At 38.7% G+C, this 110,197-nt stretch overlaps 1 protein-coding gene across 1 annotated transcript; it reads right to left on the bottom strand.

The window, feature by feature from the left end:
- Positions 1 to 3,069: 3,069 nt before the first annotated feature.
- On the bottom strand, positions 3,070 to 100,571 carry LOC127656606 (ankyrin-3-like). The gene is made up of 45 exons (XM_052145007.1): positions 100,455 to 100,571; positions 71,298 to 71,399; positions 70,805 to 70,903; positions 70,338 to 70,436; positions 68,889 to 68,987; positions 67,488 to 67,673; positions 63,402 to 63,500; positions 61,622 to 61,720; positions 60,933 to 61,031; positions 59,679 to 59,876; positions 58,233 to 58,331; positions 57,913 to 58,011; positions 57,521 to 57,619; positions 57,161 to 57,358; positions 56,890 to 56,988; positions 53,371 to 53,469; positions 52,651 to 52,848; positions 52,318 to 52,416; positions 52,051 to 52,149; positions 51,858 to 51,956; positions 51,510 to 51,605; positions 50,997 to 51,069; positions 47,084 to 47,207; positions 36,914 to 37,016; positions 34,597 to 34,706; positions 32,134 to 32,358; positions 31,710 to 31,864; positions 31,379 to 31,590; positions 28,528 to 28,735; positions 27,885 to 27,981; positions 26,670 to 26,898; positions 26,244 to 26,369; positions 25,881 to 26,003; positions 25,575 to 25,601; positions 24,891 to 24,969; positions 15,285 to 15,359; positions 14,497 to 14,628; positions 14,204 to 14,347; positions 10,147 to 11,230; positions 8,569 to 8,755; positions 8,184 to 8,264; positions 7,439 to 7,522; positions 6,577 to 6,750; positions 5,416 to 5,492; positions 3,070 to 5,242 (listed from the first exon to the last, which is right to left on the bottom strand). Exons 1-44 carry the CDS (start codon positions 100,569 to 100,571, stop codon positions 5,427 to 5,429), a joined length of 6,399 nt encoding a protein of 2,132 aa, XP_052000967.1. The 3' UTR covers positions 3,070 to 5,242; positions 5,416 to 5,426.
- Positions 100,572 to 110,197: the final 9,626 nt, after the last annotated feature.

Raw genomic sequence — 110,197 nt, 5'->3', positions numbered from 1 at the left:
GTCTTACATTCCTGTCTGAGAGCACGTGTGTTATTGTTTAACCAAGACTGGGTCCTTAGTTTAGGTATTCTATGTTTAAAAGGAGTAACAGAGTCTAAAATGCAAGTACAGAGATTGTTAAAAACAGTGGCCATCTCCTCTTTGCCTAGACTTGAATGAAGTAGCTTCATAGAACACAATACAGGAGAAGCAGAGAAGGCCTCGGAGAAATGTCTGGCTGTAGAAGAGGTTAAAGAACATGACTATGACCCAGAGAAATTTGATTTTGGAATCAGACATTGTAGTGCAACATTAAAAACAGGAACGGTGGAATGGGTCCAGTGCCACCACCCAGTGTCGCTTGAGGAGGCCGTCCAGCTGGTGGAGGAACATATGGCGGCATATCTGGGGGCAGATGAGCCCTCGTTCTCTCACTCTCTCTTGCTCTCTCTCTCTACCCCGGCCCCCCCGTCTCTGGTCCCCTCCCCACACCTTTTCCCCAGAAACGGGGACGATTACCCCCAATTCCAGCCGTTGGTTACCCTGTCTCTTCTCGCGCTTCCTCCCAGGCTGGTGAGTTGCGGGGAGCCGGGACACTTCCAGGAGTAATGCCCCGTGATGGAACTGGGTACATTGGTCCGGGTCCCCGACACCCCACTGCCTGCCCCAGATCGAGCTTGAATGTACCTGATGCCTGTGAATATCAGAGGGTGTACATATTAAGCCTTGGTGGATACCAGTTGTAATCAAACCACTATCAACCAATGTTTAGTTCAAGATGAGGCTTTGGGCACAGGGCGGAGAGTGAAAGTGAGGTGTGTGTATGGGGATTTCATAATTATCCACTGGTGTCTCTCATCATTAAATATCGGGGACAAAATCATATAGTCGAGGCTGCGGTTAGTTCCCGCCTCACACATTCACTAATCTTGGGAATAAATTGGCCTGAATTGGGAATATGTATGGATGGTCCTGTGAGAAAGTGAGAAATGAGGTGTGAGATGTGCGATGCCATGGTGGGGGAGGCGGTGCCGGGGCCGTCTACATCAGCTCCACATCAGGATGATGTAAGAAGCGGGGAGGGTTCTGTTCCTCCAGTCCAGATTTCCCTCTGGAGCAAGCAGTCGCGAGAGGAAATCCTTAGCACGCCTTCGACCAAGTGAAAACTATTGATGGTCAGCAGCTCCTGCTAGACATGGCACTCTCATATCCATATTTTGAAGTGATAAGAGATCTGTTGTATCGAGTGATGCAGGCTGCTCAGACGAAAGCAGTTACAACCCAGTTGTTAGTACCAAATAGCTGTCAGAAATTTTATTCCAGGTGGCTCACTATAATCTGATGGCCATTAGAAAGGACAGCATGGGGGCATCGCTTTGTGTTAGATCTGGTGGATTACACAACACGATACCCAGAAGCAGTACCTCTGCACAACATCTCAGCACTCGACTACAGGAATTTGCACCGGGAGATAAAGTGTTTGTATTACTCCCAACATTGAGCTCTAAACTACTTGCAAAGTGGCAAGGGCCCTTTGAGGTCACAGGTCAAGTAGGAGATCTTAATTTTGAGGTGAACAGATATAGAGGCACATCAGATTTACCATGCAGGAAGCATGGAGGGAGACTGTGCCCATGATGGTAGCGACAGTAGTTACATTTACATTTACATTTATGCATTTGGCAGACGCTTTTATCCAAAGCGACTTACAGTGCAATTATTACAGGGACAATCCCCCTGGAGCAACCTGGAGTTAAGTGCCTTGCTCAAGGACACAATGGTGGTGGCTGTGGGGTTCGAACCAGCGACCTTCTGATTAACAGCCCTGTGCTTTAGCCACTACACCACCACCACTCCATAGTTCTGGAGAGGGAGGAGCTTGGGCCGGAGATGAGGTCCAAAATCTCTAGTCAAATCACCCCGGTCCCTTGTGGAGACCACCTCTCACCATCTCAAATCACGGAGATGGCCAAGTTATAAAAATAGTTTTCAGAAGTGTTCTCGCCTCTACCCAGTCATACGAATCTCAGAGCACTACATTGAGACCACCCCTAGGGTAGTGGTACATAGTATTCCCAACCTACTTCCTGAACACAAAAAAAGTGGTACCAAGAATTGGATGCTATGCTCAAGATTGAAGCAATAGAATAATCCCACCGTGAAATTATTTATCTATATTTATTTTGCCATCACCAGCTCACTGACTGATCTTACTATAAAGGCAGCACCAGTCCTCACTCTCCAATACTACCTGTTGGGGTGGGCCTTCACTGTATGTCTGTATCAGTATGCTATGTTAGCTGTAGTTTTAGTTTAGTCTCAAAGTTTGTAGTAAAACAATCATAACTGTGTAAATTAATTATGCTACCTCATCTGTCAGCATGATGCCGGTGGATCACGTTCAGTCTCATTGTTTTGACTCACAGTCATTGTTTTGGTCGATGCTCGCTGGCTCCCGTCCCTGTGGAGTGTGTGCACGAGCACGATCAACAGTTAGCTGGCTGCAGTTCACTTAACAGCCACAGGTGTCATTAATAACAAGGGTTTCTGAATCTTACATACTACATTTTAACTATCCATCCATCCATCCATCGTCAACCGCTTATCCTGTGTACAGGGTCGCGGACATTTTAACTAATGTAATAAAAAACTAATTTTAAGTGTAAAATAAATTTTGCATTGCACTGTACTGTTGTATCTGTAATAATTTGATTAAACTACCACGCATAAGAGAAATTATAATTCACCAATAAACTTTGTCATTACACTGCAAAGCAATTATATTTATCAGGGCAGAAGGGACAAAATATGTAAAATACAAGATAATTTTTTTAGATTAAATGGAGTTTGGCAGGTATTTACTTGCTGCCATAGATATAGAATATCCAACTATGAATGGAGCTATTGCTATTGGCATATCATGTCTGCAGCCAAATGTTAAGATGTCTGCATAAAAATTAATGTGTCACTTTGACTAATGTTATGTATATTGTTAGAAATAACACATATTCATGTATACATACAAATATGATGTTAAAAAATATACTGTACTTCAGGATCATAATTAGGTTTTATCAAGTTTTTCCCACATATTGATTTATTGGATTTACTGTAAATGTTGAAATAACAATGAAAAAAAAGAAAAATGATATAGTTTTGCAAAAATCAATACATTTATTTCATTTTTAAATCAGTTTTTGTAAGACATTTGAAACATTATGGTGGCATCATAGCTGCTAGTTTCTAAAAGAGAAGACCTCCAATAACCAAAGTGCTATTATAGTAACATTTAAATGGCTTCACTTATTGTAAGAATTATACATCAAAAATGTTGCTTAGGTGAAAACAGATTATATCAAACAAAATCAACTGATTGGACCAATCCAGGCCTCTCACACAGTTTGATTGTAACAGGGAAGCAGAACTAGCCCCATCATGACCTAGTTTCCTTATAACATCTCTCAAGAGATCTCATGTCCATAGCAAAGTTCAGCACACTAAAGGATATTTCACACCATACACACCACAAGATAAAAATAGTCTAACTCTATTGGAGAAAAACAAATCAAACAAACAAAAGAAATCTCTAAAGAAAAATTCTATATTATCAAAACCGATGCAGAACACTGCAACACATTGACTCTCCGGTCTAAAATATATCACAGTTTTATAATCGGAAACAATTTCTTGTAATACTAAAAATCATAATGTTAATCCATTGTGTGTCATTTGTAATACATAAGGTAATAATTCTAGAAGTAATAAAGGTATGGGACATCTTCAGACAAGTATATGTGACTTCAGATGAAACTGTTAACTTTTCACCAAACCTAAAACAAAATGCCCAGATGCTATTTTAAAACCTCAGCAATCAAAAGAAAATGAGGGGAAATGTATGAAGACATTCCAATAATGATTACAAATAGCCTTAAGACAGAGAGAGACCTCTACGTTGTACAGCCAACACACATGAAACAGTGATAGTTGAACAGAGAGGCAGATTACTAGCATTTACATTCTGAACACCTCTTACTTGCAGCGCTCAGGCTAACATCAGCAGACGCTGTTCCACATGAAGGATAACAGACACTACATTTAACTCCTAAGGAATCAATCTGGTAAGAGCTTTTCACACTTAATCATTTCTACACTATGGATGCTTTTAGGGTGATATTTTGGAGTATAAAAAGTTGAGACATGTTAGAATTGTAAGTGTACACAAGAAAAAGTATTTTCTTATTTGTCTTTTAAATACAGCGTTTTGCAAACTTTTAGAAAAAAGGTTCTTAAAATAAGGTCTAAACTGCATGCTTCGAAATATTAGTCCTCTGAATTACTTTTTCACAGAACTTGAGAGAGTTCCCATTTTGGGAATTTTTGGGAATTATTGAAATTCGCAGAGGATTTCAAGGAAGGAAATGTCCCCTGAAAACTGAACCAACTTCTCTCATATACAGTAAAAACATACCTGCTATAATAATTAACTATACAAGAGCATTGAAGTTTCACTTAAACTGTCTTTAAAATGATGAAAGCACTTGTAAAGTGTATTTTTGCAGTGCTCTCTTCAAACCTAAATGCTAAATTATTTTTTTACATTATGTAATTTATGTACAGAAAAGTCCACCACATAATGTATTTTTGCTTTACAAGTCAACAAAAACAAAACACGGGGATCCTCCTCCTGATGTCATGGGTCCACGGTAACGTGTATAAGGCGAACGCTAGGTGTTGATCAACAGCACTGTTTTTTTCCCCTCCTAAAACACGAAGAAGAGCTTTTAGGCCATCTTTGGTCACAGGGAAATGTCAGTGTATGTTACTGTTGTGTGTGTTTTTGTTTCAGTTTGGATTTTAATGGATATTTTGACTGTCCCTTAATCATCTGATATTCATGGCACAAAAAAGTGTTAGTTTTCTTGATGGTCCATGTCAGCACAGGTTGTAATGCTCAAGAAGAATTAAGTGCAACCTCATAGGTGCCCAGAAACAGAAATTAGAATTACATATGACCCAAAACAGAGAGGAAGAAGAATTCACCATGACCCTGCTCAAACAGGAAGTAGAATTCACCAAAATCCCCTTGGAACAGGAAGTGTGTCCGCAGAGAGTGAAATGCATGCTCATGCGCAAGCTGAAAGGTCAAAGTTGGGTCTTTTTGAAAACCATGTGTTTCAGAGTGGAAGCTGTATATGGGTTTTAGGCCAAATATCTCAGTTCACCTCTTGTAGCCCTGCTCCTCAGGAAACAGATAAAAATATACCTGCAAACCATGGGAGACACAAAACAAATATTAAGAAAAACAAGTGCACCTCCATCTGTAATGTTTCTTTGGGAAATAATTAAGTAATATATTAGGTAACATGACGTATATAGAATAATTAATATACACAGTGTGTTACAATAATAAAGAGAGGGTTGTTTTAAATGCTGTACCTGCCTGTAGTTTATGGATAATGCTTTCTCTCTGATGAACGCTTTTCTTCCTTTTTCCTCACCTTGGAAACTTCTCCCTGTTTAAACATACAAGAGAGAAAGATCTGTAACAAAAGTTACCATGGAAAATTTCTGTACAAATCTGTAGGGAAATAATTCAAGTTTAGCATCAACAGGTGGCCTTCACAGCAGCCAGACACATGATTATGACAAGCTTATCAGTATCAATTCACAAGAAGTTAATACTAAACAGCTCAAGTAGGGAAGTTTAGTTCATGTTATTTATTGCTGTAGGGAGAGCATGTGAATAGAGCTGGTAGGAAGACCAAAAAAAGGACAAAAGGGATGGAGAAGAAAGAGATAATGGAAGACAATTCGAGGTGCCCACAGGTCTATGGGAGCAAGAAATCAAAAGCTGTGTGCAGCTAAATAAAAGGTAAGATGAGAGACAGCTGAAGAATCACATTTGACAATTTCCTTGAATAGAAACCATAATTATCTGATACATTAGCATCAACCCTAAGGGTTTCCAATGGGACTCTATGAGTAAATAGTAATAATATTTTTTTTCCAAACAGTTCTTTATAAACAATTAAAGACTGAAGATTTCAACAAAACCACAAACACATCTAAAAAGTTGACTAGCTCTGGTTTCCACTCTGAGCAAATGTGATGAGAATGATGTGAGATCTGAATTTGTGATGTGCATCCTAATTTTATATCCTACGGTCTCTATTTAGCCAGTTTCACAAGCAAGTACATTACTGTTTTAGGATGAACTTCTTTAAATATTTATTATAAAATTTCTAAACAGCTATATTTGAAAATTTTCTGAAGAAAATGAGAGTGGTGCTTGCCCGTGCAAAACTCGCCTTCACAATGCTTGGATATTCTAGAGGTTGCTAAGGTGTTTAGAGTGGTTGTTAGCATGTTGCTATTAGCTAGGGTGTTCTGGGAGGCTGGTTTCTTTTCAAAGTCAAAATTTGCATCTCAACTAACCCCAAGTAGGCGCAATAGTAGTGATGTTTTCCTTAGCAAGTACCACTAATGATAGGTTTGATCTACCCTAATTTAATCTTAAAATGATAACAAAACTGTTACTGTAACATAAAGTTATGACTTCTGTGTGTGGAAAAACAACACTTCACACAGACTGCAAACCTCAGCATGTGGAGCAGGGTGGGTTTGGATGTCAGGGACAAGGGGGCCATGGCTCTTCCCCAGAGTGGGAGCCCTGAGAGGGCAATCAGGTTGTCCCTGAGACCCTGTGCCATTTCCCAAGCCCTGGTTTTCTGGAGTAGGTGTGTCCACACGGCAAATCACCTTTCGAATGACCTGTAGGTGATTAATGAATGTCAAAGGCCACATCAATGCTTGTCATAGGACAAACAATGTATAGAAAGAAAGGTCGCTGAAGTAAAGATTACAAAGAAGCTGCAAGAGAGACAAGGAAATAAAGAGAATGGTCAAGCTGCAAGAGAGACATATTATTACAGTGATTGCAAGGCAGTACTGTGCTGATATTGCTTAAACATTATGGTTAGGGGTTTGTTCTAAATATTCAAAATATAGCTAACAGCAATGATGTCATAGTGCTATTTGCAAACTGTACTGAGATTGGTTTTGTAATTATTGCATCTTTTTAACTATCTATAACCACCCTTGCACTGCAAAGATGATGTCATATCATGTGCTGATTCAAAATGACGAGCTTAAATGTTATGACAATTTCAAAGCGTCTCTAATGCAGCATTTCATTTCTGCAGGGCCAAAGCATACCCAAAACCTGAACACTAGTGTTTTCCTGCCTTGCAAAAACTGGTATTTACAGCAGAAAAAATACAAATCTAGTTTATTTTACTCTTTCATCTTTTTGCCTCGGTGTCTCTAAATCAGCTCTGAAGATGACAAGGCTAAATAATTGCAAGCAAGTTAAGGGAATAAAAATATTTTATATCAGAAACAGATAAAAGAGAATTGGAGAGATTCTGAAAAAGAAACATATAAGGAACAACAGAGATACTTTTCTGGTGATGATGTTTCCATCTTCATCAATAAACTGTTCCTCTGAAACTGACTCGCCAGGAATGTTTCGTGCCTCCTCTCCCTAAAGCCAGAGAGCCATTAGTTCACTATGCGGACATACACAAACATCCAGCACACCTTCAAAAGCAGCATACCACACCTAAATGCATGTTCTCAGACACCCAAAGCAGCCATCTGAACCTGCAAGCAAAGCTGGAACTTTAAATATGAGCCAACACACAATCATGCCCTGCATCACCACCTTTAGAGATCACACAAAGCAGTTAGTTAGTATAAACACACCCTTCTACGTACATTGATAAATCAAGCCTCTTTAATTAATCTCTCTCTCACACACACACCTTAAAGGTGAAGTGTGTAATTTCTCACTTTATTGGTTGATCTAATGTTGCTATGCTGGTCGGGTTGCTCAAACAAACAGCAATTTTTCTTCATTAAACTGCATATTATCTGCATATTAAGCTGGGATGGGAGAAATAATTTCTACAATGCCAAAAATTACACACATCACCTTTAAAGCTACTAAAGCTGACGACCAGATCACCAAAAAGATGAAAACCTAAACCAAGCACCTGTAAGTGCAACAAGAACAAAGAAACCAACACACAGCAAGAACCAAGTGATGGAACAGACACGTAACTAAGTCCACTAAAATCGGACCTTGACCAATATCCCTTGTAGAGATCTACACCTGACAGCCCTGCGGTTTAGCTGGCAGGTACCTTGAGAATGAGACGTCTACGGAATACTTTGGTTGTGACTGTGCGCTCTTCTTCCAGGCCACTTTCTGTTGATGAACGCTGCTAATGGATGCATATAAAGTACATCTTAATATGCATGTCTGGATTTATTTTTCAGTTCTCTCTTGTTTAATTTGTGCATATGGTCAGTGTTTTCACTCTACCGGAGTACATAAATCTTATACGAGTAAATGAATGTGAATGAGAAAACCAACAAGTGTTCAAAAGTCTTCATTCTATTAAACAGTATCTTATTTCACGGTAACAAAGATAAAGATTAAATTCAAAACATAGATATCAGCTGAGGCAAAGAGAGCAGCATCATCCAATCACATATTATATGCTGGTAATCCACTGATTATCTCACCTGGACTTTGTGCTCAGCAATCAGAGCTCCCTCTTGTTTGCCCGTCTTTGTCTTTACTCTATTGGCTGGTTCCTGAGACGCTGAGCTTTGGGGCATGGTGCTTAGCTGTGGGGCGTTGGTGTGCTCACCATTTTGTCGAGGTCTTCCCAAATCCCCTCTAGATGATGAGTCGCTAGAGTTCTCTTGACTGAAAGAGGGTTTAAATTGGAAAAATAATAATGGCTCACTGGACAAAAATCATTAGTTAAAAACAAATCCAAATTTTTCAATGTTACTGCCTGAGAATTCTTCAAAAACTAACACTTAGATCATTTAAAGTAGACATTTTGATAAATCAGTTTAAATAGCTCACAGAAATAATTTACTAATCATTTACTAACACGCATATCGTTACAAACCCGCACGCCTTTCTTTCATTCACTGAACACATAAAGGAGATGTTATCATTCCTATTCACATATACTGTACTTGAATATGCCGGATGAAGATGCATCACACTTTTGACGTCATTAATGCAGAACATCACTGCTTCTTACGTGGCATTTTACCATTTGCAGCACAGCAGCATAAACAAGATACGAGAGCAAAGGCAGTTTGACAAGTACATCTTCGTATTCGGGTTACGTTTGTGTTTGTTATTACTGAAAAAATGTATTATTCTTATAAATATTTTGATAATATAACATATATTTTTAACATAATAGGCAATATTTACACAATTAATAATATTATTTCAAATTTTAAAGTAACTTCCACAGATATGTAGAAACAGACGAGTTAGAGTCTGTTCACAGAAAATATGTTTTGCATGCGTCTGCAAATGTTTCTATGTAAATGCTCTTTTTTTGCAGCATTTCATTCAGAAACGACAAATTTTTTAGACTTTGTGTCAAGAACATACCTTTTTAGCATCGAGACACATCTGTGTTCTGTTTCATTCAGTGCATCTATTTTTTTTTTTATTATTGTTATTTCAGGTGTCACAAAAATTCAACATTGTGAAGAATTTCAGGTTGCAAAGAAGACTTCATGTGACTGTTAAACTGTTACATATGGATCCAGATTGTTCTTCACCAAGCAAAGTTTCAGCACTTGATAAACCGCAAGCCAGTGATTTTTCCCTTGTGCACTGTCATGCTGAGGGGTCACCGTGCCTATAGTGTATGTTCACTGCTACTATACTGTTACACCTACGATGCTTCAATAAAATACAGCCTAGTGTAACACATTTTCTTGCTTAAGAAGAAATTTAAAAGACAGAGAAAAGGGTTCGTTTTTAAAATTTTATGGTACAGTTCGGGCGGTTTGGATCACATGTTTTCGGGTACCGGCCGGGTTCAACTCAATGCCCATGCAGACACTTTTACCTTCAGAAAACTCATTTGTACTATTTTTATGATGCATTTTTTTGCCTTTTTGGAGCTTAACAGTCCCACTGTATGTTGTCGTTGTATGGAGATATCACCATTTTGAATTATTCCTTCAAACGTTGATTAGTTAAATGCAAGTATCTTCGCTACAATAAACTTTCTTCATTGCTCTACAAAGATGTTTCATGAGTACCTTAAAGTCAAGTACCTGTTGTCCTGTCGGTCCATGTGTTCTGAGCTGAGACTCCGCCCTGAAGTGGGCAGTTCCACATTAATGTTGGTGGTCTCGGTGATCCAGCCTGTGGAGAACGAGCACATCTCAGACTCTTGAATTTGTTCAACACCTCTCACTATCTCTCTCCCTTTTTTCTTAGTTATCTCCTCATTCACTTCCCTCTCACTCTCTCTTGACACCTCCAGTTGCTCCTGTCTCTTCTCGCCTTCCTCCTCATCCTCTCCTCCTGAGCCAGACTCCCTTAGTACCTCTGTCCATGGTTGCAAAGTGAGGTTAGACATATCATGACCTTGGATATTTTTCAGGATCATTCTCTCCTGTCCTCTCATATTAACCTCAGGTTCTTCTAATGGTGATGGTAGTAATGATGATAATAGGTTCTTGCACTCCTCTTTTTCCATGTGTGTTAGGTCACTCTGTTCCATTGGGAGGGATGAGTTCTGTTGGGAGTGAAAAGATTCTATTTTCTCTTTCTCAACCTCATTTTCTTCTCTCCGTTCCTTGTCTTGAGACCATTGGTAGCCCTGTATTGGGTTATCCTGCTCGAGTAGAGAGGGTGGGTCTGTGTTTGAGGAAGACATAGGGGCTGAGGGTTTAAGAAGAGATTCAGCAGGGTTTGGCGGAGTAGGGGGCAGTGGATAAACCTGGGCAAGTGTGTGCATGTCAGCTTTATGCATATCAGTTGAGAGTTGTGTTGCATGTTTTTGGTTGTCCCGAGGGAACTGAGAGTGTGAGAGAGGATCAGAGAAAATCTCAGAGTGTGTGTGTGGGTGAGTATAGGTCTCAGAGTACGTGTGTATTTCTACAAATGTTTCAGAGTGTGTGTGAAGGTCGTTTATGGGTTGCGACAGGGGCAGGCCACAGGGTCTGGATGGGGTGATTGTGACAGATTCTTCCTCGTTGTACCGCTCTATCCCCCACGAAGGGCAGTAAGGGGGAGGGTCAAGAGGCAGGTCTAAGATGGGTTCGAGGTCATCAGACATAGAGGGATAGGTAAAGGGTGTGGTGGGGGTGGGGTTGGTGGTTGACTGCAGTTGAGCCAGGATGTTGTGGTCACCTGGGTGAGATGACATACACAGATGGATGGACATGACAGGACCCAATTACAATCACACACACAGACACACATGTATGCATGCTTAAACACATAGACAAGCACCTAGGCCCACCTCAAAGTGCAAAATCAAAACCCAGAAAACCTCAGCATTTCACAGAGCTTAAGCAGACACTCAGAGCCAACACACAGACCGTACAGGCACACAGTTAATGCACAATGACAATGGAACACATTAAAACATCCAGAAACTGAGGGGTTATCAGTGTTTGTGCATGTGTATTCTCCTCATAGTAAAACAGCTGTGTGTTTATATACAGCTCTGGAAAAAATCAAGTGACCACAGCAAAATTATCAGTTTCTATGGATTTACTATTTATAGTTATGTGTTTGAGTAAAATGAAATTTTTCATTTTATTCTATTAAGTACTAACAGCATTTAGCTCAATTCCAAATAAAAATATTGTTATTTAGAGCATAAAACCAAAAAATCTTTAAAACAAGATAGATTTACCATGTTTTATAAGCAACACTACTGCGTAAGATGTTTGGGGGTGGGTTTCAGATAATATTTCTTTTTATATATTTGTATTTAGTTATACAGTACTTGCTTTTTCTTTTTACTGCACAGATTAATTTTTTATTAACTTTTTATAGTCAAAACAAGCTAAAAAATCTGCCAAGCTGAGATATTCTTTTAAAAATCTTTGTTTGTGTTCTGTAGAAGAAAGAAGGTCATACACATCTGGAATAGCTTGAGGGCAAATAAATGATGAGAAAATTTTCATTTGTGAGTGAACTATTCCATTAAGTGCAAATAGGAACCAAGTCGTGCTAGTTTCAAAGTTATCATGATATGTTTATGCTTACTGTATATGTTAAGATTCAAAATCTGGCTAAATTAAAATAAATATCATGGTGTGTGTTCAAATGAAGAGTTCAACAGTGGAGTAGATGAGAGGGAGTGATGGCGTGGTGAGGGGGGGGGGGTCCTGGAGGCACGCAGGGACAGTGACAGCATGTACAAGGGGGCAAGAGTGTGGGCGGAGGTGAGGACGGGGCAGGTCTCAGGCAATGTGATACGTAGGGATAGAAAAGAGGGAGAGGAGAAGAGCAGGGCGAGGGAGAGAGTCAAATTCTACGTGCAAAAATAGGAGATGACATGCTGAGAGAGGGAGAAGGAGAGAGGGAAGACTTAATAGGAGAATTGAATGGCAAGGTAGATGCGGACATAGAGTTTGAGAGTTTGGGAGTGAAGGAGGCTGATGGAGGAGGGATTTGCTGAGTGGTGGGTGAACAATCTTGGGTCACATCAGTAGAGGGTTGTGCTATAGTGGCAGAGGACAAATATGATGCAGGAAGAGATATAGGAGGTGTTGTGTTGGAGCATTTAGGAAATAGGGAGTGTGGGGTAGCACATGAAGTGACAGAGCAAAACAAAAAAGAACATGCAAATTAGAATGGCATGCCAATGGATGCTTGAATAAGATGAATGTATGAACGAATGAATGAATGAGGGGTAATCTGGGAGGGGTGCATGATTGACAGAGTGATGACTGAGGGTGGAAATGAGGGATTGTACTGGAGGAGAGGAGAGAACAAGAATTTCTTTGCAGTAGGCCAGGTGAACAGGGAGGCACAGAAGACTGGCAGGAGGAGGAGACTGCAGAAAGAAGGATGATCTCCTTCTTTCTCTTCTTTCCCCCCCCCTCCTTCTTTATCCCTTGCTCTAGTGCAGGGAAGGAGAGGAGAGAAGGATAGATGGAGGAAGCAGATCAACAGCTTGAGAGGCAGAGGACACCTCTTGAGAGGCAGAGGACAGTCTTTTAGCTGAGGCCATGCACTGTGGTCCACTACATAAAAAAGTTCTGATTTCTAACACTCCTACCAACTAACATAAAACAGCTTAAAGGTGCTGTAAGCGATTTTAGCCATTCTTGAACTTACACGAGACTGAGACATTATATTAGACACGTCCCCTCTTTCCAAAACGGTGCCTACCAAAGATAGCATTGACACAGTCAACAGAATAGAGCAGCAGTGTGTCTTCTCATAGTTGTCAAACACAACAATACCAAAATATTGCCCCTAAATGACAACTGTTATGAATCTGAATATGACATTAATATGAAATTTCCACTTTGACTACTACACTATGAGAACATGCAAAATGATTGACAGGCAGAAAGCGCATCAAAGTCTTCTGATTGGTTGATCAAAGAATTTGTCTGCGGTCACATGTATGTTTGTTGTTTACACAGCCTAGTGCTGTCACAGAGAGCAGAGCGATATCTCAGGACACTTATTTCAGTGATATCTTTCAGGGAGAAGGAAAAAAATAATTGCTTACAGTACCTTTAAGGAAGAAAAACTTGGTAATAACGTGCATCTTCATTAGCAGTAATGCTAGCTACTTCCTGTCCTTTCAAATAAATAAATAAATAAATAACTTTGATGGCTGAGAACTGTTTGTTTCAATGTTCCATTGGCAATAAATAAGGCCTTCAATAAAACCATAATAAGTGCGTATACAGGGTTAACAGGAAAATACCGTTCAGAGTGGCCCTTCCTACATTTGTTGAGGCAAAGCATCATGCTGTGATTGCTTCACATCACATGACTATATACATGCATGTTCAAACCAAGTCCATGCATATGGTGTTGGAAGGGAGGGAAGGGGGTAAAATAAATTATAAGTCTCTGAGTACATAAAATCTTTAAAATCAGAGACACATTCTGTGCGTAATCGAGACCTTTAAAAGGACGTGACCTAATATATAAATGTGGGCAATGTCAGATAGTATACTTAGAGTACAAAATATTTAGCTATTTGTGGCCCCTCTAATATTGATAATAATATCCAAACTGCACAGGGAGGTTGTAGAGGAAAAACAAAGATAACAGTAAAATAAGGAATGAAGGAGGAGGTGTGAGTTGGAGTGGGGGGGGGTTCAGCTAGATGGGGCTAAACTTTACCATCCGCCTTTTCCTGGCACACAGCGCTATCATCTGCAAAACTTCTGGTGCCTGAAATGTTACCATAGTCAAATATGGGCCCTTCCAGGAGTGTCACAATATCCTTCCGGTTCACTTTAGTCAAGACCACCGTCAGTGCATCCGCTAAGAACAAAAGTTAGGAAATAAAAGTAACTTCATTATAATAAAAGCAAAAAGCAATCATAATAATATTAGAATCAATGTTAAAGAGGTAAATAAAAAATTGAATGAAAAAGACAGGGTAGGAAAGTTAGATAGAAAATGATTCTCACTTGTGGCGTTTTTCCCATCCCGACTGACCCATTTCTTGAGAAGCATAAAGCTCTGGGCTGTGAGAGAGTTTGGGTTCTCTGTGCGAATGTGGTTTATCTCATCCACAGAAAAATTCATCTCCCGAGCAAGCTCTATAGAACAGTAAAACAGATACCATTATTAACACAATTATCTCTGCATATCTGTCTAGTAAGAAAAGAAAAGGGAAGAGATATATTAGACAAAAAAATCAGAAAAGAAACAAACACAATATTATCCTTCCATAATTCTGCTGTTTATGAGTTTGATGAAGACTGATGCTTCTGAGCTTTAAATAAGTTACAGCATATGAAACTAAATCCAGAATCAGAAGTTAGGGATGTACAGTCAATCTTTGTGATTTGTCTGCTGTGACAGTGGTTCTCAAAGAGTAGGGAGGGTGCGGAAGACTGACCCGTCCTCAAAACTCATTCACGTTCACTTTTTTCTTGATTCCAAGGGGGGGCGTGACTCGAAAAAAAAAATATGAACCACTGTTGTGAAGAACAATGCACTTTAAAAAAAAAGTACCATTGCACTGCAATACCAAGCATATGCCCAAGAGGGTACCACAGCTGCCAAAATACCTTTTCTGTACATGTGTTGATAATACATTTCCATTGATTATTAATTGTGATCAAATTATCATTTGACTTTCTACCTAAATGTTTGATGTTTCAGGAGGGCTATAATCAATAATTATTGCCTGGGAAATTGCCTGTTTAAAATGAAACTTCGGATTTCTCTTATGGGGCAAAGTGAGTATCACCTGTCCAGCTCAGTCCCAGGTGATCAGCCACAATGGCCATGCGAAGATCTGTTCTCTCACAGGGACTTTGTGGACCTGTGACAACAACAAAAAACAAAAATGTCTTAGTCTATGTTATTTATCATTTTCTATCTATCTATCAATGTTATTTATTTCAAATTATAATCCAGATGATTTCCTTCTTTTCTGGCCAAACATGATTTTTTAAATGAGGCAACTATGAATAAATTGTTATTTCTCCAACAAAGGGAATAGACTGAAGAGAAAACACTTAGTGACATTTTTGAATAGAACTGTTTGGCTAGGAAAGGTAGAACAGACAGACAGTGAACTACAATGTTTCAGCTAAACAGTTGATGCTCTGTTTGTATATGAATACATTTCCCACATAATCAATGCTGGCATTAACCATTATTTTTTCTACAAGTATATATATATATATATATATATATATATATATATATATATATATATATATATAAAAATGAAAACAAAATATTAACAACAACAAAAAAGATATGGTTGGGATGAGGGAATATGCATGCAGAGTTCATTGTTTTTTTTTCTAACGAAGCTCACAAACACTGAAACAGCTATATTTTCCTTAACAACAATGTTCAGTCCAACCACAGCACAGATAAGACTGTTCAGTGCACCACCCTCACTATGATAAATTAACTAAAGAAGGTAGGAGAGAGAGGAGGAGAGATCTGACAGGGACATTTACAGTACGGAACAGTCACACAGTACAGTAATGAGAGAATGACAGGAATGACAGTTACTGTGAACGCCACAGGCAATCCAATCAGTCACAACGGTTCATGCAACTAAGGATCAAATAAGTTTTCAATAAAGTTTTACAAACTAGGCTTGATCTCCGCGACGGGGGGCGACCTGCGAGCCCCCTCATTCTTACTGCCCTCCTTCCCTCCTCCAGTCCGCTTACTCCTCCGTCTCTCACTGCCCGCTGCCCTTGTGACCTTTGTCCTCGTGGGTGTGATCCCTCGGGAGGAGCCAGCGGAGAGGGAGGGCTGGGACTGAGAGGGGTCCGATATTGAAGTGCTTCGTGATGTGCTGCTGTCCTCCTCCGACTGAGACTGCTCTCCCTGCATCTGTTTATCCTCGTCTGAAAGTCGTTCGGCCACCTTTATTGCTTCACCGCTAACATTCTTTAAGAACTCAATAGACTGCTTACACACTTCACTAAGGTTGGCTCTACCTGCCTCTGAACCACTAGATGCCCTGTCTATGATTGGCAGCTTGGAGGGAATTACTGGCCTGATTGATCTCTCTGACTCTATGGGCTTACTTGACCTTGGAACTACCTGAGCTACAACAGCTGAATTACCTGCATCATACCTTTTGACGTCCTTTACGGGAATTCTAGATTTGGGCTCAGTCGCTATGGGAGTAGGATCCACTTTCCTTGCCTCTGGCCTCACAACCTGCTTAGGTTTCTGCTTTCCTGAATTGTTCTTGTTAAAATTGAACCCTGTTGCCTTGACTGGGAGCCTGGACTTTGTCTGTTTGTTCTCTAAGACCACTTTGCTCTGATGACTCTGAGTGCTAGATTTCTCTGTTCTCTCAACAGACTCCCTACAGAACTGAGCCTCTATTCTACTAGCTTTCTGTAAAGTGGGTTCAGAAGATGATTGCAAATTGAATACTACACTACCACACTGGATGTAGTTGGCCTGGACATTGGAGGACTCTAAATTATTGTTGTTATTGCAGTTTTCTGAGGGGTAATCTTTCCTGGCAATTGGGGAAGAGTCAGTACGACTGTTATCAAAGTGACTCTCTGCTAATTTTGACTCCATGCTAATGTAATCCGCCATCTGACTCTCTGAGGGCTCAGGCTTAACATCAGTCAGTTCAGCTGAGCCAGTGTCTTTCTTTATAGAAATGGAAGCAGCGATGCCCATCTTAATGGGGGTGCGTAATTTGGGGTCGACCTTCGAGGCTGTGACAGTGCATGAGGTGGTGTCAGCGGATGGAGTTGTATCCAGGCAGTCAGTGTTGCCCTGTGCTGTGCTGCCTCTGGATGGTGTTATGTCTGTGGTTGCCTCTACCTTCCCCTCTACAGCTCTTTCCCCTGCCTTTGAGTGAGAGGCAACTACCCCCGCACTCCCGCACACTTTCCCCTTGTCCCCTGACTGCCCATCTGTATGCTCACCAATCTGGAAAAACTGAAGTCTCTCTTCAACAAAGTCCCTCTTGCTCATGTCAATAGCACCACTGCGGGTCATCTCAAACATCTTGCCCTCGTGGAAGGGGAAAGGGTTGGGCTCACTAGTTGGGGTGCTCTCATCTGTTGGGGTTCTTGCTGGAGTGGTATCCGGTGTGGTGGTTTGTGATTTGTCATCCACAGACAAAGCACAGGGCTTTGGATCTTCGTCTTTGTTTTTAGCCTCAAAAGTTCCCATCTCTCCTACTTTACCAGACCATGGATCAAAATCCAAGCCTTCTGTGGCCACAGTTTTAAAGGTAGTGTTTATGCCCTCCTCTAGCTGGCACTTGAAATAATTATCTGTAAAACCTTGTCTATCAGGGTGTCTTCCCTCCAAGGAATATATTTTCTCCTGACCTTTCCCATTTTCAGATTTTTTCCCAGACGATCTTTTTGTTTTTCCTTTTTCCCCTGATTCCTCATTTGGAGTGCTCTCCTCTTCAATCACTTCAAGTTTACTCAGGCTGAAAGAACGATCACCTGGTTTTCCCTCATTTGACAAGCTTGAAGTTTTAGGGTCACTCAACCCATCATCCTCATCTTGCAGGTCATACCCATCTAGAGAATCTATCTCAGTAGCATCTGTATCATGGGAAAATTCAGCGGTTGTTGCTATAGAGCAATCAGAAATAGACTGATCATTTCCATTATGTTCACATTCTACCTCCTCTCCTTTTACAATGCCATTGATGCCTGACTCATGTGAGCTATTTCGCTCTGGTTTTATAGGCTTGTCACATTTCTCACCTTCCTCAGACATTTTGAAGGTGTATTTTTTGAGAGGAGCAGGCTGAAAAACAGATTCATCATCGCTAGAGTCACTGTTTTCAGCTCCAGGAGGGTGAGGGGAGGGAGGCTGGACTCTGATTACTGGCTCTGCTAGGAGATGCCTGTCATGCTCCTCTTGGAGGTTTACCTCCATCATCTCTGTTTCCATTTCAGAAGAAGGACATGACCCCCTTTTTTCAGAGTCAGCTTGCTCCTTTTCTAAAGGTGGTGGTGGTGGGAACTCAATGTAAGCTATGCGCTTGTCTTTTGCCCTTTTTCCAGGTGAGTCTTGTTTTCTTTTTGAAAGCTCTGATGATTGGGTGTTGGGTTTGGCTTTATCTATTGGTAATTCCTTGAAAATGAATGTCTTAGGCTGCTCTTCTTCCTCCGACTCCTCTGGGATTGGGCTGGGCATTCCAGTCATTGACCCAATGATAGAGTCAGGAGCTCTGGAGTTCAGGTCGTAGCTGACCTCCTCAGAGATAGGAGTTTCAGGTGTTACCAGACTTTTTCCTGAACTGTCCATAAACGTCACCTGCTCTAGTGTGTCATCTTCAGGGCTGCCCTGTGGGGATGGTGTCTGTTTCTGTTTAACAGTATAGAATGCTCCACGTGTTTCATGTACTGTCCGGCTCTCACGGCTTACTACTTTCTTGTAAGTGCTCAGTTGCTCAGTGGCTGTCTCTTTCTCATACTGTTTACCTACTTGAATACTGACATAAACTGGGAGAGGTTTAATGTCCATAGTGACATCTGGGGTCACTTGTTCAATATACTCAACTTGGTTACCATCAATACCATTACACAATATATTAGTAATCTGTCTGTTAGAATCTGAGTTTACTACTGATGACACATCACTGGGTGATTTGTTAGAGTCAGAACTAGGTAGCTGTGTGCTTCTGCCTAAGTGTGACCCTGTTCTTTGAGATTTTATGGAAGAATCTAATTTTAATGTGCTACTTTGATGATGGTCTATAAAACTAGATGAGACCCTAACAGGAATTTGTGATTCCGAGTTTTTTTTTAGAGCACCATTGCATTTTTCAGTATTACTAGGGTCTTCTCGAATAACCAGCTCTGTGTAAATGATCTTTTTAGTTGTTTCTTCCTTTGCTGTGTTTTCATCTCTGAATGAGTGTTGCTCATTTTGTGAGTCATCCTTTCGCTTATCATGCACTAGGGTGTGGGTGAGCTTTGTTTTTTGGGCTTTCAGTTGCCCATTACCATGATTTTCCCAGGTTTTGAATATTTTCCTATCTTCGCTTGCAACTTGTTCTTGGCTATTCATATTTTGGTGATGTTTTGGTGAAGAGCTATCTGACCTATTTCTCTGTCTGTCACTCTGCTGGTTTTGGGCAAAGGCTTGAGCCTTTCGAACATTGTACCTATGCCCATCGTCATCATCTTTTTTGGGGCTTTTCTCACTTTCTGAAGACTCTGTTGTCTTAGGGATATTTCCCCCAGCAAAAACTTGATAAACAGGAAGTTTACTTTCCTGCAGCTTCCTCACTGGAGATCCTGACGTTTGACCCCACTGACCCCCTTTATCTTGTTTCTGGGCCTCTGATTCAAATTTCATTCTGACTAAGCTAACCTTAGATGTTGAGGGTTGGAAATATTTAGAGGATTCACTTGCACTACTTGCAGATGAGCAGTCACCCTTTTTTGGGTCATCACTGTATTGAAGCAAAACCCGTCTTTCAGGGCTGCTTGGTAAGCTAGCACATTTTCTGTCATGAGAACCGTACTTATCCCTAAACCTGTCTCTGCTCCAGTCTTCTCCAGTCCCTCCATTCTTGTGCACTGACCTCTCTGGGCTACTGCAAGTAGAGCTAGGCCCAGAACGGGTCTCTCTTGCATCTTGCCTGCGATGCTTCTCAGGGGACTGAAGCTCATCATTCAGTTTCTCAGTTTTATCACGAAAGAATTGTGAGACTTCACTAAGTTTTTTCTCAGCCTCTTTTACAGTTCTATCTACTCTGTCCTCATATTTATGCTTCACTCTGTTTTTACTCTGCCTGTCTTCTGAAACTCTCATCCAAATAGATTTTTTTGGACTATCAGGATCAGAGGCATACTGCAATAGAGTGAGTTTGTCATAATTGTCATCTTCTGATGACCTACTTGACCTATCAGGCTTTAACATAAATTCTCTAATTGAGCCACCTTGTGTTCCCTCACCATAGTAACGAGACCTGTCAATCACAGATTCATCTGAATGGGAAGAGTCTGAATGGGAAGAGTCAAGTTTTTCTGAGAGGATCATTTTCTCTGAAAACTTGTATGATTCTCCCCTAGTTTCAGATAACTCATCATCATGATGCTCAACTGATTGTTGACTCAGAAATTTCAAGGCCTTATCATCCTTCAAGGAGACAGGCGTATGTGTCCTGGAGTCCAGATAACAAGGAAATAATTCCTCAGTTTCTATGTTGTCATGTTGCTCATTGCCCATTCTATTTTGTAGTTCTTTAAATCCACTGTTGCCTTGATATATGTACATTTCTTTCTCTGGGTGATTTTTTGTTTCTCTGATAATTACTTCAGTAGGTTCAGCTTTATTGCCTTTCTCTATGTGAACCTCAATGATGCGCTCAACTTTTGGAATTGGGTCTAGAGGCCTAAGAGAATGCTCTGTCCCTTCATTGCTGCGTTTGTGCTCAAACAGATCTGTTAACTCTCTTGATGGATCCTTCCCAGACTGGAAGGCCTTCATTATGTCTCGTACAGACATGGTCTCCTCCATCCTTTCAGGTCCAGCCTCTTTAGTGGGAGGTTTGTGGTATACCATTCTTGTAGTTGTTGTTATGTGAGTTTCCTCCTTGACCCGCATGCCTTTGCCCATCACATCGTCCTCTGCATTGAGTCTAGCTTGGTAAGCTTTCACCCTTTCCTTTATAGACCCAACTGGTGATCGCGGCTCGGCCTCAGCGCCCCGCAGAGGAGGTTTAACCATCCTAGGCTCATCCAATACTGGCTCCTTATGATCCTCTGGAGGCTCATAGCTTCGTATAACATGAACAACCTCAGTGCGTGTTTCAGTGATGACTGGGGGAATCTCCTGAAAGAGTCCTTTGGGCCCCATACCTTCTGCACTCTGGGGGGCTGAGGGGGTTCTCTCACTACGAGTCTCGAACCCGCTGTCTGAGAGTGGACTCTTGTCTTGGTCATGTGAGACATCATCTGGAGAGTCCAGAGCTATTTCAGGGCCAAACAATGCATCAGCTAGCTTTGAAAGTTCTTTCTCTGAAGGGGAAGGACGCATATTTGTTGGAGGCATTTTGAGCTTGTGTTCCTGTAATGCCATTGCAGGTTTCAGGACACGTTTTTGTTTCTCCTCTCCTTCTTTCCTTGCTTCTTCTGTCCTTTGTTTAGCCTCTGCTATTTTTGAAAGAGAGCTTGTTCCAATGTCATTGGTTAGGTAGTCAACAACTTTTGCAAGGTTAAAATCTCTGTCAGAAACTGGTTTTGTTTTGACTTGAGGGGCTAATGTTTCATATCGAGGGGGGCATCTCCATTCATTTTGAGAATTATCATTAATGTAATTCTCCAGGACATCTTGTGTCTTGCTGTTTTTAATATTTGCTTTACTTTCTCTCAAAACATCCTTGCTGAGAATTTCACTGACTTTGACTAGGTCCTGTTTGACTTTCTCTACAATCTTGTAAGGCTCCTCATCCTCCACTTTATGTTCTTTTAATTCAGACTGATAACCTTTAGATTTTGAACTGGTTGAATCAGTTTGCAAAAGGGCAGACATTCTGATTAAGTCCTCCTTCATTTCAGCCACATCTTTCATTATCTCCTGGCTGTTGGACAGAGGGGATGAAGAGGTAGCTGATTTTAGTATTCCTGGGGACATGTGCAGGGGAGTTTTGACAGGGGACAGAGTTCTGGCAAAAGAGGACTGAATCTGGGCATTAACCTCTTGGGGCATCGCCTTTCTGGGGGACAGGAGAGCAGCTGTTGACTTAGAGACTTCAGGGAGCTTTTTAAACTGGTGTTCTGGTAAGACATTTATTACAGAATAGACAGGCACTGTTATAGTGCTGGAAGTGACTGAAGTGGTAGAGTTGGAGGGAGATCTGAGGGAGGCATACAATGAGTTGGATGCAGAGGAACGGATAGACTGGTAAGAGGATGAGGGAGTGGAAGACATTGACTTCAGAGTGCCATAGCCTGCAGAGCAGGAATTAAAAGTTTTTTCTACTTCATCAAAGGCAGCATTCACACTTGTTGTTGCTGCATGTGTTGTGGCTTGAATCCTTTCCTGCAGAGTGCTGGTAAGATGGGTTGTTGGTGAGGAGGAGCGATATTTGGTTGGGGAAACAGTTCCATTGATCAGCGCAGCTGCAGTTGTGGCAGAGCTGGATTTCAATGGTGAGGAGAGGGATGATAGGAATCCTCTGGCAGAGCCAGAGGCATCAGTGCTGGTTCTGATAGAGGAGAAAACTGGGACAGTTTTAATGGGGGAGCAGGTTGCTGGTGGGTTTGATGTTACAACAGACTTATAGGGCAAATTTGAGCTGTACATGTTCAGAGAAGACTTGGGTGAGGATGGAGGGGTCATAGCAATTGAGGATCTTTCCAGCAAGTTCCCTCCAGATGGTACCGGAGAGGTCCTAGCTAACAGGCCTGCCAGGCCTTTAACTGAGACCGGATCAGGGGCACTCTTCCCTGGAGAAGACAAAAGGGTGGGGGAGGCTTGAACTGGGTATTGGGCACCTTGAACTACAGTCTTTATAGGTGAAGAGATGGTTCTGTAAGATCGAATTGGCGATGCAACATCGCTGGCAGACTTGATGGAAGATGCTGGTGAACCTCCAATGATGGATTTTATAGGAGAAGCAGAGTTCATAGACCACACCGACCTCAGTGGGGAGGCTGAGGGAGTGTTGGATGAGGAGCTGGAGAGGGATCCAAATCCAGACTTGGCCTGGCCAGGAACACAGACAGGAGGGCTTGTTGCCCAGGCCTGGTAGGAGCGCGTCGTAAAGACAGGCTTGTAAGCATAGCCAGAAGGCTGCGGTGTGGTTTTTGGAGTGGTGTTTTGACCTCTTTCAGCTGTTTCTAGCATAACCAAATTAATAAACATAACATAAAGTAAACGGAAACAGTTAAAAAGAGAGAAGAGAAACAAGAAAAAACTTAGTCAGAGGAGAAACCACAGCTTATGGAAATTCTGAAACTTTGGAGGCTTCTGACAATGGAAAAACTATGTAAAAAAACAAAAAACAAAACAAAATGTAATCTGTGTTTGAGGCACATGGGTGGAGATGTAAAATGATGGGGAAAAATATATATATTTGCCAAAACTTAAAGGGATGATTCAAAATTCCAAAAATGTATATTCTATCATAATTTACTCTCCCTCATGCTGTTACAAAACCATGATAATGTTGTGGAACACAAAAGGAGATGTTAGGCAGTATGTTAGACTCTGTCACCATTCACTTTCATTGCATCTTTTAACCATACAAGGAAAGTTAATGGTGATGTATGGTGTTGTTCTGCCTAACATCACCTTTTGTGTTCCATGAAAGAAAGTCATTGGGACTTTGAACAACCGTAGGGTTAAATGACAGCATTTTCATTTGTGGGTGAACTACCATTTATTCCTTTTCAAATAACAACATGCAGATACATGTGACCAATTACAATTTTTCCAGTTTCAACCAGTTCAACCAGTCCAACAACTAACATCATATAAAAAATAAATAAAACATACATACATACAGTACTGTGCAAAAGTTTCAGGCACTTGTGAAATATTTTGCATAGTGAGAATTTCTTCAAAAGTTTTGATAAAATAGACATTTATCACTTAATATCATACAAAGTCCAGAAACATAAAAAAGCAAAATCAATATTTGGTGTGACCAACTTCATGGAGAATTCACCACAGTTCTTCTATCTATTCAGGCTGTCTTAATTGCTTTTGTCTCTTTATGTGACGTCAGACTGACACAATGTTCAATGGGGGCCATGACATCTGTTGCAGGGCTCCCTCTTCTTCTATTCTAATCTTTTCTATTTGAAAAAGTAATGTTTGGGAGTCTAACGTTTATATTTCCTATTGACACATTAAAGCTGAAGATATAAATAGCCATCTTAAGACAAATGCTTTTGTGAAACATCTTATGACTTTTGCACAGTACTGTACATACATACATTAATAAATAGTTTTGAATTGTATGGTCTTTCAACATGAGCAACTACGACAGTCTATAAAATACATTTTCAAAAACAATTCCACTGGAAATAATAATGACAATGAGACAAATATAAGTGTATTCAAATCCAAACAGGCAAAACACAAACTGTGGTAGCAAATCATACGAAATGTGGAACAATGATAACAACACATGACAATGAAAAAAACCACATGACAATGAAAAAAAAATCTGAAGAGGCAAAGAAGCAAGCAAACAATGTAGTCGGCAATGTCTAATGTACACAGAAAATTCCAAACTGGCATTTCTGTTTAAAAAATTGTTAGATATGAAATTATTAGCCTTTATCAAATGGCAGACAATTATTGAGGCTTTGACCATGTCATTAATGTAAAAGTAATTTATCATGAATAAAGAAAATAAAGGACTCACTGGATGCTGGGTCGGCCAGATAGCTGTAGCGCTTTCGCAATGCTAATGAGGCAAAGGTATGTCGTCGATCTTTGTCATTCTGCAATAACACAAAAATTAAAAAACCTATGTGAGAACAAAATGACCATACTGTAGGACAATTATCTTTTTAAGCAGCTAATTAACACCAGCTTAATTAGCTGTTTAAATGGTTGTTTAGAAAACTTTGTATTAACGTATGCCCTTATTTTTACAGGGTAACTTTTCAAGGAATTAATATGGTACATTTAATTTTAGATGTGTTAAAGTCATGAAGTCACTTGAACCCTTTAGGTCTTTTTATGATGTGCTACATATCAAACTAAAATGTGATCCCCTGAATGAGGGTCAACTAGACATGCACAGCCCATTTCTTAACATTGTAAAAGTTGGTATTTTTCCAGTGAAATTGAATAACTGCTTCACTTTCAAATAAAATTTAAATTGAAAAATGAAAATACTGCAAAAGAGATATGCAAAAAAAGTTTACACCAAGCCACAAAATAACACAACTGTGCAAATCCACTAATCATCACAAAAAGACATGCACTTGCCTTAAGCCAATGAGAGAGCTACAAACTTTTAAACAATCGCATAAATAAGCACATGGTCACATACTGTAAGCACCACACTAAGGCAAAGATGGACAAGTTATGTAATATTTACCTCATCTTCAGGATCCGACTCCATTTCCTAAAATTTCCAACGATGCATTGCAGTAATAATTAATGGAGCAGCAGCAGCCGAGGATGATGATGGGTTTAGTGCAAGGGGTCAGAGAAACGAGAAAGGACAGTAAAAGGTAGGAAACACAAGAAGGGAGACAGGTTAAAAAGAGAAAGGCAAAACGCAAGGCAAAATGAAGTCACAACTACAGCAGCAACATAAATATCTCTGTGACAAGTTTAATTGCAGGTGAAGACTCTAAGATAACATTAGAGGAAATATCACTGAATCATATGTTTGTTTTACCTTTCTATGTGTTGGCAGTGTGAAATTTAGGTTGCAGATTGCACTTTGTGAGAGGCCTTTAGGGGTTTTGGGTTCTCTGAGGAAAGAGATTCTCCCACAAGGTTCTTGGCCCATATCTCTGACCTATAGAACAAAAGAATATACACAATTATAAAACACAATTAATGCAAATCTGAATATATGATGTACACAGTCATACACAGTCACATTCCATCTTCACACACTTATGTACTAATTCTTTTTCTGTTTATTTAATTTACTGGATTATATAAGATTTTTGGAAATATGTGCGTACATCTCTAATAACCAAAGGAATTACAATGAATAAATAAATAAACAGCTCTGAGCCACTGTCTCTTAAACCTTTATGTTGAATGGGAGTCGGTTCTCTTTGAAGGCATAGAAGTTGAAGATAAATTGCTGACCACTCTTTGTCAGAGGAGATATGTTGCCGTAGCATTCTACATGAATGGGCTTGCCCTCCAGCATCTGTTAAATAAATAAGACAAAAATCATAACCATTATTATTTTTATGTCTGTCATGGTGTCAATGAATGATCATGAAGGGGTTTTTGTGTTTGAATATGGAAGAATGTAAACGTGTGGGTGTCTATGAAAATGAGTTCTGCAATATGAGAGGAAGCATGTTGTCACGTTTTCACAAACTCATTACTCTCTGTTTTCAATTGCTGATTTTTTTTTTTTTTTTTTTTTTCATTTTTAATTATTTATGTGCATGTGTGTGTAGGTTAGGTTAGTGCTTGTTAATGCATATAGGTGTGTTCACACCTCAATGTCTTTGCTCCTTGCCACCTCCTCAAAGTTCTCCTGCTGTTCCAGAGTTTTGTCCGCTTTGTCATCAGTCATACAAAAGCAATGCAGTCGATACTCGACAGGGTCGATCATTTTAGCAAACACCACAAACTTGGCTAGGTATGGAACACAAATTAGCTCTCGATACAACTGAGATGCTAAACCTACTGTCTCACTGATCTGCTGACAATCTGCCAACCAAAATCTACAGAAAAGAGAGGAGAGGAAGAAAATCACATATTTCAATAAGGAACATCCTGCATATTTTTTCTAAATATCACAAATATTTACTTCCTCTGTTACAATTCCATGGGATGAAGTTATGTATATTGGTTCTGAGATATATATATATATATATATATATATATATATATATATATATATATATATATATATATATACTGTATATATATATATATATATATATATATATATATATATATATATATATATATATATATAATAGAATAGAATAGTTCCATAAAAATGTATTTAACACTGAAAGTTTATACTGAGGAGGTATGGAAAAAAAATAACTTCCATAAACAGGACTAAAAAAAACAAACAAACATAAATATGCCTTTAGGGACAGTCATTTTGTCATCAAAAATGTCTAACAAAAAGCTAACAGTGGAAGTCTCTGGGGCAACATAATATTTTGCATAACTGTCAATGCATTATTTGTTTTGATTCGGTAGCAGGTAACAGAGCTTATGTTGTATTTAATCAGAAACATTCCTGTAAGAACGGCGATCACAAACCAGTGGCAGAACGCTAAGCAGATCCCTAACACTGTTTATGGAAAAGGTGTCTGTTCTTGTAAAAGAGCTAAAAGGTTATTTCATCCTCTTAAATGACCTCATGTTAACCTTCCTTTCCTCACTATTTCACATTTCCAGCAGTTCAAAATCTTATACTGTTTGTGGTTGTTGCTAGTAAACAATTTGCAGTCATGTTTGAGCTTAATCAGTGCCTGGCATTGTGGACGTGCAGATGACCATGGTTAGAATGATATAATTTAATCTAGGACAGAGATCCTCCATTGTCCCCCAGTCCAAGTAAGCACAAGATTTGAATCTACATCTATACTCTGACATCAGCTGAGATTCTCTTTCTCTCATACCGAAATACACACAGTTTTCATTAGTATACTGAAGCACGTATCAGCCACAATGGGTGTGTGTGTCTCACCTGGCAGACACATTTGTTGTAAAGGACACACAATCTGTGACAAAGGAGAGTGGAGTGGTCCCAGTGATATCTTCCCACTGGGCAGGGGACGTTCCACCTAAAAAACATAATAAAAATATTATGTAAGATTTTTCCATTACAATACCATAAGTGTTATACTTTATGATTTATTCATCCTTTTTATTGAACAGCAGGAAGACATTTGACATGAATTGCATGAATATAAACAGTCTCACTCTCTTTCAACGCTATATAAACCAAAGTCAAACCAAATGCTCAATTTAAATTAAAATGGGGCATCTCAACTATTTATAGATGTTGTTGTATATTGAATGTGTTACTGTAGCTCAACTTGCAGAGCATGGTGTTAGCAATGCTAAGGTTGTGGGTTTGATTCCCAGAAAACAACTATTGTATTCACTGAATACATTGAATGCACTTTTAATGATAAAAGCATAGAGTATGCCAAATGCATAAATATACATTTCAGGATGTTCATTTTTCTTATGAGCTTTTTCAAAATATAAAAAAAACAAATTATATATCTTGACAAGTATATTGCAATTTTTTACTATACTATTTCTCCCCACCTCTATTAACAACCCTCAGTACACATATACACACACACACACTATTCACATGCCTGTGATGCTACAAAGCAGTCTAAGGCAGGGGGCAGGTTCTCCTTTGCGTCCATTAGCAACAGCCTCTTTGGCTCTGGGTGGCACAGGTATTGTCATGGTGATGGGCTTGTGAAATTTTCTTCTCCTGGGCTCCACGGTAACAATCGGGCTAAAGGATGCTCTGTTACAAATGATGGTCCGCACCATGTCCTCTGGCACTGGCTGTGCCTAAGAGAGTAACAGACAGATAAGGGAAAAATGGAGAGGAAGGCGATGAAAGAAACATAAGTAAAGAGAAAGAGAACAAAGTGCGTGTATGTATATATGTTTTGGAGAGCATTGAATCTGTGTATGTTTTTGTAGCACATGCCTGTTGTACTTTCTGTATAACCATTGGAACCATTGGATCATCCTTGGAATATGTATGGCTTTTTATTGCCATTGTCTTCTCCAATATTTTATTTATAACAGTTTTTATACAAAAATAAAACAGATCAAAGTCTCACAAAATGTATACAAAAAGTATGCTATACATAAAATAAACAAACAAAGGAAAAATACAAAACAAAAAAACACCCAAACCAGCACCAGATACAGTGAAAAAAGTTATCCATATTACATAAGTGCCCAAACAAATATCAACAAAAAAAACCTAACGAAGGGGCCCCAGATTTGATAATTTTTTTTTTGGAAGCATTGACCTTAGAAAAATTATTGCCATAGTCTTCTGACTTGTTACTATGCTATGGTCATGAGACGTTTGCCAGGAAATGCATCCTGACTGTTCTTAGAACAGACAGCGTCATTGTCTCCAAATAAAAGAAGATATTCTGCTATCACTGTGTGTGTGTGTGTGTGTGTGTGTGTGTGTGTGTGTGTGTGTGTGTGTGTGTGTGTGTGTGTGTGCGTGCGTGCGTGCGTGCGTGAGTGCGTGTGTGGTCAAGTTTAAGTGGTTTACGAGGACATTTTTGTAGGTTACAAACTGGTAATTACAAGGGTATTATGCTATAAATGTGGTTGATGAGGACATTTCTAGTGTCCCCATAATTTAAATAGCTTAAAACAAAACACACTAAACAATGTTTTATTGAAAATGTAAAAGTGCAGAACATTTTTGTGAGGGTTAGGATTCAGGGGTAGGGTTAAGTGATAGAATCTATAGTTCGTACAGTATAAAAATCATTAAGTCTATGGCGAGTCCTCATAATGATAGCTGCACCAACATGTGTGTGTGTGTGTGTGTGTGTGTGTGTGTGTGTGTGTGTGTGTGTGTGTGTGCACGATCTTCGAGACAGCATTTAGGGAAAACACTGTTCTAAACATTTTTGACAGGTCCAGCGATACATTAAGTATTTTATTCAATGCAAGACATCTTTAATTGTTGTACTAATTACTTTTGTATTAATCCCTCTACAAGTGCATATTCTTTTTATTTGTTGTTGCTTCATAATTTTGCCTCAGTTTTGTACTAAATTAAATATTCAAACAGGGCTCGACAATAAGGACTGCCCAATGGCCCGGGGCCAGTGTGAGAGAGCTATATACTGGATGCAAAACGAATCCAGTATATGCTAAGTCGCATGCACGCACAAGATAGTGCAGAGCGCACTCTCCTATAAATGTCCTCACTCTTTTCCAAGTGTCTTAGCAGCAGCTATTATCAATGTGTAGAAAATAGCAGGAAAAACTCCACTTAATTAAGTTTGCAGCAGGATTGCACATCTTATGCTACATTTTAAGTTTCCCTGCACATTCCGTGTTCACAGTGCGCAAAATCCCCACATTTCTCGTTTTTATATCTTGGTGAAAAGTAATCCACACATTGGAACACAAAAAAAATCCATGTCTCTTCATGCACAATGTCTCATCATCATCTCACTCAGCGCAGTGTAGTCCGTTTAACATGCATGTGCTCTCGTAAAGGGACAGAGCGCTAGTTTTAGTCCCACTGTAAAAAACCATTTTTCTCATTAATTTGCCTTTAGAGATGAAGATCTGAATGAGACATAATAAACTTTGTTAAACCCCAGTTATACACGTGTCTGGAAATCACAAGCTGCTCAATATCCAAAATGTAAGTATACATTAATTCGACATGATAATGGTGTTTGATATGAAAAGAAGCAAGATCACTATGGCTATTACAGGCTATTATTATCAGAGCTGTTCAGCTGCAGGGTGAAGATGAATATTCAAAACAGTCTACTTCATATCATCCTCAAACAACACCAGTTACCGTTCTCATTTCTGGACAGTACAGGTATTTTTGTTTTTGTGCTTTGTGCATCAGGATGTGTTGGTCTTTAGGTTGTCTGATTTCATGTTATAAACACATTCTTAATTCACAGATTAGGCCTAATATCTCCCTAATGTATATTACACTTCACCACTGATTTGGTAGCAAGTTTCTTCACAGGTATTCATATGGTTATTATATTTAGCCAATAATCACATCTTTAACTCAGTGATTAAATCTTTGATCCTGTGTGTGAATATACTGCACATGGGCAAAAGTTGCATGACAGCATGAATAAATGGGTAATTGAAAACCCATCATCTGCACAACAGATCTCTTTGCTTAAAAACACAAGTAAATGGCAGCACAGCTGTGGTTAATATGATGTATTTATGAATTTATATCTGTAAATTATGTAAAAAATATAATATATGTAAAAAATAATTATCGTTGGACACATTTTTAAAGCCATGATGGTAAAAACAGCTATTTATAATTTTTGTGTCAGGGGCCAGTGAATATTTGGGCAGGGCAAGTAAAAATAATCCTTAGCATTGAGCCCTGTTCAAATATTCAAGCTTAACCATATATTTTAAAGATTCAAAACACAGCATCTTCTTGATAAGCATATATACCTGTAGTCCAACGCGAATTTTCTTAGTAAGTGCTCCCTGGGGAAAGGCAGCCTTCACCGTGGGAACTGCCTCACTGCTCAACACCCCGCCCTCCGGCCCCATGTGTTCACTTTCTTGCTTGATGCGAGACACCACCGCAAAGTATTGTGGGAAATCTTTTGTGACGATGCGGCAGATACGTTTCTTCTCCAGCTCTTCTTGGCTGTCCAGCACTTTAATCAGATATGAAAATGCAAATGAATAAAATTAAAAGGAGGTACTAAAATTAGGTTAGTATGTATTAGTTAGTGGTTGTATATATGCTTTTTGATTCTATTAAGGTGTAGATTACCCTCATCCATGCCATTAAGGATAGGTGTGAGATCTGCCAGTTTACAGTCATAATGATGCTCTTTCCAGGTCTCGCCATTGTCACTGCGTAGGACGATCAGTTCTCTCTCCTTCCCTCGCATGGAGCCGAAATGAGGGATTTCTACTATCACAGGCCTGAAAATGAATTATGAGACAATTGATCTGTGGGTAAAACAGTTAAATTGGCTTTATAGCCAAAATAAGAATATCTAAAAGTATTTTAAAGATTTTCTTGTGTATTTCAGATGCTGCTTCCTGTTAGATTATACTCTTCATGTAGGTCTAAACATGCCTTTGTGTTTCTTAAAAATGCATTTGACCAGAGATAGCATTTCTTTTTGCAGAATGTATCTGTTCTTTCTGTAAAACTACAGATATTTTCAGACAATTGGTGGAACTTATACCCTAAAAACTGTGCCCAGGCTGGCCCCATCTCCACTAGTCTGCTCACAAGGCCCTCCCCCTCCACCATAGGGGGTGGGTATGTCAGGCGGTGGCGCTTTGCCAAGCGGCAGGTGATCCGTGTCGGTGCTGGGCACTTCCTGGGTGGAATGATTATACGCATCCCATCATGACGACTCCCTCTCATCGACCCACCCCGAGCGTCCACCATGAAACTCACCAGGAACCTGCATGAAAAGAATTAAGGATTAATGAAAGAGAGCGGGAGATAAAAGAGAGGGAAAACACACTACACAGACATGAACGAGTGAGACGATTCCCATGCTGTGATCACTGTACACCCAACACACGTGGTGAGAGAGAGAGGAAGAAATAGGAAGGGAGATATAGTGGAAAATCAATACGAAAAAAGACACCACAGACCATTTCCAAAGGGAAAAGGACAATTTAGTCAAGACAAAGGAAAAAACAATTAATAGGAAGAGTGGCAGTGCTTCGAGCTGTTAAACCTGGCAGCATTTTGTCCCTCATACAACAGCAGCAGAGACACTTTAAGCAAAAAAATAAATAAAAAATTCCTTCAAAACTGACGTGTTAACATAACTCAGTGTAAAGCAGAAAATAGTATCCTTTTTGCCCTGTTACTGCCAAGATCAATTGTTTCGAAGCAGTGAGCAGTGATCAACAGTGTGACTTCAAACATCTCCACAGATGAACAGAAATCCCAAAATACCCATTACTGATTGGTTAAAGAAAAAAAGTTTAAGCAATATCTCCTTAGAAGTGCATCCTCACAGTAAGTTTATAGTTTATAATATTTCAATGTGAGATGCAGTTCTTATGGTGTAACAAGAGAGTTAGAGACTCCATGAAATCAAAATTGGAGTTTTGTGTCCTTTGGTCTAAATCTGTTAGCATTGAGATTAACTATTTTGGGTTTTCCTAAATGTTGACAAAATGATCTTAAGCAGATATACATTTTTTAAATGTGCAGTCTTTCTCTTATGGGGAAAAAGGACCAAAAATATTGATGCCTCATCTTGCACTTACTCATTTTGTCCAATAAAATGCTCTCTAGAATAAGAATGTTCCTTCAGTGTCACTGTGTCTGACTAGCAATATCAAGTGGCATTTCATGTTCATAGGGATGAGCCCTTCGACATGTCCCACCCCAACTTCCTGTTTCAGTAGGAATTACATCAACAAAGGAAAAAAAACTTCTTGTCGTGTGATTTCATGGGGTCTAAAACTACACCTGTTCTGGGGAACACTGGGGATAATATGCAACTTTAATAGTTAGCTTTTTGTACAGTAAGGAGATGACAACACTCCCCTTTCATGGAAATAGGCTGATGGTGGACTAGTATGTACTATTGTGTGACCTGCTGTTTATCTCACAAATGTGGAGTGCAGTCTCTGATCTCTGGTCAATTTCCTTCTCCCAAAGGCTGAGCTAAACACACACAGTGTGAGTGGTGTAGCACTCACACAAATGAGAGATAAAACAGGGAATAAAAACACCAGAGAGAAAGAAATTGAGTGAAGGAGAGAGAAAGACTGAAAGAGAACAAGAGAGGACAGATGAAAATTGAGGGGAAGACAGGTGAGAAATAGAAAGCTATGGAAAGGGTGATGTCACCAGACTCAGTTTTCACCTGGAGTCATACTGAGGAAGCGGGGAAGAAGGGCTGCAAAACGAAAAATTAATGAAAGAAAAGAACAGAAAGCAGGAGGTAAAAATATATAACAATCATTATTAAACTTGTTGTCAAGGTAAATCAGCTGAAACACATGTAAGCATGACATGATGCTAATATTTAAATAATCATATTGTGAGCAACAAAGCAGAAAGCAAAATAAAAAAATAAACTTACAACTCAAGCAAATGAAAAGGCTTTCCCATGCTACCCCAAAACAGCATTGGGTTCATGGATTGTGAAGGCTATACTTAGGGGTGGCTGATATGGCAGCTAAAATGGGCCAATCAGTATACATTATTTAGTACAAATTCTTTCACGGTTTCTTACAACTTTATTTTGGATGTTGTTTTAAGTCAAAAGGACTTGAATCGTTTTTTCTTAAAAATGTGTTTATCAAAAACTATTTAAGATAAGATGACAAATTATTTTATCACCCACCTCTATTGTATAGATGGTATCATTATTTTCTGTCAATGATAAGCAAGCAATTTTCAAACTTGAGTTTTTAAGAAGGTGTGTTTGTCAATATATTTGTATAAGTTACCTCTTGTGTGTTTGAGTGGTAAATTTGTGTTCAATATAAGTAGTTTATCACTTTAATTTGTTATGATGGACTAATCTGCCAGGAAACAAGGAAGCAGGTGGAAACTATGCATATCTATACTTATATAAATCATAATGAATTGCAATCTGAACATTTTGTGACTACTTATGTTTTCTTTTGGAACCATGATGAATAACCGAAACAGTAAAGCACATTCTTACCCAGAGTGCACAGGACTGCACACAGTGTTGTGCGAGTGGTCCACTGTGTCAGGGGTCCAGCTGTATCGTCGCACACACTCGCTGTTGTATTCACGAGTGATAGCGAGGTGCTGTAAACACACATACAAACATACACATATATATGTACATGAGTTAACAAAAGAAAGGAGTGTGCAGTGTTTTGAAAATAAGGAAACCACTAAATTACATCATTAAATTCAGAAATGTTTCCATTTTATATATATTATATATTTTATGTTTTAAGATATAGCTTTATAATGTATCCAGAGATGCATAGTAAAACAACTGCCCACATAATGTTCAGAAACACTAAATATCTTCAGAAATATCACATTGACGCATATGGATAAACATGGAATCAAACAAGAGACTCAAGAAAAATAAAAGCATAAAGTGAGAACAAATACATTTGGCTTGCAGTAATGAACAGCTGCCTCAGAAAGGCATAACAAAACACAATGAGTGAAATACAAGAAAACAAACAAAGAGCTATAGATGGGGCGGAGCCAATGTTACAACCAAACAAAAATAAACGTGAACAGGTGTGTTAGTATTATTGTTTATGGACAAATGGAAAAGATATATGGATGGAGGGAGACCATCTGATATGGTTGTGATTAAGGGCCTGGTACCTTATTCTGGGGGTCCACCATGTAGGAAATATCTTTAAATACACCCTGAAGCTTTAAAAGGAAACACACACACATATATGTTTGAGAAATGGTCTGTACAGAGAAAAGGGGTGATCCTTGCTCTTTCAGGTGCACAGATATTGTGTGCTTGCAGTGGATGTGTTTGTGCTGATGAGTGTATTAAAACTACATCAAGCTATGTTACTCTCTCTCTGTCTATGTTCCATGAATAAAGAACATTACTCTGTGCTTTAATATGGTTATAAAATGGTATTTTAAATTAAATGGTAGCTCAGTGAGTATTGACGCTGACTACCACCACTGGAGTCACAAGTTCGAATCCATGGTGTGCTGAGTGACTCCAGCCAGGTCTCCTAAGCAACCAAATTGGCCAAGTTGCTAGGGAGGATAGAGTCACATGGGGTAACCTCCTCGTGGTCACGATTAGTGGTTATCACTTTCAATGGGGAGCGTGGTAAGTTGTGCATGGATTGCAGAGAGTAGCATGACCCTCCACGTGCGGAGTCTCCACGGTGTCATGCACAACGAGTGATAAAATGCGCGGATCGAAAGTATCAGAAGTGGAGGCAACAGAGGCTTGTTCTCTGCCACCCAGATTGAGGTGTGTAACTGCTCCACTGTGAGGACCTACTAAGCAGTGGGAATTGGGCATTCCAAATTGGGAGAAAAGGGATAGTAAAAAAAAATATGGACATCAAATACTGAACTCAGAACAGTAGTTTCTTTAGTTCAAACGGATGCTTGTAAATGATGTAAAGTAAATCCAGTAATTCAGTGGGCATTATACAGAAGCTATGACTATGTGTTCTTTAACAATTAAGCTCAGACTATTTGCTTCTGAAAATGACAAGAGCAATAGAATTTGGAACAGGAAATTGGCAAGACACTTGTGTGTGTAAATGTGTCACATCTGACTCTCCATCACTAAAGAGTTTATTTAAAGACACATTTGGGAAGCAGAATGCGAAACTGGACAGAACGGGTGTGTGTGTGTGTGTGTGTGTGTGTGTGTGTGTCAGTTTGCATGGGCACTGGGTTTTCGCAAATCCCATGGGATCTAACCCAAATATTCTGGGACATTTTGCTGTGTTATGCAAAGTCCTGGGTGGACTTTGTGCAATTTTAGGAAGAATGCCAGACAATGGGTCTGTTCCAAATCCTAGTGAGCTGCCACTGAAGGCAGCATTTTAGACATTATAGGTGCGCTCCAAACACAATGGTTGTTCCTTAATTATCCTTCCTAAGGTATCTCGTTTTGGCCAAATTCAAATATGCTTATAATCAATTGATTACTGAAAAGTATATATATAAAACAGTTTCAAATGATAAAAAACTATTGGACCTAAAATGAGTATGTACTATGTATATTTATGCTTATTAGAATATTGCGTCGTTCAGTTGCGAGTCAAGTTTCCTGTGCGCTGTGCTCAAGGAACACTATTTGAATATGCGTGGCATTGCTGCTAGTGGCAGATAAGGTTTGATATCACAGAGTGACAGCCCTGCGCACAGCTGTAATGTTAGCTTTTGTTTTTGGGTGTGCGCTGGAGGAGAGATGTTTACAGCTATCAGGATGAACAATGCAGAGTAAAACAGTAGTGAACACCAGTGAGAAAAAAAATTAAAAGAGAGGGGATTCTTACCGTGTCTTTGGTGGGTGCCAGCATCTCTTCAATCATCATGCTGTCCCGAGCGAATGAGCTTCTGTTTAAAGTGTTGGACCTGTCTGAGCTGAAGGAGCGCAGACTAGAGTGTGTAAGAGGTTCACACATGTGCACACGCACACACAAATGCAGATACACACAGACACGAAGCGAAAGACACATACAAGGACAAACGGACATATGCACAAAACAAAAAAACAAAAGTTACAACATGCAACATCCAGGGAATCAAACCCCTCTTGGAGGAGAGAAGAATGGACATTTAATGGACAGAAGGAGGGAATATGAAAAGAGTAAGAGAAGATGTAGGAGAGGAATTAAACATGTAAAGACAACATCTGCAATGAACTGTATTGTCCAGTACATAAAATGTACTCACTGCTGTCTTGCATAACAGAGACCTCAAACATTTTTAAATAAACAAAGGTCTTGTGCTTTGTAAGAGTTAAATGTAACTAGATTTTTGCATTTTATGAAGAACATGTGAGGGCATTACAAAAAACGATTTCTTATCGAGTATTTTTGCCTTAATTTTCCAGTAAAAATATCTTAACACCCTTAAAACAAGAAAAAAATACTATGCTTGTGGTTTATGCTTAAAACAAGAATAAATAAATGGGGTAATAAAAAAAAACTTGTTTTCCATTTGAAACAAGTTTTTTTTTCATACCCTAATGGCGAATACGTTTTCCTTTTTATAAGCGTAAACGCTAGAAAATATAGTTTGATCTCTCTGAAAACAAGACTTAATATCTCATGTCACAAGTAAATTTATCTTGTTTTTAGAATGTTTAATTCAATTCTTGCAAAAGGGATGTGTATGAGTAATCAACTAATTGAGTACTCATTCAGCACCAGCTGGACAACTATTCAAAACACTACTCGAATATTGCAAATTGATTTTCATTTGAGTATTTGCCTCAATTGCCTGCCATGGGCAATGGAGAATTATACTGTACTTTCCCTCTGAATCTCTCACTATGGATATGTGTCATCGAGGTGTTGTATGTGAGGAGATATCATGACATCTTTGGTGTGTGCTTTGAACAAGTGTGGCAATAATTGTAATATTGTGGTTCTAACTGAATTCCTCTCCATTCGTGTTCGGTTCTTGTCAGAGTCATACATACCAGTGGACAAGGATCAGATTTTATGTTTGAAAGAAGGTACGAGAAACTCTGAAGCTTCTCAGAACAGTATGTGTGTTTAATATAACAGTGCAATTTATACAAAGCCAGCATTCACCCCTTGTTTTTCTGAATGATAACATGTTAAATTATATAAATGTGCTAGCCTTAATGCAAAATCAGAGTTTATATATGTGCGTTCTGCTATTGCCGTCAGTATTGGTTTACATGTAAGCTCCGGGTAAGTGCAAATGTTTTCTATGGTTCCTTTTTTAATTTCCATTTTTATTAATGCATATTGTTCATTGCATAGTTTGTTAAGGTTAGCTTATTTTGAAACCATTCTTGGTAAAGTTTGTGAACAAAATAAAACATAAGAACTGGTTCTCTTTTCCTTAGCCTACTAGGGTCTTAATACCTTAATACTTTATGGTTTGGGGTTTTGAAAACTAAGGAGCAATAGTGATAGTAACAATTGCCTTAGCAAGCACTGCTAATAAACTAACACTCTGAGTGAGTATTCAACAGCTCTGCTCATAAGTATGAATGTACTGTATGTGTGTACTCTTCTGCAGTGCTCTAAGCAGTGTCTGGATCTCTGCAGGACAGCTGAGTTGGTTGCAGGGTGTGTGTATGAGAGGTTGAAAATTCTGCAGCACTCAGCAGGATTTAAAGGTACAGCACTGTACAGAACACAGGCCACACAGCAGAACTGTACATGAGTGTTTGTTCTTGAAAGTAAGACAGTGTGTGTTTGTGGTTTTGTTTTTCAGATGAATGGTTTTTAAGCTTTGTGTCTTCCCTCCCGTCTCTTTCATTTCAAGTTCAGTTTAATTTGTCATGATCTGCATTGGGCTTATGGTTCTATATCATTAAAGAAGCCAAATCAGCCTTCACTGCAGTACATTCTCACCCCCTCTCTTCGATCCTCTGCATTGCTTTATCTCACTCTTTTCCTTTTGTACTTCATCATTTTACTTTGGTGCTGCAAATTTCATCTCTCTCTCTCTTTTAAATTATCTCACCCTGAACAGAGACAGCATTGTATAAGATGGCTGTTCAGAGCAGCACTAACCACTATAAAATCATTACCGGTATGTCAGTATGTGTGTGTGTGTGTGTGTGTGTGTTTGTGTGCTTGCATACATGTGAAACAGAGTATATAATCTAAGAAGAATATTTGTTCTCTTGCCCTAATAGGCTATAAACCATATTATTATCATATGCCTCATTCCTCACATTCTGTGGTCAAGCCTTGTGAATTTGTGTGTGTGTGTGTGTGTGTGTGTGTGTGTTTGAGAGCACAATGTGGATATTTGTCCTGAAGTTCTGGTGTAATTTGTAAGCAACCTCTCTGTATAGTGGAGGTTGCTCTATCAAACAGACATGTGACATAATCACATATGCTTGAACATTTTTTCTATTCTCCATTTCACAATAAAATTAGTCTGTGATCGATGCTGGGAGTAACGTATTGGTTGAGAGACCAATTAAAATTTGTAATTGGCTTAATTTGCTGACTGATCAGCCTAAAGGGTTTGTCCCTGGATGTCACAGAGCATTAAATGACGGAAACGGCAACAAAACACAACATAAATATATATACACAATCCATGCGACAGTGAACAAAAACTCATAAAGCAACCAAAACATAATAGTTAACAACACTAATATTAATATTATTAACGTTAATATTTCAGACATCATTAATATCAAAAACCACAATATTTCACAACACACATGTACTGCCCACTTTTCTTGTTGATAAAATACTCCTCACATCTTTAGCATGATACACTGTATCTCAGCTTCTGATGGCTTTTTGTGACTGATAAAAACCATATTCGGCTTCAGAGCCAGATAGAATAAACCAAACCTCAACACAAGAGTAATTACAGGTTCAGGAGACCAGTGTAGGGTTGCACCAGCTGTGCGTAAGTTGTCATTTTAGTTGTGACGTAAAGGTCACACTAAGGGCTTAGCAAATACTAGTTAGTTTGTAAATAAGTCAGTGCTTAATTTTTTGCACCACCTGTTCTTAAGGCAAGACTTTGCTAGTACTGTAGGTTGTAAGCTCTCCATAAAGTAATGCGTAGTCACATAATATGATGTTTACCTGCATTGATCCAATAAGTAGCCTTTAAATCTGAACACAGAAGTGTTATAAAGCTGTGCATTTCAGTTTTATATTGTTACGTTAATGTTCAAACCTTGTATGCTCACATAACTGTCAGCTTTAATAAATGTTATCCCCATTGAAATACGATACGTCATAAAAGTAGATTAAATAAACAGTATGTTTATCCTATGAAAATAACATTCAGGAACTGTAGGAAGTAGGAAATTAATAAGGGGCAATAAATAAATACTAATACAACAGGTTGGAAACATTTATTAATTTTAGTATCCTATGTATTTTGTATGTGTTGAAACTTGACACTGGACGACGCATCCTGGAAACTGCACCATTAGATCGATATCATGCTGAAAAGCCGCTAAGCAGTAAATTTTTGACATAATGTTCCCTCGCATTAATGTAAACGAGTGTAAATAAAAACATAATTATATATATTATGAGTCTAAATTATTTAAGTCTGTCACGCAAAACATGAGCTCATTGATGTGATCATTCAGCATTTTTATTCCATCCATTACTCCTGGTCGGAGGCTTCCGTAAATATTAATTTCATACGTTGGGTTACGATGTACCCAAGTATAATGGTGCAACATTCAAATATTTAAATTGTGTAAATTGTGACTTAGTTACGCCCAATTACACCACAACTAGACTAAGTTGTAACTTACATATAGCTGGTGCAACTGGCTCCAGAACTCCAGTTGAGATGAGCAGGTGAAGTTCTAGATTTGTTCTAACTGGCAGAGGAGCTCAGGCCTCAGTGTGTATGAATGGATGAGATTCCACAGAAAAGGGTTATCACGATACCAAAATTTCAATATTTGGTACCAATACCAGTAAAGTTACCAATTTTATTTACTGATAACAAGTTTTTTTTTTTTTTTCAAGTAGGGTCCTCTTATTTTGAATTCCATGTTTTGAAAATCTTGTTTAATCAAATGAATTAATTGCTTTTCATCATACCACTGCATTTTTTTTTATCAAATAAATTGCTTCTGTAAATATCCTCATAGCATTCTCTAAAACATAACATTGGTCTTATTTTTTGTCAAATAAAGTGCTGCACAACAGACCATCACAGTACAAATGAAAACATTGATCAAATTGATTTTAGTATATGAGGGGCTTAATAAATTAAATGTAAAGCGATCAAAATTGGCCGATGTTCGTCGATCGTGCCTAGATTTAGGGCCGATCTTTTTTGCAGCATGCAGGCAATAACACATACACTGCTCCTCTAATGAATGAGTGCTTTCTCAGTCCTAGAAGCATGACAGAGTGTCCTATGGAGGGTGAGTTGTTGGCAATTCTAAGCATTCACAAATTTAAATTTCAGACATACTGTAATTGAGATAAATATGCCGTTTTTTTTTTTTTTTTTTTTTTTAAATGTGTAAGAATTACATGTGTATGAATATTAAGTTGCCCATTTTCTAGAGTCGTTACGGTAGTTATTCGGACATTGCACAGTGAACAGGAAGAGGATATAGAGGCTGCTAACAGGTTTAAAAACAAATTAAACAACAAATAAACATGCAAATGCATGATACATGACATGAGTTTTGACAATCAGACGTTGTGTTGAGTTCTAGAGACTGTTTGAGCAATCATGAGCACTTTTAGCTTTACTCTCTTTAACATGAGCGCTCTCTGTGTCTAAGACGTGCACTGTTCAGGTGCTCTCAATATCTCATCATCAGTCACTCCTCCCAATTTAAATAAGTGGTATTGTGTTGGTCACAATACCACTAATAATAAATATAACTGTTTAACCTTCAATAACGACTCCGCGTCTTCATGCATTTGCTTAATAATTAGTGAATTGTGTTTCAGCAAAACTCAAAGACAGTAAACAGACCAAAGATATTAATGATTTCTCACTGGAACAGTTTTAGAGCTTCTTATGAATATATTATTTTTGAATCTATCTCTGCGGTGTGTGATGCTTTCATGGTTTTTATGGCATTTTTTTGTATGTGTATGTAGATTTCTATTCATCTAAACAGAACTCCATATGCTTCGATTTGTGATTTATTTTTGTACATGAATATTAAAGTTAAAATAAGCTATTACACCATTTTAAGTAGAAGTTGATTTTACATGTGACTTTTTATAAAAATGCTAGCTGCACTAAGTTAAATGCATTAAGTTGAAGACATCTTTTTAGTTACTTTGTATACTTAGTTATTTTTGTAAACAAACAAAAAAACAGTCTGCAGCTCTATTATCTAGGCAACTACAAGTATCGGATCGGGACTCAGTATCGGCAGATATTTAATATTTAAATATCGGCTCGGGGGCCAAAAAAGCTGATCGGGACATCCCTAGTATATTTATTTAATTCAATTTAATTTCCGGTTTAATAGTCATACTAGGACCTATCGCTATTTTAATTAGATTAATTGTGCATAAATCATTTCCAAAATACGTCAAATTTTTGTGTGAGGATTTAAAAGCAGTCTTGTGTCAGTCAGACAGCCTGCAGGTATCGTATTGCTTGGCACTACTGGTACTGCATAAACATTGGTATTGTGACATCTTTTTTTATTTCAGAATTGACTTGGTACCAAAGTACTGGTATTTGTGACATCCCTACAATGGAGTGAGGCATAATGGGAGTTGTAGTAGTTATGGAAAGGGGCAGTGACAGAAAGAGAGCTATGGAGAGAGGAGACGAAAGAAACAAAGAGAGAGAGAGAGAGAGAGACAGAAATACACAGAAATAGAGAGAGAAAGACATCACTCTTACCTTATCCTTGGGCTAGAGAGAGTGAGAAAAGCCAAGAAAGAGAAAAGAAAGTAAAAAGTATTGGACGTGCCAGAAGCAGTGAGAGTTAAGCATGGTACTGAGGCTTTGCCACAGCATGTGTTGTGCTCCTAGATAGGACTCTGTGTGTGTGTGTGTGTGTGTGTGTGTGTGTGTGTGTGTGTGTGTGTGTGTGTGTGTGTGTGTGTGTGTGGGCATGTTTATGTAGTTTACGAGGACACATTTTTAGGTTACAAACTGGTAATTACAAGGGTATTATGCTATAAATGTGGTTTATGAGGATATTTCTAGTGTCCCCATAATTTAAATAGCTTAAAAAACATATTAAATTATGTTTTATTGAAAATGTAAAAATGTTTTCTGTGAGGGTTAGTTTTAGGGGTTGTGTTCGGTTCAGGGGATATAATATATAGTTTGTACAGTATAAAAATCATTATGTCTATGGAAAGTCCTCATAATGATAGGTAGACCAACAGTGTGTGTGTGTGTGTGTGTGTGTGTGTGTGTGTGTGTGTGTGTGTGTGTGTGTGTGTGTGTGTGTGTGTGTGTGTGTGTGTGTGTGTGTGTGTGTGTGTGTGTGTGTGTGTGTGACAAGAAACAGTAACTGACAGCCCTATTTAAGAGCAAACAATGCCAGGCTGATGTCGCTAACAAATCAAGAGGCAGAAAATATGAAGTTCTGCATGGAAGGATATCATCATCACCTTCATTTGTTACCAATAATATAATATCTGAATTCCAACAGTAAAGAAACAAACAGCAGTGAACAGTACTAAGCAAACAAAAACAAATTTTTCAACATGAAAAAGTGTGTCTTACCTTGACTAAGCAGCAGGGACACTGAGTATTTTGCAAATTATGTTTGTGTCTACCTATCAAACTCATTTGAATATTTAATGTCTCTTGTGCAAACAAACAGCAGTTTAAATTTCCAAACATAGCCAAACTAATTCTACCCTCCAAACTACACTAGAGCTCCAAGCCCAAAACTAGTTTTAATATACACAGCTGCAATGCAAAAAAAATCTTTCCAGTTCATGACTAATGAACGAGGTTAAGTTTGTTGTGGCTGTTGAGGCAGACAGCAGGCGATTTTAGACTGAAGTTCTTTATCCATCCGCTACCCATCAGACCACACCTTTAGACTGTTTACCTGGTGGCACACAAGCACGTTCTCACGCACTTTCCAGCCTTTGTTACTCAGTGTTCCCTTCCCAGTGATGATGTCATAGTTTTAGTTCAGTCAATCATTTCCTGTCCTCGAGCGCTATAAATCACAGGCACACAATAGCCAGCCAATCAGATTTCACTGTTTCGAACGACAACAGCAAATCAGGATTTATTGTGCCACATTATGCTCATATGGCAAGAGTGGTAACTTTCAATTCTGATGTACCATCTCTCCATCCCTCTTTCACCTGCAACACTCATTCATCCATCTGCTTACTGCAAACATAAACAGATACTGCGAAGCTGACCTCTTAAATAGGATAAAAGATCCTTTATTAAATATTACTTTAGTTCTGATTCTTTGTCTTATGGCTCAAAATACATCAGAAGTCCACACAGCTAGGATAAGCCAAAACAATATTCTACCCTAAACCTTTCGGATAAACTCAGCCGGTCAGGTTTTATTCCATATACAGTCATGCCAAGGACTATAAGGGAATGTAAGCAGCAATGTTTGCTAATCAGATCTCGGAGCATATGGATGTTAGATTTAGCCTATATTTGTATGAATAATGGAGCTCACGATACAGACTGACATCATTACTGTTATAAAGTTATGAAGTGTACAAAAAGCTGTCAAAATCCATTTTTATCATGTTTCATTCACAATACAATAAGCCTGTCATTAGCCATCCAAGCATCTTTAATTGTGCTGTCTTTAGCTAAAACAGAACATGCACTCATTACCCTTTTTACATTGCATCTAAAGTCACATCTTATAAGATTTGCTTTTCGTAACACTTTTAACTATTCAACACTGAATGTACATTATACTAATGCCTCTGTTTCAACAACAAATTGCTACTCTAAGGTCATTTTAACATTTCTGTTGATGTGCTTGATGTTTGACCTTTTGACCTGAAAAGTCCCAAATACTTCAAGTTAATAAACACAGATTGTATTTTTAACAAACAAAATAACTGTTTAAACTGCTGCAAAAGTTGCCCAATTTTAGAGCATGCCTTCATTTTACTAGCTAAAGTGGAATTAGTTTATGACACAATTAGGAATGCACCGATACCATTTTTTCTTTCCCAATCCGATTCCGATACTGTAACTTTCAGTATCAGCAGATACTGATCTGATACCACTGTTGTTTTTTCTCAATGAGTTTAGAATATCTATTCCTCACTGTGTGGAACCGATGAGGGGTACACTTTTATATGTAAAGATTAAAGAAACAAAAACATCTAACAACACATTATTTCATAACATCAAGAAACAGAAAACGATTACATAAAAGATGTGTAACCTTTTAAGAAAAACTTAGTCTACAGGATAATGAAGCAACACAATTAAAAGTCATTCAGTAGAAAAGAAGCCAGTTCTTTTAACAATTTTTTTTCAATTTCTATCTGGACTTAAAATGATTCAGAACTTTTTTCTGAATAATAAGAACAATTCTAATTTTATTAAACAATAGTAATGTATTTCAGTCGTAATTCCTTACCCTGGGGCTTTTATTTTGACAGAACGCTCCAAGAAGACCATGACCATAGTGTGTCTGTGTGTGGGCTAGCTCACAGTAGTTTAATATCCTTTTCATAAAAAATCTGGTGAAAAATCCAGTTCCGATCTCAATACATGTTATAAGCTAACTGAGCTATTGAGCATCTACATCTGAGATGCTGTTGAATATGCTCACATATTGCTTGCCACTCCGAGAGCTGAAATTAGCAGCGCGCCACTAGCCTGCGCATGTTGTGTCTGTGTGACAACAGAGCACCGCTCATTAACTAAAGCGGTATAATATATTAAAAATATATATTTATTTATTAAACACAGCCACAAAGCTATCGTATGTATAAGATACTTTAAATAATGTGCGCAAGTCATGTGGACTAATTTAATGGTGCTATTATGGCATTTTTGGAGCTTGACTGTAACAACCATGAATTAAGCTGCATTCAGACTGCCAGCGATACGCAGTGACAAAACGACCTCATCTCATTCATTTTCAATGAGAGCTGGCGACTTCCGACAACACGAGCGACGGTGACCGTTGGCAAACGGATGTGGGCGTGTCCAGCGATGCGATGTTTCACTTTATGCAAATGAAGAGCGACTTTCAGGAGCGACAGCCAATACGAGAGAAGATGGTAGAGCTCAAGTGATCCTGATATTTTAATAATAACATTAACTGTAAAGAAACAGTGCTGTTTAGACTCTCCATACACACCACTAGCGACCTAACTGCCAGCCACTGGCGACATGCAGCGACAAAATTGCTGGCAGTGTGAACGCATCTTAACACACATATCGGATTTTGATCAGGCTTGTTGACTGACACACGATCCATTTAAAAACTTAAGTATCGGAGCAGATACCAATCCAGGTATCGGATCGGTGCATCACTAGACACAATCCCTTTTAAAATATAAAATATTGTAAAATAAGAATAGCTGTTTATACTGTACTAAAGGTGCAGATATGCAACAGAATATTTTTGTTCCTTTTTGGTATGCATGTTTACATTACCTTTTATGACTGAAACTGTTTATTAGTTCTCTTGATAACTAAAATCAGGGAGAACGTACAGTAATATGAGTGAGAAGCTGCCCTTTTTTCCTAATTTATTTCTGTTCTCTAAGCAATTATTCATTCTGACTACAAAGTACTCTTATTAAAATGAAAGGCATGGACTTGATGTTTTAGTTTGCTTACAAGCAGTTTGAATACAAGCTTTCTGGGAAGACCATTTGAGCACAATTCCTTGTCTAACACCACATCCCAAACCTATCCAAATGATTCATCGCTCCAAAACACTACAAGCAATCTACATCTGCCACAACAACATCTTGCAACTTCATTAATAATTGCTAAGTATAACGAGCAAACACAAGGACAAGCATCTTCGCAGACAAGCAGCAGAACAGGAGCATTATTACCTGGCAGAGCGGGCTCCGATACTAAATCCCATGTAGCCCTCCTGCGGCAGGGAGTCATCCCCCAATTCCCTCAGATCTTGCGGACGAAGATACTTCTCAGTCTCGCCGGTCATAGCATCCTCACCTGAAGGGATGAGAAAAGACAAAGGTGACCTATCAGATGCTGTGGCTATCCCATAACTTCTAATTAATTTAATCCCAAAACAATTTACAGTACAGTTATAACAAGGACAGTCCCCCTGGAACGATCTGAGGTTAAGAGTCTTGCTCAAGGGCACACTTGTTTTAATTCATTGTAGGATTCAAACCTAATACCTTTTTATTACCCACCCACTGATTTATCGCTACGCCACACCACCTACATTCTTTGCACGCGAAAGTCCACCTCACAGCTTCTAGATTATGTATCGACGTAACACTTTGGTGTTTTTCTGAAGTTCCCCCGTGAATAACAGTAGCTTAGGTGGCGATATTTCACTGACACATAGAGGAAACAGTTACTGCTGCATCACTACACTGCGTCTCCAACCGAGCTGCAGAATGAAGCAAGTTTCCATCACAACCCCAACATCTTATATATATATAAATTACTATAAGATATAGAACAATGAGCTGCGTTATCACCTATTTACAAATACAATACAAACAAACTCAACAGACTTTGTTTTACTGCCCTACACTGCACTTGGTCTAGTTTAATGAACGGGATTTTTGTGACGGTCGATCTGCAGAGCGGTGAGGTGCAAAACCGCGCGACAACAACAAACAAACCGACACTCCTTTCGCTCGATAAATCACTTATAAAAACCTCAATTATTAGTATAAGTTCGAAACGCACCAATAATGTCCCTTGCAACTCATCTGTGTCATAAAAGCGATTCCTCCGTGTCCTCTCTAACCGTGCTGCAGCCCCTCCCTCACGCTACAAGACTCCTCCGTTTACTTTACCGGCACTCTAATACCCTTATCCGCCTCTCTCCGGTACGGTAACGACTTAATGACAACGTACAATTATAACAGCGACTAATAGAGAGCAGTGTCTGAAGTAGAACACACTATATTGCAAGCCGTTTTCAGTTTTAAAAGTACAAATTTAGGTTAAATATCCTTAGCAGCGTCCAACCGGTGAATACTGTATGCAGCAGAGCCCGTTTACCGACTGTACCAAAACACTGCAGTATTCTGGCACAGCGACAGTCCGTATCAAACACTCACATAACAGCGCTGACATATCACACAGAGATAAATCCTTTATTAACGTATTCCCTTGAGTATGCCTTCAGTCCTCAATGAAGTCTGCATCCTCCGAGAAAATGACTTTGGCGAAGACTCTGTTCCGGTTGGTCATGTGGCACTGGATGTGCGAGATTTACATCCGTTCCTTCGCCCGGTAAAAGTTAAATCAGAAGGCAGCCTGTGTCAAGCGAAAGAGGATCTACCAAAGCTGCGCTCTCACATGTCAGGGGAGCCAAACACACACACACACACACACACACACACACACACACACACACACACACACACACACACACACACACACACACACACACACACACACACACACACACAGAGAGAGAGAGAGAGAGAGAGAGAGAGAGAGAGAGAGAGAGAGAGAGCGAGCAAGTCCTATGTGTGTGTGTCTTACAAAATATTTTTGCAGGTCTAGCAGCAAGTGCAGGTCTTTTAGCAGGTGGTAATAAGACACCAAGTACTGTCAACACAGTTCTCTCAAGAGAATGAAGGAAGACAGAGCAAGCAGTTATCTACTATTTGTGTGTGTTTGTATGTGTGTGCTGCTTTTATGAAGATGTAGATAACTGAACATTCTTAAAACTCATAAGGAAAAAGTGGTAAAGAACCTTACAAAACTGTAGGTAAGTTCACCCTTCTCTCACTCAAGTATATACCTACAGGCTGTCCTTTTTATCCCTGGCTGTATTGGGCACTGGATTCTGGGACATTTGTGAGGGTAATCATGTAATGTGGAAACAAACTCATTCATCGATATTACTTAATAAAGTGAATGTTAATCACTTTTTTATATCTCCCTTAGTGTCGACATGTTTGTGTGACATCATTCCCCTGCATCTCGGCGAAATCTTGAGTTGAGAATTTCTGCAGGAGCCTACAAGTTGTAATTTTGACTTTAAGATGGATTCCATTGCACTTTTCCTAGTAAGAAGTTGTAAAATCCGACTTTCCGAGTTGATTGGAATGCAGCACTACTTTTCAAAACTTGATTTGTCACTGAATGCTTAATCAGCCTAATTTACACTTGGAAAACTCCTGATGTCGCTAGAACAATGCAAAAAGCACTTACCAATTTGCTTGAAGTGAAAATCAGTCCTCGCTTTCCTGTTTAATAAATTAAGCAATCGCATGTTTGTCATGCAGGATATCTCGTGTTTTTAAATCCATAAGGATTTCTTTCTCAATAGTGATGTGGCAGTGATGACAGCCAATTCGTCAAATTACGTACATAACTTAAAGCGTGATTGCGTCACTCAAGGCCTGCTAGAAGGCCTCGACCAGGACATATCCTAAAGAAAAAATAAATCAATCTGATTGGCTGATGAATGTGACAATCTGACATTAGTTGCCCATTCATTTGCACTGTTGAGGGATTCTGTGGAAATTCTGAAGGCGTGACAGGGAGGAGCTCAAACTCACACGCTGCTTCAGGCATAAGGTTTCATGTTGACTGATCTAAAATGACTGAAAGCCGTGAATAGCAATTAGCTGTCTACCTCTAGGAAGGTTGTGCTCCAGGTTACACCTACTTATGACGTGGACCAATGGCAGTAAGACGGTGTTTAGCAGCCGGTTAGAAGTTTTCCGAAAAGTTAGCCCAGGTGAAATGTTACGAACCAACGAAAAAAACGTAAAAACATTCTTTTTGACAGATTTAGTTCTAAATGACACCACACCCATTTGTTCTTTGATTTAATATGAAGTATATTGTGGGCATTTAGGGGAAAATCTGATTTGTGATCAGAGGTGCAGTGTGCATTGCTAGTGCAGCAGAGAGGACTGACATGCCCAGCTCAATAGGATTACACAGATACAGATACCCTACAGGATAACCTATGGATCTATTATAGGGTTCTATGAACACACACACACACACACACACACACACACACACACACACACACACACACACACACACACACACACGAACTAATGCACTCTTGACACAACTTGCACTATACTCATCAGACAGCAGTTTCATCAAACACTTCTGCATTAGTTTGTTTTATTATGTTCCAAGATCTAGAGCTCAATTCTCTTTTTCTTGCTCTACCTTGTCTCTCTCTCAGGTAGAGGGGGTGACACCTGTGGGCCAAGTCAGTGTCACCTGCAGATCTGCTGTCACACATGGTAACTGTACACCTTTACCCCTTCTCACCGCGATTGTAACCATGGAGAGGGGTGCAGCAAAGGACATTAAACTCATGAATATTTCAGCCATTTCACCGGGAGGCGAGACAGCATTTGGCATCATACTCAACAAGCCAAATGTTTCATCTCCTCCTGATGCACAACACATCAGCTTCACTACATCCCTGGCAGCCATACGAGTCACAGGCATCTGTGAGCACCTGTTATTTTGTTTCTTTATAAGTGCATGATTGTACACAAGAAGAATATCGAGTATGCATTTATCTAGCATGTGTTTACATATTATCTAGGATGCAACCAGATGTTCAATATAGAAAATCCCACATTGATTGACCAATAAACGTAATATTGGGGGCAAGTTAACATGTCTGTGTTGGAGAAAAAAGTGTTAGCGTGTAGAGATAGCAATAGAGTAAAAACTATACATTACAACTATACAACTGTATTGCAATACAGATCAGTACAGACAGGAAATTTAGATGTGTGTAGATTAGCAGTAGGTCAGTTTTACCTTCATCGTCGGACATGTCCAGGAATTCGTTCATGGTCTCCGGGACATTGATTTTGTGTTTCTCAGTTACAGGCTGGTTAAAATGGGGCAAACAGGCAAAATACAATAATGTTTCAGATATGTCAAGATATTGACACTTCAATAAGAATATAAACAGTTTAAAATGGCAAATTGTATTGATAATATGACATGGCAATGACAAATGAAAGTGTAATTAAAATCATATAGCATGTGGCATACAGATTTTGATTACAAATGTTTCTAATAATCTTTGAACTGAAATAAAATAATGTACGAATTTAACACATGAAGTCACTAAGACCTTAGAATTGATTTGCATGTTTTGGTTGGTTGGAATTTATTCAACTCAGAATGCAAATGTGGTTTGCATAAAAGACCAGGTACCAAGTACCAATCTCTGTGCTAATTGTGGCAATTTTGTTGCAGAGGTAGAGGATCATGGGTAAAGTGTAGCCAGGATGTAGATGGTGAGGTAGGACGAGTATGATTTACCATGGCAGTGAGGTTCTTATCTGTAACTCCTCTTAGTGTGTCCACTACGGAGATGTACCCTAGTCGCCGAGCAATGGAGAGAGCTGTGTTCCCATTCTGGAACAAACACACAGATAATCAAACAGAGGAAGCTTGGTGCTGCGATAAACATCTCTTCATCATCCCTTATTAAATGTGCTACAATAACATATTGCATACTAAATGTGGGTGTTATAAGTGTGAAAAAGAGAGATGTAGGTTTGTGTGAAAGGTATGAGTGTATATCTGAGAGTGTGCTCACATATTCACAGACCAAGGTTGACAGCTTGCTGCGCAAAGCAGAATTTCCCAGCACACCATCGTACTTACCATTGTAAGCTCATTGGCTGATGCTCCATATTGTAGAAGCATATTAATTATGTGGGTGTGGCCTTGCTGTGCTGCTTGGTGAAGGGGAGTGTAACCATTCTATCCACAGGAAGAGAGAGTTCATATATATTAAAAAAATTATAAACACCCATATTTTTGACATAACACACAAATGACCCAGCTAATGACTTACCTTTGTTTTGGCATTGACTCTGGTTTGATTATCTAACAGAAAGTTGGCCATCTTCATGTTGCCATAATGACAAGCTATGTGCAATGGAGTATATCCACTCTATTAGGAGAAAAAAAAGGAAAAAAGAGATCAATATAGAATGGAAAGAAGTAAAGGATAGTCGTACCAGAGAGAAGGAAAGAAACATTTCCATGGGAAAACTTGACACTGAAGCTTAAATACATACAGCTTCCACATCCTGATAACCCTGAACCCTTTAACTCTGACCTTAGTTTGGGCATCAATCTCTGCTCCATGGTTCAACAGAACTTTAGCCACTCCCACCCTATCATCCTGTGCTGCCAGGTGCAGCGGTGTGAGACTGTTCTGTGTTACAAACACATACACAGGGTGAGAAATATTAGTAGAACTAGTGTGTTTTGTTCATGCACATATACATATACAAGCTATTTCCCAGAAGCAGCTGGTATTGTGTCAATTTGTGTATTGAATACTGTATCATTAATCTTAGTTTAAATGTAATTCTAGGCAGCCTATTATTATGGAGACAATACACTTTCCAAGCCATGTGCATGTTTATGTATATGTTTGTATGTTTACCTTATTGCTCATATTAACATTAGCATGTTTGCTAAGCAGTAGAGAAACAAGGTCTACACTGCCCTCCTGTGCGGCAAGATGCAGAGGGCTGATGCCCTGACGGGTCACTGTGTTACACTCCGCCCCATATTCCAGCAACGTCGTCCCAATCTCCAACTGATTCTTCTTAGCCGCAATGTGGAGTGGAGTGTAGCCATTCTACAGAGAATGAGAAAGAGATAGAAGATGAAAAGATTGTGGGTTTTTTTTAGCATTTGAAACATGCCTAGAATTCCTTTTGGTATTTTTCTAGAATTATGGTCTTAACACAAGTTCCACAAATTTCAGCTATTCAAATGTTTTTCTCTTTCTCAGGACATTTTTTATTTTGTGATTTTTTTTTTGTAAACTTTTCATTTCTGAAAATTTGCAGCCAGTTGTCTTGGAAATTACTTTGAATAATGAGAGTTCAGTCTCAGCGTGATTTTTACAGAGTGTGCCTCAAAAAATTACAAATTTCCACGCCACTTACATTTGGTCCTCCAAATGATCAATATGATTGGTTATTTTGTTTTTGTGCTAATATTAAGCTAATTACAAAAACACAGCAACAGCTCATGTGAGAAAATGTTCTTGAGGAGGGAAGAGAAAATATGAAAGGTCTCTAGGGAAATGAGGCATTGTTAATAAAAGCCATGCATCGAGAATGACCCATCTCTATTTGTTAGAATGTGTGTGTACCTTAGCAGCAGAATGAGGAGATGCTCCTTGGTCCAGCAATAACAGAGCCACTCTCTTATAATCAAAGTGAGCAGCCACATGCAGCGGTGTTAACCCAGTCTACAACACACACACACACACACATGCAGACCCCAGCATGATCACACACACACAAAAACCCATGTAAGCATGCACGCACACATACACACAGACATAAGATGCATGCATGTAAGCACATACAGTACATGGGTGTGCACAAGGAGGCATAAATACACATGCACATAAACACAGACACACGGTGTTAAGTTGGAGGGAAGAGAACCCAACAAACTATTTTAAGCCAGCAGCAATGAACTCAAACACAACATGAAGTACCAAACGACTGGAGAACACCACACAGACAGGAAAAGTGTACCCAAGGTGTCCTTTCCTTATTATAGTTTAAGCTCCAGGGTTGTTCAATTACAATATCTTATCTCATGAGGTGTTTATAATTGTTTTAGATTGTTGATCTTTATTGCTTATGAAAACTTAATCATTATACAGTAACTTTTTCAATGCAAGAGTTTTGATAAAAGGAACCACATTAGAGACAGGGTTACACTGATTAACAGATCGAGTGTAAAGCCAAGCGCACACTACACAACTCAAGCTCATCTCCTTTGATATTTTGTGTTTGCAACTTGTCGACTCAAATCTTAGAAGTGTCAGAACGCACAACCCATGGTTGTGCATTGTCTGCACTCCTGCGACTCACCCCAACTAATCCACAATCCATTCTTTAATGGTGTTTGATGACATGCTCTCACATATAAATTCTCCTCTTCCTATGTGCATGAGTTTTTCAATTAATTTGGGACTGTTTTAGCCAGATATAAATGTTCGTGCCGTTGATACACCCAATCTGCGATCAGTCATGTAGTGTGGGCACAGATATGACCGAAAAGAAAGTGCGCTGACTACAAGTCATGTAGAGTGCACTTCACTTAATGAAGCTGTGTTATATAGAAGTTGACTCATTTAAATGTGACACCACTATGCAAATGTAACCTGCCTTGCATAATTGTGTGTTTGTATGCATGTACTTGTACTTAAGGGGAAGCAAGATGGCATGCTGGTCAAACTGCGTCAACATGGCTTCCGAACCACGCTGCCAAGCATACATCTAGCGAATCTCCGCACTCTTTCTAACAAAACAGCGCACTACTTCTCCTAACCCGTACGAATAAGGATTTTGCTAACTCTGCTGCTATGTGCTTCACAGAAACCTGACTGAGTGAAACCATTCCGGACAGCGCGTTACATCTGCTGGGCTTTTAGCTGTTCAGAGCGGATTGCATCACGGAGTTATCGGGGAAAGGAGAGGCGGTGGAACATGCTTTTACATCAATGCAAGCTGGTATACCGATGAATCAGTGTTGAAGATGATGTGCCTTTCTACTCAGCGCTGAATCATCTGGCTGATCAGATCACAGACACGGCGCAACAACACCCGGACTCACTTATTATTATTCTTAGGGGTTTTAACAAATCAAACCTCACACGTGAACTGCCCAAACGCAAACAGCACATTACATAACCAACCAGAGACAGAAATATACTGGATCACTGTTACACTACATTAAAGGATGCATATCGCTCTGTCCCTAGAGCAGCTTTGGGACTCTCTGTCTGGTTCATCTTCTTCCAACCTACAAGCAGAAACTAAAATAAAGAGATGGACCAATGAAGCAGAGCTGGAACTACTTGACTGCACTGATTGGAGTGTTTTTGAAGCTGCAGCCACTGACCTGGAAGAGCTCACAGATACTGTGACATCATACACTCACCTAAAGGATTATTAGGAACACCATACTAATATTGTGTTTGACCCCCTTTCGCCTTCAGAACTGCCTTAATTCTACGTGGCATTGATTCAACAAGGTGCTGAAAGCAATCTTTAGAAATGTTGGCCCATATTGATAGGATAGCATCTTGCAGTTGATGGAGATTTGTGGGATGCACATCCAGGGCACGAAGCTCCCGTTCCACCACATCCCAAAGATGCTCTATTGGGTTGAGATCTGGTGACTGTGGGGGCCATTTTAGTACATTGAACTCATTGTCATGTTCAAGAAACCAATTTGAAATGATTCGAGCTTTGTGACATGGTGCATTATCCTGCTGGAAGTAGCCATCAGAGGATGGGTACATGGTGGCCATAAAGGGATGGACATGGTCAGAAACAATGCTCAGGTAGGCCGTGGCATTTAAACGATGCCCAATTGGCACTAAGGGGCCTAAAGTGTGCCAAGAAAACATCCCCCACACCATTACACCACCACCACCAGCCTGCACAGTGGTAACAATGCATGAATCCATGTTCTCATTCTGTTTACGCCAAATTCTGACTCTACCATCTGAATGTCTCAACAGAAATCGAGACTCATCAGACCAGGCAACATTTTTCCAGTCTTCAACTGTCCAATTTTGGTGAGCTCTTTTTCTTGTAGCCTCTTTTTCCTTTTTGTAGTGGAGATGAGTGGTACCCGGTGGGGTCTTCTGCTGTTGTAGCCCATCCGCCTCAAGGTTGTGCGTGTTGTGGCTTCACAAATGCTTTGCTGCATACCTCGGTTGTAACGAGTGGATATTTCAGGCAAAGTTGCTCTTCTATCAGCTTGAATCAGTCGGCCCATTCTCCTCTGACCTCTAGCATCAACAAGGCATTTTCACCCACAGGACTGCCGCATACTGGATGTTTTTCCCTTTTCACACCATTCTTTGTAAACCCTAGAAATGGTTGTGCGTGAAAATCCCAGTAACTGAGCAGATTGTGAAATACTCAGACCGGCCTGTCTGGCACCAACAACCATGCCACGCTCAAAATTGCTTAAATCACCTTTCTTTCCCATTCTGACATTCAGTTTGGAGTTCAGGAGATTGTCTTGACCAAGACCACACCCCTAAATGCATTGAAGCAACTGCCATGTGATTGGTTGATTAGATAATTGCATTAATGAGAAATTGAACAGGTGTTCCTAATAATCCTTTAGGTGAGTGTATATCAGTTTTTGTGATCATGTGTGACAAATCATTAATGGCCAAAAATGATTCTTACAGAAGTTATACAAAATCTTGTATAGTCAGGCCAAAATCAAACCGACAAAGGAGATTAGAGCAGCTAAAAGAAGCTACTCTCAAATGCTGGAAAACACGTTTTCAGCTAACGACCCTGCATCAGTGTGCAGAGGCCTGAAATACATTACCAACTACCACACGGTAGGCAATCAACAAATGTCTGCCGATCTGAAAGTATTTTACTGTAGATTTGAAAAGCCCAGTCTCACACCCCACTCTCGCTCTGACCTTCACTTCACTCAAACACAAACACCTCCTATTTCAATGTTTGTATATGTATATTTTTGTATTCTCTTTGCACTGGAAGCTTCTGTCACCATGACAAATTCCTTGTATGTGTAAGCATACTTGGCAATTAAGCTCATTCTGTTTCCGATTCTTGTTGTGTGTGAGAGTATGTAATATTTGCATATGTTGACCAACCTTGCCTGCAGCATCTGGTGCAGCTTTCTTCTGTAGTAGAAGATTGGCCACTTCCAGCTGTCCATACTTAGTGGCCACATGCAGGGGAGTGAACCCTTTCTGTGAGTGTATATGTGGCGGAGAAAGAAAGAAAGAACAAAAACAGAATGGTAGAAAAAAGATAGAAGGGCCACACAAAAGTTTATTCCACTTTTCATTCTAATGGGGTCAATTTGAAAGATGCTATAAGTAAGATAACAAACACATGGAGAACAAATATATGGGCACAAACCTTGGTTGTTGCAGAAAGGGAGGCTCCCTGCTCCAACAGGAGAGCTGCTATTTCCTGATGACCCTCGCGGGCGGCTAGGTGAAGAGGGGTGTAGCCAGAAGTGGTGGCGACGCTGGGTAATGCCTCCTTCAGCAGCAACTGCTGCACGATCTCCAACTTTCCTAGACGACTAGCTATATGCAGGGCTGTTTGGTCATCCTGGAGACCGTCATTATGGGCATGGAGCGGGAATAAGAGAGAAAGGGAGGGGGATAAGAGGAAGAGATGCAAATGACCCATATATAATTTCCCATCATGCATGCATTGGGAACAGATGTGGAAAGTGGTGTATTGAAATTTGAGCTTCTGTGTGTTTCTCACCTTGGCTTTGATGTCCACTTTAGCACCATTCTGTAGCAGATATCGGACAACATCTACCTGGCCGGCCCTCGCTGCCATGTGCAATGCCGTTTCACCTCTCTAAAACACAAACACAGGCACACAAATTAACTATCAGAAATAATACATATTAGATAAAGGTGAACTTTGTAAACTTTGTCCATTTAAGAATGTCCAGCTCCAGCTAATGATAATTGTTAACATTTACAGCACCATGCACTATCCATTGGGCTACAGGAACATAATTATCCTTCTTGTAACAATGCCTGCCAAATTATAGAAAAATATAGTATGGTGTATTATAATGTGTAAACATTATATATGGGCATGAGTATATAATGTATGTCTTTGATTGACAGAAAGAGGAAATATACCACGTTGGTAGTGTTGGGTGAGGCTCCGTGATGCGTGAGCTGTTTCACTATGTTCTCATGGCCCATAAATGCAGCAACGTGGATGGGTGTCAAACCCGACTACAAACAAACAAACAAACAAACAAACAAACAAACAAACAAACAAACAAACAAACACAGAAACATTACTGCTATTACTATTATATATATAAAAAAATACACTAAACTTAATGCAAAGACTATTAGAATGCCTAAAACATGTCTTTTTCAGTCCCTTTCCAGTTTTAATGCATTTAATCTTGAAGTGTTGATAACATTAAATCTTAATATCACTCTCATACCTCAGTGACTGCCTGCAGTGAAGCCCCATGTTTTAACAGCAGTTCCATCACCTTCACTCGGTTCTTCTTACAGGCAATATGAAGAGGTGTGAAACCATTCTGTTAATTTAGACACACACACATGCTCTGGTTGACTGAGATATCACCACAACCACTTTTATCAGAAATGGGGAACCACAAAACCCTGGTTATTCTCTGGTCCACTGAATTACATGAGCAGTGCATACTCAGTAATGAAGTTGCATGTTGTTGCATGCTGCTTATTTCCTCTTATCAACTTTATTTCTAATTTGTTCTCAAGTTTCAAGTTAATTTTTAAACTGAGCATTAAAGTGACACACAAACTCTCAGAATTACTATGGAAACAAGCTTAGCGATGAGTCACATTCCTACCACCACTGTGTTTTTGTCTCACACATTTTAAAGGGAAAGATTAAGTCATATTGCTGCACCTGTTAACAAAGGAAAAAAGTTGTAGTCCACAAGAATGCCATCCATAGAGTGAAAGAGAGAGAGAGACAGAGATAGATGGAGTCGGAGGCCAAAAATCTTAATAAAACATAAAAGAGAAAATATCCTAAATAAATTCAGCATCAAATGTACAGTGCATTCAGAAAGTATTCAGACACCTTCATTTTTTCAAATTTTGTTACGTTGCAGACTTATGCTAAAATGCTTATAAAAAAATAAATCACATAAATCTACACTCCATACTCCCTAATGCCAAAGCAAAAAACAGATTTTCTTGATAACTATACAAATGTATTAAAAAAGAAAAAAACTGAAATATCACATTGACATAAGTATTCAGACCCTTTACTATGACACTTGAAATTTATCTCAGGTGCATCCAGTTTCTCTGGATCAGCTTTGAGAAGATTCTACACTTTGATTGGAGTCCACCTGTAGCAAATTCAATTGATTGGACATGATTTGGAAATGTACACACCTGTCTATATAAGGTCTCACAGCTGAAAATGCATATCAGAGCAAAAATCAAGCCATGAAGTCAAAGGAACTGCCTGCAGGGCTGCAGAGGCTACAAAAAATGTGGCTGCATTTAAGGTTCCCAAGAGCATAGTGGCCATAGTGGTCATGTTTGGAGGAAACCAGGCACCGCTTATCAGCAATACCATCCCAACGGTGAAGCATGGTGGTGGTAGTATCATGCTGTGGGGGTGTTTTTCAGCGGCAGGAACTGATGGACTGGTCAGGGTTGAAGGAAAGCTGAATGCAGCAAAACACAGAGATATATTTAATGAAAACCTGGTCCAGAGGGCTCAGGACCTCAGATTGGGCTGAAGGTTCACCTTCCAACAGGACAATGACCCTAATTTAAAGCATTTTAGCATAAGGCTGCAACAAAACAAAATGTGAAAAAAATGAAGGGGTCTGAATACTTTCTGAATGCACTGAAAATTGGTTTCTTTTACTTTCTTTTCTCACCAAGGCTTTCGAGTTAGGGTTGGCCTTCTTATCCACAATGACTTTGGCCACTTTGTAATGTCCGCAGTGAGCAGCCACATGCAATGCGGTCAGGTAATCATTGGTGACATCATCCACAGGAGCATTGTGCTGGAGAAGCAGTTGGACGCAGTTCAGGTGATCCCCTTGGGTCGCCATGTGCAGTGGAGACAGACCGTTCTATGACAAACCATAAATTAACATCATAATAATGTGCATTTGACCAGTGTTGAGTAAAAATGAAATACAACACATTTTAAATTCTCGTAATCAGATTTCAGTTACTAACTTTCAATGAAAGTAATTACTTTTAAGTACATTACTTGGGTTAGATATATCTATTATTTATATATTCAAATAAAAAAATAAAAAAATGAAAATTCATATGTACGTCTGTTTGCGTTTCTGTGACAGCCAAATGGTATGCGACAATGAACAAGGAGAAGATAGACATTTAGTGTTTTAGAAAGTAACTTAAAAGTAAAGTAATTAGTAATTTTATTTATTTTTCAATGAAGTAATCTGATTATAATTTTAGAGAAGTAGTTAGTAATGTTTAGTGGATTAATTTTAATTTATTTTTTAATTACTTTTTAAATTACATTTCATTTTAATTTACCCAACACTGCATTTAACAGATACAATGGCAAAGGTTAAAACAACCTAGATGAAAGGTTTCGTGCAAAGGAAAACCTAGATGAAATAGCTTCCTAGTGTATTTTCTGTATAAAATTTGCAGAACTACAAAAAATAACATGCAAAGAGGGTAAAATGACCATGATGTTTTATGCAAGGTGCAATATACAAACCACCAGTCCATCAAAATCTCATTAAAGATAAGTTTTTACATTCCTCAGCATTGTAAATTACTTAGTTTGAAGGATGAAAATTCTGTCATCATTTATCCACCCTCATATTCAATTATGGTGTGTGCATCCCTGATACCCCTAACATGAAAAATTATTTTGAGGGGCTTGCAAGTCCGAAAGAAAATCCCTCCAGCCTCAGTACCTAAACCCACAATCTATGGTGAAATATCAAATTCTTGAAGTCAATAGAAAATTTGATAGCAGTCATATAGCACAAAGCATTGTAAATGTCTTTTATGCTATTATTGGATGTTACAGCCACAAGGAGGCAGTCTCATGCACTGAGATCATGGGTAGTTGTGCAAATCACATTTGTACATACCCACACACATACACAAAGGGGTAAAATAACAATAGGTGGTCTTACTTTAGTCTTGGATAGGATGGGGGCTCCTTTGTCCAGTAGCATCTCGACAACCTGTTCGTGTCCACTGCGTGCTCCACAATGCAAAGGGGTCAAACCGTCCTACACAAAGACCCACACAAAATATAAGTAAATTGTATAAAGCAATCTCTAAAATCATGCTGTTTTATGAATAGCTGATATCAAAGCCAAACCTAAAGCACTTTATTAAAGAACAGCACCTCCAGCTGCTACACTGACCCTTTATGCTTATCTGGATGATATTTCTTGCAACGGTAAGCCTTTCACTTTATTTGTACTAATATAGTGATATACTACAGAAACAAGAAACAACTCTCATATTTGCAAGGTGCATTATTTTCTCTGCAATCTCGGTAGCCTGGAACTACTAACATCATCTGTGAGGTCAAAGGTCACCATGCTGAGAGTTAAGTTATAGATCACTCAGGGTGAGCTAACATATATGACCATAAACTGTGTCCTAAGGTGCTGTTTGACATTCCCTTGAGGTGAACATACCACTGAAGCTCAAATATTTTAATCTTATCCTTTAGTCTCTAAGAACAAACTGATATGTTTGTCTGTGCAGAGTTAAAACACTGGTTTCACATTTAAATGTTTTTAAGCGTGACTTAACATATACAAATTGTAACACTGTGAACAACAAGGGTTTGTGGCTGTTTACATGTTACCTTAGTCTTGGCCTCAATCTTAGCTCCTCGGTCCAGTAGCAATTTCACCATGTTTCCATTCCCTCTCTTAGCTGCCACATGCAGCGGAGTGATGTCATTCTGTATGTGACACACACACACACACACACATGCATACACACACCAAATACAGGACAAGAGATGCAGTCATGAAAAAGTCTATCACAACTCTATGGATGATATCTATTTGAAATATATTTTTGTGAAAATATACACAGTATTCTATATTGCACAACAGATTAATTGAGAATGGAGGGGAGGGAGATTTCAAACATGACCCTCGGGCTAAAGCAGATTCATGCATGTGTTTGTTTGGGCCATGTTGGCCATCTGACACTTTAAAGGATTAAAACAGCTTCAGCCAGGAGGGCAGATGGCACACACACACACACACACACACACACACACACAAACACACACATGTTAGCATGTGTGTGCACATGGTGCCTAGGGCATATCATTTAGCCCATTCATCAACACACTTGTGGAACATTATGCCCCAGTCTGGTACCACACTCTATTACACAATAATGGAATACTGCCCTGGTCTGATATTGAAAGGAACTGCTAATAGCTGTCCTAACAACAGTAATACTAAAACAGGGTACATTGAGGGATCAATAAAGGGCCATGGACCTGGAAATCTACAAAATTTGGGAGGAGGATTTCTCTTTTTATTTTCAGGAAGAGAGAAGTAACATTTTGTGCTGTAATGTTAGTTTTAAAATAGAAAGTGTAGCCCCAGTAATGAAAGAAATATAGGTTTGGAACAACATTAGGGTAAGTAAAAGATTACAGAATTATAATTTCTATTGATGAAGTATGCTCACGAGTACACCCTTTTGTTTCTGTGATGTGCCTTTGATGCGCCATTTTGTGAAATCATCACTTTTGCAGACTTTGCGGCGGATTGCTGCCTAACAGTCTAGGCAAGGTGTCGGCAAACTTTTTGACATGAAGTGCTATTTTAAATTTTCCTTGTTAATCACTGTGCCAACGAAACCTGTACACCATCCACCCCTACCCCACAATGTCCATCTATTTTGCATTTTTTATTTTATTTAATACAGCTTATTTTTCATTACAAATTATATTATCAGCATACATTTTGAGTGAAAAATTGTGGAAGAACATTGTTTTGGTTGTGCTTTGGCTCTGCGCGAATCAATGTGGTTCGAGGCACCGATGTACACATGGATACAGGACATCTTATAACGAAAGAAAGGAAAAGATGGATATCCGAAAACATGTCATCTGAGCAGATAAGTGCCATATCTTATGCTGTTGTTTTGATTGGAAAACATTGATGTTTTAAATAAATGACGTTACAAAAGTTACAAAAGTACTCAAGTGCTTGATCTGCGTCTTGATATCTGTGGCTCGTGATGCATAAATAGTTTGCACACGCTGGCTTGTCCTCTGACTAGCGCAGTCTTATTGCTATTTAAAAGTTTTTAGTTTCCCGTTCAGTTTATAACCACATAAAACACCCTACATGATTATGATGAAGAATAACATCAAGAGGTAGAATGGCATGCAGGTAATAGGGACCTAATTTGCATAAACTACTAGCTCCTCTCTTTTACTGTAGCGTGCCAGTGCCAATGATGGCACACATGCTATAGGTTGCCAACCCCTGGTCTAGGCAGTATTACGTCGCTAATGTTCTCAACAAGGCATTTGGAACAGGGTAATATAGACAGGTTTTTTTTTTGCTCTCTGATCTGGTCCTCCTGAGCAGCAGATGGAGCAGTGATCTTACCCTTGCCATGAAGTCTACTGCTGCCCCTCTGTTTAATAGTAGTGTGGCGACATTGATGTTTCCATAGTGGGCAGCAATGTGGAGAGGAGTGAAACCACTCTGTAAAGAGACAGACAGAAAACAAAATTGTTAATCCTTAAATCCTAAGGCAACAATTTAAACACATAACATTTCGGCAACATTACATTCACCCATATAATGTGTTTGGGGCACAGCTTTTAATAATCTGTATTAAAAATCTTTGAAGCTTGTCTCAAAGTTCACGGCATGTGCCTGACACATACCGTATGTATTTTCTCAGGAACTTATTGAGTCTAAATAGACGTACAACTTACATAATTTCAGAAGTAGACACAAATGACAATATTCATATCATAATGTTCATGTGTTGTACTTGCTATTGTTTATTTCCATGTTGCTTCTTCATCAAATAGCAATGTCAAATGTAAATCAAGTCAGTCATTGAAATAACAGCACCACCTTGAGTAACAAATAACATCTATAATATGTATGTGTCCACGCATATGGGACACTGATAGTTCAACACCATTGCGCAGAAAATCGACATGATATAGTAGTAACTGGTATGAATGTGACACTTATTTGTCTGGTATTAAAAAAAGAAAGAGATATCCTGTGATAGCAAACTTAAATAGATATGAAATAATCATGAATATGATTTATAGAAGTGGAAATATATAGAGACACAAGTACATATCTTGGGTCACTACAGACCCTACACACTTTTAGTAATTAAACAATTAGAAGGAGAAAAATATTTTTTGTTTGTTTGTTTTGTTGCAATTTTGGCTTTTTTCATTAATTATTATTATTTTTTTTAATAAAGGGATGATTATTTAGAGAGAGATCGTATAGTACTGAAAAAGTGGGGGCATCATTCCAAAAAAAAAAGCAAGTCCCGGGTCACTTAAGACCCAAGGTATTAATTTAAGGGTTAAAAATGTAATTACTAGTCATTTAGTTACTTGAGCTTCTTTTTAAACCTCTTTGTGCTAGAGAGATTTATGGAGTTATATTGATGCAAAATAGGAAAATGTTTTATCTTTGTTTAATTTTTTTTATAAATTATTTGATACCAATTTAAAATAACTAATGGTAAGATTTAATCAGTATTAGAGCTCACAGTTTGGTATAAGAGATTACAGATAGTTTAATCTGGATTCTATAAATTATATTTATTTGAAACTCAGAGGAAACAAGGGTTAATGGATCTGAATGAGTTATCAGCATATTTTCTGAATATGTTATTTTGAATATGAGACACAGCTGCTGTCGAAGCAGGATGAGGCATCCTATAGGCTGCATTACAGTCAAGGGCTTCCAGTCATGGAGATTTTCATCTCAATTAGCCAATAATCCGCCACAAAGCAGGTGGTGCTCTGTGCAGCCCTTCCCCACCTCTGTTTGCCCTCTCATATCCATGGGAACAAGCCTCCACTCACTTTGAGGGGAATTATTGCAATTATTAGCCATAGGCGTGAATGGAAAAACTGCAAGGGTTTAAACATTTCCAGTATTAAACACCATGAGATTTACAGAGCTAACTCTAGAATAGAGACAATACATATGAACATTGTCTCTGATTTCCAGGGCATCATAAAGTCATCATGGATTATTCTATAATCAGTGCTCTCATGTATCTTTTCACTCAGAAAAGACATCACACAGTGATATCCTGGAATGCATTAGGAATGAGGAATATGACATAGTAGACACAGCTGTTAGCTCTTCATATTGACATTGTTAGTTGCAATTTGGCAATGTTTACTACCATGCAAAACTATGTGAACTATAAATCTAAACAGACAAACTGTTGTTGCTCACCATGTGGGCAAACCTGACCATGCACATATGCAGATTACTTCAGCAACATTGCAAAGATCCAAAACTGCAAGAATTCCAGCTGTTTAATTGATACCAAGGGAGATATTTAGTATAAAAGGCCCATGCACAAGCCCAAGGGAAGGAGGACTAAACTTACAGACCATCTCATCTCTGTAGCTGGCCAGCCGGGTTCCTTTTTCATAGCCAAGCCAAATGTATCACAATCTCTTATGCTTAAAGGAACAGCATGCTACTTTCGTTTAGTAATAAAATAGTTTAAAAGGTCAGACTTAAAATGTACCATTTTCTCAGTTCTGTAGTAACTGGATGTGCCAGTGAAGTAACCTTTGCATTATGTAATATTCTGATTCAAGTACATGTCTCCAAAAGGCTTTGAATTGACTTTCAGTCATTAAGAATGTATGGTATTTGTATGTAAACCTATTCACAAAAAGGCAAAAGTTTCCGAAAAGTACTCCTAAAAGCTGACAAAATAAACCTTCAGCAGATAAACGTTTGCAATTTATTGTCTTTCTCATTTGGGAAAATATACAAATATACATACGGAAATATACATTTTTGTCCAATAAAAAGCTTTCTAAAATCATGGTTTTACTAGGCTGATGTAAACTAAAGACTATTTTGTCATAAATAAATTTAAAAAGGAAAAGCACTCCAATATGTGCTGCTCCAACTTCTTGTTTCAACACAGGGGAAAAAATATGTTAATCAAACCATTTCATGGGGTCTTTAAATGTGAGCAATAGTTATGTGTTATGTATGATCAGGGTAATGTCCAGCAAAAGTAGTTTAAATCTGGCTTAATTGTGCTTTTGTAAATGTTGTAAATGTTGAGGATTCCTGGAAGGTAAAGTATGTAATTACATTTTTTCAACATTGAAATACTTTCTCCTATCCCTGTTTAATGAGCAAAGACAACTAAATGTAAGCCATAAAAACAGCAATATCTAAGATAAAGTTACGAAAACTGATATACTGTATGTTCAATGAAACGGTTTATTTCAACCAAAAATCCTAACTAACACGAAACATAATGACTGATCCAAAACTCCATCCATCAATCAGAAAGCTACATGTTTAGAAGGAACCCCGGCCTGTAGCTGCAGAAATCAAAGCATGCTTCAGCCCTCAACCCAAAGCATGGTCTCATTCCTACATCCCCAAAAGGGGAGGATACATAGCGAAAGAGAAGAGAAAATAAGAAATAGTACAAAAAGAGAGATGGGATAAAATGGGTAGTAGCAACACTTGGGGTGTTCTATGCAAAGCAGGGGGTGGGGGTCAACATCTTAATGTTTATTGTGGGTGTACCTCTGTCGTTCTATTCACCATCATCTACGTTGAGATGTGAGGAAAGGAAAGAATGGGCAGTTAGTGAACACTGATAGGTAAATGAAAAGAACAAAAATGCATCTAAAGACAGTGTGGAAAAGTGAGTGTGTTAGAGCAAACAAATTAATACATATAACATCTTTATAAGCAAACCATAAAGAGTATACATTAAAATGTTATTATGTTATAAAATCGATGTTTTGATGTACTTCTATTTTTAAACAGTGGTTCCTAACTGGTGGGTAGTGACCCAAAAATAGGCTATATGTCTGTTATAGGTCTGTTTCAATAGGGTCGTGCATATCATGGAAAAACATTGCTAAATGCAAATAAAAATATGCAGCTAACTATATAATCGTTGATAGTTAGGATAGTAAAATAAATGGGAATCTTTTAAAATGGAGGATAAAACTGATCTTTTGTTGTTGACATCAAAGGCCCTGTCTTATGGTACTTTGGTGCTAAATCTGTCACTTGATAGAAGGTAGCCTAATTAGGCAGATGCCAACATGGACAGGTTGTGTGGCATCCTCTCATCCTCGAAAACCATGAACAAATGTATGCAAAGTAAAAGAAAATAAACAAAATACAAAAAAGTTGTGTTAGGCCTATTGTTGTCATTACTTTAGTTACTGTGTTGGGTCACCACTTGATATCCAATGCAAAAATCTGGGTCCTGAAGCTAAACCAGTTGAGAACCACTGTGTTAGAAGGCACAAAAGAGTGTGAAAGTGTCCAAATAAGAGGATCTAGGAATGTACATTTGTCTTTCATTGTGCTCTGTGTTTGGTGAAGACCTTTGTGACTTTATGAAAACAAAGGATAGACAGGATAAATAAAAATGATGATCAATGGTTGAACATGTTTGCAAGCATCTTTCAGACAGACCTTGGACTCTACATCTGCGTTGTGGTCATTCTGAAGAAGCAGAGCTGCAGATTTGGTGTCGTCCTTGCGGGCGGCGATGTGGAGAGCAGGCAGACGGACTTTACCTTTCGTGTCATTCTCTAACAACAGAGAAACCACCTGATCATGACCCTGCTGCAGGGCTACGGCTAATGGCGTAAATCCATCCTAATGGGATCCAAAGAAAGAGGACACGGAGAAAGAGAGAGAGAAATAAGGGAGGGTTTTATTGCAGTTAACTCTTCAATTCCAAAAGACACCTGAGGTGTATTAATTCATACACCTCATATATATATATATATTATTTTGTTTTACAATAAAATCTTTGTTGCAATTGTGATGAGAGAAAGCAGAGAGTGAGGTAGGAAGCACTTATCTGTAAACTGCTCAAGGTCATTCAGGCTCGCCACAATAATCAATAAAAGACTCACACACTTAAAGGGCTTTTCCACTGCATGGTACAGCTCGACTCAACTCGACTCTTTTTTTGGGTTTTCGACCATGGATAGTACCTGGTACTTTTTTAGTACCACCTCGGTCGAGGTTCCAAGCGAGCCGAGCCGATACTAAATGTGATGTCAAAATCCTGCAGATCACTGATTGGTCAGGGAGAATCGTCACTACCAGCGTCACAGGATTTCCTACACACGACATCAATCCGCTAGTTTTAAAGTTAGCAACAGCGATAACAGTATCATTTGTTCATGCAACTTTAGAATTGTGAAAAAAAATTGGCTGTGCGCAAAACCACGCCATGGTCAATAAATGAGGTGCAGATGGTCAACTCGTTAGCGATGAACAAAAAACAAAAAAGTCTCTCAGGAAGTGTCTCAGCTGTTGGCCGCACAAGGCTACCACTGGACCTACCAACAGTGTAAGGAAAAGTAAAAAAAACTTGACTACAGAACCATCAAGGAAAAGTGGAAGTGGTTCGACCAAATGGATGCTATCTAAACCTGCGATCCATGGGAGGGAGAGTGCCCTGGACTCAATGGAGGATGGTACATTTTGTTACATTAACTCTATACTCTGCTTGAAAGCTTCACTTTATTTAGTTGACCAGCTACTGGAAGCTTGCTTCTAAAATAACCAGGCCAATTTAACTACACTTGTGTAAAATCACCATGCAACAACTGCTTTATGCAGCACAATGAGCTAGTTGCTAACAGCTAGTGGTTGTGTTATTGCTTTGGTCAGTTTGTGTCATGTTTAAAATTATGTCACAGCAGTAGAGGCGGCGCAACTATGACGATCAGCCTGTAATCCCACGCACGTCGAGGTGACACTAAACTGCAATGGAAATGCAAGCTCAGAAAAGTAAAGTGAGTAGAGTTGAGGCGAGTTGAACCGTAACGTGCAGTGGAAAATTGCCAATATACACACCTCAGTGGCAATGCTCTGGCTGGAGTTGTTCTCCAAGAGGAAGCGCACCACATCCAGATGGTTTTCCTGAGCTGCCATGTACAGTGGGGTAAAGCCATTCTGCAACATACATTGCATTAATGTTATGTAAACATTTGATTCTCATAATGAAAACATAATTTGGATTAACATGAATAATACAAATATTTAACGTTATAGATCTAGATAAACCATTCAAATTCCAATGGTCCCCAAAACGGGATATTAACGTCCCAAACACAACACCTCCAAACACCATCCCACGGCAGAATGTCATGTATAATATTTTTAGTCCCACAGCTGATGTCACATACATACAACCAAAACCAGATATTCTGCATAGAGATGCAAAAAATGTTAATGTTTCAAATTTTTCACCAGACATTAAACTTTAGAGCTACACACAAACACACACACACACACACACACACACACACACACACACACACACACACACACACACCTCATCTCAGCTATACTCTATACAACCCACCCCCTCCTTTTAACAAATAAAAAATTCTCAACAGAGAGAGAAATAATTAAATATGCTTGTGTGTGTAAAATGAAATTAAATGTTTTACAGCTTTCAAATGTTTTAAGAAGCAGAAATTTGCTATGCTAACTGGACATCCCTGTTATCAAGGCAACTCTGTCATTCTTAATATTTTTGAAATCAGCTGTGATTTCCCTGGAGGGGACAGTCCCCCATCACACCCACCCTACTGTTACCTTAGTGACCCTGTTCTCATGGCAGCACATGGATGCTGACAAAGCAGGTAAACAGACAGCAATGCTTTATGGTGAGGGAGCATCATGCACAGACATAAAACACAGCCTCCCTTTATCATCATAATTTATCTATTCTACAGTATATCTTAGCATTAACATACTTTTGCTTATAGTTCAGCATGCATTTCTCATTATTATGCCTTTAAAATGGGACATACTGTATCATGTCAAACAGGGATTTCCTTGTTCATTCATCCTGGCCCACCAGGATGAATAACAATGTGAACTAAGCCAGTATGCAAAGGCAATCATAAGCAAGGTCATTTACATATAGAAGCCTTAAATGTACAGAAGCAAAACCTCAATTCTAAAACCTGACTGTCAGACAAAAATAAAATGCTAAAAACAGTAGAATATTCCTCCTTTAACAAGCCCTGTGTTTACATCTGCATTTCTTCAGCTCAGTGCAGGAAATATGGTTAATACTGGCACCCGAGTAATGTAGGTTCAAAGCGTACTGAGCTCATGTTCAAAGCAGTGTGTGTGTTTACATGCTTAATGACTTTGCTGGACCACAAAAATAGCACAACTATGATAGATGGTGAGTGTGTACGTGAGCTGCCATGCATAAGTCCAGCTGGACGATCCAACTTAGAGAGTGTGTGTATTAAAAGGTATTTTTGTGATTTGTGAAGTGCATACCTGGCTCTGTGCATTGATGTTGGCTCCATTGGTCACTAGTTCTTTTACCACGTCCGCCTGTCCAGCCAGTGAGGCAATGTGCAGCGCTGTGTTTCCTTTCTGGATTAGAGTAGATGGAGAAATGACAAAGTGAGAGAATGAGTGGCATCTCTCCATTAATCTCTCTACCACCTGTTTGTGTCACCCCATCCAAAGGGCACTTTTTTCCCATTGGCTATATCATTAGCTATGTATTAAATCAATTAAAACCTAACCATAAACCTAACATTAACCCTATGGAACATTAAACCTAACATAGTGTGTGTGTGTGTGTGTGTGTGTGTGTGTGTGTGTGTGTGTGTGTGTGTGTGTGTGTGTGTGTGTGTGTGTAGAGAGAGAGAGAGGGAGGGAGGGAGAGAGAGAGAGAGAGAGAGAGGGAGGGAGAGAGAGAGAGAGAGAGAGAGAGAGAGAGAGAGAGAGAGTCTGACCTTGGTTGCTGCATCTACGTTGGCGCCCAGTTTGAGCAGCTCGACCACCACCTCCACATGCCCCTCTTTGGATGCCAAGTGCAATGCATTCAACCCATTCTGAAACACACACATGCAAACCAACTAAGTTCGGCCATTGAACAGGATGGAAATACTGGTTCAACACTGCAAAAGTGACTACAATGTGTACCAATAATAATACTACACAGTTTAACTTTACACTGTATCACAGAGTAGGTAATGACAGTAAAACAGCATTAAGCGTAAATAAAATGTATATTGTTTTGCATTGTAAAAACCTGGTTTAATCCATCCATACAGGCACAGAAGTGTATGTTCTAAAAGTGACATCATTGTGCTGCTTGTGGCAGTGAAAATGGCTTTAAATCTGTTTGGCAAACTGCTGGTTCAAATGTTTTTTTCTGCACAATGCTGCTATACAAGTCTTAAGAGTGAAGACATCTTGTCATATGGTAAAGGAAATTATTTTTACCTGATTACAGATGTTGATGTCGACACCAGTCTTCAGGTAGTCAAGTACTTTCTCAAGATTCCCTGCCCTCGCCGCCCGCAGGTAACTGGCATTGCTGTCCGACTGCAGAAAACAAGAAAGAGAGTAAAAAGAAGCAGTTGATTACTTCTTCAATCAATAAGATTAAAGGTCAAATCAAGGGCAACTGGGAAGTCATAAATGGTCAGCAACAAACCAAACACATTTAGCTTTCAGCCTTGCAAAAACAGTGACAGAGCTCATTAAATCAATTAAATTTGAAAAGTTAATGCAAGGAATCATACCAACTAAATTTTTGCTCAGTGCCATTAGTCTATAGTAGACACACACATTCAGAGAAACATCAGCTTTAGTATTTAGGAGTCTACGTCCTATAACTATCTAGGACTCCACACAAAGTTGCAGTGGACACCTAAAAATGGAGCAGTCCATCTTTGAGAAGATATCCCAGCATAGCCATAAAAGATGATCTCTCATCACAAAATAACAAAAAAGCACACTAAATAATAGCTTTTATCCAGACACAGTAACCCTCCCTTTTTTCTCTTTGTCTTCTTGCCTCTCATTCAGGATTTGTCTTAACTTCTCACAGCTGTTGTCTTCAGAAGTACAGAACAGTATTTTGGACCACACGTTTGTATATAACAGAGAAACGTGATGTGAGAGAAAGTAAAAGAGACTAGCTTGATGTGTATGTGTGTGTGTGTGTGTGTGTGTGTGTGTGTGTGTGTGTGTGTGTGTGTGTGTGTGTGTGTGTGTGTGTGTGCATGAATGTGTCTTCTTTTGTCAGCCTCAGTTTGATTTTGTAACATTGTGGTTGGCATAAGCTGTCACAGCAAAATTACAATACAGTACATCTCACTGACACATAGTAGGGAGTAGGGACTCTACACTGACTAAATAGCTAATGATATTTTCTACTACCTAACCCTATCCATACCCCTAAACTTAACACTCATAAAAGCCTCATAGTTTGCAGTTGGACTTTCTGTTTGCCAACCAATGATAGACAGGGGAGTGTTTGTGAAATGTACTTAATCATTATTTCTGCATTTCCATTTAGTTGCACTGTTGAAATCACACACACGCACGCACACACACACACACACACACACACACACACACACACACACACACACATTATCAGAATAAAAGATATGAGAGGGGTTATCACTGAGACACTCACACTGGGAATTCCTTTAAATGAGAGTGGCTATATTTAGTTTCCACTAACCCTACTACAACCCCCTCTCTAAATCTATACCTCAATGTGTGTGTGTCTGTATATTGGCAAGAAGATCTGGAAAGAAACGGGGCTCACTTTCCAAAAGTAACTCATCTGAGTTTGACAAGCAGAGGCTATGCTGATACATTATGAAGATAAATGGTGCTCGTATTCATCTAGTGACAGATACACTCAAGAACAGCCCACACATTTTTTCAGTGTTTCATCAGTGAAACAATCCAAACACTTAAACAGTAGTTCAAACCATTGAAGAGACAATAAGTCTATCACTCACAGCCTTGTTGTCATTCCCATAAAAAATTAAGGATGGCGCCACAGTTCACAGTGTTTATAGGTTCTTCTAAGATTTTCTGTTCATAATAAACTAAGCCCATTATCTAATGACATTTATGCTACCTATTCTGCAGGGAAAACCTCAATTTCTTGTGTGTGTGTGTGTGTGTGTGTTTAAGTGTATCTGTACTTGTATCACTGGACGCACTGTACAAATGTGATGGATTAAAAGCGCACACAAAAGATGCCTTTGCTCAGGAAGTAATGTTTACAATAAACCATTTCTGCCACACACAGAACATAAAAGACACAGAGAGAAAACATTGTGCAACTCTGTGCATGTGTGTGGCTCGCTTTTCATTTTTCCCCCTGTTATCTCTGAGTTAATGAGTTTTTCCAGTTTGTTACCCATAACTTCTTCCCTGGAGGATTCTGTATGGGAAAATAACACACACTCACACCCGCTCATAGTTTTGTCAATATTGACAATATTATCACGTTAAAATGGTTTATCATACTTAATTTCTAAAATATTGGTGCATTCAATAATACAGTATGACTGCTGATTTTCAATTGGATAAGATTTTGATTTCTAACACAAGTGTTAGATGCAAAAGTTCAATGCGAGGCACGGATGGCCCTTGATTTGGTCTGATCTCTTATTCTTGTCGTGTGGTCACAGTGGCCTTAAACAAGACTTTTAACCTCTAATTACTCCTAAGGGATTTTCTGTGCTATAAATAGGGCCTACAATGAAAGCTTTGGACAAGAAGTCTCTGCTCAATAGATAGTAAATAACTAAACCAACGCTGAAGCCACTAACCAGTGCTAAAGTTTGTGTTACATTAAAACACAATGCACATTGGAAAACTTACATGACACACTTTTCATCAAAGCATTCACACAGTGCACACACAAAATTCTGTAATAAATATTCCAATGCAACAGCATCATATACTGTGACAAGCTACCTTCACAAAATGAATAAACAACTGACTCAGAATTTCTTTCAGAAAATATATGTTTTACATTTAATTTGATAGGAAGTGAAAAAGTGACCAATAGAGCACAACTGTGTCCACCTATTTTTTGCCCGTCATGCTTCCAGAAGAATTCTTTTATTTCAGAAAGTACTTCATAAAAGAGTTCTAAGCATTGTAAAAAACTAACCAGCTCTGAGGTGAATCACAACATTTCAAACTTGGATTTGAAGCAACTACAATCCCATGAAGCATTGTGGAGGATGTAATTGAATTAAAAACAATAGAAAAATATAAAACTATTGATCTAAATCTCTTTATTATAAGTACAGAATCAATGACTTTATTGTATATAGCAAAATATTCAGATAAATAGAAATAAATAAGTAGTTTGAGAGTGTAGGGAGACTGATTCAGTTGCATCTTCTGCAGTGCATCATGGGAGTGAGCGGTCACTACTAGGCTCTTTTGCCGCGCGCAGTTTGGTGGATATTCTCCCTATGGAAAATAGGATTTTTAGCATTCAGAACCATACTGTTGTGCTCTGCAGGGAAAGAGTGTGGGAAGTTATCGGATATTGACCAGAGCTGGACGCACACTTGGGTCGCCGTCACATAAGCACCACCATGTGAAGTGAACTACTTGCCTCGCCACATCTCTGACGGAACTTCAGAATATGTCAACACCTACATAACCTCAACTTGTCCTCTGTGATGTTTCACAGCGTTTAAGTAATCTGACCAGGTCCTACTTTATCTTATCTTTTAAATGTAATATTACATTTAAACCAAATATGCTCCTATTTCCATGCACAGGAGACATGAGTAAAACACAGGGGTAATTTGTGGGAGGTTGTGGGAAACAAAACAAATATGTCTCGTGGATGACTGAAATAATATATTTTTTTTAAAGCACTGTGAACACAAATAGTGTTACTATTGTATCATTACATTTGTTCTACTCTTTCTTTGTACTTTGAGATATTGCTTCAAGAACAATGTAACAATGCAGTTTTATACAATTTTATACAGTCTCACGTTCAACAGTAAACTCTTGCAGACAGGGTTTTACTTTTTACTGTTTTCAAACAGGTTTTCCAATCACCACATCCATCTTCCATTGGCTGTAAAACAGTTAGTCCCACCCCAAACTTCTTTTATTGTGTCAATATAGTGGCTTGGCCAAACCAACAAACCATGCATAAAGTGCCACAGAGCCATAATGTTTACTTTCTTACAAAATCAACCTACAAATGCCGTTCTGATGTGTATTTTGTCTCTGCACCTTGACCTGGGACACAAAACAAAAAAATAATAATAATATATATATAAAATAATATAATATATATTTATCATATTTCTTTCTGACACTTTTGTGTCTTTTGGGAACAACATACATATCTATTTGGAGCTCTGAACCTTCATAAATGCTCCAGTTGTATAATTAATCTCAAACATGGGAATCGGAAAGGCATCAATATTTCAGTGTGGGATTTTTTCTGAACAATCTATGCATGTATAGAATGACAGTGCTACTACCACACACACACACACACACACACACACACACAGAGTTACAGATACACAAACACACACCAAGTGGAGTTACATAAGACACAGTGAGTTCTCTGGGAAACTCGGTTATAAAACATTACAGAAAAAGTCATGAAAATAGAGAATAAAATGTATAAGGGCATACCCATACAGCTACAAATTTTTGCAACAGGCTTGTGTGAGGATGACAAATATGTTACTAACTTTAAAAACAAAATGTTAAAGCACATTGCAACAATTCGCAACCACAGAGTGTGTGTGAGAGAGAGAGAGAATTTAAAAGTGAAATGTGTATTTTTATGTTAAATATGTTTTCCTTATCCCAGCATAGTTTGCAGACACAACTATAAGTAAGCCATTCGTGGGAGGATTTTGCACTCTGAAATGTGGTGCTATCAAAAAAACTTGCTCTGTTTATTTGAGAATCCCAATCAGCTCAACCTCACAACATTGGCTCAAACAATGGCGTGTGGTTTGTCCAACCAATGCAAATCAAAAGGGAGTATTCAGGGATAATATTTTTTGAATTCCATTTGGTGACGCTAGTGCAACATGATCACACGCATGTCAGCATGTTGTTTCCAAGAGTTCCAGTACACATCGGGTCCACATTATGCTGATTCTTGCATCAGACATTTATGCATCGACTCAAGTGTGTTTACCTTCACTTGTGGCACGTTGGCAAAAAAACAAAGCTACCAGTCAGTGTGGCAGACAGTGCGGCTTCACATGCATTCCCATCCTCCAACAACTGAACCGAGTCAGCATCCAGGGCCGCAGCAAAGAATTCTGGGCCCCCTAATTTTATTTTGCTCTTGGCCCCTTACCTATTAAAAAAATGCAGTTTTGAATTGGTTGCCCCCCTGGACCTTTGGGCCCCTAGAATTGTGTTCACCTTTCACCCCACTAACTATGACCCTGTCAGCATCAGCATCATTTTAACATCATCAGTTTTGGAGACACTATAAAACACTTGTGTTCTATATCAGAATGGACCAGTTGTGGTTGGTTCTGCAGAGATCAGTCTGACTTGTGATGTATTGAGATGTTGGCCAGTATAGACCATCTGGGTCAGGCACAATGGGCAGCATGAGTGTCGTTCATTCACATGACTGAAGCTGCTCTGTTTTGTTTTGAATTAAAATCCCTCCACCCCTCCTCCACAACAGTTCAGTTAGTTTATATCACCGTTCAGTTAGTTTATATCACCACCCATTTTAAAAACATAACACCCCTTAAACCTACTGTGAACATCCCGTTTGCATCCAACACTATCTGTTACATGCAGCTTGTGGCATTTTTAGATTTTAAATAATACATAATTTGGCTCATTTTAATTGTCAATCACAAAATTACAATTGGGTGATTCTCACAAAACCTGTCCAAAAAATGTCTTGGTCCTTTTTTAACTCAAAATAAAAAAATAGAAAAATAAGAAATTGTAATTTGCATGTAAAATTGACAAAAAAAAGTCAAGAGATTTTTTTCCACATTCTGATGGTTGATGTACATTAATTGAAGCTCCTGACCCATATCTGCATGATTGTATGCATTACACTGAGGCCACATCATTGAAATTGAAATTGTAAAGAATTTGTATATCATAGTAGGTACTGCCTTGATAATGCCTTTCATTTGTGCTCATTTCTATTTTAAAATCATTGTACAACAGCATCTTTTTTACTGTAATACTGTTTTATAGTAATGAAAATCATTATTGAAATGTAAATAGTAAAACTGTTAGACATGTTACAGTAATGAGTAAAAATAATTACAGAATGCAAAACATCTCAATAATTCTCAATTGAGGCTTCATTTTCTAAATGCAAAATCTAATCTAATTTCAATTTTTTTTTTTTTTTTACAATTAAATATGACGAGGACATTTTCTTGACAAGTTTTGTGAAGATCATAGATTTCCTTGTTCAGACATCCCAACTAGGAGTTTTGTCAACAGTTTCTAAATGGTTAGCAAACACGCACTACATACTTTCTCCTCTGCCTCCCTCCTCTTCTAAACCACATGCACATACTCCCCAATCTTTAATCAAAAAACTCAAAAACATTATTTATTCCTGACTCCCACATCTCACGTTCACCCAAACACATGCAGACACACTCTTGTGAAAATCATTGAGTTACAGAAGTCATTGATCTCTTAATACAGATCTTTCCCATCTCTACATCTCTATACAACAAAACACAAACCCCACAGTCAGAACACCTTCAGGAGGTGTAGAATAATACATATATCATCCATATCATAAACGTATAGAGCATTTACACACACTATAACACACCAGTGTGTCAATGTAAAGCCCTATTTAGTGGTTTAGGACAGTAGTTAACATGGCAAAGAGACTGCCAGGCAACTATAAGGACACTCTGAACCTGTGTTGCCATGCACACATTCACACTCACACACATGTCCCAGTCAAATACCCACTTATGTTACAAACACCAAGGTCAGAAAAAAATCACTAGACTTGAGCAAAGATAGAGTTAGAGGACTTGACCGGTATGAAAGTCAATATATCTCTAATAACACTAAAGCATTTTTGCGGCAGATCTCACTTTTCATGTGATGTACATACTTGCTGAAAACAGAGTTATTCATAACAAACAGCTATTCATCCTCTGATATCTGAGGACAATGAGCTCTGATCTATGCAGGATTCTGCAAACAATATCCAGAAATCTGAGCCCACAAGATGAACAGATCAGATTTTGCACTATTTAGACCCCAGTGATATCTATCAGAGCTGTGGGAGAGTTTAAATTCCTCAACATTGCAGACAATGTCAAATAGATGCCGTTCCAAACATAAATCCAACCAAAAAATTCCTTGTGTATGCAAGAACATTTGGCAATAAAGCTCATTCAGATTCTGATTCTGTATTGCAAAAATATGCTAAACAATGTTTGAAGCACAATAAGATTATTAAATATATAAAAAAAATCAGATCAGAGTAAAGCAAGAGCAATGACCCGAGCATCCTTAACCAATTCCCTATCCTCAAACCACACACTTCCCAACCATTCCTAAAGCTCATATTTAAAAACAACACACACTTCCAAGCCATTCCCAATGATTCCCAACCATGTTCCTAGAGTACTTACGGATGAAAAGCAGTCTGCAGCCTCTTCCACCACCATTTCTCCTGCAGTCCCACAGAAACCTGATCACTTACTTCTCTAGCTCAGCGGCCAGCAAGGTGCCATTCAGTCATGTGACGTGTGCAAAAATGCCCAGACAGCAGGATGCTCAAAGACACACTTCCCACCTGATGTGTGTGCGAGTACAGATACAAGGATACAGTGCTCTCTAGTACTACTGTAAACTCAAAGTCACTTTTAATCCAACCTTCTCTGTTATTTTCCTTTTCCTCTATTTTACGATCTGTCCTCTTTTGTAACTTGACCTCTCCTTCTGTGTCAAAAAAATCGACTACTCAGTTTTTCTCAGTCCACAGTCCCATTTATAGCTCCTGCCAAAACAAATCTAAAGTCCTCTCATCTCTGTCTTCCAGCAGTTCTCTTCGATTCTCTTTCTTTGACCCGTGGTATTCTCTCTTTACTTCTTTATCCAATTAGGACAAGCAATATCATTTATAGTACATCGCTGTCATGTTTTTAAGCACTCTCTCACTACCATTCTTTTTCTGTCTCTCTTTTTATCTCTCTCTTTCCATACACACGCCAAACATACAGAGGTGGGGGTGTTTGGAGTAGTGATATGAGGTGCTAGATGGTCCATATATAGCCGTTGAATCTAATGCTTTTGCTAATAGGACTATGGCAGCTACCTCCCTTTCCCTCTTTCTATCTCTCTGTGTGTCATTCTGTAGTCCCCCCTCCCTGCATACTCTCATGCGTGTGGTTTGTATTGTGTAAGTGCTCATCTGCTCTCTTTTCAGACAAAAAGTGTGTGTGTGTGTTTAGGACTGTTGGGGGTCAGTTTGTGATGGTGAATTTAGGGTTCATGGTTCAGCTTAAAAAAGGATAAAAGGATTAGGGTGCATTTCCCCCGCAAGTATTAGGGCAACCGCACTATCACATAAATACAACTCCCCGACACCCCTGACAAAGAGACGACGGGAAGTGTGTCACCCATTATGCCCTTCAGTGAAACAAGGAGCACATAGACTATTGTTTAAATACTTTGCTTGCTAGTGTTGATGTTACTGTGTGCATCTTATTGTGTGTATAGGTCTGTTACTGCTGTTTACCATTCAGTAGACATCAGCAGACATTCAAATAGACATCATTGTGTCTATTTGAATGTGTGAGGTCTCATTGGTATACTGTTGAGAGTTCATTATTTTCAGTTGTGTATTGTCAATATTGTGTCCATGGGTTTATGGAAAATGGGGGAGTGGATTAGAGCTGCATGTGAGACACACTGGGGCGAATTCATTAAACAGTTGTGCCACATTTGCACATAGTTTTTCAGCATAAAAACCTGCATCTTATTCACTAATCACCTGCAAACTAGTAAAAAAAAAAAAAAAAGAGTTCACACAAAAATGAAAAATCTCTCATCATTTACTCACCCTCATGCCAGCCTAGATGTGTTAGACTTTCTTTCTTCTGCTAAACACAAAGATTTTTAGAAGAATATTTCAGCTCTGTAGGTTCCAAAACTTTGAAGCTCCAAAAGCACATAAAGGCAGCATAAAAGTAATCCATTTTCTAGACTCCAGTTGTTAAATCCACTTCTTCTGAAGCAATAATAGGTGTGGGTGAGAAATATATTGTGGTAGTGGAGGCGTGGTTGAGCGCCGGCTTGTTAATGGAGAGCGAGATCGGGATATGAGAACGGTGAGGATCATCACCTATCAATGATTGTCTCTAACAGCTGTTTGCCATTGCAGTGAGAGTGGAGATGGAGTTAAATGTGAGCCAGATGGCAGTAGAGGGGAGAGAGAGACCCGCACTCACACCCGCTGAGCCTGTGTGGCATGAGAGTGGAGAGGAGCAGGGAGAGGGACAGGGTGAACTGTTAGGCTGCGCTGACTCCACAGCCAGGGAGCCGGTTTTGGAGGGGGAACTCCCCACCTCCGGGGAGGAGGGATTGGATGGGAGGACACAGATAGGGTAGAAAGAGGAGGCAGAGGGAGAGAGAGAGAAAGAGAAATGAAGAGGGGAGCTCGCCGGCCCCCGGAAAGGCTGCCAAAATGTCCTCAGTCAGCTGGACGGCGTCATCAAACAACGCAGGGTGATGGCACCTGACCCACTCCGCAGTTCTCCTCAGCAAACGGGAAGTGATTTGCTCCAGTACCATCAGCTCTATCACACTCCCGACGTCGCCATCCTCCTGGGCCATGACCCACCTCTGGCAGGCAATGCAGAGCAGATGAGCAAACACAAATGGTTGGCTGACCTCCTCTAGCCTCAGGGAACGGAACCACTGGTGGTGTTGTATGCCCGACCCGCTGAAGGATGGTCTTCTACAGGTCCTCACAGACCAGGTGAGTTTCCACTGGAAGCAGATCAGTCTTGAGTTGTGACTCCCTGGAGAGCAGCGGCAGTAAACGAAGCGCCCATTGAGACTTCCGCCAGCCGGAGGTGGTAGCAGCTTGTTCAAATAGCCTGATGAATGCCTCTGGCTCATCCTGGGGTCCCATCTTCATCAGCTGTAGATAAGACAGGTTGCTGCCTCCAGGACCACGGCTGAAGATCGATCCTGGGACACCACGCACCGCATGCCCACCAGTCCTCTAATTGGGTGAGAGCAGTTGCTGTTCCTGAGCCAGGAGTGCTTGGTGAAGAGTTTCTTGAATCTCCACAAGGGCAAGGATGGCTTCACCCAATGGGGAGGACTCCATGGCAACAGTCTTCCTCCTTATATTCCCGGGTTTCGACACCAGTGTAAAGGAATCAGTTTCTTGGCGAGGGAAAGGAGGAATCGAGAAAGGTGAACTTCAACTCAATATGGTATTTATTTACACAAAAGAAACACTCAGGCTCAGCAGGTGTGTGCGGGTCTCTCTCTCTCCCCTCTACTGGCATCTGGCTCACTTTTAACTTTTTCTGCTTTATGGTGCTTCAAAATGTTGGTACCTACTCACTTGCATGAGCTGTAATATTCTTCAAAAATCTTTGCTTGTGTTCAGCAGAAGATAGAAAGTCAAACGCATCTGGGATTGCATGACTGAGTAAATGATGAACTATTCCTTTAAGCAGGTGCAATCGGTGCTTAAATAGTGCTGCGTCTTGATCATTTAATTTAAGTAACTATCATTCCTTTCTGCACAAATACACCTCCTTTCTATGTAAGTTAGCTTCATTGTAGATTGTGCTTCATTCACAAAACTCTTTGCTATTTACCTGGTGCAAATAATGTCCTACTGGTAAAGTCAGAGGAAAGCAGGCAGTAAAATGTAATTTTGTTTTTAAATAAATATTTGTGTACATTTTCCACCAATAATGTCAGCAGTAATTCATCAAATGATGACCAAATGATAGGGAAGACCATTATAAAATATAATATTTTCAGATGCCCAGTGTAGTCCAGCACAATTTGGTGCAGGATACAGAGATGATTCAGGTGTCTGGATAACAGTAGTGGAGTGATGCTGTACAGTCCTGGTAGAGTGTTCCCAATTGTGGTAGGCTGCTGCATACTATATAGCACACAAAATCGGCCCATAAAATTGGAACTGTCTCACAAAAATTGTGTTTAGCACAAATTGTGTGGGCATGTTTGAACCATTGCCTGATTTGCAGAATTCCATTAGTGAATCAGGTGCTAAACCAGCGCAGACAGCACAGGCCAATAAAGGGCAGTGTGTACATCTGGAAAGCTTATATATATATATATATATATATATATATATATATATATATATATATATATATATATATATATATATATATATATATATATATATATATATATATATACACACACTCACCTAAAGGATTATTAGGAACACCTGTTAAATTTCTCATTAATGCAATTATCTAATCAACCAATCACATGGCAGTTGCTTCAATGCATTTAGGGGTGTGGACCTGGTCAAGACAATCTCCTGAACTCCAAACTGAATGTCAGAATGGGAAAGAAAGGTGATTTAAGCAATTTTGAGCATGGCATGGTTGTTAGTGCCAGACGGGCCGGTCTGAGTATTTCACAATCTGCTCAGTTACTGGGATTTTCACGCACAACCATTTCTAGGGTTTACAAAGAATGGTGTGAAAAGGGAAAACATCCAGTATGCGGCAGTCCTGTGGGCGAAAATGCCTTGTTGATGCTAGAGGTCAGAGGAGAATGGGCCGACTGATTCAAGCTGATAGAAGAGCAACTTTGCCTGAAATAACCACTCGTTACAACCGAGGTATGCAGCAAACCATCTGTGAAGCCACAACACGCACAACCTTGAGGCGGATGGGCTACAACAGCAGAAGAACCCACCGGGTACCACTCATCTCCACTACAAATAGGAAAAAGAGGCTACAATTTGCAAGAGCTCACCAAAATTGGACAGTTGAAGACTGGAAAAACGTTGCCTGGTCTGATGAGTCTCGATTTCTGTTGAGACATTCAGATGGTAGAGTCAGAATTTGGCGTAAACAGAATGAGAACATGGATCCATCATGTTGGTGGTGTAATGGTGTGGGGGATGTTTTCTTGGCACACTTTAGGCCCCTTAGTGCCAATTGGGCATCGTTTAAATACCACGGCCTACCTGAGCATTGTTTCTGACCTTGTCCATCCCTTTATGGCCACCATGTACCATCCTCTGATGGCTACTTCCAGCAGGATAATGCACCATGTCACAAAGCTCGAATCATTTCAAATTGGTTTCTTGATCATGACAATGAGTTCACTGTACTAAAATGGCCCCCACAGTCACCAGATCTCAACCCAATAGAGCATCTTTGGGATGTGGTGGAACGGGAGCTTCGTGCCCTGGATGTGCATCCCACAAATCTCCATCAACTGCAAGATGCTATCCTATCAATATGGGCCAACATTTCTAAAGAATGCTTTCAGCACCTTGTTGAATCAATGCCACGTAGAATTAAGGCAGTTCTGAAGGCGAAAGGGAGTCAAACACAGTATTAGTATGGTGTTCCTAATAATCCTTTAGGTGAGTGTATATATAAAAGCTTTCCAGATTTACTGTATATACTATGGCACATTATTCATAACATTATAACATCCCTCACATTTTAAATCTCACATTTTAAAGCAGATTTCAAGAGGGAATTTCTTTTTAAATTTATACAAACAAACTTCATAATAAAATAAACATTTTGATTGTTGTTCATTTGCAAGCTGACAAAAATCTAAAAGGTTGAGTCTCATGAAGAAAATACTAAATGTTGATGGTACTAAAATGGGCTTCATTTTTGTTTATTCTTTTGATTTTGGGTTCAAATATGACCTGGATTGGTTTTATTGCATTTGCTAAAAAGCTGCTTCTTTATACACCTCAAATACTGTTTATTTTTTAATTTATAAAAATTACATATTTTCTGATACAGATCTTATTCTATAATCTTCTTTTGTGTGTGTGTGTGTGTGTGTGTGTGTGTGTGTGTGTGTGTGTGTGTGTGTGTGTGTGTGTTTTTATGTATGCTACTGTGGTTCCTGTTACAAACAGTATGTACATACAGGCATGCACACACTCATGCATACAGCTTGATTATGCAGAGAGGCATCCCATGAAGCTTTGGGGTGCATCATACCTGTAGGTCTCCTTGTTTGAGAATGGTGCTGTTGCTATGGTAACAAAGGAGGAGGGGAGAGAGTGTAAGATCTGAAGGAGCTCAAGATGATCGGTAACCGTAGTGATGGTTTTCCTCATTGACCTCTACCTCATAAGTCAATCACAGGGAGTGTATCACAATCATCGGTGTCCCTCTCAAGTACAGAATCACAAAGGTATTCAAAAGAGCTATGCAGACTTTTAACCCCTAGGCACTGAAGGATTTACAGCCTATAAGAACCAGGGTAGATTCTTTCATTCTAGAGAGAGAAAAATAAGATTTGCTCCTACATGTAAAAAGAAATGTCAACAAATGACATTTCTTTCAGTCACCATTAACTTTCATTGTATGGGGAAAAAAAGATGCAATGAAAGTGAACTGTGCCCAAGGCTCTCGGTCGCTAACATTCTGCCTAACATGTCCTTTTGTGTTCCATGGAAGAAATAATTGTTGGGTGAATATCCCTTTAAAATAATGGATACATTTTGAGAATTAACAGAGCATCGATCAATTTAATTGTTTTGATATTACAATTGTTATGTATTTTATATGCTGAAGTCACATGCAGATACACTCATAAACCGCTTTTATAGGATCAGGATACAGCTATGTACTTGAGTATACATTTCCACTTAGTGTCTGGGTGCATGTTTATGTTTAAGGATGCTAAGGATGTTTGTGTGCATTCACTGTGTTTGCTGAGTATGTGAAATGTAATGCTTGTCAGCAACAGTACTCTAACATGTTACAGTCCTCTACATGTAACACAGAAATGGCAGGAAATTGCTTGTAATAAACAGTGCTACAGACACTGAGTGACACTGGAGTGACTGCAAAGAAACATCACAATGACATAATTTGCCTGATATCCGGACACACACTGGACCCTAGTGGAGAGATGTAATACTACTACTACTACTACTACTACTCACTCACTCTCTCTATCTAACTCTATCTCTCTCTCTCTCTCTCTCTCTCTCATGCAAATAGATAAATATAATCATCCATACATGCATCTGAACTCTACTTTTTGTTCAACCTGAATGAAAATGTACATGGCAAAATGATAAGCCTGTGATTTAAGCCAGTGTTTCATTAGAACAAATACTAGTAACCAGATGCTTTTCCGTAATTTCTGTACTGATTTGCAGGAAAATCAATGGAATTCTGCGGAATGGATTTAGTTAAAACATGTTAAACAGAGAAGCGAGTATTACACTCTTATTATAAGATGAAAGTAACAACACAGGGGTGAAGGACGTGCCCCCTTTGTGAATGATAGGATGTTTTTTCTGTGGAATTCTGTTGGCACAGATTCTGTGTGGGTCTGCTAATGACTTGCCAAAAGACACAGACACCTGTTAATGAGTTGTGTCAATAAAAATGTGCATGTGTTCACTTTTCCAAATATGGATACAGCATTGGATTATGCAGTAATACAATACCCAAGACTAGGCAAGTGAGATTATGTCTACAATCGGTCAAGGAATTAATCAATCAGAGCTGTATTGGATAGTTCAAGTGAGTACAGGCAGCTGGAAGCACTTTAAATTCTAAAATGTTCTATCTGAGGGCCAGCAATTAATGTGTGCCAGCATGCATGAATTTGCGAGTGTGTGTGTGCCTCCTGGGGCAGAACAGCAGTGTGCGACCCAGAATTATGCTTCAACAAGGCACTCATCATTACAGTCTCCAGCCATCCTCCAAAACCATAGATGACAAAACAGCAAGGAGCAAAATGTGAAATGCACTTCTGAAATGTGTTTGTGTGTGGCCTCAGCACCCAGGTGCAGTCAGTCTCCAGATGGGGAAAAGTACACACGTTCTGTTATCTCACTATAGTCAATGTAAGCTCATCTGTATATTCTCTGATAAGTATATTTTGATGACTTCCAATGTAGTCCTCAAAATCTGTCAATTTATAAAATAAAATAATATAACTAAACATAGAAGAATTTTCACTATGCCTGGATTCACAAAACTAAGCCTCACATGTTGCAATTTAAATGTATTATTTCTGAGCGCACCAGACACATGCCCTTGACACAAATATCACTCGTTTATGCCTAATTTATGACAACAGTCTATTGTTATGTAAAATTCCTTGGTAGAGATAGGGCTGGGAATTGACAAAGATTTCCCGATTTGATTCACAAGCTCTCGAGTCAATACACATTCATATGTGTACATTTATTTAGTTTATAATATATATATATATATATATATATATATATATATATATATATATATATATATATATATATATACAGTATATATATATAATATATATATATATATATTCGTTTTTCATCAAATTGGTCACATTTTAGCTTTTGAAAATGATTTCCATCAGTTAACATATTGAAATTACATATATTATGTTGCATATATATTTTTGTTAAATTTGTATTGTTTACTTGCATAATTTGTGCTTTTTACAAGTATTTACAGTGATATACAGAACAAGCGCTTAATTGGAACTGTCTCTTTAAGACAGGTGGCATCAGCCAGTAAGTGCATATAACGAGATATGCATCATTTCTTTAGCACGTACATGTGTGATAAAGTTCATTAAAAGAGACATTATTCAGTGACATACAAAGAGAATTCCATCAGAGAAATAACAGTGGTGAAGGATGAGGCTCAATCCAGTTGTGAGACTGAGTTTAGCTAGATTTTCACTGGAAAACTGAAGTCCGATAAGGAGGATAAGCCCATTTTTTGCCATTAGGCTGGTAAGAAAAAGTAAGTGAAGATTACTGAAATAAACATTAAAAGAAACATTTTTAAAGTGCTTTTCAGGCTTACAAGTAAAATATACAATACTGTAAATCTGGATTAAGGAAAGCAATAAAGGAACTAAATGAGAACAAGACCGTGACAGTGATGTAATGTGGAAGTGTTTAATAATTTGTGAAACAAGACGGAGGAAGCGAGTGAGAACTGAAAAGAGTGAGTGAGAGAGAGAGAGAGAGAGAGAGAGAGAGAGAGAGAGAGAGAGAGAGAGAGAGAGAGAGAGAGAGAGAGAGAGAGAGCGCGCATGCTGTGTGAAATTTCTGTAGGCTGTTTTATCATGTGCACACTTGATGAGTCCTGGGGGTCACAAGCATCTAAAAACACTGTAAACCATTCATGGAATTGATTCGAACTCATATTTTACTGTATTATTGATTTATTTGTATTTTTTTTAACAGAGAGACCAATTCTAGAAGGATAGCTGCTTACACATCTGCAAATTCTCTCAACCAACATCATCAGGTGTCCACCTGGGATACTTTAAACAGTATTCAGGTTTCCCACCCCTTTTGACCAATACATTTCCTTGAATTTTTCCATGACCTTTCCATGCATTCGTCATTGCTGCATACAGATTTGTAAACATAATTTGAATCATTTAGACTGATTTAGGAAACAAATCAACTAATTCATTAAAAGGAAACGACTCAAAAGTGTGATGTAATGACAAATTGGATATTTTTAGGGCTTGCGAGAAAGTGTTACTCCACACAAGAGCAATATTTAGATCATAAAATATTGAAGAGCAGAAAAAACGTATAAATATTATGTTCACGATACAAATTTCCATGAATTTTGAGATTTTAGTATTTTCCATGTTTCCAACATAATTTGAATCTCCCCTGACATCTAATTGTTTTTCATACATTTTCATTATATAAATAATGTATAGTAATTAAAACAAGTTTTAAATAGCTTTAGATGAAACGTTAATGCCAAGTACCCTGGAGTCTAATGTAAACAAATATAACCCAGTATAAAAGCTTTGGCAGTTGTGTTGTTGTGTTTGAGTGTTTGCCAAGATTTACCCAAATACAGTATGCCAGCATAGTAGCCTTGACTTAAAACCTGTCAGAAACCTTTGAAGACAAATTTTTGTTTTGCGTTTAAAAATAAGTTCTGTTTACTCTACACATGCTCTGTTTCTAATACTATTCAAAGGCAGAATAAAGCATCAAATCTGTTTAAATGCTCAATGAATGACTGTCACACAGTCCTCCATTTAGAAGTGTGTGTGCATGCGCGTATGTTTGTGTGTTATTATCTGGCACTCAGACAGTAGCAGATGATACAGGAGGGAAAGGCCATCTGCCTGTATTACTCCCCCAGTGCCCTCGAACAAACACCCACATACACTTACACAAATAACACACTCCTCAAAATATCTTAAATGTACACACATGCTGTTTGAAGACCATGAGCTCAGATATTGCATCAGTTAGTCTCTTTCATCCTTTTAGCTAAATAAATCTATAAAAATGTAATCGAATGACACTGGCAGACCCTATGTCAACTCTCTAGTGCTCCAATATCTTCTAGCTTCTGTTCTTTGATTCTAGTCAGTCTCCAGCACGGAGTAAGGAATTAGCTATTGCTGTCATCACTTAACATCACCTTTAAAATTCTAAATCTTTCTAAAACTCTATCATTCAGAATCCTAACACTATAAATCCCAGATGTTTAGCAGAAAAATGCTGTAAAACAGTTAGTGTAGCATTCCTCTGCATCATTGTAACTGATTTTTGTGCATAATTTAATCAACCTGGTCTCAAAGAATATTCTTATACCTACATTTTTACTAAATCATTTTTATGCAGCTCATTGTACATTTCCTAGTGACATAAACACAAGAGATGGTAGAACAAAAGGCTCTATTTTCGTGACCGCGCTAAGCTTATCCAATTTTTGTGAGTGTGCTAATTCTAAGCGCAATTTTCGTGCCAATGCAAAACATGAGTGGCCATGGGTGGGAGTGCGTTCTCTGTCTGTGGGTGTATTTTATTTTGATACATCCTGAGAAATAGGAAAATGACAGGGGTTCTCAAATGTTTTTGTCTGCGGAACCCCTTTGTCCTTAATTATTTACTGAAGTCCCCCCTGATAATTTAAATAATGTAAACCTTAATTTGACATCTTTGTACTTTATTTTTCTTATTGTTATATTTTAATGAACCTTTATTATATCTATTGTTCTTTTCTTATCATATTTATATTTTAATTTACATTCAATTCTCTTTCATTTATTTTATATTAGGCATTTCTGTCCCAATCAGGGATTGCACTACAGTCACAGTAGTAAAATTTACAAATAAATAAATACATAAATAAATAAAACTTCTCAATTGCAATTTTTGTTTTCATTTTCCTGAAAATGTTATAAATGAACATCATTCAATTTGTGTATGTGCATTTGATATCTCAACATGATATAGCCAATATTTACATTTGCAATCATTAAAAACGTCTTTAAATTAAAGTAACATAGCCAGGGCTGTAGCAACCATTACAACCTGGGGTATGAGGGGATAGGTCCCCCTTACTTCTAGAAATATTTTTAGGATATGATACATAATATTTATATTTTTTAGGAAATTATACATTAGCCTAGTGTATATTTTATGTTTCGGCAGCAGTGCAAGGAAACCGTAGGCATCTGCTTAATGACGCCTTTAAGACCCATCAGAAGCCTCCAACAACCGGTCGATTCGGCAGTGAACATTACAGCCATCATTGCTTTGCAGGAGTGCAGGGCAAGCAATTTCAGGTTAATGAAGGTTCGTTTTAAAACATGATTGCGTTGCTGATAATGAAACTAATTATGTTTTGTCATAATGGAGAGTAGTGTATAATTTACTTTTGCATTAAAAAGTGCAATTTTCTCACCGACAGTCATTTGCATGAGAGTGCACACACTCACAGGGTCTTCTTCACACATGCAGCACGCGCAGAGAGCTGATAGTGTACGTGCTCTCATGCAATCGACGGTGAGAACATGGCACTGAAGCACAAGGTTGGTTAACAGGAAAAAAATATGTGCTTGTTTTAATTTGAATTCTTTGTTGTGTCAAATTATGTACAACATTTGGAATTATCAGTCAATGTTTTTAAAAATCTGTAAATTACAGAAATATTTTTGTATGCATGCTCTACAAGCCTATACACTCTCTTACAAGCACCCTGGGGTTTCCTCATGAACTTACAAGGGTTTGCAAACCCCCGTTTGGGAAACCCTGCACTAAGACATCTGAGAACCATGTCTATTGTCACCACAAAGTCTAAAGACAGTTCATGCATTTGCAGTTTGGAGATTCCACCAGCAGGTAGTAATAAAGTTAATATCTAATCTCTGAAAATACAGTGGAACATCAAATTACAACACTGTCATTCACTGTTAAAACTAGCCATGATTGTGAGTCAGATCAATATGATTAATTATACTTACAGTACATTCTCTATAATTTAACGGAACTTACATTCAATTAGTTCTAATGAGGACCACATTATCCATGTGTATATAAGGAGCATGTCACTGTCATAGAGATATGCCCGACAGACAACAAGGACTCAATTAATGCGCAAAAGAGTACAAGTCTATTTTTCTATTCTTCTAATGCATCACATACAGACTATTTATACTACAAACCACTTACAAATGTGCTGTCTTCATTTATATCGCTGGTGCTTGTCAGTAAATGGAATATATTACAGGACACAGATGTTGCAATAACCGAAGAAGAACCTTAGAATTCATTTGAACTTGACCCAATCCATTAGCGCTTTGCGCATGAGATTCAGCCAACCCGTGATTTGCACCTAGACTTAGCAAATGCTTGCACGGAAATACCTAAACTTAATGGCCATGCCAACTGACTTTGCTCATAGGACATATAGCATAGTGCTGTGCTTAAGTTAAGCACTCTTAAAATAGGGCCCAAAGCCTTTTTTTTTTATTCACTTTCACACAAATCGTGAATAAAATGACAGATTATCAGTTTATAAACACTCACTTTTATTCTGTTTCTCAAGTGATGCCATTTTAGGACATCAAAACACTTTTACTATAGAGCATGATTTGTAAGGTGTTCAATTTTAAAGTTTACTTTATTCAAGTATGATCAAGTTACGTGGTAGCTCAACTGATCCAGTGTTGCACTTGCAATGCTATAGATCTGTGTATGAGTCCTGAAAAGCATGCAGGTCGACTTGAGCTGAAAGTGACATAGAAGCACTATACAGGTTTAGTTTTAAGGTTAAGGGTAGGGAGGTAGGTTTTGTTCATTTAAAACTCGATAGAGCATTAAAGTCCAATTGAAGTGCCTTGATGAGCGCAGTTTTCTTTGACCTATTGACGTATTGAAGTTAGGGGCAGGACATGTCGAAAGGCTTATCCCTTTTTAAAAAAAAACAAAAACACACTCACACACACACACACACACATACATATGAGTACACACCAGCCACTTTTCTTGCATCAAGCTCCAGCTTTTGCACGTTCTATTTAGAAGCCATCCCTATGACCTATTCCCTTCAAAGACAAATATCATCCACTGTGAGTTTTTCAGAGGGCTGAAAGGTGATAATGGTCATTCACAACTCATGCTTTAAGCAATTATTTTTGGAAATTATGTTTGGAACAACCCTACAGCATTGACTGTACTCCCTTCAATGTGCTCTGCGAAGGCATCATCAACGCAGGTGAGAACACACCCATGTGCGCTTAAGAGATGTAGGGGAAGGGGGCGTTTTCGTTCTAGAAAGCATCTGATTGGAAAAATGTCCTCAGGCTCTGTGTGACGTTATGATTTTGCATGGTTTTTTTAGTCGGAATAGACTGGGTTTCACTGGGGGTTTTTAAACTTAAAAAACGAATCTGTTTGGGACAACATCAAAATTGCTTTTACCTCAGAACTGCCGCAATACATGTAATGAATCACGTAATGTCATTTTACAAAAATGTCACCACAGTCGTGTAATTTTCATGTGATCAAGCTACATAAAGCACAATAATGATGTATCATAAAACCTCAAAAATATATTAAAGTATATTGCAGCCAAATCCACACATAAATGCACGCACACACACACACACACACACACACACACACACACACACACACACACACACACACACACACACACACACACACACACACACACGTTGGTCTACCTATCATTATGAGGACTTTCCATAGACATAATGACTTTTATACTGTACAAACTATAGATTCTATCCTCTAAACCTAACACAACCCCTAAACCTAACCCTCACAGAAAACCTTCTGCATTTTTACATTTTCAATAAAACATTGTTTAGTATGATTTTTAAGCGATTTGAATTATGGGGACACTAGAGATGTCCTCATAAATCACATTTATAGCATAATAACCTTGTAATTACCAGTTTGTAACTTACAAAATTGTCCTCGTAAATCACAAAAACACGCACACACACACACGCACACACGCACACACACACACACACACACACACACACACACACACACACACACACACCTCTGTTGAGTTTACAGTAAAATAATATTACAAAAGAAGACAATCTGGCTGCTACACTCCGAATGTACCAGAGCTGATATTACAAGACACTCAGAACAAGATCAATAATGAGCTGATGCTAATAGACCATTATCAGACAGACCTTTGATTGGCATTTACAGGACAGAAGCAAATGTTATCTATAAAGTATTACAGTGCAGAGGGTAGACATATCACACTGAGAAAGAAAGAGAAAGATGGACAAAGTCATGGCAAAGATTTCACTGGTGCTGTTTTAAACAAATGCAATGTATACATAGATTCCTAAACAGCAGGGGTTCATAATAAAACAATAATTCTAAAAATACTGTTCACAATAAGATTATAAGGCTTTAAATAGACTTTCAAACAATGCCAATGATTTCTATGACCAGGTCAAAACAAACATGTGCACATAAACATACATTTAAGTTGAAAGATTTATATTAAGTAGACATTTAGGCCATTTTCAATGCAGTGAAGGTATAGCTACATTTAATCAGTATGTGTTTTCCCTGGGAAATGGAACCATGACCTTGCCATTGCTAATACCAGCTGAGCTACAGGAACCAAGTTAAACTAGGAACTCATTACAGGTAGGTCATTAGCACAAAAGACTAAAAGACTAAACAAGACTCCTTATTAGTTTGTTGGTTTCACCTGTCCCTTGTTAACCTGTTTGATTTATCTCTCTTTATTATCTCCCTGTGTTTGCTGACAAACAGACAGACACATATGTAGTTAATTGCAATTGTGCATCTGCTTAAAATAAATTTAAATAACTTGCAAATAAGAGGGATGCAGAATGTTGATGCAAATTCATGAGTCCTTAAAAGCAGTCTCTGAAAACCATAAATACTACAGCAGAGACCCTTTCCAGTAGGGAAAATAGCAATAATATAACCAGAGAGAGAAAAAGAGAAAAATACAGTATAAAGATGAGAGACAAAGTGTAAAATAATGAAGAAATCTATCCTATAATTGATGGCCATTTTATCATACACAGACACACACATACAAAACAAAGAATTTGGATGGATGAATTGGTAATGATGAACCCTCTCCAACCAAATCACCCTCTTAATCTGTCCCACTATGTATTTCTCTCACTCACATTCTCTCTAGATCGACCCTCCCCCATACTATTTTTTCTTCATTTGTGTGTGTGTGTGTGTGTGTGTGACAGAGAGAGAGACACTATCACATGGGTTCTCTCAATAATGGTGTAGAGCAAAGCTCATTCATCACATTGTCCTGCCACATGCATGCATGAGTGTTTGTCTGTGTGTGTGCATATGTGTGTGTTTGTATGTTTGTGTGTGTGACTGTGAATACAAGATGTAGTGGCTCCACAGTGTATGAGCACTCACTAGGAGCAGGTTAAAAAAAAATTGAACCCCTTTGACCTTTTCATTCCCAGTGCAGTCACAGACACACACACGCACAAGCTAATACTAAACCGATATAACATAGATCTCACTCAAAGTGTGAACAATACTATACAACAGTTCCAGTCATCGAATCTGATTGGAGGAGAGGTGTTGCAAGAGTGCTGATAAAGGAGTCATATCAGCTTTGGGACACTTCACTATTTGTATCACTCTGCTTGTGGTTGTGGTGTTCCAAACTAAAGTGTAAGAACTGCTAGATGTGGGGATTTTGATACATCCCTTTGACGTTAAAGATTTTAGCCAGCAGGTGGCAACAAAAGACCATCTTTTATATGTGTATGCATTTATGAGTGAGTTCAGTTGGCATTGAGAGAGACTGCATTGTTAGTCAATGCATGTGTTACATTGACATCATAATGTTTCCATCCAGAAAGTTCTACACTTTTTGAAGACTATAAACTATCCGAACTATTTGTCCAATGCCAAGTTCATTTTCAGAAAACTAGCTTTTGAACATTTTAAAACTTTAAATATTTTAAATCTAACCCTCTCGGATTGCATTTGCTGAGCCTCTTCACAAAATGTAAATTACATTATGGGGCTTTTACGCATTTTCACTTTATCGATAACAAAACAGCTCAAAAAGTGGATGGAAACTAGGTTATTGTCTCTCACTCCATGATTGTTTGGATTACTACCATACTATAGCTGAGAAATAGAGCTAAATTAACAGTTTCAGCAATACTGCTGTTCAAAGAGTAATGAAAGATGGAGTAATCAGACACGCTCAGATCACCTACCTGATACCCAGAGTTTCCGAGTTGGGAGGACACACAAACTATCAACATGGCGGAGGAATGTGTGTTTTTTGTGTCAGTGTCAAAGTGAGTTCCTCAAGAAATATACAAGAATGAACTCTCGCACTATGTTTTCACTCTGACAACAAAAGATCTGAACGTGAGTGAAATATCCCTTCACGGTCGCTAGGATGAACAGAGTTAAACTTACAGCTTTAGCATAACTGTTAATCAGTGCTTGGGTGTCACGACAGATGCAGGTAATCACACACATTTGGTCTGTCTCTGTCTCTCTGTCTGTCTTTTTCACACAAACACACACACATTCTTGTTACTCTCTAATAACTTGTTAGAATAGATTTTTATACAAGTCATCACACTAAAAAAAAAATTAAATAGACAGCCCTAGTTGAAATATTTTTTTTTTGTTGTAATCAACATTGTACCACAAATACTGATTAAGCATTGAACCTGAAAAATTCATTTAAAGGCTAAAACACACTAGAAACTTGTACAACATTACAAACACATATGATGGTATCAATTACATCTCTTATCTGTAACATCTCCTTGACAGTTTTGATGTATCATTTAAACAATGTAACATCTCATAAACAAGATTTTTCTTAATGATCATTTGTTTTATGATGAAAGCAAGTATCAACAAATGATCTTCGAGTTGAGCTCAAACTTGATTTGAATATCTTTGAGAAACCAATAGTTTAAGAGTAAATCCATGAGAGAGTTCTGTATACTCTGTCCTGAAGCAGATGTACTGAACCATCTAACCTTCATATGACCTCTGCCAGTGGCAATCAGCTGGTCTCTACCTCTCTCTTTCCTTTCCCTCTGTTCTCTTACTCTATCCTCTGCAGCGTCCATTTCTGTAATAGAAGATGTGTACATTCCACCAGCTGTAAAAGGGAAAGATAAAAGTTCTAAGGCCGCAATGACCCAGCATCACACTTCAGTGTTTCTCTTTCTATCTTTCCTCCCTTCTTTCTCGCTGACTCTTTCTCCTCATCTTCTACTTGATATCTCGGAAATGTTAAGAATTTTTTTACACAACAGATACAAGCACACATGAATACACCAGTGTACACACAATACAGGCAAACACACATGAGTAGTTAACCTCACAGTGAAATGGACACCTACTTTGCCCCTGAGAGATGAGGCCTTTCATTAAATCACAACACCACCCTAGGGACTGATCTAAGATCAGGACAGTGACACTCAGGCGGCCAGACTCGCAAAGCACAACAGATGGTTCATTGTTCCCATGGCAACCCTCAGCATAACTTCAGATGCTGAAATCTATGTTTTTTAACACCGCTTTAAATACAGGAGATAGAAGCTCTTAAAATAATCCCAGATAATTCAGAGCTGCATACAAACTACATTGGTATAATAATCAGATAGTAATGCTATTTTGATATACAGTACACAGCATAGTCAAAAGTATGTGGAACCCAAACACCAGACATGGGGACTTGTGACTTGGTGACTTGGACTCGAGTCGACTCGAGTCGCTATTTTTATGACTTGTGACTTGACTTGACAAAAAATAAAATACTTGAGACTTGACTCGGACTTGGAAGTTAAAGACTCGGGACTTGACTTGACTTGAGACACGAAGACTTGAATGACTTGAGTGTTAATCACATCATGTTTTCAGTTTGAATATAAAATATATTAATTATTTAAAAAAATAAAATTGATCCAGTTGGAGCACAGGCTGAGAATAGTTTTGTCATGACTGGATCACGACACTATAGGCTATCATCAGCCATGCCCTCTCGTACCTTACGCACTCCACGCCCACTTAGATCAGATAACACATCAACATGTCAGCCGGAGGGGTAACGTTACCGAGGGTCATCGCTTTCGGCTTCAAAAATTATTATCAAGATGGCAAAAGACGAACAGCGCTTTGCAAGACATGCAACGTTAAGATCGCGGACAGCCAGACGACAACCTCCAATTTCGTCCGCCATTTGAAGAGCCATTCTGCCCAGTAAGTGCTTGTCAATTTGTTAATTTTATCTGGTTAGTTGGTAGTTAGCTAATGTAATAATAGCAGGGTTCCCACGGGTCCTTGAAATCCTTGAAAGTTTGTGAATCTGAAAAATAAAATTCAAGGCCCTGGAAAGTTCTTGAAAATAAACATACATAGATACAGGTCCTTGAAAGTGCTTGAATTTATTTTGTGCAAGAAGTTTTCTGGAAAAAAAAATCTGTCCATTAATTTTTTATTTCGCCAACACTTCGTGGCTTATGCTGCATACTAGCCTGCTTGATTTACGTTAGTTACGCGCATTTACGTTAAGTGTTTCCCGCGCGAGGTACTTTGTTTTGTACGTTGCCATGACGTTCACGCGCGCTGGTACCTCAACGTTTCCCACTCACAGACATTGCAAAAATAGACTTATGGATATACTCTGTGTGAGTGAGTGAGTGAGTGAGTGAGTGAGTGAGTGAGTGTGGGTGTGGGAGTGTGAGAGCGCGAGAGTGAGTGTGTGTATGTGAGCGCGAGAGTGAGTGAGTGAGTGAGTGAGTGAGTGAGTGAGTGAGTGAGTGAGTGTGGGAGTGTGGGAGAGAGAGTGTGTGTGAGAGTGAGTGTGGGAGTGTGGGAGAGAGAGTGTGTGTGAGAGAGAGAGAGTGTGTGAGAGAGAGAGTGTGTGTGAGAGAGAGAGGAGAAATGTAACAAAGTTTAATGTACGTAACTGTGTTTGAGAGAGAGAGAGGGAGGTGTTCAGAGAGGAGTCTGTTGGATGTTAAGCTGTTATTTGTTTTATGGACTCAATGTTGAAAATTTAAAACATTTCAAACACTGTTGGCAGAAGTGAAAAATAAATAATTTTATGAAGTTACAATTTTGTTTGATTCCATGATGTATTTTACTGAACATGAGTATTGTAATTTACTGACAGTTACTTATATCTTGTCTTTTCACTTTATTATGATCAGATTCTGCAGGTAAAATTACAATAATAAGGTGACTTGACTTGGACTTGACTTGAAATAGCCTGTGACTTGACTTGGACTTGACTTGACATAGCCTGTGACTTGACTTGACTTGCCCAAGAAAAAAATACTTGGGACTTACTTGAGACTTGAAGGTTAAGACTTGAGACTTACTTGAGACTTACTTGAGACTTGCACATGTGTGACTTGGTCCCATCTCTGCCAAACACCACACCCATATCTGTTTTTTTTATTTCCCCAATTTGGTATGCTCAATTCCCAGTGCGTGACATAGTGACTCACCCCAATCCGGGTGGTGGAGGACGAATTTCAGTTGCCTCCACATCTGAGACCGTCAATCTGTGCATCTTATCACGTGAGCATGTTACTGCAGAGACATAGTGTGTGTGGAGGCTTCACGCTACCACCACGTGTCACATCGAGAGCGAGAACCACATTATAGCGACCGCGAGGAGGTTACCCCCATGTGACTCTACCCTCCCCAGCAACCGATACAATTTGGCTGGAGTCACTCAGCACTCCCTGCAGGATAGGGAGTTGTTCCTCCCAAAAAGTGTCCACTCTTTGAAGGCTTTCCACTATATGTTTTGAACATGGCTGTTAGGATTTGCTCCCATTCAGACACAAGAGCAGGTCTGACTAGCAGTTGGTGTTCCAATTCATCACAAAGGTGTTCAGTGGGGTTCAGTTCTGGGCTTTGTTCAGGCCAGCCAAGTTCTTCCACAACAGACTTCGTAAATCATTATCTTATGGACCTCACTTAAAGAACAGAGGCTTTGTCATGCTGGAATATAAAAGGGCTCTCCCCAAACTGGTGCCACAAATTTTAAAGCACACAATTCTCTAGAATGAAATTGGATGCCGTAACATTAGGATTTGTCGTCAATGGATTTAATGGACCTGAACCTAATTAGAAGGGGGTCTACACATACTTTTGGCCATGCAGTGAATACCATGGTACTGAATGACTACCATATTCATATTTATTAATATCACATTCAATGGTATAATGAAGAATACTACGGTATTACCATGGTACCATGTTTAAAAAAAAACTATGGTAGACCCATGGTACTTTTATGTCTGTCAATATTGAAGATCCAGAGAGAGGAAGGATCACACCTTTGGTAAATACATCTCCCTAATTGTTCTCCTTCTACATGCATTGGATGTGCTGGTGTGTGTGTGTGCACATGTGAAAGCACATGTGTGTCTCTGTCCTACAATGCCAATCCAATTACCTCCTTTATGCAAGAGTGCAGCAATATATTAACCTCCATCTTTATGTCTCTCATTCCATCTCTCTGTTTGTCATTCATAAGTATAAAGAGACATCTCCTCTGCTTTCTCTCATTCGTTCATTTCATCATTGTTTCTCTTCATATTTTCTTATTTCAAGAACATTACATGACTTTGTCAAGCAATTACTAAATTGTTGTATTGGACCATTTTCCAATTTAAGTCTTTAAGCGAAGTTGGAATATTGCAATATTCCTGTACACACACAGAATAATTATCATATTACAAATAAAGACATGCATGTTCTTTTCCCATTATTGTTTTGTGTGAATAATGAAGATACTCACTCTTTTGCTATTTAATAAAAAAACATTATATTTTACAAAGTAATTTAATCGACTCATGAATTGTCATTGACACAAATACTCTGTATTTGTATGCCATGAGACTCTTACGTTACAGTTCCAATATATATTGACGTATAATATATTAATATATATTGACTGTATGTTAGTCTCAGTCACCATTCATTTCCATTGCATCTTTTTTCCAAATAATGAAAGTGAATGGTGACTGAAGCTGTCATTCCACCTAACATCTCCTTTGTGTCCCACAGAAGAAATAAATGACAACATAATTTTCATTATTGCATGAAATAAAATCCCTTTAACTCGTAAAAATGTAAACATAACATAATTTGAAATATGTCCAAATTCAGATATTACTATGAATTTTTGTGTGTATGAAAATGTGGCCACTGTGTGACAAATAATGGTACTTTTGTATTGCCAATGTACCTCTCATAACATCTGTTGATTATACTGTATGTATACAGGAATATTGCAATGTTCCAATTTTGCTCAAAGGCTTGAATTGGAAAATGGTAATTGAAACACAGAAAAAGGGTCAACAGATGTGATCATAGCTCGGTGTGTTGATCACAGGCAAGACACTTTATGGGAGGCAGTCATCTTACATAAAGATAGTTTAAAATATCATAGCCACAAAATAGGGAACCATGGAGCCATACATTTAGTTCAGTCATGTAGCACAGATGAAGTGCGTTGATTTGTCTGGGTGTGGTGGATATAGACTGTTTGTGTTTTGTCTGTATGATAATAGAATATAGATACTTAGCACAGCTAACATCTGCATGCATCATTCCGTCATTGTACTGAGCAAACATCAATAAATCAGTACGTGATGTAATACACGAGTGTCTGTGAACACACACACGTTTCGGAGGACAGTAAAATCACTTAGAACATGCTGCAGCGTGATGCTCTCATTTTTTATTTGAACGCAGCAGAAGACCGGAGTTCTTCTCCATCTCTTTTCCGTTCACTCTCACACACTTCATGGCTGGTTGTTTATGGGACAGAGTATGTGTGTACATTTATGTGAGAAGGATGCAAATCAGAAAATGTTATGTGTTACCTTGGCACTGCAGCACAGATTTAACACACAGACTGTGTGATGCCATTACACACACACCACACACACACACACACACACACACACACACACACTGAAGTCACTGACAGTAACAGGCGAGATCTGTTGTCCCATAAACCTGATCACTCTCCTTCTAATAACATGCATGTGTACATGTGTGTTCCCATGTACCTTTTTCTTTTGTTCCCGCGGTTGTTTCCTGCTCTTCTTCTTTCTCTCCTTTTCATCCTCCAGTGCATTAACATCCACATCTTTATTCTTCTTAATCTGAGACGCTGCATGAGCCATTTTCAAACATCAGCCACGTCCCCACAGCAACCATACACACATACACACTCTCTCACACTCTCACAAACACACACTCCTTCTTGTCCAAACTAAGATAAATGTCCAGAAAAGAAGAGAAGAATACCAATTCCAGAAAAAAATCCAGACAAATTCCACACAAAAAAATCCCTCCAAATGAGTATAAAAGACTCCAGTCTTTGTCATTGGCTGATCAAGGAACCATATCCAAAGGGAAGAAGATACAGAGAAAGACAGAAAGTAAGAATGAAAGAAAGAGAGAGAGATGGATGTATGGTAACACCAGCATCACTAGGCAAAAGTAAATGACTGAAAGACAGAAAGAGAGTGAGAGAGAGACCGTAAAGGAGGGAGGATGGGAGCTGGGGTGGTTACTACGGAAACCATGTTCTCTCTGTAGTGATCCCCAAACGGTTCTACCTGCACCGTGTGTATCACCGCGACAACAAGAATCAGATTATATATGTATGTGTGAGGGTGTGTGAATATATGCGCATATGTGTAACCCCCCACCATCAACTAAATGTATGTGTGTGCATGGTGGTTGTAGGGGAGGGGTGTTTCACACATAAGCTCATTCATTTAAGGGAGGGAAGGTACCGCTACAGCTCCAATCCCAGTGTGTGAAGCATAGATGAAGTATAATAATTCTGATTGTGTGTCAGTGATGAATCTATATATGCACATATATACACATACACTCAGACAAGAACACAATATTTTGTGTTTATATTGTGTATTAATAATGTATCATTATGTTTTGATTTTATTTATTTGAGATTTGAGATAATTTCATGTTTATGGTGAACAAAAACCAAGAACAAAGCCCTAGCATGTCTCACTCAGAGAAAGAGCGGGAGAGAGAGAAAGAGAGATGAATGAACAAGAAAGGGCAAAGTAAAGATAAAAAAAAAGGTTGTGGTTGATGCACACGACAGCTCTCTGCCTCTTTCTGGTGTCATTGACATCCTGAGTATGGAGTGATGGCAGCCATGTTGGTTTCTCCTGCGTATCAGCCACCTGAGTGCAGCAGGGTCCTCAGAAACTCAAGTCTGCCTCAGCCACTGCCTGTATAAAAACTGCCTTAATGTGAATAACAGACAAAGAGGGAGAGGGAGAGAGGGAGAGAGGGAGAGAGAGAGAGAGAGAGAGAGAGAGAGAGACAAAAGAGGACAATCCCTTCGATTTGCAAGGAGACACATATCTGACAGGCAAATACAAAAAAAAAAGACAAAGTACAATTTCTTTTTTTTTTTTTTTTTTTTTTTTTTTAATACTTTTTAGCTTTAAATATGTTTATAATGTTGTTATTTACATCGGAGCTGGTTGGTTTGGTTCATGTCTTAGAAGACTTTTATGAAGAATTTTATGAAATCCCAGTGAAAAAAATGAATGGGGAAAATGCTGAAAAGAAATGGGTGGGCACTGCTGCGCTCTGTACTTTGGTACTTTGATATAGCGTGATACTGAATGATTACCATATGCATGTACCAAGCAATTTTACAACCATGGTCAAAAGACAACAACATGGTATTACCATGGTACCTTTTAGTTATAGTTATTTTGACACATCCTCATGCCATCCCAGATGTGTTTGACTGTTTTTTTTCAGCAGAACACAAAAGAATATTTCAGCATGCATAAAATAAATCATTACGACTCCAGTGGATTAATTAATGTCTTCTGAACGAAACACTAGGTGTGTGTAAGAAATAGATAAATAATTAAAAGTTTTTTTAACAAAAAATTCACGAGGGTCGAGGTCATGCAGCCTCTCGCAAGAACTGACGTGAGATACGAAAAAATACACAAGTGCAGTGTTGTTTACAACAGAGGAGCATAGATATTCATACATAGATGCCTCTTTTGGCTGATTTGGATAAGTCAACTGCAGCACCATCTTGGAATGGTTAACAAGGAGAGTTGTTTGAATTGGTTCGAATGCAAGTGACTAGAGGAGATGCCTCAGACCGAGCTCCTTGCTAATAACCTGCTTTTGTGTGGACACATTATCGCAGTCCATAGGTACAGCTCTTAATAAGGTATCTAAATATGAAAATCTATGCAGAAGAGGCTATCACGCATATGTCACGTGAGAGGCAGTTTGAACTAAAAAGTTTGTGTTAAAAAGATGGCGCCGCAGATGGCTGCTTCGGTGTGGAGCTCTCTAGAATGTTTTTTTGATTTTATTTGTTTGTCAATTTTTTTGTCACTCTTTCCCGATCAGTTTCACTATGAACTGCTGAGTATTCGGCAGAGCATACCTGATCATTTTTGATGTTTGATTTTTGATTATTCAGATGTTTTATTAGACATCTTAGTTGGAGGTGCAGCGGGGCTCTACAAGTCCAAAAGACTAATTTAGAGGCTTTTTTCCCCTCATTTATTCTGGTGAGTGTTTATATCCCGCCACAAGCAACAACACCTGGACTCTCTTATCATTATTTTGGGAGATTTTAATAAAGCTAATCTCACCCGTGAAATGCCAAAATACAAACAACACATCACATGCCCCAAACAGAGAAAGAAATATATTGGACCACTGCTACACCACTGTAAAGGATGCATATCGCTCTGTCCCACATGCTGCTTTAGGACTTTCTGATCTCTGTCCATTTCATCGTCTCCTGACCTACAAGCAGAAGCTAAAATCAGCTAAGCCTGTAGCAAGGACTGTAGAGAGTTGGACCAATGAAGCAGAATTGCACTGATTGGAGTGTTTTTGAGGCTGCAGCCTCAAAAACTGGATGTGAACTGGATGAGTTCACAGATACTTTGACATCACATATTAGTTTCTGTGAGGATATGTGCATCCCTACTAGGACATTTTTATCATTCAATAATGATAAACCATGATTTACAGAAAAACTCAGACAGCTTTGTCATGCCAAAGAGGATGCTTACAGAAGTGGGGATAAAAACATTCACATTCTGGCCCCCATTTTCACACATATCTTCATTATATCACTGAAGCAGTGTGAAGATCCCTGCTGTTTCAAAAGCTCCACCATCATTCCGGTCCCCCAAAAAAAACTCAATCCCAGGACTTAATGACTACAGACCTATCACTCTCAAGTCTGTGGTCATGAAGTCATTTGAGAGACTGCAGGACTTCACTGGACCCATGCTGGACTCCCTTCAGTTTGCTTACCGAGCAAACAGGTCTGTGGATGATGCTGTCAATATGGGACTTTAATGTTCCGCTCAGACTAAGTGAGTGGTCCGTTCAGGCTCGCACACAGTCTGGCCCAGTGCCTTTTGCTCCATTTTCACTGTTCCTGCCATAAACACAACTCAAAAAAATATAAGTCCATTTACCCATCAGACCTGGCAAACAGCCAAACTTATATACTGTAAACACTCTGTCTAGGAACACTTTATAAAGCAAAAGTAGTGACAAAAGTCACAATCACACACCCAAACTAGCCAATAAAAACCTTGTTCCTTTACCCTTTACAAATTTACAAAGAAAATCACAAATGGTTGGATGTCAAGAAGCCAGCACTTGTAGACCACAACCGCTGATCACAGCACAACAGAGTCCAAACTATTCCTGAAATGCTGATTCATATTTCATTGATTTAACAACGGGGGTGGAGGAATTACGAACACTTATTTTTGTTTTCTTTTGAGCCAAATGGACAAATGTGATTCACTGTTTACTTTGGGTATTACTAGAAGTCTGTTAACAGATATGAGCATATTTCTTTCACAATGTACAGTACTGCGCAAAAGCACATAAGATTCACAAAACCTTTTGTCTTGTCTTAAGGTAGTTATTTATATTTTCAGCTTTAGTGCGTCAATGGAAAATATAAATTTTAGACTCCCAAACATTTCTTTTGCAAATAGAATAGAATAGAACAGGGAGCTCTGCAACAGATGGCACGGTCCCCACAGAGCCCGCCACTGAATACTGAGACAATCTGGGTTTACAAGAAGAGACAGAAGCAACTGAGATTGACGAAATCTCTCCAAGAAGCTAGGAACATCCTATCTGCCAACAACCAAGAATTATTGTATCCAGGTGTAACTAAGAGAATTGGTGCTGTTTTGAAGGCAAAGGTGGTCACACCAAATATAGATTTAGCTTTTTTGTGTTTACAGGACTTTGTATACTGTTAATTGATAAATGTATACTGTTAATTGATAAATTAAAACTACTTATGTAATTGTTTTTGAAGATATCCTCAATATGCAACATTTTCCTAAGTACCTAAAACTTTTGCACAGTACTGTATTTCTGCACTTTTATGCTAAAGTGTGCTTATGTTTATGTAGTCATTAGGCTCTCAACAAGGCTGAGAAACTAAGTTCAAATTTTTACCTTAAATATGATCAAAATTATCGAATATCGATATTTAAAGTCACCAGAGTTTTAAATTGACGTTGTTTCCTCAGTCCACAAGAGGGCGGAATGAATATTTTAAACTAAAGTGCATAAAAAAAGATTATTTCATACACTTATTGAGCACTTTATTACAAACACCTGTAAACCTACTTTTTCATGTGATTCAATCCTATCTAATCAGGCAATAGTATGGCAGTAGCGAAATGCATAAAATCATGCAGATACGGGTCAAGACCTTAATTTTCACATCAACCATCAGAATGGGGAAAATGTGATCTCAGTGATTTTGAACTTGGCATGATTGTAGGTGGCAGACGAGCTGGTTTGAGTATTTCTGTAACTGCTGATCTCCTGGGGTTTTCACACTACAGAGTATATAGAGAATGGTGCGAAGAAAAAAAAGCATCCAGTGAGTGTCAGTTCTGTGGATGGAAACGCCTTGTTGATGAGAAAGGTCACCAGAGAATGGCCAGACTGGTTCAAGCTGACAGAAAGGCTACGGTAACTCAGATGACCACTCTTTATAATTGTAGTGAGCAGAATAGCATCTCAGAATGCACAATACGTCGAACCTTGAGGAGGATGGGATACAACAGTAGACGACCACATCGGGGACATTTTTAGGACCATAGTGTTCCTATTAAAGTGCTAAGTGAGTGCAGGTTAACATGGTGTTGCACTGGTGACATAGTACTACCCCTGATGCAAGTTTCATAATATCAGTGATACCAGTGTTTTTCATTCATTACAGTTGTATATACAGTAGAAATATTCCCATATAATAGTGGTAGTGGCTCCGACTCTTAGCCCAGTGGCTGTTCAAACAGACGGAGTATAACAGAATGGAACAGAATGTGAAGATCTTGTGATGCACATTGCCAAATTGAACTCCTTTCCTGACAAAGCGTTTTAAATCTCATTGCTTAATCTGGGAAACGCTGATAAGTTAGCAAAACACAACGGCCAAAGACCTCCAACAAAGGGGCTGTTCACGCCAATCTCTATTGCAACCATCTAGTTTACCATTCGTTTTTCTTTGGAAACATGCTAGACGATCATCTTTGATAATTTTGCCTTGTTTCGTTGTTTATTCAGTGTATTGTGCAAGAGCATGTTGTTTTTCCAACCTAAACTTAAAAAAAAAAACTCGAGACACCTGTGTTCTGTTAACTTGTATTTGTTGCTCTGCATCTAGCCATTTTTAGCGCAAGAATGCGATCGGTCTTAAATCAACGTCAGTGCTTGGCACACATTCAGATTTAGAATGCACATAAAAAGATAGCATTTTTATCTTAAAGTATTTTAATTTAAATGATATAAATTATTTAAATAAAGCTTTAGTAGTCACACTCCTAGAGAGACCATGCACATCCCAGCTCACCCACATCACCAAATAGACAATTTTCACCCCATCACACCTTGGGGAAATACCCACGATGCATCTGTGCGGTGAGATGTTGAACTCAGTGACCTCTGCAGTCATGCAGAAAAGCTAAAACACACCCTAAGCACCTCTACAAACCCCCAAAGCCACACACACACACACACACACACACACACACACACACACACACACACACACACACACACAATGTTCAGTGTCCAGTTAAATCAGATGGACTAGTGAAATCAAACTGAACAGTGATATCAGTCAAACCAGCTAGACAAGTCAGGTCAGATGACCAAGCTGAAATCAAAACTGCCAAAACAGACAAACAAAAATAATATCCGTCCAAATTGTCAGACAAGACACACTGCTTACACCATAGTCCAATTGGTCCTATATGACACAACAAAATATGAAAAAAGCAAAGAAAACAGAACAAAGACATATAACCTTCCTGTCAGAACTACGGGCCAAGGCAAAAAAAGTTGATATATGTGACTGTGGGTGAAAGTATTGACAAATTGGAGTCCAAATGGAAGGAGCATGACCTCTTATAAAACCTGTTGAAGCCTGTCACCTTACAAGATAAGATATTTTAAAGCTAAAGTGTGTGCCTTTTTTCAATGTTAAAATGCTTTACTAGACTACAATACTTAAGACATTCACTGGCTGATTTCCTTGAAAACTGAAACATTGTGTCTCTGTGGCATTATCAAAATATTGCTCTGATTGTTTGAGCATACCGACTGCCTGACACAGCAACATTGACTTAACTGATGCTATGAGTGTGGGGTGAGACTAACTGTTTGTTAGTTCAGTGGCAAACAGGGAGAGTATTCGGGAAAAGCTGTTTGAAATAAATGTTTATTTTTGCAATTCTGTTTCGTGAAACAGAAATTACACACTTCAGCTTTTAGAAGTTCTATATTTATGTTTAAGATGGCTTGGTCTAGTAATGCAGTTTTTGTTTCATGTGCAATGTGACTCGTGTTCTAATCCCAAACTTAGTTTAGAAGTACAGGTCTCTGTGGAACAATAATGGGTGTTTCCCAATCAGTGGGCATTTTCAAAAAAGGAAGGGCATTTCTAAACTATCCAATGAAAGTAGGAAATCTCAATGTAGTAATCAGTGGGCATTTCAAAACCAGCATGGTCATGTCTATACTATCCAGTGAAATTAGGGAATCTAAATGTAGTAGGTAAACCATGTAAAGCAGTTGAAAAACACATCCCTGTGTGAAAACAGCCACTGATTGGGAAAAGCCCATTTTTGTTCTGCAGAGACACAAGTCTCCTAGTTTACGGTGAATGATCTATGGAAGGTGTAGTTCGATTGGATGGATAAAAATCCATGCATTAATTTGCATGACACCTACATGAATGCTGATGTGAGTATTCCAGTACACACCTCATCCTAATACTTCCACTGTTGCTCTACTGCCCTCTTGTGGTTTAAAAGAGAATCTCTAACAACCTTTTTTTTAAAAAAAAGCCAAATTTGAAATATAAATCCTAAAATAAAGAAATATTCTCTGAAAAAGGAAAGGAAATATTTTTTTCTTCTTTTTAGACTGTTAAGATTGTAAAAACAGATGGCAATGCATGCAATACATTAAGTCATTACATAAGAGAGAACTAATGCAGTGAATCGATACATGCTGTGGGTGCATCTCCAAAGCTCAACAGCCTATCACAGCTTCACAGACATTCATCTGAAAACCTGACAATGGTCACAACCTCTCCAGCTGGGCTAGGTAATAAAGCACACTGTGACGTGCACAGAACGGGGGCAGCAGGGGCACAAGCCCCTGTCCTTTTCATTCACAAAACTATAGGTGCCCTTCTGGTCATCCAGAAAAAAGTAGAAATGAAATTAAAATCTCGTAATAATCTCACAATAACAGTAATAATGTTTTACTATGTGGCTTCTTTGTACATTTTGGGGGTATTAAAGAAAATTAAATGCAGGTGCCTTTAATAGCGCGTGCTTTAGTAGATCTGGTGTGGATTCTAATCGCAAGTCATCCTCCATGTGCCCTACTCACTCCGAGATGTAGTGCCCTTGAAGTCGGTACTCTAAAGGGAGCACAGAATTATTGTATAAATGTAACCTTCTTCTTGTGGAAGGGCCCATTCATTTTCTTACTTTCATTTGGAACGAGTTTTCGAGTGGCATCCCCTCGCGCAGCAGTGCCCTTTGAGGGAGCAAAAATTTCATTTTGAATTTGCCCCAGAGCATTGAAGATGCGTCATGGAGCATCAGCTGTTTTTTATTCTGTTTGTGTTGATGTTACATGTGAAACGCAACAGAAGATATCTGTTTACAGAATATACTCTCTAAAAGTGTTTTTTTTTTCTCCAGGCCATTACTTACTATTAATTTAATATGTCAGTGAAATGATGTGTTGTTTTCTACTCGCAAACTTTCCGATTGGCACAATGATCTGACCGTATGTTTGACAGTTTGTGTGGAGCAAATAATCATATTTCTTAAGTTATGGTAACGGAACACTTCTAATTTGTCAGCAAATTAAAAGCACCTGGTAAGAGTTTGGTTATATTGCCTGTATGCATTATAAAGTCTTTAAAATGACACCAAGTTTGTGTTATTGAGGCGAGTAGTTATTCATTATTTTGATAATTTCTTTTTCAGCATGGAATGTCAAAAGTATGCCAAAATTGGGGGGCCTGGGTAGCTCAGTGAGTATTGACACTGACTACCACCCCTGAAGTCACGAGTTCAAATCCAGGGCGTGCTGAGTGACTCCAGCCAGGTCTCCTAAGCAACCAAATTGGCCCGGTTGCTAGGGAGGGTAGAGTCACATGGGGTAACCTCCTCGTGGTCACGATTAGTGGTTATCGCTCTCAATGGGGCACGTGGTAAGTTGTGTGTGGATTGCAGAGAGTAGCATGAGCCTCCACATGCAGAGTCTCTGCAGTGTCATGCACAACAAGCCCATTGATAACATGCGCATAAAAACATAAATAAAAAAATATATAAAAAATGCCTAATACATGTTTATGTATTATTATTTAAGTGACTCAAGAGCATGCATTTAGTAATATCCTTATTTATTTTTAGGCAACATGAATAATACATAATATGTAACTAAACATGTTTACATACTTTGAACTAATTTTTTATCCTACAATAATTTAATAAATACTTTTGAATCCAGAAATTACATTGCTTGCATTGTTGTTTTTTTATTTATGAAATATATAGTTAGCATTTTGACTGTGTACTCACAGAACGACATTGACCCACCAACACAGAACAATAAATGCAAACCAACACAGGTCAGATGAAATGTCCACTACATGTATTGTGTTGAAAGTTCATCAACAGATTAATACTTGATTGCTAACTCATTTCCGACATCACATGGCACACCTGCAGTGTAGACAGTTTTATTCATTATAATGGGAGCAGTCGCATCGTTTTCAGTAATAGAAATATAATACATCTTTTACAGAATACTGCCATTAATGGAAGGAGCTTTCTGATTCAGGCAAACCCAGTTTGGTTTTTGTTTAAACTAGTAGACTGATTACTTTCAGAAAAATACCATGGTATTACCATTTTTGGACATGTGTGCTACCCATTCAAAACCATGGTGACGAGGTCAGACTGGAAGCACCTAGCAGAGATAAAATGATAAAGTGAGGGTGCAGAGATGAGAGGAGCCCTATAACAAAAAACAAAACAAAAAAGACACTGTGCCATTTCCAAGGTAATACCATGGTACTGAATAATTATATTTATCATTCATGATTCTGTCAAAGTACTCCGAGATACCTAAAAAAAATACCATGGTTTTACTATGAGACATGTCAAAAACATGGGATTATCACAGACCATGTCTGAAA

The sequence above is a fragment of the Xyrauchen texanus genome, chromosome 16 (genome assembly GCF_025860055.1).
Source record: "Xyrauchen texanus isolate HMW12.3.18 chromosome 16, RBS_HiC_50CHRs, whole genome shotgun sequence".
NCBI classification, from domain to species: Eukaryota; Metazoa; Chordata; class Actinopteri; order Cypriniformes; family Catostomidae; genus Xyrauchen; species Xyrauchen texanus.
Note: the sequence above shows the minus strand (reverse complement) of the source record. Positions and strands in the feature narration are given on the sequence as shown.

Excerpts from the sequence above, each read along its gene's own strand:
- LOC127656606 (XM_052145007.1), bottom strand. The coding sequence starts at position 100,571 with ATGGCTCATGCAGCGTCTCAGATTAAGAAGAATAAAGATGTGGATGTT. Across the intron at positions 32,359-34,596 it reads TGCAGTCCTGTGCACTCTGG|GTTCCTGGTGAGTTTCATGG; the intron begins GTAAGAATGTGC and ends CTTTTCATGCAG. Across the intron at positions 31,591-31,709 it reads CCTTAATGGCATGGATGAGG|TGCTGGACAGCCAAGAAGAG; the intron begins GTAATCTACACC and ends ATCTGATTAAAG.